The 110,000-nt window shown below is 42.5% G+C and overlaps 1 protein-coding gene across 6 annotated transcripts; it reads right to left on the reverse strand.

Annotated features, from left to right (window-relative positions):
* Nucleotides 1–39,583: 39,583 nt before the first annotated feature.
* On the reverse strand, nucleotides 39,584–105,528 carry LOC143025468 (G2/mitotic-specific cyclin-B3-like). Of its 6 annotated transcripts, none has more exons than XM_076185175.1 (9): nucleotides 105,400–105,528; nucleotides 96,178–96,406; nucleotides 73,862–74,136; nucleotides 61,673–61,829; nucleotides 56,473–56,703; nucleotides 56,219–56,374; nucleotides 49,102–49,276; nucleotides 40,965–41,070; nucleotides 39,584–40,865 (listed from the first exon to the last, which is right to left on the reverse strand). In XM_076185175.1, the coding sequence occupies exons 2-9, from the start codon at nucleotides 96,400–96,402 to the stop codon at nucleotides 40,814–40,816; spliced, it is 1,377 nt and encodes a 458-aa protein (XP_076041290.1). In that variant the 5' UTR covers nucleotides 96,403–96,406; nucleotides 105,400–105,528; the 3' UTR covers nucleotides 39,584–40,813. The 6 variants fall into 6 exon arrangements, with proteins under 6 accessions (XP_076041290.1, XP_076041293.1, XP_076041291.1 ...); XM_076185178.1 differs by lacking the exon at nucleotides 105,400–105,528 and adding an exon at nucleotides 105,087–105,104; XM_076185176.1 differs by lacking the exon at nucleotides 105,400–105,528 and adding an exon at nucleotides 104,886–105,006.
* Nucleotides 105,529–110,000: the final 4,472 nt, after the last annotated feature.

Raw genomic sequence — 110,000 nt, forward strand, 5'->3', positions numbered from 1 at the left:
CAGTTCCAAGATCTGATTATTTAAAACTTGTTTCCATGTGTGTCAGGTTTGGTTATTTTATGTTTAACAACACTGAATTTAGACAGATTAGAGGTCTCGCAATGGGGAGTCCGTTATCTGCTGTTATGGCTTGTCTTTTCATGGAAGTATTAGAAATGGACAAATACATCAACATCATGGGAAGAGGCTAAGGTACGTAGGTGACATAATCGTGGTGATGCCAAAAGGAACCAATGTAGAGAATAAGCTAAGAAGACTCAACGCTGTGAATAAAGACATTCAATTCACAGTTGAGCTAGAAAAAGATTGTAAGTTACCGTTTCTAGACACACTGATACATAGAGGTTCTGAACAGGTAAGTTTCTCAGTATACAGGAAGCCCACCAATAGGGATGATTTTATCCACTATTTTTCAGCACACAGCAGACGTGTCAAAACTGGTGTTCTACTAGGTTTCTTTCTCAGAGCTTTTCGTATCTGTAGTAAAGGACTCCTAGATGACAAACTGACATACATCAAGAATACCTTTATGAAGCTGAAATACCCCGTAGGTTTATCACCAAAACAATGAGGAAAGCCGAGAAAATCTACGATGGCTCAAACGTCCAGGCCAGGGAAAAGATAATTCACACTTTATAACTGTCGCTAATTCTACTAACACCGGAGCTATTGATAATTATTTGTTAAAAGGTAGAGTAAATATAGCTAAAGTGTCTTCCAATAAGATAGGGGAAAAAAAAAACATGCTAGTATTCATAATAACCTCAGTGTCGTTTACCGAATTCCATGCAGCGGCTGTCCTTCATCATACTTCGACGAATCAGGTCGAGGGATCGAGAAACGGTTGAATGAACACAAAAACGACCTCAGGGCACATAGAACATCCAACTCCCTGGTTCGTCATCTAGAAAAATGCGAAACCTACCTGATTGGAGCCGCGTGGAAATTCTACACAAGGAACTTGAAAAGAAAATGAGAAAAACTGTAGAAGCCGCACATATCGCCACCAGGGAAAATAACAATGACAGAGATGGATTTAAATGCCAGTCAAAAACAGCAAGTGTCTTAATAATTAAATCATTAGCCGAAGACAAGACCTGACACATCCACTCACAGCTGGCCGGGTTCCCCCTCGCTGCGAGTATAAGACTTGTGATCCTTTGTAATGCAACATGTCCTCTGAAGAAGACCAAGTTGGTCGAAACGTTAGGGCAATAAACTCTATTCCCAACACATCTTCGTTTGCCTTCCCCACCCATTTCTCTCTCATTTGTCTGAAATAATTTTTAAATATATATATATATATATATATATATATATATATATATATATATGCATATATGTGTATATATACATATATATATATATATATATATATATATATATATATATATGTGTGTGTGTGTGGGTGTGTGTGTGTGTGTGTGTGTGTATATATATATATATATATATCATTGTATATATATATATATGCATATATGTGTATATATATATATATGTGTGTGTGTGTGTGTGTGTGTGTGTGTGTGTGTGTGTGTGTGTGTGTGTGTGTGTGTGTGTGTGTGTGTGTGTGTGTGTGTGTGTGTGTGTGTGTGTGTGTGTGTGTGTGTGTGTGTGTGTAACATCAGGCGAATGTTACTTGTGCTTTGGTGACGAGGGAGTGAATAAAGCTCGAGTGAGTTTCATGGTTTTATTCTGGTTAGTGCGAGTGTCGACCTAGGCTGGGTCGGCGGTCAGGCTCCGAGGCTATCCCGACCGCGAGGCCTTGGATCGCGCTCCGCTGGTTACAAGTGCTGTAGAGAACTACCTGTGGAAACTAAACCTAGCTCCTTATATACGCAGCCGGCGTACGCTAAAGTAGCAAACGACCCAGCCTCACCGAAACATGGCTCGGCAGGGCCTAGGTTGTGCTTTCACGAGGACACAAATTTTTGTAGTACAGGCGTAATATGGATTTAATCTACACAATATTAAAATAAGGCCGAAGGCCAGCTATTTCTACACAACATATAAATTCCTTGTCCATCCCATTTCTACAGCGGCGATACTATAAGCCAAAATGTCGCGTAGACGCACATGTGGGGCACTCTGTTCACCACAACTGTGACCTTAAACGCACACACACACAACTCCCCGCCCACGAGAGTTGGAGTAACACCCCGCAGCGCGGCGATACTGAAATTATTTCAGCCCTGGGCGGGATTCGAACCCGGACCGCCTGTGTGTGTGTGTGTGTGTGTGTGTGTGTGTGTGTGTGTGTGTGTGTGTGTGTGTGTGTGTGTGTGTGTGTGTGTGTGTGTGTTCACTTGGTCTTTGGATCACGTGTTGGACTCGTGATCGACAGCTATTTCCCTCCCGGAAGAGAGCTCAGAGCTCGTAGGTCCGATCTATGGGCAATGCTATGACCTTACACACACACACACACACACACACACACACACACACACACACACACACACACACACACACACACACACACACACACACACACACACACACACACACACACACACACACAACTCCCCGCCCACGAGAGTCAGAGTAACGACCCGAAGCGCAGCGGTACCGAAATAACTTCGGCCCTGGGCAGGATTCGAACCAAGTACTACGGGCACCACCATGCTAGCAGTTCAGCGCTCTACCAACTGCGCCACCGAGTCGTGTGTGTGTGTGTGTGTGTGTGTGTGTGTGTGTGTGTGTGTGTGTGTGTGTGTGTGTGTGTGTGTGTGTGTGTGTGTGTGTGTGTGTGTGTGTGTGTGTGTGTGCTTGTGTGTAAATAAGATATACAAAAATAGTCAAATATGCATTTTAGAGATCCTAAATCGTTCAAAGTTATTTGGGACAAAATATTTGAGAAAGTGGCATAGAGGGTGGGCCTTTCTGTAATTCCTTTTACGTGATTGGTGGGAATTGCTCTACATGGTAAGGCTGAATTTACGTGTAACAACTTAGGCTTGATTCACACTATCGGTCCGGTCCAATATTGTCTCATTAATTTCAATGGAAGCATTCACACTGGCGCTCTCGCTCCGGTCTCGCTCCGGTTTCGCTCCGGTCAAGGTTCCGTCAAAAGATGTTTTGACTGGAGCGAGACCGGAGCGTGACTGGACCGTGAGCGCCAGTGTGAACTCAGTTGCCACGGTCCTGCTCCTCCTGCTCCACTCCAGTCGAGATTCAGCCTTCATATAAGCAAGTAGTGTTACCTTCTGCCCTACCAAACCATGGGTAATCCAAAGGAAACATCACAATGGGAAAGTTAGAAAAATGATAAAAATACATTTTCTTTTTATTTATCACTTTTTATTTATCACTGTACGCATTGTCATTGGACAATGCGTACAGCGAGGATATTCATAAGCACCAACTGAATAAAATATAACCTACAAAACTTACTTTAATTTTGTGGATTCAGATGAAATGCTAATAGAATTAGTCAAAAGGTAAACCAGAGCTGTATGACCTGACTTTGCTGCACAACAGTGATAACGTGGCGAAAAGAAGAAGCTGTGTTGAAATAAGCAGGCAGCTGGGTTGTGAAGGTAAGAAATTCCATACAATAGCCTAATGTCCACTGTGGAAATACATTTCCTATCATCACTAAACAATTTTCCTATACAATAATGTTTGCATACTTATCATATTGCCAAGGTACTGAGAGAAAAAAAATACACATTATTAACCGAAGAAAGAAATTCCATATGTATAATAACAACCTATTATCCACTGCGGAAATGCATCTCTTTAGCTTACTCAACAAATATTCCTACACAAGTTTGTTTGTCTACTTATATTTTATCGTTTTGCCAAGGCACTGAACCAGCTGGGGAGCTGAAATAATCTTTCAGTGTTTCTCTCACGCCAAAAGCCTCCTTTGTAGCATTTCCCCCTCTTCCTCTCATTGGACGTACTGTGTTTGATGGAGGCATGGTAACAGTATCTGATAATGCAACAGCATTTGGGTGTATCAGATTGTGAAGTATGCATGTTGTTGTAATGATTGCATTAGCGTTAGAAGGCATAGCTTTAAGTTTCCTTAAATATATTCTGAAGGCTTGCACTAGAATACCAAATGTGCACTCAACTATCATCCTGGCTCTAGATAATCTATAATTAAAAATCCTCTTCTCTACCTTATGTTCAGTCTGTGAACCTGGGTAGGGCCTCATCAAATTTCTCTTCAGCGGGAAAGCCTCATCTCCCACTATAACGTATGGTGCAAGCACATCAGTGCCAGGAAGTGCAGCATCTTCTTGTACATTTCAAGTCATCCTCAATTTTGGATAGTATTTTCTCAAATGTTCCTTTGTTCATTCTGAAATAGCTGTGGAATTTACTCTCATCATCAATAAGACGAGGATACAGAGTATGAAATTCTCCTTCAGTCTTCCTATCTTGCAACATAGGATGAACCCACAATCTCTTTCTTTTTCTATTTTGTTTTCCTTCTTCTTCTTCATCAAGTGCAATAGCGATTATTGCCAACTCGGCGTCAGAAAAGTCACACATCCTTCGTAACTGATGGTAAGACTTCTACTGGTGTCGAGGGAAGGGGGATGACGGGAACGAGAGCGGACTGATAGTGTGAATACCTCAGAACCGAGAGCGGAGCGCGACCGGACTGATAGTGTGAATCAACCCTGAATACCTCAGAACCGAGAGTGGAACGCGACCGAATGCAAAAAGTTGGACTCCAAGCTTTCCGTCGACTAGTGTAATCGTACCATTAAAGTTGCATCGCTGCTATGTAACATCAAAAGCAAGGGACATAAGTGCGAGTATTGACGATATGAGTAAAGAATTACTCTGAACCATGACATAAAAAATTGGTACGGTTGTGCAAGTTCCCATCGCTACTGGCGTTACTATTAATTTGTGGTACTTATTTATTGTAGGATGTACGATAGTTTAGGTAGCCGAGCTTTGCCGATATGTACCTGTATGCAAGCACAATGGCGTTTCTTTCACCTCAAACATGGCGCAGTGATCACAGGATAGGACGTACGCCCTACAACCTCCAGGATGCCCTTGCCACGCCGCCCCACCTACACGCCTTCCCAATCACCCAGGGCCACCACCACCCGCGGGCTCAGACAATAAGCAGAAGCCATTCAATCCTTGGCCTCGCTGTTCGCCGGCGGCCATGGTTTGTCAGCCATTAGGGTCTCACCCTCCGCGGCTCCGGAGAAATGTGAGGTGGAAATGGAGCCGTCGTCATTCAGGACCTGGAGAGATCCATGGAGTGCTGGTTACCCCTCTGTAGGTTTACCCGCACGACGCAGTGTCCCATGTGAGGCTACCCTGCCCTCCAGCTTTGCAACGCACGCTGGATGTGAAATACACGGTACAAGAATGGAACGCCCTCACCCCGGACGCACTCACGTCAAAAGTGAGGCAAACCAGTGTGCGTCTCTCGCTGTGTACGTGTTACTGCCAGTGAACAGTTGCCAGATGTCGCTAGCCATTTATAGAATCGTCCTGTTTTCAAAAAAGGATGTGTTTGTTGGATAATCATTTCACTTTGTGTTAAATTGATAATTTACAATTAGACTCTATAGGTAACGTTTATTCCAGTTCTAGTTAGGTATATAATTTCAAATATGATAATGATGCCATAAGATAGCGCTGTGCAGGAATTTGCAAATAGAAGTACGTGTATCTGCAAACATATAGTTGCCAGATGTCGCTAGCCATTTATGGAATCGTCCTGTTTTCAAAAAAGGATGTGTTTGTTGGATAATCATTTCACTTTGTGTTAAATTAATAATTAACAATTAGACTCTATAGGTAACGTTTATTCTAGTTCTAGTTAGGTATATAATTTCAAATATGATAATGATGCCATAAGATAGCGCTGTGCAGGAATTTGCAAATAGAAGTACGTGTATCTGCAAACATATAGTTGCCAGATGTCGCTAGCCATTTATAGAATCGTCCTGTTTTCAAAAAAGGATGTGTTTGTTGGATAATCATTTCACTTTGTGTTAAATTAATAATTAACAATTAGACTCTATAGGTAACGTTTATTCTAGTTCTAGTTAGGTATATAATTTCAAATATGATAATGATGCCATAAGATAGCGCTGTGCAGGAATTTGCAAATAGAAGTACCTGTTAATTTGTTAATTACAAGAATTCCTATTATTAAAAATTTACATTAAAATTACGCTCAAACCTAAGGCTAAAGTTAAAAAGTAAGTGGGTTGCATACATCAAACATCTAAAATCAATTATATATTTAAAGTTGCTGCAATCCAAAATAAGGAGTAAAATTTAATAGGTATAAAACGCCAAGGTTTAAACCAAAAGCGCATCCAAGTCACTGTCAAATGACATATAAGGATTTTATTACCTAGTCTTTTTTAATGTTTAAGTTTTGAATCACACTATTTTCATCTTCACTTTTTCTAGAAGATCGTTTTTCCGGCGTATCTTATTTGTCAGACATTACGTACACAACCACACACAGAAAGAAGTATACACAGAGGCACATTGCTTCTTATTATAGTATATATTAAATACCTCGGCTTACAACTAAGTGTCCACAAGGGCCTACACTATCTAGCTACATGCAATGCATCGTACCAACCTCCCAGCACGTGACTATATGTTTGTAGATACACGTACTTCTATTTGCAAATTCCTGCACAGCGCTATCTTATGGCATCATTATCATATTTGAAATTATATACCTAACTAGAACTAGAATAAAAGTTACCTATAGAGTCTAATTGTTAATTATTAATTTAACACAAAGTGAAATGATTATCCAACAAACACATCCTTTTTTGAAAACAGGACGATTCTATAAATGGCTAGCGACATCTGGCAACTATATGTTTGCAGATACATGTACACAGCGAGAGACGCACACGGATTTGCCTCACTTTTGATGTGAGTGCGTTATCGTCACCTATGAGGCCACACCTCAGACGATCACTGTGGACGCGGTGGCGGACACAGGGGCCTAAGTCTGTGCAGCAGGGCCAGCACTCCTATCAGGGGTTTGGTTGCTACCTGCAAATCTACAAGCATGTGCTAACCTGCGAGGCGTGGCTGACCTCCCATTGAAGTACATGGGCACCGCAAAGTGAAGGATCGCCCTAGGGGCTCATACCACAGAGCAAGACATCTACTTTGTGCAATCAGCCAAGGATCTCTTCCTATCTCTTGATGCCTGCAAGGGGCTACATCTGGTACACTGGAGTTTCCCACACGTTTCCCCCAAAGCAGCACATGCCCAGCCCACACCAGAGACGGGCCCACTCACCCAACCACGGCCCAGACCATCCACAGTGCCTCTCCCCCCCGCTCGAGGAGAACACAGCCAGGCTCGAGGAGTGGCTACTGTGGCACTTTTCAACATCCACATTATCCACATTCAACACCTCAAGAGTACCGCTGCCGGTGATGGACGGGCCACCACATCGAATCCACCTGGCCCCCGAAGCCACTCCCACGCGTGTCAAACGCCGGCATCGGTGTCGAAACACTGGGAAGTAGAGGTCAAAGTACAACTAGACGAAGATGTGAGGTATGGGGTCATTAAGCCTGTTCCGGCTGGATCGAATGGTGCGGCCGGATGGTGGCGACGGCCAAAAAGTCTGGTCAACCCCGCCGGACCGTCGACTTTCAGCGGTTCAACACAGCATGCCTACGGGAAACTCAACACACCCATGCACACTGGGGATACCGCCAGGTGGAGCTCCACCCGGGCAGCTGCAACCTCACCACGTTCATCACGCAAATGGGATTAGTACAGGTGTCGCCGCACCCCTATGGGCCACTGCTCTGCTGGTGATGCATACACGAAGCGGTTCGATGACGTCATACAAGGAATAGTAAGGAAGCACAAATGCGTGGATTACACCCTGTTGTACGATAGTAGCATCGAGGACGCATTTTGGTACGTCTACGAATTCCTGGAAATCTGCGCGGCTATGGGCATCACACTAAAACCGGAGAAATTCCAATTCGCCAAGAGAGAGGTGGACTTCGTAGGGTTCAGACTCGGCTGGGAGGAGTACAACCCACGGAAGATCGACTGGCAGCCACCAGAAACTTCCCTGTGCCGCCCCAGCCCACCATCACCGACATCAGAGCTTGGTACGGATTTGTAAATCAACTGGCATCATTCCTCGCCACAGCCCTCGTCATGAACGCATTCCGGAAGCTCCTGAAGAAACCATCTGGCAAGTACGTCTGCTGGGACGAGCACATCCGTACCAAGTCCCACCAGGCCCAGGACATCATCTACCAACTCGCCACGGACGGCCTGGCATACTACGATAAGTCCCGCCCCACGGCCGCCATCACCGACTAGAGCAAGGAGGGCATCGGATTTGTTCTCCTTCAGCAATACTGCGGGTGCCCATCCGCAGACACGCCCTTCTGCTGCAAAGGGGGCTGGCGCCTCGGGCTGTGCGGCAGCCGCCATCTCACCCCCGCCGAGTCGGGCTATGCTGCGCTGGAGGGGGGGGGGCTCGCCGTTGCGTGGTGCCTGCAGAAAGTGAGGCTGTTCCTCCTCGGATGCCCCAATCTAATTGTCGTCACAAACCACCTCCCCCTAACTAAGCTACTGGGGGATCGGGCCCTGGCGAACACAGCAAACCCCCGCCTCCTTAGGCTCAAGGAGAGGACCCTACACTTCAAGTTCCAAGTAAAGTACCTACCCGGAAATAGTAATTCTACTGTGGATTGCTTATCACGCTACCCCGCCCTCAGGGCTGAACCCAGCAGGACCGACCTCGACCAGGACCTAGCTGCAAAAGTAGCTGCCACAGTCTCGGCTGCCGCAGACCCAGTCTACCAGATACTACTAACGAAGGTCACCGCTGGCGACTGGCACCCTAATAAATCACAAGAAGTGGCTTGCCTTCGCCCCTTGTATGGTGTTAGGGAGAGGCTGGCCGTCGACTCCGTGCTCCGCAGGGCCAGGCAGGCGGTCTACTTGCCAGGGATAGAGGGTGTAGTGGTTTGGTTCGAACAAGCCAGGGAAAATGAAATTCACTTTGGTCTCTTATTCTAATCTCTTTAGTAAAACCACAAGTAATAGCCACAGGTTAGTGGATCTGATCAGTCGTAGCTGGACGGTGAGCCTAACGTCAGAGGCGGTGGCGGCTGATGACGGCGAGGCTCGATGGAACTGCTACAAGACTGGACGAGATGTTGTTGCTGCTGCCGTGGCTATTACCATTCTGGCCTGACTAGCCGCCGCTGCCCTATTTAAGGGTCGCTCGCGGCTCAGCGTAGTTGGCAAGAGAGGTCGCTAGCCGCTCGAGAACCATTTGCTGGCTCCTGATTGGCTAGCTCATATTCACCTCTCGCCAACTATGGGAAGTGTGTGACCGCCTGTGGCTGCGTCACTACACCACTCCCCCTCTCTTCGAGAGCGGGCGTCGAGGGAGATAGGGAGCGACGCGCGCGACGTGGTTGAATCGGTGTGGCCTTCGTATCACTCGCCCAAAACGTGTGGTCATTCCATCAGGGAGCATGTCTGGCGAGGAGGGCCTTGATGGAGGGGGGCTCGAATGCAGGGTGGTGTGGTCGAAGTCAGATGCCTGGCGAGGTGGGGTCGGTTGAGTATGGAGCTGTGGAGACATAAGGTTGGGTGAGAATTGTTGCATTGCATGGTAGAGTGGGGGCGTAGGGTGGGGAGGATCTTGCGGGGTGCCGGGAACAGTTGTAGAAGGATGTGGTTGCGGGGTGGGAGAAGGAGAAGGGTTCGCTGTCGTGTGCGTGTGATCTGTGTATGGTGAAGAGTCAGGGGCAGGAGGGGAGTGTTGGTTTGGAAGGGAGAGTGTTTCGGGGGGTGAGGAATGACTTGGTTCGGTGGTGAGGATGGGGTTAGGACCATGTTGTAAGATGTATTGTAGTGGCCCTGGAGGGGAGTGTTGGTTTGGAAGGGAGAGTGTTTCGGGGGGTGAGGAATGACTTGGTTCGGTGGTGAGGATGGGGTTAGGACCATGCTGTAAGAGGTATTGTAGTGGCCCTGGAGGTTTGGTAGGGGGATTGATGGGGAGATGGGCCGGCTTGAGCCTGTCGATGGAGACGCTATCCGGTTTGGCACCTCGGTTGATCACGAAGTACTTTGGTGATCTGCTGAGGACTCGGAAGGGGCCGTCGTATGGGCGCTGAAGAGGAGCTCGTGTGGAGTCTTTCCTGACGAAGACGTAGTCACTTGTAGACAGGGCCGGGGGAAGGTGCTCCGGCTGTGGTTGTGGTGGACGAGGGGGTGTTGGACGGGTGTTGGCGAATGTGTCCTTGATGAGTTGGAGGAGGGCGTGACGATCCGGATCGCCGACGGCAGGCGTGGCAATTTCCCCAGGGAGGCGAAGGTTCTCAGCGTAAAGTAGCTGCGATGGGGAAATGTCATTGTCGACCTTAGGTGTGACGCGGATCGTGAGAAGCACCAGGGGAAGGGCGTCGACCCAGTCGCATGAGGGCTGTGCCTTCAGCGACTCCTTCAGTTGGCGGTGGAACCGTTCCACGAGTCCATTGGCTTGGGGGTGGTAAGCGGTGGTCCGGTTACGTTTGGTGCCAAGGAACTTGAGGAGGCTGGACCATAGGTCAGATTCGAACTGGGAGCCCCTATCGGTGACAATGATGTGAGGTGCGCCGAATCTGGATACCCATCCAGAGAGGAAAGCACGGGCGGTCGTCTCGGCGGATATATCCGGAAGGGGGATCGCTTCTGGCCACCTGGTGTACCTGTCGATACACGTAAGGAGGTAACGCATGCCGCGAGAAGGCGGAAGGGGGCCCACAATGTCCACATGAACTGACTGGAAACGTGCCGTTGGTGCAGGAAAACGCTGGAGTGGTGCGTGGACGTGGCGCGTAACCTTGGCCGTCTGGCAGGGGAGGCAGGTCCGGGTCCATTGTCTGACATCCTTGTTGATGCCTGGCCAGACGACTCGATCCGTGATGAGGCGTTGTGTCGCGCGGATGCCCGGATGACTGTGGTCATGGAAGGAGGAGAAGACGTCCTTACGGTGACAGGCGGGGATGTACGGACGGGGTTTGCCTGTGGAGATGTCACACCACAATGGTACGGGGTTGTTGGGAAGCTGTCTTAGCTGTAGGGACGAGGTGTCGTGCATTCGTAGGAGGCGGAGTTCACCGTCGTTGTTCTGAGATGCGGCGATGCGTGCGTAGTCTATGTTGTGGTTAGGGAGGATGCTGGAGGTGATTCTAGACAAGGCATCGGCTACCTGGTTATCCTCTCCCTTGATGTATTCAATGCGAGTATCAAATTGGGAGAGGAAGGACAGCTGCCGGGAGACTCTTGGGGAGTGATGGTCGGAGACTCTGTCTAGGGCATGGGCGAGTGGCTTGTGGTCTGTAAGGATAACGACAGGCCGGCCTTCCAGGAAGTAAAGGAAGTGCTTGACAGCCGAGACTATGGCTAGCAGTTCCCTGTCAAAGGCACTGTAGCGAATTTGAGGAGGGTCCAGACGTTTGGAGAAAAAGGCGATAGGCTGGAGCTGGCCGTTGATCTTCTGTTGGAGGACGGCGCCAATTGCTGTGGAGGAGGCATCAGTGGTAAGGAATGTGGGTGCGTGAGCTACTGGGTAGGACAAGCGGGCGGCTTCAGCGATTGCCGCCTTGGCTTGTTCGAATGCCTGGGTCGCTTCGGAAGACCATCTCACAGGTTTGACCGACCGCTTGGAATGGTTCTTGGTGAGGTCGTTCAAGGGAGCGAGTTTTGCAGCTGCGTTGGGGATGAATCTGTGGTAATAATTGACGATTCCTAGGAATCGTCGGAGCATCTTGATGGTTGTTGGCTGTGGGAAATCTTGGATTGTGTCTACTTTCTGAGGGAGAGGATACAGACCTGCTGTTGAGATGCGGTGTCCGAGGAAGTCGAGAGATGAAACTCCGAGGAGACACTTGGACGGATGTACCCGGAGGCCATAATCTTGGAGGCGGCGGAAGAGGAGGCGGAGGTGTTGGCGGTGTTGGTCGTGGGTATCGGAGGCTACGAGGATGTCGTCGATGTAAACGGTGATGAAGTCGAAGTCTCTCAGGGCATGGTCTATGAACCTCTGGAACGTCTGGGCGGCATTCCGGAGGCCAAAGGCCATCATCTTCCACTCGAAGAGGCCGAACGGAGTGGCTATGGCTGTCTTCTGGACGTCTTCCGGCGCTACAGGGATTTGATGAAACGCCCTGACCAGGTCAATTTTGGAGAAGACCTGCTTCCCGTGAAGCTTGAAGTGGAAGTCTTGAGCGTGAGGGATGGGGTAGCGGTCGGGCTTCGTGATGCGGTTAAGTTGACGGTAGTCACCGCAAGCCCGCCATTGGTTGGGCGGTGGGGGTGGCTTGGGAACCATGTGGAGTGGTGATGCCCAAGCACTCTCCGATGGTTGGATGATGTCCTGGTCTAGGAGTTCTTGGAACTCCTGTTTGGCAGCGGCCAACTTCTCTGGGGAAAGTCGTCGAGGCTTGCTGTGTACTGGCGGTCCAGATGTCTGGATGTGGTGCATGATGTTGTGAGGGGTGGTGGTGGTGTTGGTCTTGTCTGGCGATGTTAGCTGGGGAAACTCCTGCAGGATGCGTACATAATCGCCAGCGGACTGGAGGGACGATATCTGGTGGGATTTGGCGTTAGTGGTGGTTCCCGGTATGCTTGTCGTGCCGTGGTACAAGCAGTTATCCTTGGCGTTTACTACCATATTGTAATGCTGGAGGAAGTCGTAGCCAAGAATGGGGTGCTGTAACGCTGCTATGACGAATGTCCAAGGGAACTTGACATCGTGGAGGTCCAGGACGCTGTGGTGGCTGCCGTACGTTGCAATGGGCGTACCGTTGGCTGCAAGCAGGTCGTAGGATGGCCAACGTGTACCGTGGTTGGGTTCTTCCGTCGGGGGTATGATGCTGACGGCTGAGCCCGTGTCTACCAGGAAAGAGAGGCCAGAGTGGCGATCACGCACTGAGAGGAGGGTGTGAGTATGGTTAGCGGGGGTAGGAGTGCTTACCGAGCCCCGCGTTTGGCGTTTCCCTGCGACCAGCTGCATGGTTGTGTGCATCTGAGCGCCTTGGCTCCGAAGCGGGTATGGTACCAACAGGAGGCAGTATCCTGTCGTGGAGCGGGGCTAGGTGGTGGTTGAGGGGGGGTTCCCTTCTCGGCAAGCAACTGGTTGAGCAAGGTCTTCATGTCGGCGACTTCCTGCCGTAGTTGCTGCATACTTTGGTCACTGGCACTATATGACATGGGAATGTTTTCACTCACAGCACTATGGTCGGTAACACCTGGGTTGTCACTACACTTTGCGCGAACACTATGCACTGGTTTGTGTACCGAGGTATGTCGCTGGAACAACCTATCTGCTATTTCGCAGTATTGTTCGTCGTCCTTATCGCCGGCTAAAGCTTCCAGGTGTAAGTGGAGGGCGTCCGGCATCTTGGAGAGGTGAATGGAGCGGAGGAGTTCCTTGGGCAATGCCACCTTTGCACGGGTGTTGAGGTTGGCCATACGGGTGTATAGCTGTGAGGGGGTGGTGTCGCCGAGTTCGCTCTGCTGGATATCTCGGTAGAGCTGGTCGTCAGGCCTGGCGCATAGCTTCCGTAAGGCAGTCTTGAGGGCGGCACACTTGCCTTCTTCCGGAGGAGAAGAGACGGCGTTACGGACAAGGGCGATGACGTCCGTTGGTAGAGCGGCGATGTACGCGCCGAAGGCTTGGGGGTCTGGAACGTCACCTTGAGTGGTTAAATAGGCTTCTGTGTGAAGTAGCCAGCTCTCCAAGTCACGGGAGAAACTGGGAAGTTTCACTTGTGAATTTTCCATAATCCTGGTTGTCTTTCACCGGGGTCACCAATTTGTAGTGGTTTGGTTCGAACAAGCCAGGGAAAATGAAATTCACTTTGGTCTCTTATTCTAATCTCTTTAGTAAAACCACAAGTAATAGCCACTGGTTAGTGGATCTGATCAGTCGTAGCTGGACGGTGAGCCTAACGTCAGAGGCGGTGGCGGCTGATGACGGCGAGGCTCGATGGAACTGCTACAAGACTGGACGAGATGTTGTTGCTGCTGCCGTGGCTATTACCATTCTGGCCTGACTAGCCGCCGCTGCCCTATTTAAGGGTCGCTCGCGGCTCAGCGTAGTTGGCAAGAGAGGTCGCTAGCCGCTCGAGAACCATTTGCTGGCTCCTGATTGGCTAGCTCATATTCACCTCTCGCCAACTATGGGAAGTGTGTGACCGCCTGTGGCTGCGTCACTACAAGGGCAACCTCCAGCATCATAGGCGGTCTTGTGAGGAGTGCGAGACCCACGCCCCGTCCATACCGGCTGAAACACGCATCGTAACCCCTCGCCCTGAATACCCGTTTTAATCTATAGTGGCAGACATGTTCCAGCACCAGGGCCACATGTACATGGCGTACGTAGACAGGCTGGCTGGAACTGGCCCACTTTCCCAATGGCATCTCATCCCACCGAATCAAGATGCAATTGCGGAAGTACTTTACCCGCTGGGGAGCCCCACAGCAAATATCGACAGACGGCGAAACGAATCTGGCCAGTGAAGAAATGGCCGAGTCGTTCAAGAAATGGGGCGTCTCGGTGAAACTATCATCCGCCCATTATCCCCAATCCAATTACAGGGCAGAGGCCGCGGTCAAGGTCGCAAAGCGTCTCATCATGGCCAACAGCCTCAACACAGATACAGCCTCACTGGCCCTACTCCAGTACCTAAACAGACCAATTAGGGGAATCGATAAGTCGCCCGCGCAGCTAGGTATGGGGAGACAATTACGGGACGGGGTACCCGCTGCCGGCCGACACCTCCAAGTCACCCAACACTGGAGCAGGGCGCTTCGCCAGCGGGAGAAACAGATGGTCTACAACGGCCAAATCCTGGTCAACAGCGGCCCAGCAAGAACCCTGCCACCTCTACTCCCCAGGCTTCAAATGTCTAGGACAGGACCGGCACCGTTGTCGAGGGACTCTCACACCGGCAGTATACCGTTAGGCTGGATGGCAGTGGTCGAGTATCCAGAAGGAATCGTCACCACATGAGAACCATGATCACGACACCCGAGGGGCTATCCCCATCACCACCGACATCACACAGCACACCCTCGCCTGCCCCTCAGGGCCAACACTCAAGTCGCCCACACAGACAATCACGGCCACCCGCATGGTTAAAAGACTTTATTCAGCAATGATGTGACCCCTACTCTCTGGAGTTCATTATACACGGGTCTCGTACCCATGTCACAGGCATATTGTATACCTTTGTTTAACTTCACTATTGTCAAAAATTCATGCTCATACTGTTCCATATATACTGTATTATAGTGCTAGTAACCCATAACAATTGCCATGTTTTATCTCGGAGGAAGATGTAGGATGTACGATAGTTTAGGCAGCCGAGCGCTGCTGATATGTACCTGTATGCAAGCATATAAGAAGAGTGTATGTCGAAGCACAACGGCGATTCATTCACCTCAAACATTTATGGGGTTCAAAATACTCAGAATGATAGGGCTATCCATTGATATAGATAATTGCATCTGTGAGACTGGCAAACAACTTTATATTTACCGATTTACTAGATTTTCTAAAAAGTAGGCCAGTACGAAAAAAGTAAGCACCTGCAGACAACAGATTTTTGTCTTTTCTGCTCCCAGCACTATAATCTTTGCAATATTTTTTAGGCAGGGTGCTCTATTGCTATTCTCCACCGCAGCCTCGAAAAAAAAATCGCTACCGACGTTACTATTATTTTGCGATACTTATTTATGGGGTTCAAAATATCCAGAATGATAGGGGCTATCCAATGATATACATAAGAATTGCATCAATGATATAAATGCATCCAATGATATAAATAAGAATTGCATCAATGTGGACACGTAAATCAGCTTTCAACACCGCCACCTGTTACATGGAGATATGCATGAAGCATGTCACAACTTTGGCGTTGTGACACACTACTTAGTGTTTTCCATTTTTTTTTTTTTTCGGCCCTTTAGCTATTACCTTTCCTTTACTCCGTGAAAGTGTTGGGAATCTTAAAGTAACCAGTGCTTCTTTGCATTTTGACTCCCTTCTCAAGCGACTGAGTTTTACGAGTCCCTCTTCTCCACAACTTTTGTTGTGAGAGTTTAGCATTAATTGGTTGACAGTGCCTTATTAAGTCTAAGTATCCTCAATTTTAGTCAGAAATCATTCCATCTCATCGTACAAAGTTTGTCTTCACAAGCCTCTCATGCTGAGTCTTCAAATACTCCTATTATTTTGAAACGTCTCAAGTTATTAATTTACTTCAGTTATTTACTACGTCATTATTATTATTCCTTTACATTTGTGTTATAATTAACTCCAATTCATCATTTGTTCTTATACTTATTGTTTTGGTGGAGAGCCCGCAGCTTTTCATACCCCCTGCGCACTTGCTACTTCTTGTTTAGACTAGTTTAGATTAGGTTAGGATCACATGTTCCTTTCCTTCTAACTGGTAATTATTTCACATGACTACTCGAATTGCCTCATCTTCTGCCCCGACATCATGCCACATTATTTACGTAAATTGACGATTAGGAAAACGCCCGCCAGCGCATCATCCTCTACCCACACTGCTTCGGGCGTCGCGTCGGAGCAGTACCCACTCCACCTCCGGGAAGAGAGGGGAGACACAGAGAAGGAAAGAGTGAGAAGAGAAATATGCGAGATAAGAGAGGAGAGAGGGATACACACGAGGGGGAGAGAGGTGGGATCGGGAGATAGAGAGTGGGAAGAGATATGAAATAAGCAAGAGAGAAACGAGACACAGAGTAGGGGTGAGAGATGAAATATGGAATAAAAGAGATACACACACACATAGACGGGGAGAGAAGAGAGAGGTGGGGTGGATAGAGTGGGGGAAGAAAGATATACGAGATATTGAGAGAGACGCACACAGAGGGGGAGATAGTGGGAGGTAAGAGAAATATACGAGATAAGGAAGAGAAGGGGAGACAGAGGGGAAGAAAGACATATACATACACAGAGGGGAAGAGAGTGTCGTGATATGGTTCGGACAAGCCAGGGAAATGAAACTCTACAATAACACTAATGCACTCTGGTTTTTAATTAACACTAAGCTCGAGAGGGAAGGTCGTAGTCTGAGAGCGAAGGGGAACTTTAAGCTTGGAGAGGACTGCTGCCTGGAGAGGAGTGCTGCTTGGAGAGGAGTGCTTTGGAGTGAACTCTGAATTCTGAATTCCTAGGAAAGACCACCCGCTTGCGCGGGATCGGTTTCTGTGGGAGGGGAAGAATGTCTGTAAGAAAATGAAAAGATAGTAGCGTATAAAAGAGGGCTATTGCCACCGGGCGAATTAGCGAGCGATTTGGGGCAGTTGGTGGTCGTGGCTCCTCGTCTTTAGTTAGAGGGCAGGATAGATAAGATGGGGGAGAGGGAGGGAGGGGGAATTCGGGGTTTAGTGGAAGGAAAGAGTGAAATGGAAGGAAGCAAGAGCTATGATAGATGTGGGGCAGACCCACTTGCTCGGTTAGTTTATAGTCTTTTGCTCGGCTAGGCTACGAGCTTTTAAAAGAAGCTGTGGGAACCCGGTGAACTTTCCGAGTTCCTGATTGGCTGGCGTGTGTCTGGGCGTGGACGTCTTTGCGAACTATGATTGCCAACTACATCTCTGAAGAGGACAGCCTGGATAATGTAGAAGGCGGCGGCAGCGTGCTGTAAGTGTGGTCGATGTGTTGGCGAGGGGGTCCTGGCTGACCATGGAGCTGTGGAGATATACGGTTGGGTGAGAATGGTTACAGTGAATGGGAGAGTGAGTTCGGGAGGGGGGGGGGGAGGGATTAGGGTATTGGGGGCTGGAGGGAACACTTGTGGTGGGATGCAGTCAGGGATGTGGAGTCGGAACACAAAACCTCCGACTACGACTCCTCTATTTTTGGCACCAACGACTCCGACTCCTCTTCATGAATTAACTGACTATGGCCTACATATTTTATAAAGCCTATACAACACACATACGCTCCAATCTTGAGTAGACTTATATCATTATAACTGGTTTATATCAAAGAATGAATATATATATATATATATATATATATATATATATATATATATATATATATATATATATATATACATATATATGTTATAGTGTGGCTTTCCTATGTTTGACCTCTTCATTAATACTTTATAAGTGAAGCAGAGACAAAATCTTTGAAAGGATATTGAAGAAAATTCAGTAAAAAAGATTCTATAATGTAAGACATTTGGCACAATATATATCTTTGCAAATAAGTGATAAATACATTTCAAAAACAAAAAATACTGTACTTTATAACAAAGGATATACAAACCTAATAATAAAAAAATATAATGGAAGATTTTTTAAATATATAGTTTTGCAAATACAAAATAAAAAAATGAAAATAATTTATAAAAGAAGTTTAGGCAAATTTCTTGAAAGGAAACGGTAAATATAGATAAAATAAACCTTATTGACACGAGTACGGTACAAGGTCGAGTGTAGCAGCTGAACATGTATGATACTAAAAGGTATATTTAGCATACATACTTTTTGGATATCATTATCCTTCATATGTTTTCATGCCTTCTTTTGTCTTAATGTTCTGAAATTACTGACACAAGTACCTCTTGGTTTAACTACATACTGGTACTGCTATGCGATTATTACGATGGAAATTACTCTGGTTCTGGAACCGATCTTATCGATACGAGTACAAAACAAGATACAGCTGAACATGTTTGAAACATGAAACTTTTTTTTTCAACTTTAAATATCCTTATTTCAATTGTAGTAGTTTTAGTTTGGCTAATTACCAAAAGAAAGAGATTAGATATTTTGTGTTGATTTTCATTTGTCCTGCCGTTGTTCCGAACTAAAAACTACTACAACTGTGTCAAATGCCTTTTTTAGATCAATAAATATGCCGGCTGTCTTTTTCTTTTGTTCTATATTTAGTTATCTCTTCAATTAATTCCATTACTGCTGTTGACGTTGAAAGATTTCGTTGAAATCCATATTGACTATGGTAAATGACGTAATTTTTTTTTTTTTTTTTTTTTTTTTTTTTTTTTAGAAATGAGTCAAGGCGAATTGTGAATAACTTCTCAAGAATTTTGGAAAACTGTGGTAATAGTGAAATTGGTCTATAGTTATTATAACTTGATTTGTCGGCTGATTTGTATATCGGTATTACTTTTGCTATTTTCATTGCATCTGGAAATATTCCTTGTTCAAATGATTAATTGCCTATTGTCAGAAAATGATTTTTGATGATGGGCATAATTTGTTTTACGAGGTTCTTATTGATTCCTGTGCATTGATTTTACTGTGTTCATAAGTTCGTTTTCCGTGACGGGTTTTAAAAACATAGTGTTATTTATTCGGTGTTTCAAAAAGGTCTTGTCGTGGGTTTGGTTCGGTATGGACAAGCCGGGGAAAATGAGACTCACAATAGCACTAAAACTAAGGTTTAATGGTTAATATGCTCGGAGGGAACGGACGTAGTCTCGTTGGGAGAAGGTCCGGAGTGAAGGCCTCATCAAGCGTCGTGGCTGTGGGCGAAGAGCCACAGGAGGGAATGAGACGACTTGCTGGCGGCTTCCTGGAGCGAACTGGTCCCGAGGCAGCTTGCTGGAGAGGACTGGTCCCGAGGCCTCTTGCTGAAGAGAACTGCTTCTTGGAGTTGAGCCCGGAAGAGAAGTCGGTAGAGAACTCAGGAGAGATCTGAATCTGAATCTCTAGGAAAGACCACCTCGCTTGCGCGGGATCGGGTTTTGTGGGAGGGGAAGAATGTCTACAAGAAAATGAAAAGATAGTAGCGTATAAAAGAGGGCTATTGCCACCGGGCGAATTGCGAACGATTAGGGGTTTATTGGTGGTCATGACTCGGGAGAAATGGACCGGGAGCTTGGAGGGCAGCGCTGACGCCGGGGTTAGGATTAGGATCACCAACGAAAGTTTAAAAAATGGTAGGAGGCGTAGTGGTAGAGAAAGGTGGAAAAACGGAAAAATCTTTAGTGGGAGGTAAACTGAAATGAGAAGATGTAGTAGAAGAGAAAGTTAGAGAGGAAGCGAATTTTAGTCGAAGAAAAAGTAAGTGTAGATGTTTGTGCGTATGTTGTGGCACTGTTCGTGACAGGTATATGTGTGTATCTTACGGGAAGTGAGTCGAGTTCACTTCCCGCGTGTAGAGCGCGGTCCTGATAAGCCACAGGTGGGGCGAGCGTTGCCTGATTTTCCCCAGGTTGGGTTTGAAGTCCTGTAGAGCTGATCCAGTGGCGGTGCGAGGGGGGGCAGACGGGCGGTGTAAACCCGCCTGCCGACGTCAACGAAGAGATCGGTCCGTAACCAGACCGGCAGCGGCAAAGGAGATGTAACTCCTCGCCACCACCGCTGGCGAGCGCGTTCCTGATGAGCCACAGGTGGGGCGAGCGTTGCCTGTTTTTCCCCAGGTTGGGTTTGGGTTCCAGAAGAGTTGATTCAGTGGCGGTGCGAGGGAGGGGCAGACGGGCGGGTGTTGTATGGTCTCTTTCCTTCCAATCACAACTCTGAAAACAGAGAATTACGCGATTGGGAATTGTGTGTAAATGTCAGAAGTGTAAACTCACTCACCAGCGTCAGCGAAGAGGCCAGCGTTAGGTTGCGGGCCGGTTGGACAGAGAGGTGTCCCAAGTCTCTCCGTCGACCAGCCTGCGATCAGATTGAGCGTTCTGAGTGAGACGGTTTGGGCCTCTGCTTTGCCAGCGAGAAAGTGTGCGTGTGCCTCTTCCAAGCACTACTCTGAAAACAGAAATTTACGTGACTTGGGAAATGTGTGTATTTGTCTTGGTGTAAACCCGCCTGCCGACGTCATCGTACAGGTCGGCCATGCCAGACCGGCAGCAACTAGGAGATATATCTCCTAGCCACCACCGGCCGGCGAAGATTCCTTGGAGTTTGTTGAGAGAGCTGGTTTAAAGAGACGTCCGACCTCTACGAGCGCTGAGTTGATTCTGGATTCTGGATTCCAAGGAAAGACCATCTCGCTTGCGCGGGATCGGGTTTTGTGGGAGGGGAAGAATGTCTGTAGGAAAATGAAAAGATAGTAGTGTATAAAAGAGGGCTATTGCCACCGGGCGAATTGCGAGCGATTAGGGGCTTATTTGTTGTCGTGGCTTAGGAGAACTGGGCTAGGAACTTGGACGGCGGTTGATTCTGCTCATCTCGGCGAAACGCCGACCTTTTAAAGGAGGCTGGCGGGAACGTGAGGAGCTTTCCAAGTTCCTGATTGGCTGACCAGCGTCGCGTCACCACAGTCTCATATGTTTGATGTGTTGTCTTTATTTGTTTCGCGAGGTTAGGTCCTACATGAGAGAAAAATTCATTAAATTCGTTTGCCACTTCTTTTTTAGTTTTTCCGTTTTTAATAATGTCTATGAATTCATCGGTGTTATTATTGTTTGGCCTAGTTAAGTTGTTTATTACTTCCCATGTCTTTTTTATATTATCTTTATAATTTTCAAGCAGTGTGTCATAGTATTTTTTTTTTTTCGCATTTTCGCAGTTGCGTATTTATTTTCGTCTGTCAAGGACTTGCTTTTAATAGATTTCTTGTAAAGTTGGTTTTTCTTTCGACACGCGTTCTTAAGACCGTTTGTAAACCATGGTTTGAGTTTACGTAATATGGTTTTATTTCTACTTCTCTCTCTGGGCAGCATTTGTTTACATTACTCATGATAATGCTTACAAATTCGTTATATGATAGATTGGCATTTTCTGACTCGTAAACCTGATCCCAATTTTCTTCTTTTAAGCATTGATTTTATTTTGCAAAACTTTTTTCGTCTATTTTACGTTTTAGTGCAATTCTGGGTTTTGTTATGCAGTGCATTTCTTTTGGATTGATAGTGAATACCGGTACATGGTCACTTATGTCACTTATTAAGATACCACTATGAATCTCGCAGTTTATAATATTGGTGAAAATGTTATTTATCATTGTTTCACTTGTATTTGTTATTCGGGTTGGTTTATTTATCAAAGGATATATACCTAAAGAGAAAATCATATCTGTAAAGTGTCTTGTTTGTTCGTGAGTCTCATACTTAAGTAAATCTATGTTGAAGTCACCACAGAGATATAGGTTTTTATTTCTAAATGGAGTTAGGATTTCTTCAACCATATTTGTGAACTCTTTGATGTTTGTGCCTGGCTTTCTGTAAATACTTATGACGTTTTTTTTTTTTTTTTTTTTTTTTTTTTTTTTTTTACTGAAACTCTCAACAGCTAAGCAATCAAATAGGTTTTCATGCGAATTAGTGGATTGATTTATTAGTTTGCATGAAATTGATTTATTTATGAAGATAGAGACTCCGCCGCCTTTTTGGATCTGTCTATTAACACTGTAGTGAGTACAGTCTTGTAGGAAGTTTACTAGACATCCTGGGTCAATCCATGTTTCGCTTATCACTATAACGTCAAAGCTTTTATTGAGTAATTTGAGACAACAGTCAATTTTCTGATAATTAGCGTTTAGGCTCCTTGCATTAATGTGAATTAGTGTGAAACCATCAATATCGCGAAATACTGTGTCAAATTGTGTATCACTATAGTAATCGCTGTCTTTTGTTAGTTTTGAGTAGAAATTTAATTCGGGGTCAATTTGGGTATTATTCTGATTAAATATCGAAAATTCCTTTTCTGATATTTTGTCTATTTCTTTATACTTCTTGGCGGTATATACATCTGGGTTTTTTATGCGAGATTTGGCGCGGAAAACAAAAAATTAATATCAGTGTTTGAGATGGCATGATAGGGAAATGTTTTTGAGCAGTCTGTGCAGAACCAGTTTCTGAAAATATTGGGGTTATTTTTTGGCAGTATTTACGGGTATATTTGCATACATGAAATGATGTAAATGTTTGCAAAATGTACATTTGAGATGATTGGTGACAAGGGTATGGCATGAAGAACAGTTTTTTGTTATGTTTGTTTTAGTTTTTGTGTTAGTTGTAGTGTTCATGGTTATGTTTGTGTTAGGAGATTAAGGAATGTGAACTATTGGAATTCAACTAATTGTTCAAGATTACTTACTTGATGTACTAATGAAGCTAAGATTCGAATTCTAAAAACAATTAAGAAGTGTACCTATTCATACTTTGCAATCGCATCTAGATTAGAGATGTATCGGATATCCGCATCCGCATCCGCGGAACATCCGCATATCAATTCACATCCGCATCCGCAGTTGTGATAAACTGAACATCCGCCTCCGCCTCCGCATTTGTGGAGAAATATACATCCGCATCCACACTCTACAGAGGATGTGTGGATGCGGATGTGTTTTGTGTATTGCACAACCTATAGATTATAGAATATATAGAGACGCAGTTACAGACTAGCATAGTAGAGTACTGCCTGGTGCTTACAGACTTAGAGTTCAGACAGAGCTTAGAAATGTGGAGTAAATTTATTGATGTGTGTCTAATGAATTAATTATCTGATAAAACTAAAGCAAATAATACCATGGATTCATTTCCTTTCAAACTTGCATAACGTAATGTGTCTAGAATTTAGGGGAAGGTCAGGAGAAGAAAGGCGAATTTTACTTAGTGACTATAAAGTACAAATACATAGTAAATAAACTGCAAACTGTGAGTGGTGGAATGTTAGATACTTAGTAACGACAGATGAGTGAGTCACTGTGTGTGTGTGTGTGTGTGTGTGTGTGTGTGTGTGTGTGTGTGTGTGTGTGTGTGTGTGTGTGTGTGTGTGTGTGTGTGTGTGTGTGAGAGAGAGAGAGAGAGATTGTAATGTGTGTGTCGTGTGGGTGAGTGATGTCGTACATTGCAGTCTTAGACCTTATTCCCACTTCACATGGTAGAATTCAGTGCGTCTTCCTTAAATACTTTTAATGCGAATGTTTCCATAATCATACAAATAATTATATTTAAAAAATATGAACCGGCAGCGCTGAGCTCTTCTTATTACACGAGTTTTCCTGTTGTCGCCTGTTTCCCCTGATACAGTGAGTTGCCGATGAAAAGATTTTCACAGAGGAAGGGTAATATTAGCTATTGTTTTATTATTGTCATTATTACTGTTATAGAGGGCTTTTCGATGTATTTCTTACTAGAATTTAATGCAATGAAGCATTAGAATAAAGTAATTTTCTTTTCATATTTGCTAAGCATCTCGAAAATTTATAATACTGATCCATAAGTTGTAAATTAGCATTCTGAGCATAAGTCCTACACAGTACACTGACAGCTAGGTCATCAGTTTGGTAAGAGTTTGCCTTCGAAGGAAGAAGTGCTGCTCCTTCCTTGCTTGCTCCTCGCTGATAATACAGTTTGCCAGTGATGTTTTAAAAGGATATTATAATCAAGTTTACAAAGCCTTATTGTTCTGTGCTGACTGCTACAGCAGCTGAAAAATGGGGTCGCATAGCAGTGACGTGTGGAAATATTTTATGAGCAAGTCAAGTGATCTAGCACAGTGTCTGTTGTGAAAGATTATTCACGAAAGGGAACCACATATTTGAAAAACCACTTGAAATCAGTGCATAAAGAACAGTTTGAAGAGTTAATGGCAAAAGAGACAAAGAAGTTGGAAGAAAAAATCTAGAAAAAACACCTTTTGCAAAAAGCAAAGACAGATGCTAAGCAAAGGAATGTTGCTGAGTATTTTCAGAGTGCAGAATTATGGGATGCTTCTAACCCTAAGGCAAAGAAACTGGATAAATGCATTGCAGAAATGTTAGTCATGGATGATTTGCCTTTCAGTCATGTTGAGGACATATGATTCATGAGACTGATGACTGAAGCTGCTCCACTATACAGTCTAAAGCAGCGAAATCTCTATTCATCAATGATATGTAGTTGTAGCGTTTTTAGTTCGGAACAACGGCAGGACAAATGAAAATCAACACAAAATATCTAATCTCTTTCTTTTGGTAATTAGCCACAAGGTGCGACACTAGAAGTGTCACATGAGAAATATAGGTGAAGCTCGGACTAAGGCCATAGCTTAGTAGAGCTTATGGTTGTAGCTGGACGTGGAGCCTAACGTCAGCGAGGCGGTAGCAGATGATGATGGCGAGGCTCGATGGGACGGCTAGAAGATTGGACGAGGAGATGTTGTTGTATGTGCTGGTCGATACTGTTCTGCCCATCTCGGCGAAACGTCGACCTTTTAAAGGAGGCTGGCGGGAACGTCAGGAGCTTTCCAAGTTCTTGATTGGCTGACCGCTGGCTGGCAGGGACACCCTTGCGAACTACGCTTCCCAACTACAGGAACTTGGAAGATTTCTTTGATTAGTGTGTGACGGGTCGTAGGATGCATCACGTCACTACATCACTTCCCCCGCTCTTCAAAAGCGGGCGTCGAGGAGGATAGGGAGCGACGCGCGCGACGTATTTGAACCTGTCTGGCCTTCGGATCAATCGCCCCGAACGAGTGGTCATGCCATCAGGGGGCATGTCTGGCGAGGAGGGCCTTGATGGAGGGGGGCTCGAGTGCAGGGTGGTGTTGTCGAGGTCGGAGGCCTGGCGATGGGAGGTCGGTTGTATATGGAGCTGTGGAGACATAAGGTTGGATGAAAATTGTTGCGTTGCATGGTAGAGCGGGGGCGTGGGGTGGGGAGGATCTTGGGGGGTGCCGGGAACAGTTGTAGAAGGGTGTGGTTGTGAGATAGGAGAAGGATAAGGGTTCGTCGTCGCGTATGCGTGATCTGTGTGAGTTTGGGGGGGCTTCTGCAGGTGCTGTGGTGGTGGGGAGTTAGGGGCAGGAGGGGAGTATTGGTTTGGAGGGGAGAGTTTTTCGGGGGATGGGGAATGACTTGGTTCGGTGGTGAGGATGGCCATGTTGTAAGAGGTATTGTAGTGGCCCTGGAGGTTTGGTAGGGGTAGTGGGGAGGTGGGCCGGCTTGAGCCTGTCGATAGAGACGCGATCCGGTTTGGCATCTCGGTTGATCACGAAGGGTTTTGTTGATCTGGTGAGGACTCGGAAGGGGCCATCGTATGGGCGTTGAAGAGGAGTTCGTTTGGAGTCTCGCCTGAGGAAGACGTAGTCACTTGTAGACAGGGTCGAGGGAAGGTGCTCCGGTTGAGGTTGTGGTGGGCGAGGGGGGGTTGGACGGGAGTTGGCGAATGTCTCCTTGTTAAGTTGGAGGAGGGCGTGACGGTCAGGATCGCCGACGGCAGGCGTGGCAATTTCCCCAGGGAGGCGAAGGTTCTCAGCGTAAAGTAGCTGAGATGGGGAAATGTCGTTGTCGACCTTTGGTGTGACGCGGATCGTGAGAAGCACCAGGGGAAGGGCGTCGACCCAGTCGCATGAGGGTTGTGCCTTAAGCGACTCTTTCAGCTGGCGGTGGAACCGTTCCACGAGTCCATTGGCTTGGGGGTGGTAAGCGGTAGTCCGGTTGCGTTTGGTGCCAAGGAACTTGAGGAGGCTGGACCATAGGTCAGATTCGAACTGAGGGCCCCTATCGGTGACAATGATGTGAGGTGCGCCGAATCTGGATACCCAACCGGAGAGGAAAGCACGGGCGGTCGTCTCGGCGGATATATCCGGAAGGGGGATCGCTTCTGGCCACCTGGTGTACCTGTCGATACACGTAAGGAGGTAACGCATGCCACGAGAAGGCGGAAGGGGGCCCACAATGTCCACATGGATTGACTGGAAACGTGCCGTGGGTGTAGGAAAACGCTGGAGTGGTGCGTGGACGTGGCGCGTAACCTTGGCCGTCTGGCAGGGGAGGCAGGTCCGGGTCCATTGTCTGACATCCTTGTTGATGCCTGGCCAGACGACTCGATCCGTGATGAGGCGTTGTGTCGCGCGGATGCCCGGATGACTGTGGTCATGGAAGGAAGAGAAGACGTCCTTACGGTGGCAGGCGGGGATGTACGGGCGGGGTTTGCCTGTGGAGACGTCACACCACAATTGTACGGGGTTGTTAGGAAGCTGTCTTAGCTGTAAGGATGAGGTGTCGTGCATACGTAGGAGGCGGAGTTCACTGTCGTTATTCTCAAGATCGAGAGAATACAAGGTCTGCTCGCGCGCATGTTGTGACGTTATCTGAAGGGGAGCCCACAGAGAAAATGGTGAAAACGTAAGTGAAAAATGTTAGGTAAAAGAGAAAACGTACAGGCACCACAGAGTTTCTGGGAGACTTACCTATTTCATGTTCTGCAACCGTTAAAATGGGGGTTTCATTTTGGAAAAATGTTCTTGTGGTTTATCTTTGACATATTTAATAAAGAAACAGACGATGCAGTTAAAACTGGTGATTGACGTAAACGCCATCTAGTGAGAGAGCCGCACAGTAAAATGTATGTGGACGATGCGGCTCTCCGTGCGCTTTCCCGTCTTTCCTATATAGTCTTTGGGCCAAGCACTTCTAGTGACGTCAATGCGCAAACGACCTAAATACTGGATAGCTGTTGAGTAGACCTTGTATTCTCTCGATCTTGGTTATTCTGATATGCGGCGATGCGTGAATAGTCTATGTTATGGTCAGGGAGGATGCTGGAGGTGATTCTAGATAAGGCGTCGGCCACCTGGTTATCCTCTCCCTTGATATACTCAATTCGAGTATCAAATTGGGAGAGGAATGACAGCTGCCGGGAGACTCTTGGCGAGTGATGGTCGGAGACCCTGTCTAGGGCATGGGCGAGTGGCTTGTGGTCTGTAAGGATGACGAAAGGCCGGCCGAGACTATGGCTAGCAGTTCCCTGTCAAAGGCACTGTAGCGAATTTGAGGAGGGTCCAGACGTTTGGAGAAAAAGGCGATAGACTGGAGCTGGCCGTTGATCTTCTGTTGGAGGACGGCGCCAATTGCTGAGGAGGAGGCATCGGTGGTAAGGAATGTGGGGGCGTGAGCTACCGGGTAGGACAAGCGGGCGGCCTCAGCGATTGCCGCCTTGACTTGCCCGAATGCTTGGGTCGCTTCGTAAGACCACTTCACAGGTTTGACCGACCGCTTGGAATGGTTCTTGGTGAGGTCGTTCAAGGGAGCGAGTTTTGCAGCTGCGTCGGGGACGAACCTATGGTAATAATTGACGATCCCTAGGAATCGTCGGAGCATTTTGATGGATGTTGGCTGTGGGAAGTCTTTTATGGTGTCGATTTTTTTAGGGAGAGGATACAGGCCTGCCGTTGAGATACGGTGTCCGAGGAAGTCGAGAGATGAAACTCCGAGGAGACACTTGGACGAGTGTACCTGGAGGCCATAATCTTGGAGGCGGCGGAAGAGGAGGCGGAAGTGTTGCCGGTGCTGGTCGTGAGTATCGGAGGCTACGAGGATGTCGTCGAAGTAAACGGTGATGAAGTCGAAGTCTCTCAGGGCATGGTCTATGAACCTCTGGAACGTCTGGGCGGCATTCCGGAGGCCAAAGGCCATCATCATCCATTCGAAGAGGCCGAACGGAGTGGCTATGGCTGTCTTCTGGACGTCTTCCGGCGCTACAGGGATTTGATGAAACGCCCTGACCAGGTCGATCTTAGAGAAGACCTGTTTCCCGTGAAGCTTGAAGTGGAAGTCCTGAGCGTGAGGGATGGGGTAGCGGTCGGGCTTCGTGATGCGGTTAAGTTGACGGTAGTCACCGCAAGCCCGCCATTGGTTGGGCGGTGGGGGTGGCTTGGGAACCATGTGGAGTGGTGATGCCCAAGCACTCTCCGATGGTTGGATGATGTCCTGGTCTAGGAGTTCTTGGAACTCCTGTTTGGCAGCGGCCAACTTTTCTGGGGAAAGTCGTCGAGGCTTGCTGTATACTGGCGGTCCAGATGTCTGGATGTGGTGCATGATGTTGTGAGGGGTGGTGGTGGTGTTGGTCTTGTCTGGCGATGTTAGCTGGGGAAACTCCTGCAGGATGCGTGCATAATCGCCATCGGGCTGGAGTGACGATATCTGGTGGGAAGTTACGTTAGTGGTGGTTCCTGGTATGCTTGTTGTGGCGTGGTACAAGCAGTTGTCCTTGGCGCTAACTACCATATTGTAGTGCTGGAGGAAGTCGTAGCCAAGAATGGGTTGCTGTACCGCTGCTATGACGAATGTCCAAGGGAACTTGACATCGTGGAGTTCCAGGACGCTGTGGTGGCTGCCGTACGTTGCGATGGGCGTACCGTTGGCTGCAAGCAGGTCGTAGGATGGCCAACGTGTACCGTGGTTGGGTTCTTCCGTCGGGGGTATGATGCTGACGGCTGAACCTGTGTCTACCAGGAAGGATAGGCCAGAATGGCGATCATGCACTGAGAGGAGGGTGTGGGTATGGTTAGCGGGGGTAGGGGTGGTTACCGACGCCCCGCGTTTGGCGTTTCCCTGCGACCAGCTGCATGGTTGCGTGCATCTGAGCGCCTTGGATCCGAAGCGGGTATGGTACCAGCATGAGGTAGTATCCTGTGGTGGAGCGGGGCTACGTGGTGGTTGATGGCTTCCCTTCTCGGCTAAAAACTGGTTGAGCAAAGTCTTCATGTCGGCCACTTCCTGTCGTAGCTGCTGCATACTTTGGTCACTGGCACTATATGACCTGGGAATGTTTTCACTCACAGCACTATTGTCACTAACACCTGGGTCGTCACTACACTGAACACTTTGCACTGGTTTGTCACTGGGGTTAAAGCTGCTGGCTGACCGGACTTGTTCCGAGATATGACGTTGGAACAATCTATCTGCTATTTCGCAGTATTGTTCGTCGTCCTTATCGCCGGCTAGAGCTTCCAGGTGTAAGTGGAGGGCGTCCGGCATCTTGGAGAGGTGAATGGAGCGGAGGAGTTCCTTGGGCAATGACACCTTTGCCCGGGTGTTGAGGGCGGCCATACGGGTGTATAATTGTGACGGGGTGATGTCGCCGAGTTCACTATGCTGGATATCTCGGTAGAGCTGGTCGTCGGGCTTGGTGTAAAGCTTCCGTAAGGCAGTCTTGAGGGCGGAACACTTGCCTTCTTGCGGAGGAGAGGAGACGACGTTCCGGACAAGGGCGATGACGTCCGTTGGTAAAGCGGCGATGTACGCGCCGAAGGCTTTGAGGTCCGGCACGTTACCTTGAGTGGCTAAATAGGCCTCTGTGTGAACTAGCCAGCTCTCCAAGTCACGGGAGAAACTGGGAAGTTTCATTTGTGTGTTTTCCATAATCCTGGTGGTCCTTCACCGGGGTCACCACTTTGTAGTGTTTTTAGTTCGGAACAACGGCAGGACAAATGAAAATCAACACAAAATATCTAATCTCTTTCTTTTGGTAATTAGCCACAAGGTGCGACACTAGAAGTGTCACATGAGAAATATAGGTGAAGCTCGGACTAAGGCCACAGCTTAGTAGAGCTTATGGTTGTAGCTGGACGTGGAGCCTAACGTCAGCGAGGCGGTAGCAGATGATGATGGCGAGGCTCAATGGGACGGCTAGAAGATTGGGCGAGATGTTGTTGTTGTATGTGCTGGTCGATACTGTTCTTCCCATCTCGGCGAAACGCCGACCTTTTAAAGGAGGCTGGCGGGAACGTCAGGAGCTTTCCAAGTTCCTGATTGGCTGACCGCTGGCTGGCAGGGACACCCTTGCGAACTACGCTTGCCAACTACAGGAACTTGGAAGATTTCTTTGATTAGTGTGTGACGGGTCGTAGGATGCATCACGTCACTACATAGTGATATGTATGAGTCTGTTTTCAAGAAAATAAAAGAAATAATTGATGAAGTGAAGCAAGACAACAAACTTTCCTTCGCAACTGATATGTGGTCAGATACCTCAGCAGGTGTCTCATTGCTGAGTTTAACTGCACATACCATAAATAAGAAATTTGAAAGAACAAACTTTGTGCTAGGTGCTGAACCACTGGGAAAACGACATACAGGAGAGTATATTTCCAAAATGTTTGATGATATGCTGATGAGGTGGAACATATCTCGTACAAATGTGCAGTGTTCTGCGTGATGCTGGAGCAAATATGAAAAAAGCTCTGTTTCTCTCAGTTGTAAATAGTTTGGATTGTACTGTGCATAGAATACAGCTGATTGCTAAAACTGGGTTATCATCACATTGTGATAAAGAAAACATGATAAAAAAAAACTTGTAGTGTTGCTACGCAGTTTCATCACTCAACTATGGCACAAGATGAACTAAAAAGATTCAGGGCAGGCTGCAAGTACCTAAACTCTGTTATTCATGATACACCCACAAGATGGAATAGCACCTTACACAAGCTAAGAAGAACACTAGAAATAAAGGAATCTGTGTGTGTGTATGCTGCTACCAACTCCAAAATCAAACAGCTCAGCAATACTGAGTGGTTGATTACGCATAAATGTGTACAAGCCTTACAACCTTATGAAGATATCACAAAAAAACTTAGTGACTCCACATCAACAGCAACTGAAGTGATTCCACTTGTAAAGGCCTTAAAACACACTCTTCAGCATACCACATCAGTAGTTTCTAACCCTTTTGAAGAAACTCATACTTCAGATACAAGCTCTGAAGATGAACCAGGCTCAGGATCAGTGATTGAGTTAAATGAAGACAGACAAGCAACACAGGCAGTAAACTTCATGAAAGAAGCAATGGAAGCTGATGTTGAGAAAAGATTTTCTTGGATTGAAAATGAAGATCTTTACATTATTGCAACATATATTGACCCAAGATACAAGAGTAATTTTTTTCCTTCATCTCACGTCACTGATCAAGTCAAATCATCACTTGCCAGAGTATATGAGGAGCTTCGTCAGACGACAATTCTAGAAGAGGAAGATGGAGAACCAAGAAGGAAACGAAGAAGAGATGATACGAGTGAAACACCTACCACCTGTGGAACATTAGATGAAGCAATGACCTCTATTCTTGCCTCCAGCAGTGATGATGAAGCAGAAAAATCATCTGTAGTAACTTTACTCATGAAAGATATTGAGAAATATCACAGAGAAAAGAATAAGTGGAACAAATCAAGATAGTTTGCAATGGTGGAAGACAATGAAGAGTCTACCCTGATTTGGCAAAGGTAGCTTGCCAGTATCTCTCCTGTCCTCCAAGTAGCGTTCCTAGTGAGCAGCTGTTTAGTAGTGCTGGCTTGATATATGACGCTAAGCGCAATCGGCTTTTGTCAGAAAAGGTAGACAAGCTACTGTTCTTGAAACGAAACTTGCCCATCTTGAACTTTAAATATTAAGTAATAAATGTGTGTTTATAGTATTAGTTCAATCAGTTGGTTATAGATTTATAGATAACCACTTCCAAAAGGGTGGATGTTGGGAAAGTGGTCGGTGGGATGCACGACGAGTTGGGTCCATGTCCCGCATCCTGGTAACGCACAAAATGTGTGGCTGAAACTCATAAAACTTTGTAACAAAAAGTACTTCCACTAGTATACTCTGGAACTCCCTTCCTGCGTCTGTATTTACGTCTTCCTATGACTCACATACTTTCAAAGAGAGAAGTATCAACTATTAAGACACCATTCGAACTCATTTGGCAGAATTATGGTTCTCCCACCTTGTTTTTATTTACTTCTCCTGTTTGCATTGTCAGACACCGATTTTTTTTTTTTTTTTTGGGGGGGGGGGGTCCTCTTGCTGAGAACGTTTGACGTAAAAACATCCGCATCCGTATCCACAAGGATGTCATATTTTGATATCCGCATTTTAGTAGACTGATATCCGCATTCACATTTGCACCCGCAAAATGACATCCGCATCCGCTGATGTCTGAAATTCGACATCTCTAATCTAGATTGTCTGTGTTGGAGAATGAGATCCAATAGTCAAAATTTATATGTTGCATTTTTGCAAGATGTCCGAACTGTTTACATAGTGAAAATGTAGATCACTCACTTTCCCAGAGTAGGGGGAAAAAAGTTTTTTTTTTTTTTTTTTATTCCTTGGTATTTAAGCATGTTTTAATATAAGCTTATTCGGAAATGTAGATCACTCAATTGATGTGTCATTTCGTAGATAATTTTCAAAATGTAGATCACATGCTTAGGTAGCAGTTTTATTCAATACTTTGGATGTTTATCGGTCTATGAATAAATATGAAAGCCAACGTTGCACAAGGACGTTTTGGGTTTTAGTGGAATGACCACGAAGACGATGAGACTTATTACATTTTATAAAATTAAGTTTTTTATATATAATCTACTTATAAGGAGTGTGCACTCTAGAGTAAACGAAGGCCTTATAAAGTGTAAATTTAACTGGAGTCTGAGTCGGTATATTTTTACCGACTCCAGTGACACTTTAATTGCTTCCGACTCCACAGCCCTGCTTTCCAAGTGGTGTCTTGTATTCAATTTTATCCACAATTTCAGGTCGTTATAAATATCAAATCAAGTCACGACGGTTCCTCATTACTTCTGTATCTGGTGTTTTTATTGACCCAGTGTCATTGTATATTCCATGGTCATATCCAGTAATACATTACCCCACTCCTCTCTGCCTTTCACTGTCGTTTCCTCCCAACAAATTTCTTTGCAGTTAAAGTCCCCCATAATGGTTACCTCCACCCATTGGTATCTCGTTTAATGAATGCCTTGTATCTTCTAGCATTTTCACATGCTCGTTCTCTTTCCAAGAGATGATTTTTGGGGGCACATAAATCACCACAAGATTTCTACTTTTCATGTCCTTGTCTTCGACTTTCACTTGCCACAGTTGAGGTATGTGTAAGGGAGTGGAAGGAGGTTTCTTCAAGGTTAATGTGGATGAAGGTGAAACTGGGAAAGATGTGGGTTTTTGTAGGTGCATATGGGCCTGGTAGTGAGAAAAATGTAGAAGGGAGGCTTTTTGGATATATCTAAACGAGTGCACAGAGGGATTTGGGAGAAACCATCAATGTAGTAGTATTGGGAGACCTTAATGCTAGGGTAGGAAATGAACCAATAAACGGAGTGGTTGGGAAATGTTGAGTTCCAGGAAGGAATCATAGTGTAGAGTTGATGGTGGAGAGTGTGGTGGATGGAAGGGTGGTAGAGTGTCAATGGACTATGTAGTGGTAGATAGGAGTAAAATAGGAAGAGTTAAGGATGTACATGTTCTAAGGGGAGAGAGTGGGGGAAGATCAGATCATTTTCTGGTGGAAGGTCAGTTGAGAGTGGAGGATAGATGGAGAAAGAGGAAAAAGACAAAAGGTACGGAGGTGCTTAGAAGAAACTCCTTAAATGAGAAAGAAAAGTACAAGAAGAAGCTAAGAGAGGAGTGGGAGGGAGTAAAATATAGAGTAGAACTAGGAGTGGAGGAGGAATGGGGATGGTTCAAGGAGGGAGTCATAAGGTGCGCAAAGATGGTGTGTGGAACAAAGAGGATGGGAGGAAATAGAAGGAAGGGTAGCGAGTGGTGGGATGAGGAAGCAAAGGTTGTTGAAGAGAAGTGAGCTTTCACAGATTGGTTACAAAATAGGATAAGGATATTGTAAGAGGCCGGTAGATAGAGGTAGACATTTAGGTATATCACGGGGTAGGCGAAACAATATGTAAATTTTATTCGGCTATGATACAATGGCCGACTGGAAGTTGCAGAGTTGCATAATTCGCTTACCGTCTTGTATTTATAAACATTAGTTGGAGCGGCGATCAAAGGTGCTGATGTGACTTATAAACCTATTCTCCACTGTAAGAGGCCGGTAGAGGTAGACATTTAGGTAGATAGAGGGGTATGTGGAGAGGAATGTAAATTTTATAATAATTTTATATTTGGTTATGATACAATGGCCGGCTGCAAGTTGCATAATTCGTTTAATGGCTTATATTTGTAAACATTGGTTAGGGTAGGTGCTGATGTGACTGAATGGAAACACAGCTTGTTCTGCTTGCGACAAATTGCTTGTGTAAACAATATTGCTTGAGACAGTACAACAATCTTTCCGATTGGAGAAAAGGGTGGAGGAGAAAAATTATTGGTGCATGGAGGTAAAGTCATGCCCTAAAATGGTGGCACTTATTTGTAATGTTCAAAGTTGTTGGATGAAATAAATTGTGACGTCGGAACAGACGTGGCTTGGTGGATGTAAGAGGATCCCAGGTGGGGAGTCCCTTGGTGTAGCTTGAATAACCAAGTGTAATTTATTTCGGAAGAGAAAAGAAAAATGTTTAATTCACCTTCAAACTGAATAATGGAACTTGACTAAAAACTTACACTACAAGAGTGGCATGGGGCCTTGAGACGAGTGACTTACCATACTACAATTATAGAAAGAAAGTGAAGAAAGTTGTAAGTGAATTACAATTTCACTGAAGGGAACTGAAGTGTTGGTAGCAGTGAAGCTAACAGTGGCGGCAGCTAGGGATGAACTTCCTCCGAAGAGAATACAAGGCTGGTGCATGCAGCAAACTACAAGACTGAGGCCATTTAAGTCTAAGGGTACACCAATCTGCAATGCACGCAACCATAACCACGCGGTGCACAACCATGCGTATGCTGAATCCAAGGGATGACAAGACGAGGAACGAGGGGGTCTACAACATTGGCAATAAGGCAATCTTCAAGGCAGTGAGTGACGAGGCTGACGAGGGACGTCAAGGTTGATATACGCAAGGATGACTACGTGGAGACAGTCAAGTCAAATCAACTACTGAAGGTATGACTAACACAGTACTTAGGCATGAGGTTCATACCTCCAATATTAATATTCCCAAATTTACTGGGGATGAAAACACTTTAGGAGTTAATAAGTTCCTTAACCAAATAGACACAACAATTGTGAGCAAAACTATAACAGATGAAAAAAGGAAAATAGAAATTTTAAAGGAAAATATAGATCCTGAGAAGGGTAGAGCTAGGTTTATCATAAATTTCCAGCAAATGGAAGATATCAACTATTATGAAGCTTATAAGAATGCATTCATTAAACATTTTGTCAAAATGTGATCAGGATCCTATCAGGTCTTTGGTTAGAATGATTAAAGAACAAGTGAATCAGACACAGAATACTTAGATGGTCAAAAGACATTAATTCTATCTTGAAAGATTCAGATTGGATGGAAAAATCTAGTGTCAAAATGAAAGTTTCTCAGGTAATAAAATTAATCACATTTACATTTGGATTGTTGACTAAATATAGTGATGATTTAACAGAAAAACTGTATAAAGATCTCACGTCAAATATGATTTTAGGGGAGGTAGATTATCTAATGTAAGGGTACAGTGAGACTAGAATAATAAATCCATGTGATGACAGTGGGACAACATAGGAACTCTAGAGGAGAGTTTAAGAAAACAGAATTAGGACATAGATAGAAAGAAGTCCATCCAGGGATACTAGAATTACATGTTTTAATTGTTATACTTGGGGACACAAAGCACAAGACTGTTATGAAATTATTTGTAGAAATTGCAAATATGAGGGTCATGATGAGTATCAGTGTAGAAACCCATCTTTCTGTATCACCGAAGAATAGGCCATAAAACCCATTAATGTAGAAATTTTCGTATGCACCAGGAAACAAGAAACAACCCCCACAGAATAAACCAATATTCTAGAAATCCCCACATATATACAAATAGAAAGTATATGAGTGATAGAAAGGCGAAAGAAAACTCCTCCATCAAACTGACAATTACAATTGGAAGGACTTCTGTCGGACCTCTCATTGCTGGTAGTGTTCAATAAGCCTATTCAAATATTTATTGATACAGGATCTGTAGTTAATATTATAACCAGTACAGTTTTAAACCAGTTGAAACCAGGAGTGAAAATCTTGGAACCAATCCATTACTCTTTGCAAGGAGTAACTGGAAATCAATTAAAAACATTAGGTAAGGTTGAACTAGAAGTTATCTTATATACAAATGAACATTTGCACATTCTGATAGTTGTTGAAGAATCTGTTTTTCCAGGAGACTTATTGATAGGATTTGCAACTGAGAAAAGAGAATATGGTGATATGTCCTGCTGACTTAGGGATCTTAGTGAAATCACAGTCAATCCCATTTTTAAATCAACCAGACTTAAGACCAGTGACAGGAATCAATGAACCCCTAAATATAGATAACAATTCTACTGTAGATAACGAGGCCAAGCGGTCCAGACCAACAGAAAGTAAAGCCTCATATAGTGAACCCAACTAAGATGTTCACATGCAATCACAACATCATCCATATACAACCATTCTCCATTCACCTCTGTCTTCTGTCCTCTCCCGTCCTTCCTCAACAGACATTCCCCTCTTCCCCAAAACCCCCTTCACCCCATCCATCCACCTCATCCTAGGACACCCCCTCATGTTCACTCCCTCCACACCTTTTACTAGTCTTTCCTCACTCATTCTTTCATCAACCCTATCTCCCAGCTCCTTTTCCACCCCTGTTCTCCTCCTCACCTCCTCATTTCTCACTCTATCTACCCTAGTAACCCCCATCATACTTCTCAGACACCTCATCTCAAACACATTCAAACTCCTTCTCTCTTCTTCTCAGTATTCACAAGAAATGAAAAAGCAACAACACAAAATAGCACATAAACTCATCTCAAACACATTCAAACTCCTCTCTTCTTCTCTGTATTCACAAGAAATGAAAAAGCAACTACACAAAATAGCACATAAACTAGAAATGAAAATAGGAGATTTAGTCATGGTCAAACTACATTCACCCTATAATAAACTTTCATCGAGGTACTCAGGTCCATATAGGGTGATTGATTCTGCAGGAAATATAAAATCATACATTTAGAAAATAGGGAAGAATTGATGGGCCATTTAGATATGAAGAAAGGTTGCAGATCTATGAAGACAATTGTTGTGATACCCTATGTATCAATTTTAATGAACCAGAAGAGTATAGAGAATATTATAATATTCTTTGTGAATTGAATTTAATCTTGATGCATTTTACAGATAATATTGATTTGACCATTTGTATGTACTTGGGATGGGAGACCTAAACTATTGGAACTTGGCGTCAGGCTGGGACATGAAGACCTTGGATCTGCTGTGGTCAGACTTGGAATCTTACCATTACTGAAGGACACACAAGTATTAACATACTATTTTGAAGCATCTTGTTTCTTTGAGAAAAATTATTTGTCTTACCGACAATAATTGAAATGCAAGAAGACCCTAAAGTAGTGAGTTTTGCAAATTATTTCATATTCCAAAGTAATTTGGGAGATGCTTTTATTTAGACATGTTATTTACCATTATTCTGCTGAATTATTATTGTGCATTTTGGGGGGTTGCTTATATTTTTGATATGTATATGTTTGATGTGTTTTACTGATGCCATTTTACCAATTGAAAGATAAGATTAGCTTCTTATATATATGATGATTTCCAAGTATATACTAGCAAGCCCTGTAAGAGGGTATTAGATATCATTGGTCGGGACAACCAAGGGTAGCTGCCAAACCCTGTAAGAGGCCGGTAGATAGAGGTAGACATTTAGGTAGAGGGGTAGGTGAAACGATATGTATATTTTATTTGGTTATGATACAATGGCCAACTGCAAGTTGCATAATTTGCTTACCGTCTTGTATTTATAAACATTGGTTGGAGCGGCAATCAAAGGTGCTGATGTGACTTAAATGTAAACACAGAGCTCATTCTGCTTGTGACAAATTGCTTGCGTAAACAATAGTGCTTGAGACAGTACAAGTCTTTCTAATTGGAGAAAAATTATTAGTGCATGGAGGTAAAGTCATGTCCTAAAAGGGTGGCACTTATTTGTAACATTCAAAGTTATTGAATGAATTAAATCATGATGTCGGAGCAGACTTGGCTTGGTGGATGTAAGAGGATCCCAAGTGGGGAGTCCCTTGGTGTACCTTGAATAACCAAGTGCAATTTATTTTGGAAGAAGGGAAAAATCACCTTTGAACTGAATAATGGAACTTGACTAAAAACTTACACTACGAGAGTGGCATGGGGCCTTGAGACGAGTGACTTACCATACTACAAATATAGAAAGAAAGTGAAGAAAGTTGAAAGTGAATTACAATTTCACTGAAGGGAACTGAAGTGTTGGTAGCAGTGAAGCTAACAATATCATATGAGAAGTACAAAGAAAAGAGAAGTAAAGCATAAGATAAAGGGGGCAAAGAGGAGAGCAGATGAGAAATGGGGTAAGAGTATGATAAAATTTTGAAAGTAATAAAAAGATGTTTTGGAAAGAAATTAAGAGAGGAAGAAGAGGCAAATCAAGTAGAGAAGAAAAGGTAAAAGGTGCAGATGGAGAGATGATAATGGAAGAGAAGGCAGTAAGAGGAAGATGGGCAGAATATTTTGGGGAGTTGCTAAATGTGAAGGAGGATACGGAGGGAAAGGTAGTTGCAGTGGGAAGTGCTAAGAAAATGACCATGATGAGTGAGGAAAATGGAGGAGAAATGGAAGCTCACAGACTGAGCGGATTAGGGCATTGTTACTTGCAGCAAAGGTCGAGGGAATGGCTGTTCGAATCCTGCAACCGGTGAAGTTGAATGAAGGGCATGGTTAATTATATTCCACGCTGCAAAGTCCTGTGTGGGGCACTGCCCTAGCCTTGCGATGGGGGGAGTTTGTGACGTTAAACCACATCACATATTATAGCATACAATATCAGCATTAAATCATAGATCATGAAGCAAAATACAAAATAAGTTATCTACATGACATTCACACAACTGAACTTATCATTACTTATATATTCAGAGGAAAAGCATATAAAAGTTACAGAACTTGTGTTTTATTGATCATCTCTACTTAGTACAATAGCATATTTTTCATAAGCACACTTGCCCTAGCACATTCAGTTGAAACTTTGGTTTCCTTGCAGATTTCACACCTCTAAATGTACATACCAATGACAAATTAAAATTAAATTCAATACAGCACTTACCTATTACTCATATGTAAATTCCTATGAAAATGCTGGTTATTCCAGCAGTACAAAAAGTGGCTAATGTCATTTGATCCGTCTCTTCACCTACTGCTTATATATTAAATTCAACTTTTATTGGGACCAGGATAGGTTCCTGTAAGATAGACATCACAGAATAATTTTCCTGCTATCCATCTTCAAAATCTGTCAATACCCTCACCTCCATCTAGATGTGTATACTTGGTCTCCAGACATAGCCCAAAATATATATTAACATTGTATATCCTCCTCGACACAAGGAGTGACCAATGACTGGTACATACTAACAATGGTTCTGCAAATAGCCAGCAGAAAGAATCTACAATTCATTTTCAAAACCTACCAACACCCTCACTTCCATCCGGAGGTGCAGACCTAAGGGGCTGATACTTGGTCTCCAGACTGTGCCCAAGATCTGTTAATTGTACTTACACCTTTTTACACATGGGGAGCTGACAATTTCCAACTGTTCTCTTACTACTTTCATCTGGTGAAAAAGTTTCTTCCTAGATATCTATGGGAAAGACTAAGGCTCATTGCCAGCCACTGGGCTGCAAGTTTTGAGTGAAAAATTAGGGCAACAGCTGATAGATGGCAAAAGCTCTTCCTCCTACTACTACTAGTCACCAACAGACAGTCACACTAATAAAATACAGAAATTTATTTCCACAGATCTATGAGAGGGGCCACGGGCCAATGCCAGTTGTTTTGAGGCAGTGGATTTCCAATTAATGAAACCTGAGGCAACAATTATTTAAACTTCTATCCTTATTATTAACAGAAATATTTACACTGTACAAATAACCAATTTCAATTATATACAACTACAACCTAGTTTTATAAAAGAGCAATGCACTCAATATATCTTTCTATTTACTTGATTATAAAGTTCACCTATCAAAACTAGGAGTGAATAGATGAAACAGTCATTAAACAGAATGGTATTATGAATCCAGGCACTACTTGTATACAAAAATATTACGGTAACACACATGCAAAAACCTTTGTACTCAACATCTTGTCATCCACATAGTTTAATTTCAAATTTCCAAGTCTTCTGGAATTTCAGTCTTCGCAACTTCAAAAAATACTCTATGGGGAAATAAACAAATATATCAGTAAGGTACATATAAAAATATTTCAATGTATGTACATTAAACTCATTATAAAGGGTGATTATGCTGGACTTACTTGTGTGAATATTTATTTCGTATAGTCATTATGTGACTTTTGGGCTGCTGGCTAACCATATTGTGTAAAACATGTACCATATGATATAGGTCTTCCTTTTTATAACCTGTTATCAAAGCATAAAATCATGACAATTTATATAACACAAAATTTATCTGATATAAATATACCTTTATATAGAACCTACCCAACTTGTGAACGAGATACACCCCAGAATAGTTTATAAATCGAGATTTTTGTGGATATGGGCCCTACATGTACCTATTTATAGGCAAGCACCCTTTTATTATGTACACATGTTACTATAGACATTAAACACATGTAAAGTAATACATACATAATAATAAAGAAACAAAGGTGGAAGAGAAATGGACAATTTGGAAAAACCTATAATGAAGGAATGGATAAGTATGTACCTAGACAAAAACAGGAAAGGGTATATAAAAAAATCCTGGTATAATAAAAAGTGCAGTGGGGCAAAATACAGAAAAGATAAAGCCTGGAAAAAGCGAAAAAACTAGAAATGGAAAATATACACCAAACTAAGATATGAATATGTAAAGAAAAGAGAAATTATGAAAAGGACATAATAGACACATGTAAAGATCAACCCAAATTATTTTAGATATGTAAATGGCAAACTAAAAAATAAACAGGAAATACTTAAGATATAGAAATGACATATTATGAACAAACATTTCAAATCTGTATTCACCAAAGAGGAAAAAAATCTACAAAACTGTGATCAAAGAATTAAAATAAGATTTTCTCCATTGAAGAAATTAAATATTACTCAGAATGAAATAAGGAATCAAATATTAAAGCTTGACGTTAACAAATCACATGGCCCGGAGTTGCAAACTGTATACTGAAGGAATGTATAGAAGAACTAACAGGAAAAATATACGAAATGATTGAATGCTCACTCAAAGAAGGAAAACTACCAGGAGACTGGAAAAATGCCAATATAGTGCCAAAATATAAAGAGGGAAATAAGGAAGACCCAACATATTACAGACCGGTGTCCCAAACAGGTACAATAGTTAAAATTTGTGAGAGAATCATCAAAGACAGATGGATAAAATATCTGGAGGAGAATAATACCCTGAACCCAAGGCAATTTGGATTCAGACAAGGAAGATCATGTGCCATTAATTTAATTTGTTTCTATTCAAGATTGATAGACATTCCAAGAAAGGGTTGGCTGGGCAGACTGCCGTCCTGGACTTACAAAAGGCATTTGATGAGGTATCACACAGAAAATTGCTCTATAAACTAGAAACAATAGGAAGCATACATGGAAAACTATTGAATTGGATGGAGGACTTCCTACATGGAAGAAAAATGAGTGGTGCTCAGAGACAAATATTCAAAATGGGAAGAAACGAGTAGTGGTTTCCACAGGGCTCAGTACTAGCTCCGATAATGTTTGCTACATGTGTTAATGACATGGACGAAGGCATTGAAAGTTACATGAACTGCTTTGTGGATGACGCAAAATTACATACGGTACATATACCAAAGGCTTTTCCCTCCTTACAAGGGAGGTAGCCAAGAAGAAAAATGTATAAAAACCATTCCCACCCATTCCATCCCTAATACACTCCCCTCCCTTCCACCCCTCCTCTTATCTTGGCACCTCCTGGATGATGGATCATCCCTGCATCCTGTCCACTGCCCTGGGTCAGAGGCAGTGTTGCAAGACACAGCACATCCACAGCAAAGCCACTTCATTAAATCGGTGACCCCCCTCTCCGTCCCCCAATGCAGAAAAGGAGAAGACGGGAAGATATCCCTTCGGGCTGTGTCAAATTTTGTTCACACATACTACCTCACCCCCCATCCTCCTACCCATTCCTCCTCATGCATCACATCATCACCCATATACAACCATTCTCCATTCACCCGTCTTCTGTCCTCTCCTATCCTTCCTCAACAGATATTCCCCTCTTCCCCAAAGCCCCTTTCACCCCATCCATCCAAGGTCGCCCCCTCATGTTCACTCCCCCCACATCTGCCTTCCATACCTCTTTTACTAGTCTTTCTTCACTCATTCTTTCCATGTGTCCAAACCATCCCAATACTCTTTCATCCACCCTATCTCCCAACTCCCTTACCACCCTTGTTCTCCTCCTCATTTCTCACTCTATCCAGCCTAGTAACCCCCATCATACTTCTCAGACACCTCATCTCAAACACATTCAAACTCCTCTATTCCTCTCTTATGTTCCATGTTTCTGCCCCATACAGTGCTGTTGGCACAATCACTTCTTCATACAATCTTCTCTTAGCCTCCATTCCCAAATGTCTATTCCTCATTACACTTTTTAATCCACCTAGGCATTTACTCACTTCTCTCAATCTACATTCTACCTCCACCTCTACTCTTAAAAGCTTTCCTCCTATCCCGTATATCTCCAAACCTCCCACAGTGCCTTCCTGTCTACTCTGTCATAAGCCTTTTCCCGATCCATAAAACCCCCAAAAAACATCTTTACCTTTTCCTATAGCTTTCTCACATATCTGTCTTACCACAAAAATCTGATCTACGCAACCTCTACCTGTCCTAAATCCACACTGTTCTTCGCCAATTACTCCCTCTGTTCCTCTCCGAATCCTCTAAGTCAAGATCCTCCTATAAGCCTTCCCAACTACACTTAACAAGCTAATCCCTCTGAAACTACCACACTCACACTTGTCCCCTTTTCCCTTGTAAAGTGGCACTATACAAGCACTACTTCAGTCCTCTGGCACTCTACTCTCTCTAGCAAACATTAAATAACCTCACCAGCCAGTCCACCATCACTGTACCTCCCTTTTTCAGACATTCTGCATGGCATCCATCCAGACCAGGTGCCTTACCTGCTTTCATCATCTTAACACCTGCCTTCACTTCATCCTTCCTTATTTCTCCTCCATTTTCCTCACTCATCACGGTTATTTTCTTAGCACTTCCCATACAAAATCATTAAAGAGAATAAACTCCAAAATAGACTGACTCATTACAGAGTGATCTGAACAAAGATGCAGAGTGGAGCAAGAGTTAGGAGATAGAATTCAACAAGAAGTGCAGTATAATTGGATTTGGAAAAATCAAGAAGATAATATCAGGACAGTATAAAATTGATGGAAAAGAGGTAAAGAAAGTAAATTCTGAAAGGGACGTAGGAGTAATCATCACCAAAGACATGTCACCAGATAAACATAAATAAAAGTCGGAGAAACACACAATTTGTTGAGATCAATAAAGGTGGCCTTTAAAACCTGGATAAGGAAATGATTAAGAAAATATTACAAACAATAAGGCCAAAACTGGAATATGCAGCGGTTATATGGTCACCCAGTACAAAAAAGAATACAAGAAAATTAGAAAGAATACAAAGAACAATGCCAAAGATGGCCCCAACACTTTCAAATCTGACATATGAACAAAGACTGGCTGAACTGGAATTGCCAACCCTGGAACAAAGAAGAGAATGAGGGGACCTACTAACCATCTACAGAATTATGAAAGGAAAAGAATGCCTTGATAGAGAGGACTTATTAAAGTAGTACAGAGGAAAAACAAGAGGACATGCAATGAAACTCAAAAAGGATAACTACAGAAGAGACCTGAAAAAGAACAGCTTCCCACACATTTGGAACAAATTGGATGAAAAAATAGTGTGTGCAAATACAATACAACAATTTAAGAACAAACTTGATCTTGCGAGATACAAAAACGGGTCACCATGAGCATAGCTCCCCTTCCCTTATAACACAACTAGGTAAATACATACTGACGTAAGTGGAGTAGGAAACACAGCGTTTATTCAAGACTAGTTTCACACGTATACTAAAAAACATACTTGCGAAAATAATGCTACCACCAAGTCTTCCCGCTTGAGTCATAAGTGAAAAAAAAAAAAAAAGGGGGAATGGGATTAGGATTCCTACTACCTATAGCCCCAAAAGGGGACATTCCTAAAAAAGTAAAGGCATAAGAGGGTCTGGGAGTTTTCTAACCAGTACCCTAAGGTTTGGGTCTTTTAATGTGTGTGGATGTGGTACAGATGAGAGTAAAAGGGAAGAGATAGGCAGTATGTTTGTGAGAAGAAAGATGGATGTGCTGGCTTTGAGTGAAACTAAAATGAAAGGGGCATATGAGAGTTTGGGAGTGTTGTTGGGAGGTTTTCAGGAGTAAAGAGGGGACGAGGGAGAGAGGGGGTGGCTATACTAGTAAGTAAAGAGATAGGTAAGCATGTAGTGGAGTGGAAGGAGATTTCTTCAAAGTTGATGTGGATGAAGGCGATGCTGGGAAGCGAGATGTGGGTTTTTGTAAGTGCATATGGGCCTGGTAGTGAAAAGAGTGTAGAGGAAAGGGAGGCTTTTGGGGTAGATTTCAATGAGTGCATAGAGGGATTAGGGAGAAATGTCAATGTAGTTGTATTGGGAGACTTTATTGCTAGGGTAGGAAACGAACCAATAGACAGAGTGATTGGGAAGTATGGAGCTCCAGGTAAAAATCGAAGTGGAGAATTGATGGTGGAGATGCATCTTGAGAATTAATGATAGCAAATACAGTGTTTAGGAAGAAAGTCAAGTATAAGTACACATGCGAGAGGGTGGTGGATGAAAGGGTGGCATATAGAGCATTATTGGACTATATAGTGGTGACCAGGAGTATGGTAGGAAGAGTTAAGGATGTACATATTCTAAGGGGAGAGAGTGGGGGAATATCAGATAATTTTCTGGAAGGTAAATTGAGAGTGGAGAATTGGTGGAGAAAAAGGAAAAGGGCAGAAAGTAGGGAGGTACTTACAGTGAACTGCTTAAATGAGAAAGAAAAGGAGAAAGAGTATAAGAAGCTGAGAGAAGAGTGGGAGGGAGTGAAGGATAGAGTAGAACTAGGAGTGGAGGAGGAATGGGGATGGTTCAAGGAGGGAGTCATAAGGTGTGCAAAGATGGTGTGTGGAACAAGGAGGGTGGGAGGAAATAGAAGGAAGGGTAGTGAGTGGTGGGATGAGGAAGTAAAGAAGGGTGTAGAAGAGAAGAAGCAGGCTTTCATAGATTGGTTACAAATTTGGACGAGGGAATCGTATGAGAGGTACAAAGTAAAGAGAAGGGAAGTTAAGCATAAGATAAAGGAAGCAAAGAGGAGAGCAGATGTGAAATGGGGTAAGACTATGACAGAAAATTTTGAAAGTAATAAAAAGATGCTTTGGAAAGAAATTAAAAGAGGAAGAGGAGGCGAATCAAGTAGAGAAGAAAAGGTAAAAGGTGCAGATGGAGAGATGATAATGGAAGAGAAGGCAGTGAGAGGAAGGTGGGCAGAGCATTTTAGGAAGTTGCTAAATGTGAAGGAGGATAGGGAGGGAAAGGTAGTTGTAGTGGGAAGTGCTAAGAAAATGAGAGTGATGAGTGAGGAAAATGGAGGAGAAATAGGGAGATGAAGTGAATGCAGCTGTTAAGATGATGAGAGCAGGTAAGACACCTGGGTTGCATGGATGCCATGCAGAATGTCTGAAAAAAGGAGGTACAGTGATGGTGGACTGGCTAATGAGGTTATTCAATGTTTGTTTAAGAGAGAGTAGAGTGCCTGTATTGTTCCGCTTTACAAAGGAAAGGGGGACAAGTGTGAGTGTAATAGTTTCAGAGGGACCAGCTTGTTGAGTGTAGGTGGAAGGCTTATGGGAGGGTCTTAATTGAGAGGATTAGGAGAACAGAGGGAGTAGGTGAGGAACAGTGTGGGTTTAGGACAGGTAGGAGTTGTGTGGATCAGATTTTTGTGGTAAGACAGATATGTGAGAATGCGATAGGAAAAGGTAAGGATGTTTTTTGGGCTTTTATGGATTTGGAAAAGGCTTATGACAGGGTAGACAGGAAGGCAGTGTGGAAGGTACTGCAGATATATGCGATAGGAGGAAAGCTGTTAAGAACAGTCAAGAGTTTTTACGAGATTAGTAGAGCTTGTGTTAGGATTAGAAATGGAGAGAGTGAATGGTTTGAGGTAAAGGTGGGACTTCATCAGGGATGTGTTATAGGACCCTGGCTGTCCAATCTATACATGGATGGGGTGGTGGGAGAGGTGAATGCAAGGATTGTGGGTCAGGGGTTGGAGATGGTTAAATAAAATGGAGAAAAGTGGGAAGTAAGCCAGTTGTTGTTTGCTGACGACACTGTGCTTGTAGCAGGATCAGAGGGATTGAGAAAGTTTGTGACAGTTTGAGAAGGTGTGTGAAAGAAGGAAGCTGAAGATAAATGTGGGCAAAAGTAAGGTGATGAGATGTACAAGGGGAGAGAGTGACAACAGGTTGGAACTGAGCATTAAGGGAGAGAGACTGGAGGAGGTGGATAGTTTTAGATACTTGGGTGTGAATGTGGCAGGAAAGGGAGGAGTGGGGGTGGAGGTAGAATGTAGATTGAGAGAAACAAGTAAATGCCTTGGTGGACTGAAAAGTGTAATGAGAAATAGACATCTGGGAATGGATGCTAAGAGAAGGTTATATGGAGGAGTGATTGTGCTGACAGCACTGTACGGGCCAGAAACATGGAACATAAGAGAGGAAGAGAGGAGTTTGAATGTATTTGAGATTATATGTCTGAGAAGTATGATAGGAGTTACTAGGCTAGAGTGAGAACCGAGGTGGAAAGAGAGCTGGGAGATAGGGTTGATGAAAGAGTATTAGGATGGTTTGGACACATGGAAAGAATGAGTGAAGAAAGATTAGTAAAAGAGGTGTGGAAGGCAGAGGTGGAGAAGTGAATATGAGGGGGTGTCCTAGGATGAGATGGATGGATGGGGTAAAAGGGGCATGTGTGAGCAAAATTTGATGCAGCCCAAGGGGATTTGTCCCCGTCTTCTCCTTTTATGCAATGGGGGGACGGAGAGGGGGGGGTTGCCGATTTAATGAAGCGGCCTTGCTGTGGATGTGCTGTGTCTTGCGACACTGCTTCTGACCCAGGGCAGTGGACAAGGTGCAGGGATGACCCGTCATCCAGGAGGTGCTAAGATAAGAGGGAGGGTGGAGGGGTGTGGAGTGTATTCAGGGATGGAGTGGGTGGGAGTGATTTTATGCCTTTTCCTTTTTGGCTACCTCCCTTGTAAGGGAGAAAAAGGCTTTGGTATATGTATGTACAAAAGAGCGGAATGTCTGTTGAGGAAGGACGGGAGAGGACAGAAGATAGGGGTGAATGGAGAAGGGTTGTGTATGGATGATGCTGTGATGCATGAAAGTGGGTGGGAAGTATGTACGAGGAAAAATTTGACGTAGCCCGAAGGGATTTCTCCCAGTGTTCTTTTCTGCATGAGGGGACGGAGAGGGGGGTCGCCGAATTTATGAAGCGGCCTTGCTGTGGATGTGCTGTGTCTTGCGACACTGCTTCTGACCCAGGGCAGTGGGCAGGATGCAGGGATGACCCGTCATCCAGGAGGTGCCAAGAGGGAAGAGGGTGGAGGGTAGTGGAATATGTATGGGATGGAATGGGTAGGAGTTGTTTTTATGGCTTTTTATTTTTGGCTACCTACAGTGTAAGGAGGAAAAAAGCCTTTGATATATGTATATACATACATATACCAAGGCTTTTTCCCCCTTACAAGGGAGGTAGTCAAAAAGGAAAATGCATAAAATCATTTCCACCCATTCCATCCTTGAATACACTCCACACCCCTCCACCCTCCCTCTTATCTTAGCACCTCCTGGATGACGGGTCATCCCTGCACCTTGTCCACTGCCCTGGGTCAGAAGCAGTGTCGCAAGACACAGCACATCCACAGCAAGGCCGCTTCATTAAATCCAGTTTTCCATTTATCAGTAGGCCAATTCTTCCATCTAATGCCTTGGAGGTATATTGTAGATTAAGAAAAGCAAGTAAATGTCTTGGGGGATTAAAAAGTATAATGAGAAACAGACATTTGGGAATGGAAACTAAGGAGATTGTATGAAGGGGCAATTGTGCCAGCAGCACAAAAGTAGCATAATTCTTCTATAAGATTTTTTTTACTCTAAATAAACAAATGACATGTGTCCATAGGGGTGCCCCAAAACAGTTCCTGAAGCATTGGCAACATGTTACTATGTAATTATTACCACATGCTAAGATGCAATCAATACCCCAGGTATGGGATATAGAAACTGAGAAAAAGGATTAAACTAACCTGAATAATACTCCAGACATGGAGTCCAGTCTGTGGAATGCTTAATCTTAAGGGCTAAGTACAATGCAGAAGCACCAAGCATAGAGTCTGAGGCATCAATAAGGTCATATTCCATAAGACTCATTTCCAAGATATAACGAGCAAATGTCAAATCTTCCATGGAAACTTTGGCACACTGAAAGGTAAAAATAACAATTACATCAGCATATAAGCAAGTACTCCCTCTCGGATGTTAAATAATACATCATGTTTACATACATACATATACCAAGGCTTTTTCCCCCTTACAAGGGAGGTAGCCAAAAAGGTAAAGGCATAAAATAATTTCCACCCATTCCATCCCTGAATACACTCCACACCCCTCCACGCTCCCTCTTATCTGAGCACCTCCTGGATGACGGATCATCCTGCACCTTGTCCACTGCCCTGGGTCAGAAGCAGTGTCGCAAGACACAGCACATCCACAGCAAGGCCGCTTCATTAAATCACCGACACCCCCCTCTCCGTCCACCCATTGCATAAAAGGAGAGGACAGGGAGAAATCCCTTCGGGCTGCGTCAAATTTTGCTCACATACTACCTCACCCCCCATCCACCCGCCCATTCCACCTCATGCAATCACAACATCATCCATATACAACCATTCTCCATTCACCCATCTTCTGTCCTCTCCCGTCCTTCCTCAACAGACATTCCCCTCTTCCCCAAAGCCCCCTTCACCCCATCCATCCACCACAACCTAGGACGTCCCCACATGTTCACTCCCTCCACATCTGCCTTCCATACCTCTTTTACTAGTCTTTCTTCACTCATTCTTTCCATGTGTCCAAACCATCCTAATATTCTTTCATCAACCCTATCTCCCAGCTCCTTTTCCACCCCTGTTCTCCTCCTCACCTCCTCATTTCTCACTCTATCTAGCCTAGTAACCCCCATCATACTTCTCAGACACCTCATCTCAAACACATTCAAACTCCTCTCTTCTTCTCTTATGTTCCATGTTTCTGACACATACAATGCTGTTGGCACAATCACTCCTTCATACAGTCTCCTCTTAGCATCCATTCCCAAATGTCTATTCCTCATTACACTCTTTAATCCACCAAGGCATTTACTCGCTGATCTCAATCTCCATTCTACCTCCACCTTTTCCTGCCACATTTGCACCCAAGTATCTAAAACTATCCACTTCCTCCAGTCGCTCTCCCTTAATGCTCACTTCCAGGCTACTGCCACTTTCACCCCTTGTACATCTGATCACCTTCCTTTTACCCACATTTATCTTAAGCTTTCTTCTATCACATACTCTCCCAAACTCTGTCACCAACTTCCTCAATCCCTCCTCTGATCCTGCCACAAGCGCAGTGTCGTCAGCAAACAACAGCTGGCTCACCTCCAACTTTTCTCCATTTTCTTTAACCATCTCCAATCCCTTGCCTACTACCCTTGCATTTACCTCTCGCACCACCCCATCCATGTATAAGTTGAACAGCCAGGGCGACATAACGCATCCTTGACGAAGTCCCACCTTTACCTCGAACCACTCACTCTCTCCATTTCCAATCCTGACACAAGCTCTACTACTCTCATAAAAACTCTTGACAGCTCCCAGAAACGTTCCTCCTATCCTGTAAATCTGCATAACCTCCCACAGTGCCTTTGTCTACTCTATCTTAAGCCTTTTCCAGATCCATAAAAGCCAAAAAACATCCTTCCCCTGTCTTACCACAAAGATCTGATCTACACAACCTCTACCTGTCCTAAATCCACACTGTTCTTCGCCAATTACTCCTTCTGTTCCTCTCCGAATCCTCTCAATCAAGATCCTCCCATAAGCCTTCCCAACTACACTTGACAAGCTAATCCCTCTGAAACTACTACATTCACACTTGTCCCCTTTTCCCTTGTAAAGAGGAACTATACAGGCACTCCTCCAGTCCTCCGGCACTCTACCCTCTTTCTAGCAAACATTAAATAACTTCACCAGCCAGTCCACCATCACTGTACCTCCCTTTTTCAGACATTCTGCATGTCATCCATCCAGACCAGGTGCCTTACCTGCTTTCATCATCTTAACAACTGCCTTCACTTCATCCTTCCTTATTTCTCCTCCATTTTCCTCACTCATCACTCTCATTTTCTTAGCATTTCCCACTACAGCTATCTTTCCCTCCCTATCCTCCTTCACATTTAGCAACTCCCAACACATACAAAACACACAACATCAACATATTACAACACAACATTGACGGTATTAACACTAAAAAACATGAACTTGAACACTTTCTTAAACAACACAACATACACATTGCAATTCTACAAGAAACAAAATTAAGACACTCACACAAAACACCATCATTTCATAATTACACCACCATCAGACAAGACCGGACTGACGGCAATGGCGGTGGACTCGTCACCCTGATCCACCATTCCATCTGTTTTGTGGACACAAGTGCCACAACCAAAATTCTCCTCCCTACCACAGATAACACAACAGAAACCCAATCCATTCGTATCCGCACAGGCAACAATTCAACACTAACAATAGTTAACATGTACATTCCCCCCCAATCATCCCCCACAGTTCCAAACACCTTCAGACCTCAGCTCAGCCAACTAACCTCAATCCCCAACCTGATCATGGGTGGTGACTTCAACGCCAAGTCGTCTGCCTGGTTTGTCGACAACCCCGACACAGACAGAGGGCTTGATATACAGACTCAACTCGACTCATTGACTATCATGAACAACACGCATAATCATACACATATCCCATACCAAGCCCTCTACACTCCCTCCTCTCCTGATATCACCTTTTGCTCCCCCTGCCTAACCCCAACAACATCATGGAGAGTGGTCGGAGCCCTTGGTTCTGACCACCTTCCAATCATCATCACCACCAAAACAAGATGCACCCCAGCTGGCCACAGACACACTTACACCAATTACAAGAGAGCTAACTGGGAAGCCTTTAATGAAGAGACAGAACAACATTTTGAAACACTTAACAGTACACCAATCACAAACATAAACAATGCTGTGCACGCTTTTGATACAATCATACAAAACGCAGACAAGAGATACATCCCTAGAGGCAACAGAAAATCACACAACCCCAACTTCACACCAGAAATCCAAGGCCTCATCAGACAACGTGACACACTTAAACACGATACCCCCACACCTATCCCTCAAAACATAGCAGACCAAATACAAACACTAAACACTGTGATTGCCAATAAAATACATGAACAAAAAACACAAAATTGGCAAAACTTTATCAATACACTTGATCACAAAACAAACACCAGCAAATTGTACAAAACACTCAACAGCATCACACTATCCAACACTAACACTACACGCTCTCACGCAGCAATAATCACAACAACAGATAATCTACCCTCAAACAGACAACAAGCAAACGCACTCATACGTCATTTTGCACAGACGAGCCATCTTACATCTCACCCTGACGACCGACGCACCATTCGACGTAAGAAAGACTTTCCCACAGACTCAGACTATACACCCTTCATAGACAGTCAGACAAAACTCATAATGCATAGTCTCAAGCACTCATCTGCCTGTGGCCCTGATAACATAAGCAACATCCACCTAAAACACATTGGACCACAAGGTATACACGCACTCACAAACATTGCAAACTACAGCTATTCACACAACACTATACCCGACATCTGGAAGCATGGTAAAATAATCACCACCCAAAACCGAACAAAGACCCAACAATCCCATCATCGCACCGCCCAATCACACTTCTCTGCACCCCCTCTAAAGTCATTGAACGCCTAATACTTAAACTTGTCACACCATATATTCCCCTTGCTGACTCACAACACGGTTTTAGGCCACTACACTCCACAAACACTCTTCTGACAAACCTCACACAAAGAATTTTAGATGGCATCAATTCAGATAGGCCCCACCACAGAGCACTTCTTATAACATTAGACATTAGTAAAGCTTTTGATGCTATCCCCCGCCACAACCTAACAAATAAAATATATAACACAGACATGCACAATAACACCAAAAGATGGCTGGCCAATTATCTGGCAGGCAGGAATGCTCATGTGTCATATAATGGCCAATCATCGCACATCAGAAACATTAAGAACGGAGTACCGCAGGGCTCAGTTCTATCCCCCACATTATTTAATCTATACATGCATGACTTACCCACGCCAGACACCTCAGAAATACAAATCTCTTCTTACGCAGACGACATAACAATCACATGCACACATCGTAACACAGACAAAGCTGCAGAAATAATCCAGCCTTACCTTGACACACTCAACACATGGTTCATCACAAACAGACTCAAAATAGCTCCAACCAAATCTACAGCAACACTTCTCACCAACTAGACAAAAGAACACAAATACATACCTCATCTCTACATCAACAACACTCTAATAACACACACAAACACACCGAAAATTCTTGGTGTAACATACGATACATCCATGTCTTTCAAACAACACCTCACAAACATAAAAAACAAATGCACACCTAGACTTAACGCACTTAAGTCAATCACTGGAACAACATTTGGACAAAACAAAGAAACTAATATAACAATATACAAACAATGTATACGCTCAGTGATGAATTATGCGAGTCCTGCATGGGCTCCTAATCTCAGTGAGACACACCACAACACCCTTCAAATCATACAAAACAAAGCCCTAAAAACAATTACAGGCTGCACAAATACATCACCTACAGACCATTTACACCATGAAACAAAAGTCCTCAAAGTCAAGGAACACCTCGACATGAGAGGCACACAAACACTTGCTGCAGCCACCACAAACACATCACACCCGTTACACTACATAGCAGAACACCCACACACACCAAGAAACATTAAAACTACACCCAAAGACCTTTATTACACAAAGATACTCTCTTCTCTTCCTCCACAACCACCAAATACCAGCCTCCGGAAACATATTCATAATCATATCACTCACCGCTCCATTAACACACTGAAAGACAACACACTGCTGCATGCCAGACCCCCTGATATCCACCCTTCTGAATCCTCTCTCCCACGTAAGGACAGAGTCCACTTGGCCAGACTGCGATGCGGTCACCACCCAGCACTTCTAAGCTACCAGAGGAGGCTGGACGACCGTGTTGTGAACAGCTGCCCAGGATGTAACACTTCACCCCATACCATACAACACATAATGGAAGACTGCATTATACACAATCATGCACGCAAACAACACAACATACACTCTATAAAGGATTTGTGGGAAAACCCAGTCTCGGCTGTGGCCTTCCTTGGGGAGACGGGACTGCTCGGACAGACAGTCTAGGGAACGACAACAACAACAACAACTCTCTAAAATATTCTGCCCATCTTCCCCTTACTGCCTTCTCTTCCATTATCTCTCCATCTGCACCTTTTACCTTTTCTTCTCTACTTGATTCGCCTCCTCTTCCTCTCTTAATTTCTTTCCAAAACATCTTTTTATTACTTTCAAAATTTTGTCATACTCTTACCCCATTTCACATCCACTCTCCTCTTTGCCTCATTTACCTTTTGCTTTACTTCTCTTTTCTTTTCTTTGTACCTCTCATATGACTCCCTCGTCCTATTTAATATCCAATATGTGAAAGCTCGCTTCTTCTCTTCTACAACCTTCTTTGTTTCCTCATCCCACCATTCACTACCCTTTCTTCTATTTCCCCCTGTCCTTCTTGTTCCACACATCATCCTTGCACACTTTATGACTCCCTCCTTGAACCATCCCCATTCCTCCTCCACACCCAGCTCCACTCTATCCTTTACTCCCTCCCACTCCTCCTTCAGCTTCTTTTCGTACTTCTTCTCCTTTCCCTTTTCATTCAAAGAGTTCACTCTAAGAACCTCCCTACCTTTTGTCCCTTTCCTCTTTCTCCATCTATCCTCCACTCTCAACTTACCTTCCACCAAGAAATGATCTGATATTCCCCCACCCTCTCCCCTTAGCACATGTACATCCTTAACTCTTCCTATCATAGTCCTATTTACCACTACATAATCCATTAGCGCTCTATCACCCTTCCCTCCACCACCCTCTCCCATGTGTACTTATGCTTCACTTTCTTCCGAAACACTGTATTTGTTATCATCAACTCTCTTCCTAGACACATTTCCACTATCAGCTCTCCACTATGATTCTTTCCTGGAACTCCACATTTCCCAACCACTCCATTGATTGGATCATTTCCTACCCTAGCATTAAGGTCTCCCAGTACTATTACATTTACATTTCTTCCTAAATCCTCTATGCACTCATTTAAATCTATCCAAAAGGCCTCCCTTTCTTCTACACTCTTCTCACTGCCAGGCCCATATGCACTTACAAAGACCCACATCTCCTTTCCCAGTTTCACCTTCATCCACATTATCCTTGAGGAAACCTCCTTACACTCCACTACACGTTTACCTATCTCTTCACTTACTAGAATAGCCACCCCTTCCCTCCCTTGCCCTCTCTTCACTCCTGATAACCTCCCACTTACACTCACCCTTTCCTATCAACTTAGTTTCACTCAAAGCCAACACATCCATCTTTCTTCTCACAAACATACTACCTATCTCTTCCCTTTTACTCTCATCTGTACCACATCCACGCACATTAAAAGACCCAGACTTAGGGTGCTGGTCCGAAAACTCCCAGACCCTCTTATGCCTTCTCTTTTTTTGTTTAGGAATGTCCCCTGTGGGGCTACAAGGAGAAGGATGCCTAGTCCCAATCCCCGTCCCTTTCTTCTCGCCTCTTACGATCCAAGTGGGAATACTTGGTGGCAGTATTCTTTTCCCCCACCACAGAAAAAGAATACTCAGAAATGGTACAGGACAGCAACAAGGGGTTGGGGGACAGCATAACGGAGGGAGAGTCGTAGTATAAAAGTGTCATCATTTCTCTATGAACAGAGTTTTCCTCTATCATAGACAAAATGATGTGTGGCTCTGGTCCGTAGGGGCGCCCCATATCGACCCTAAAGTATCAAATGCATGCTACTTTGCCACAATAACAAGCAGCCAATACCCCATACATGTTTACATTAGACAAATTTCAGAAACACACCCTGGCAAATCTTCGAAGAAATCGATAGGAAAGAGGTATTCCTAAGTCGAATCCAATGGTCTTGAGCATCTTCATTTCCATCAAAATTAGCTCACGTCGTTTATAAGCATCATCACATATGTACAGGAAATCATCAACATAGGGAGGAACACGTTCCTGAAAGGTAAAATGGGAATTATAGTGAAAGGCACTTACAAATTCACCAAATACAATGTTCAATGTATACAACACCTGATAAAAGTTTTTGTACTTACATCAAATTTGCATGCAATGAAGAGAGCAGTGGAACCAACTAGTTGTAAGGATTCCCTTTTGATGACAACTTTGCTAAGATAAAGATCGACAAGCTTAACAGCAAGGTACAAGGTTTCATGATTGAGCTCAAAAGATTCTTGAACTTCCACCATCCAGTCTACAAGAATTATCCGCATGCTTCGTGAAATATCTGGCTGATTTTCAATGTACTTATTTACAGGGAAAATAGCCTGAAAAAAATAAATGATTAAGTATAAATTATATATATATATACACACACACACAGGGGTGGACAATTCAGTTGCCCACATGCCCGGGACACCCAGACTTCATCAATGGCAACCATGAGTTGCTCCAAAGGATCCCACTGGGCAACTACTGTAAAATTGGAATTGTTCACCCCCGATATATATATATATATATATGTATATATACATATATAAAACATGCTCATGTTGAGGTATACTGCTACGAGGAAAACTCTTCGCAATTTTTTTCTTAACATATCGGGTGGCAACTACTGTACAACTGGAATGTCCACCCCTGATAATATATATATATATATATATATACACCTTATGAAACCAATTAAAGGCCCTTTTCCACTTGTGAGGGATGGCCTAGTCAAAACACAGATCTTCAAATTTATATATATATATATTATACATGGGAATTCTGAGATCAACAAGTGCCTAACACCCTCATCTCTGATTTTGCTGAAATTTTGTTTAAAAGTACTTTTAAGGCCCTAAACACATTTCTGAAATTTTAAGGTCAATCCAAACTACAATTCAGGAGATAAGACTTCAGATATTTTGAGGTCATAAACATTTGGCAACCAATAACTAGGGTGATAAGTCATACTTATATGAATGTATATATATTTAGAATCTGAAAAAAGACATAATCAAAATATCAGTTCCAGAATTTTAAGTAAAAAATATATATATAACACATAAGCAAGCTCCATATTTATACGTTGTCCATCAACTGTACATATTTCTAAGCTCCTAATCTAAAAAAAAAAAAAAAAAGACATTGTTTATCTTGATATAATTTTAAAGTAGTAAACTTATAGGGAACACCATGTATTTACAAACTGTCAATTCATTAATGTTCATAGATGTTTCTCAGATTGTGTTTCAGGGTTTGAATCCTCACTTTCTGCCTTGCTATTAATATGAACACCATAACTGACCTCTAGGCTCCTTCAAGCATTTTTTGGGATCTGATAGCTTATGAGCTTTGCACTTCTTCTGGCTCAACAACCCTTCTGAAAAGAAATAAATTCATAAATCTACTTTAATATAGAGTAATATTTGATAAACTGTAATGTCATAGTTATTACAATATACGACTTAATTGTTCAGCATTTCTAAAAATGGATAATTCGTAAAGAATCTTTATTTCCTCTCTCTACACACACACACACACATATATATATATATGAGAGGAAATTACACTCCTTACAAGGAACCAAGGATGAGATGGATGGGGTAAAAAAGGGCATGGGGAAAGAGGGCAATGTCTGTTGAGCAAGGACGGGAGAAGACAGAGGATAGGGGTGAATGGAGAATGGTTGTGTATAGATGATGCTATGATGCATGAAAGGGAGTGGATGGGGGATAGGGGTGAGAGAGTATTGTGAAAAATAAATTGACACAGCCTGAAGGGATTTCTCCCTGCTTTTCCATTTCTGCATGAGGGGACGGAGAGGAGGGTCACCGATTTAATGAAGCGGCCTTGCTGTGGAGAAGCTGTGTCTTGCAACACTGCTTCTGATCCAGGGCAGTGGGCAAGATGCAGGGATGACCCATCATCCAGGAGGAACCAGTACAAGAGGGAGGGAGGGGGGTGGAGTATGTGGGGATGGAATGGATGGGAGTGGATTTTATGCCTTTGTATTTTGGCTACCTTCCTAGTAAGGGAAAAAAACCTTTGGTAATATGTATGTACGAGTTATCCATTAATTTTCAGAAATACTAAACAATTAAATGCATACATTGCTAGGCAAAACATTATAAATCAAATAAAAATGGCATTGAAATAAACAATATCTAGTGATTAAGAATGTGAAGTGATTTAAAATGATCATTATATAAAGAAAAATTATATACCATATAGATAAGAAACCTATATAATTATCTTACCTTTTTTTTGACTGGTGTTTAGTCCAGAAGTAATAGATCTGGTTCAATTGGATTTTCTTCAACCAAATATTCACTGTACAGATCTTGATTTGAAAATATTATGTTACTCAAATCACTGCTTGAAGACAATTCAAATAAATGTTGCTCAGTCTCATTCTTACAGTTCTAAGTATTGTGAGATTATTCATTAGTGTCCAACAGTTCACACACAACAGTGAGTCTTATTTCAATCTTCCATCACACTTTTCAATAAGCACATCAGTTACTTTTCTAAGATTGATTGTTTTGTGCTTATGTTTTTTTTTAGTAGGGTCTTGGCAGTATTTCAACTGCTGAACCATCATATTTTGCTGAAAAAGCCTAATGGCCAAGGTATAGATATCACAAGTATAATTTCTATAAATCTGTAAATATAAAATATACAATGAAAGGACATATTTTAGAATACAGTTACAGACTATATTTTAATTCTTGATATACGAGGCTCATTAGAAAACCATAACAACCAAACACACACTTCTGGCTGAACCTGTACTAACTTGTAGATCTAAACTACAACTATCTGTGCTGATTCTGTACAAGTAGCAACATGTTGCACAAATTGCCAGATCGTTTGGCACTCTTATGAATGGACAATTTTTAAATACATGGTGTTCACTTATATGTTAATTACATGAAAATTATCAAGATAAACAACCTTTATATGGCTGTTTATAATAACCTAGAGATGTGCTTTTATTTTTTCATTAAAACAAGTTATTAATTAGATTAGGAGCTTAACTGAAAAATATGTACAGTTGACAGATGGCACTCACTCATGTATTACTCACTCATGTATTAACCCCTTCCATACGGTGCCGCACACGTAGGCGTCATGGACTTAGATCTCGGTGGCAGCAGCCAATGCCAGCCGTACGACGTGTCGTAATAATACTCGCATCATAAAATATAGTCACCGCTTATATCGATCGTTCTCTCTTCACCCGTGAATTTTGATAACCATAGAAAATGCGATTACAAAAGAATTAGAAAGAATGTCATTATGGAGGGGCGACTACAATAAATATAATCAAGACGCCGATATGGCAGCCTCGCGAATACACTCGCTCCCCATGACGCCTACGTGTGCGGCACCGTATGGAAGGGGTTAATTATATGAAAAATACTAGCATAAACAAACTTTTTTCTTACTGATTGTAATAGCCAAAGCTTATGCCTTCATTTTTCTCTTCTATAAAAGTCGATCAATTTTGATACCCCAGGGGTCAAATCTTGACCTCAAATTTTTGCTTAAGTGGGATTTTTTTTCCAACCTAGTTTTAAAACTGATATTTGGATTCTTTATCTTTTTCCGATTCTAAATATATATATATATATATATATATATATTACAGGTGAAAAATGTAATCACACATTTGTCAATCACGTTAAAACCACTGTTGGAGTAGAAAAGACTGGAGATGGGGAATCTATACATTTTGATTGCAAACTGCAATCCTCTTCAGTAGATCTACTGAAGAGGATTGCAGCTTGCAATCGAAATACAGGAGTCCCTCAAATAACGCGGGGGTTAGGTTCCTGAAATCACAGCGTATGACCAAATCCGCATATGCTGACTTTCCATACTAAACACCGAGAACCGTATGTATGTGTACGTGTGTGCGTGCGTGTGTATGTGGTGTATGTATGTGGAGCATGTGTGTTTGTGCGTATATACATGTGTGTGTATGTGGTGTACATGCATATGTGTATATGGCGTATATAAATATGTGTGTGTATGTGGCATATACACGTGTGTGTGTGTATGTGGCATATGTGGCGTATGTATGTGTGTGTGGCGTGTGTGTGTATTTACCTAGTATTTACCTAGTTGTATTTTACGGGAAGGGGAGCTATGCTCGTGGGGTCCCGTCTTCATATCTCATTTTATCTAAACTATTTTTAAATTCATGTATTGTTTTTGCACACACCACTTTCTCATCTAACTTGTTCCAACTGTTTATTACTCTTATTACGTGCGTGCGTGTGTGTATGTGTCTGTGTTCACATGTACAAGTAAGCATGTACGTGCATGCGTCTTTGTTCGTATTTGTGTGTACACGCACGTGCATTCACAATGTACACCGATTGTCTAACACGTGTCTACACGTGTGTAAGCGTGTATATGTGTTTTTGATCTCCCAAACCACCACCGCCAGTAACAGCAAGAACCTCATAAGAGAAATTAAGACACGACAAGCGCAGTCATTATCAGACTTATCAGTTGTGTTCCAAATGAAAGAAACAATACACTTCAACAGGTTAGGGTGGTAAAATTTCACAATAGCACGGCGCAGGTGGTGGAAGCGACAAGTTAAAGCTTGTTGGCTACCCCCCTACCACCCCCTACTCCCCCCTCCTGCATCAGTACCCGGAGGTTGACATGTAACCGCAGGCAGCCACCCACGGCTATCGCCTCGCCCCACACCCTTGTTTGAGTATTTCCCAGTGTACATAATGACTGCGTTATATGAGGATCGACTGTATATGGTAAAATAGAAAGCAGTCACCACAAATGTTTGCAATGTTGCCGCGTGTGTGCGTATGCGTGCCCGAGTCGGAGCGAATTTTAAAACGGTTCTCTACATTTGAGATGGTTTTGAAATAAAATTGGCGTATGATTGAATCCATGTTATTTGAGGGACTCCTGTATATAGATTCCCCGTCTCCAGTCTTTTCTACTCCAACAGTGGTTTTAACATGATATATATATATATATATATTATATATATATATATATATATATATATGACTTATCACCCTAGTTATTAGTTGCCAAATGTTAGAGACCTCTCATTTGACCTCAAAATATCTGGTCATATCTCCTGAATGATTGTTTGGATTGACCTTTAAATTTCAGAAATGTGTTTAGGGCCCTAAACTACCCATAAACAAAATTTCAGCAAAACCAGAGAGATGAGGGGTGTTCATTTGAATTTTTGGTAGATCTCACAGATAATGCCCCTATATATATATATATAATGTATATACATTAAAACAACTAACATACCTCTCTCTCTTTATAATAACTGAAGATATCCATGACATAATCTGACACTGCAAAGGGGTCATCCTTGGTTTCTTTGTCAAAATCAACCACACCTTCAGGGAAAACAGCTTCTTCTTTGATTACTTTTAAACCAGTATTCACTTTCTGGATTACAGGACTGTAAAAAAGTGAAAATGTAGCAGAAAGGAGAAGTAATCAGCAATAACCAATATCTAAATCACAATGTATCATGTGTACTGAAAGGGGTGCCCCTTTCCGTCTATAAGTGGGTGCTAGAGTTTCAACACAAACCCACATCAAAACCTCTCCCATCTCAGCTCCTTGGGGATGAAGGGTCATTGTCTCTTGCAACATTGCAGGAGTCAAAAGCAGTACAGCAAATAAAGCTGGTTTACCCTCATTATTTCATACATACATACATATACCAAGGCTTTTTCACCCATCCAAGGGAGGTAGCCAAAAAGGAAAAGGCATAAAATAATTCCCACCCATTCCATCCCTAAATACATTCCACACCCCTCCACCCTGCCTCTCATCTTAGTACCTCCTGGATGACAGGTCATCCCTGCACCTTGTCCAACAGCACAATAAGCTCAAGACAGCCCACCCAATTCTATACTTCAACATCCACCACAAGTAAGCCCCACAAAAAGCCCAAGATAATTAAGAACCACACCAATATCCTTACATATACATACATATACCAAGGCTTTTTCCCCCTTACAAGGGAGGTACCCAAAAAGGGAAAGGCATAAAAACACTCCCACCCATTTCATCCCTACATACACTCCACACCCCTCCCACCCTCCCTCTCATCTGACCAATATCCTTGCATTCAGAATATCATCCAACTCTTAACACAGTACAAACACAGAATACCCCTGGTCACAGGATCAAACTGCCATAGATGAAACTACCACAAAGAAAACATTCAACATCTAATCCTTCTCTGCTCCACATAATCCCTAGACAACACAATATTTCTTCTGAGTGATCTACAGATCCACCCAATAGTGGTTACCAGTTACTTAGGAGTTGTGGGCATGAGATCCACCAGTAAATCTGATGCCCCAGGTCTCTTGCAGGAGACCTACTGCTCCCAGATAATTGAATACTGCCACCAGGCAGGCCAACAAATCACTCAAGCAAGAAATACGGTGTTGTTGGTGTAGAAATGAGAAATAGACATCTGGGAATGGATGCTAAGAGGAGGTTATATGAAGGAGATTGTGCCAACAGCTATGTACGGGGCAGAAACATGGAACATGAGAGAGGAAGAGAGAAGGAGTTTGAATGTGTTTGAGATGAAATGTCTGAGAAGTATGATAGGGTTACTAGGCTAGATATAGAGTGAGAAATGAGGAGGTGAGGAGGAGAACAGGGGTGGAAAGGGAGCTGGGAGATAGGGTTGATGAAAGAGTATTGGGATGGTTTGGACACATGGAAAGAATGAGTGAAGAAAGACTAGTAAAAGAAGTGTGGAAGGCAGAGGTGGAAGGAGTGAATATAAGGGGGCGTCCTAGGATGAGATGGATGGATGGGGTGAAAGGGGCTTTACAAAAGAGGAATGTCTGTAGAGGAAGGACGGGAGAGGACAGAAGATGGGGTGAATGGAGAAGGGTTGTGTATAGATGAGGCTGTGATGCATGAGGGGGAGTGGGTGGGGGATGGGGGGTGAGGAAGTATGTATGAGAAAAAAATTGATGCAGCACAAAGGGATTTCTCCCCATCTTCTCCTTTCCTGCATGAGGGGACGGAGAGGGGGGGGGTCGCCGAATTTATGAAGCGGCCTTGCTGTGGATGTGCTGTGTCTTGCGACACTGCTTCTGACCCAGGGTAGTGGAAAGGATGAAGGGATGACCCGTCATCCAGGAGGTGCCAAGATAGGAGGGAGGGAGGAGGGTGGAGGGGAGTGGAATATATGGGAAATTAAATGGGTGGGAGTGATTTCTATGCCTTTTTCTTTTTGGCTACCCTCAGTGTAAGGGGGAAAAAGCCTTTGGTATATGTATGTATGGTGTAGAGCAGGGTGGGATGAGATGTTCAGTGTTTTCTGTGTGGTGGTTGCATTTGGAACAGTTTGACTTTGTTTTGATAATATTTTAATATTGGGTGGTGGCCTGAATGCAAACATCCCATTCTGGTTCTTGTTTATTTTGAGAGATTTTACTGTGGGACTTGTGTCCACAATGTATGTGTGTATTTACCTAGTTGTATTTTACGGGAAGAGAGCTATGCTCATAGTGACCCACTTTTGTATCTTTCCACATCCAGTTTGTTCTTAAAATCTTGTATAACTTTAGCACTCAATGTTTCCACATTCTTTGTGAGAAGCTATTCTTTTTCAGACCTCTTCTGTAACTGTCCTTTTTAAGTTTCTTCTGTCCCACATTATAAGTGGTCTCTATTAAGAATTTCCATCACTTTCATAATTTTGTTGATGGTTAGCAAATCACCTCTCTCTCTTCTTTGTTCCACAGTTGTTGTCGTTCCCTAGACTGTCTGTCCGAGCAGTCCCGTCTCCCCAAGGAATGCCACAGCCAAAACTGGGTTTTCCCACAAATCCTTTATAGAGTGTATGTTGTGTTGTTTGCGTGCATGATTGTGTATAATGCAGTCTTCCATTATGTGTTGTATGGTATGGGGTGAAGTGTTACATCCTGGGCAGCTGTTCACAATGAAGTCATCCAGCCTCTTCTGGTAGCTTAGAAGTGCTGGGTGGTGGCCGCACCACAGTCTGGCCAGGTGGACTCTGTCCTTTTGTGAGAGAGAGGATTCAGAAGGGTGGATATCAGGGGGTCTGGCATGCAGCAGTGTGTTGTCTTTCAGTGTATTAATGGAGCGGTGACTGATATGATTACGAATATGTTTCCTGAGGCTGGTATTTGGTGGTTGTGGAGGAAGAGAAGAGAGTATCTGTGTGTGATACAGGTCTTTGGGTGTTGTTTTAATGTTTCTTGGTGTGTGTGGGTGTTCTGCTATGTAGTGTAGCGGGTGTGATTTGTTTGTGGTGGCTGCGGCAGTGTTTGAGTGCCTCTCATGTCGAGGTGGTCCTTGACTTTGAGGACTTTTGTTTCATGGTGTAAATGATCTGTAGGTGTTGTATTTGTACAGCCTGTAATTGTTTTTAGGGCTTTGTTTTGTATGATTTGAAGGGTGTTGTGGTGTGTCTCACTGAGATTAGGAGCCCATGCAGGACTCGCATAATTCATCACTGAGCGTATGCATTGTTTGTATATTGTTGTATTAGTTTCTTTGTTTTGTCCAAATGTTTTGTCCAAATGTTGTTCCAGTGCGTTAAGTCTAAGTGTGCATTTGTTTTTTATGTTTGTGATGTGTTGTTTGAAAGACATGGATGTATCGTATGTTACACCAAGAATTTTTGGTGTGTTTGTGTGTGGTATTAGTGTGTTGTTGATGTAGAGATGAGGTATGTATTTGTGTTCTTTTGTCCAGTTGTTGTTGTTGTTGTCGTTCCCTAGACTGTCTGTCCGAGCAGTCCCGTCTCCCCAAGGAATGCTACAGCCGAAACTGGGCTTTCCCACAAATCCTTTATAGAGTGTATGTTGTGTTGTTTGCGTGCATGATTGTATATAATGCAGTCTTCCATTGTGTTGTATGGTATGGGGTGAAGTGTTACATCCTGGGCAGCTGTTCACAATGAAGTCATCCAGCCTCTTCTGGTAGCTTAGAAGTGCTGGGTGGTGACCGCACCACAGTCTGGCCAAGTGGACTCTGTCCTTTCGTGGGAGAGAGGATTAAGAAGGGTGGATATCAGGAGGTCTGGCATGCAGCAGTGTGTTGTCTTTCAGTGTGTTAATGGAGCAGTGTGTGATATGATTATGAATATGTTTCCAGAGGCTGGTATTTGGTGGTTGTGGAGGAAGAGAAGAGAGTATTTGTGCGTAATAAAGGTCTTTGGGTGTTGTTTTAATGTTTCTTGGTGTGTGTGGGTGTTCTGCTATGTAGTGTAGCGGGTGTGATGTGTTTGTGGTGGCTGCGGCAAGTGTTTGTGTGCCTCTCATGTCGAGGTGGTCCTTGACTTTGAGGACTTTTGTTTCATAGTGTAAATGGTCTGTTGGTGTTGTATTTGTGCAGCCTGTAATTGTTTTTAGGTCTTTGTTTTGTATGATTTGAAGGGTGTTGTGGTGTGTCTCACTGAGATTAGGAGCCCATGCAGGACTCGCATAATTCAACACTGAGCGTATGCATTGTTTGTATATTGTTATATTAGTTTCTTTGTTTTGTCCAAATGTCGTTCCAGTTGGTGAGAAGTGTTGCTGTAGATTTGGTTGGAGCTATTTTGAGTCTGTGATGAACCATGTGTTGAGTGTATCAAGGTATGGCTGGATTATTTCTGCAGCTTTGTCCGTGTTACGATGTGTGCATGTGATTGTTATGTCATCTGCGTAGGAAGAGATTTATATTTCTGAGGTGTCTGGTGTGGGTAAGTCATGCATGTATAGATTAAAGAGCATGGGGGATAGAACTGAGCCCTGTGGTACTCCATTCTTAATGTTTCTGATGTGTGATGATCAGCCATTATATGACACATAAGCATTCCTACCTGCCAGATAATTGGCCAGCCATCTTTTGGTGTTATTGTGCATGTCTGTGTTATATATTTTATTTGTTAGGTTGTGGCGGGGGATAGCATCAAAAGCTTTACTAATGTCTAATGTTATACGAAGTGCTCTGTGGTGGGGCCTATCTGAATTGATGCCATCTAAAATTCTTTGTGTGAGGTTTATCAGAAGAGTGTTTGTGGAGTGTAGTGGCCTAAAACCGTGTTGTGAGTCAGCAAGGGGAATATGGGGTGTGACAAGTTGAAGTATTAGGCGTTCAATGACTTTAGAGGGGGTGCAGAGAAGTGTGATTGGGCGGTGCGATGTTGGGATTGTTGGGTCTTTGTTCGGTTTTGGAATGGTGATTATTTTACCATGCTTCCAGATGTCGGGTATAGTGTCGTGTGAATAGCTTAGTTTGCAATGTTTGTGAGTGCGTGTATACCTTGTGGTCCAATGTGTTTTTGGTGGATGTTACTTATGTTATCAGGGCCACAGGCAGATGAGTGCTTGAGATTATGTATTATGTGTTTTGTCTGACTGTCTATGAAGGGTGTATAGTCTGCGTCTGTGGGAAAGTCTTTCTTACGTCGAATAGTGTGTCGGTCGTCAGGGTGAGAAGTGAGATGGCTTGTCTGTGCAAAATGATTTATGAGTGTGTTTGCTTGTTGTCTGTTTGAGGGTAGATTGTCTGTTGTTGTGATTATTGCTACATGAGAGCGTGTTGTGTTACTGTTGGATAGTGTAATGCTGTTGAGTGTTTTGTACAATTTGCTGCTGTTTGTTTTGTGATCAAGTGAATTGATAAAGTTTTTCCAATTTTGTGTTTTTTGTTCGTGTATTTTATTGGCAATCACAGTGTTTAGTGTTTGTATTTGGTCAGCTATGTTTTGAGGGATAGGTGTGGGGGTATTGTGTTTAAGTGTGTCTCGTTGTCTGATGAGGCCTTGGATTTCTGGTGTGAAGTTGGGGTTGTGTGATATTCTGTTGCCTCTAGGGATGTATCTCTTGTCTGCGTTTTGTATGATTGTATTAAAAGTGTGCACAGCATTGTTTATGTTTGTGATTGGTGTACTGTTAAGTGTTTCAAAATGTTGTTCTGTCTCTTCAGTAAAACCTTCCCAGTTAGCTCTCTTGTAATTGGTGTATGTGTGTCTGTGGCCAACTGGGGTGCATCTTGTTTTGGTGGTGATGATGATTGAAAGGTGGTCAGAACCAAGGGTTCCAACCACTCTCCATGATGTTGTTGGGGTTAGGCAGGGGGAGCAGGTGATATCAGGAGAGGAGGGAGTGTATAGGGCTTGGTGTGGGATATGTGTATGATTATGTATGTTGTTCATGATAGTCAATGAGTCAAACTGAGTCTGTATATCAAGCCCTCTGTCTGTGTCAGGGTTGTCGACATACCAGGCAGACGACTTGGCGTTGAAGTCTCCACTCATGATCAGGTTGGGGATTGAGGGTAGTTGGCTAAATTGAGGTCTGAAGGTGTTTGGAACTGTGGGGGATGATTGGGGGGGGGGGATGTATATGTCAACTATTGTCAGTGTTGATTTGTTGTTGTTGTTGAGAAGATAGGGGTTACTAGGCTGGATAGTGAGAAATGAGGAGGTGAGGAAGAGAACAGGGGTGGACGAGAATTTTTTTTGATGCAGCCCGAAGGGATTTATCTCCCGTCTTCTCCTTTTCTGCATGGGGGGATGGAGAAGGGGGTCGCCGAATTTATGAAGTGGCCTTGCTGTGGATGTGCTGTCTTGTGACACTGCTTCTGACCCAGGGTAGTGGACAGGATGCAGGGATGACCTGTCATCCAGGAGGTGCAAAGATAAAAGGGAGGGAGGAGGGTGGAGGGGAGTGGAATATATAGAAAATGGAATGGGTGGGAGTGGTTTCTATGCCTTTTTCTTTTTGGCTACCCCCCGTGTAGGGGGAAAAAGCCTTTGTTATATGTATGTATGTATGGATGTACTGTGTCTTGCGACACTGCTTCTGACCCAGGGCGGTGGGCAGGGTGCAGGGATGACCCGTCATCCAGGAGGTGCTCAGATGAGAGGAAGGGTGGGAGGGATGTGGTGTGTATTTAGGGATGAAATGGGTGGGAGTGTTTTTATGCCTTTCCCTTTTTGGCTACCTCCCTTGGAAGGGGGAAAAAGCCTTGGTATATGTATGTATGTAGTACACTGCTATAACTAGTTTCCCTTTCTGTATCCATAACTTTTCCTATTGGTACCCTTTCTGAAATCCTAAAAAAACATGGTTTTCCCACCTTTGAGTTGTCTTTGAGATGTTGTTTAGACATGTCCTCTTCGGTGTGTGTATTTACCTAGTTGTATTTTGCGGGAAGAGAGCTAAGCTTGTAGTGACCTGCTATTATCCGCATCCAGTTCTTTCTTAAAGTTGTGTATAGTTTTAGCACTCACTGTTTTCCCTTTTAATTTATTCCATGTATCTATCACTCTATGTGGAAAGCTATTCTTTTTCAGATCTCTTCTGTAACTGTCCTTCTTAAGTTTCTTCTTGTGTCCCCTTGTATTTCTATTGTAGATCATCCCTGTTAAGGATTTCCATCCCTTTCATAATTCTATATATGGATATCAAATCGCCTCTTTCTCTTCTTTGCTCCAGAGTTAATAATTTTAGTTTTTTTAATCCGTTCATATGACAGCATACTGAGTGTTGGTGCCATCTTTGTTATTGCTCTTTGATTTTTTTTTTTTTTTTTTTTGTACTGGGTGACCAGTGTCGCTACATACTCCAATTTTGGACTTATCAGTGTAACTAGGATTTTCTTCACCATCTCCTCGTCCATGTAGTCAAAGGCCACTTTCATTGATCTTATTACATTGTAGGTTTCTCCAACTATTTTATTTACATGTTTGTCTGGTGTAATGTCATTTAAAATTATCACTCCTAGGTCTCTTTCTGAATTTACTTTTGTAACTTCTTTTGTTCCAATTTTGTATTTGCCAGATATTCTATTTTTGCTTTTTCAAAATTCCATTAAACATTTTTTTAATGTTGAAATTCACTTAATTCTTTTTACTACAATTCCAGACTCCAGATCTCCCTAGAAAGATTTACAGTCTTCGTTTCTCACTTTCCTCAATAGTTTTGCATCATCTGCAAAGAAGTTTATGTAGCATTTAATTCCTTCATCCATGTCATTTATATAAAATAGCAAACATTATTAGGAGCCAATACAGAGCCTTGGGGTACTCCACTTATCATGTCTACCTATTTTGAGTTCTTTTCTCTAAGTATCACTCATTTCTCTTCCTTTCAAGAAGTCTCCCATCCATTCCAACAATTTTCCTTGTATTCCACCTATTAGTTCAATTTTTCTTAGTAGTTTCTTTTATGATACTTTGTCGAAAGCCTTTTGTAGGTCCAGGAAGGCACAATCTGCCCAGCCATCTCTTTTTTGTATTATGTCTAGCAATCTTGAGTAAAAGCATATTAAGTTTGTTATACATGATCTTCCACTTCTAAATCCAAATTGATTGGGGTTTGATATTTTGTTCTTTTCCAAGTGTACAGTCCATTTGTTTTTAATAATTTTTGCATATTTTAGCAACTGTGCTCATCAGGGATACTGGTCTATAATTTGTTCAAATTTTCTTTGTCTCCTCCCTTATATATTGGTACAATATTAGCATTCTTCCAGTCTTGTGGTACTTTTCCTTCTTTGAGTGAGAAGTCAATTATCTCGTGTATTTTGTCCGTGATTTCGTCTATGCATTCTTTAAGTATCCAGTTCGCTATTCCGTCTGGGCCATGTGATTTTCTGACATCGAGTTTCTTTATTTGGTCCCTTATTTTTTCTGTCACCATTATTTCTTCAATTTTGGGGGATCCTTCCTGGTGACTATCATCCCACAATTGTGAGCTTTCAATTGTAAAAACAGGCTCAGTGTCTAGTCATTAATTCGGCCATTTCTACATGTGTATTCTTGATTTCCTTCACGCAGTTTTATTATTTTGTTTGTCTTTTAGTTTGTTTACATATCTGTAGAACATAATTACATCATATACATACATATACCAAGGCTTTTTCCCCCTTACAAGAGGGGTAGCCAAAAAGAAAAAGGCATAAAATCATTCCCACCCATTCCATCCCTGAATACACTCCACACCCCTCCACCCTCCCTCTTATCTTAGCACCTCCTGAATGACGGGTCATCCCTGCACCTTGTCCACTGCCCTGGGTCAGAAGCAGTGTCGCAAGACACAGCACATCCACAGCAAGACCGCTTCATTAAATCGGCAACCCCCCCTCTCCGTCCCCCCATTGCATAAAAGGAGAGGACGGGGAGAAATCCCTTCGGGCTGTGTCAAATTTTGCTCACATACTACCTCACCCCCCATCCACCTCATACAATCACAACATCATCCATATACAACCATTCTCCATTCACCCGTCTTCTGTCCTCTCCCGTCCTTCCTCAACAGACATTACCCTCTTCCCCAAAGCCCCCTTCACCCCATCCATCCACCTCATCCTAGGACGTCCCCTCATGTTCACTCCCTCCACATCTCTTTTACTAGTCTTTCTTCACTCATTCTTTCCATGTGTCCAAACCATCCTAATATTCTTTCATCAACCCTATCTCCCGGCTCCTTTTCCACCCCTGTTCTCCTCCTCACCTCCTCATTTCTCACTCTGTCTAGCCTAGTAACCCCCATCATACTTCTCAGACACCTCATCTCAAACACATTCAAACTCCTCTCTTCTTCTCGTATGTTCCATGTTTCTGCCCCATACAGTGCTGTTGGCACAATCACTCCTTCATACAGTCTCCTCTTACCATCCATTCCCAAATGTCTATTTCTCATTACACTTTTTAATCCACCAAGGCATTTACTCGCTTCTCTCAATCTACACTACCTCCACCCCCACTCCTCCCTTTCCTGCCACATTTGCACCCAAGTATCTAAAAATATCCACTTCCTCCAGTTTCTCACCCTTCACCTCTTCACCTCTTCCCTCCAGGGCACATCGCACGTCTGGCAGCATTAGCTACCCGACGTGCGATGTCTCGAAATAATAATTGCATTATAAAAAATAAAGTCAGTGCTAAATTGTCCGTTCTCTTTCACCCGTGTATTTTGATAACCATAGAAAACTGATGAAGCCAGTTTAGAGAGAATGAAAATTATGTATGGAAGTGGTTAATGCTCACTTCCAGCCTACTGTCACTCTCTCCCCTTGTACATCTCATCACCTTACTTTTGCCCACATTTATCTTCAGCTTCCTTCTTTCACACACCTTCTCAAACTCTGTCACTAACTTCCTCAATCCCTCCTCTGATCCTGCTACAAGCGCAGTGTCGTCAGCAAACAACAGCTGGCTCACCTCCCACTTTTCTCCATTTTCTTTAATCATCTCCAACCCCTGACCCACTACCCTTGCATTCACCTCTCGCACCATCCCATCCATGTAAAGATTGAACAGCTAGGGCGACATAATGTATCCCTGACGAAGTCCCATCTTTACCTCAAACCATTCACTCTCTCCATTTCTAATCCTAACGCGAGCTCTACTACTCTCATAAAAACTCTTGACTGCTCTGAACAGTTTTCCTTCTATCCCATATATCTGCAGTACCTCCCACAGTGCCTTCCTGTCTACCCTGTCGTAAGCCTTTTCCAGATCCATAAAAGCCCAAAAAACATCCTTTCCTTTTCCTATAGCTTTCTCACATATCTGCCTTACCACAAAAATCTGATCTACACAACCTCTACCTGTCCTAAAACCACACTGTTCCTCACCAATTACTCCCTATGTTCCTCTCCTACTCCTCTCAATCAAGACCCTCTCATAAGCCTTCCCAACTACACTCAACAAGCTGATCCCTCTTTAACTACTACACTCACACTTGTCCCCCTTTCCTTGGTAAAGCAGAACTATACAGGCACTCCTCCAGCACTCTACCCTCTCTTTAACAAACATTAAATAACCTCACCAGCCAGTCCACCATAACTGTACCTCCTTTCTTCAGACATTCTGCATGGCATCCATCCAACCCAGGTGCCTTACCTGCTCATCATCATCTTAACCCCTTCCATACGGTGCCGCCTACGTAGGCGTCATGAGGAGCAAGTGGATTCGCGACGCTGCCATGTCGGCGTCTTGATTATATTTATTGTAGTCACCCCTGTGTTTTTACATTCTCTCAAATGTGCCCTGAATCCCATTCTCTGTGGTTTTCGAAATTCGCGGGTGAAAGAGAGAACGATCGATATAAGCGGTGACTATATTTTATGATGCGAGTATTATTACGACACGTCTTACGGCTGGCATTGGCTGCTGCCCACGATATTTAAGTCCGGAGTGAAGTGGTTAACGGCTGCTTTCACTTCATCCTTCCCTATTTCTCCTCCATTTTCCTCACTCATCACTCTTGTTTTCTTAGCACTTTCCACTGCAACTACCTTTCCCTCCCTATCCTCCTTCACATTCAGCACCTCCCTAAAATACTCTGCCTAACTTCCTCTCACTGCCTGATCTTCCATTATTACCTCTCCATCTGCACCTTTTACCTTTTCTTCTTTACTTGATTCGCTTCTTTTAATTTCCTTCCAAAACATCTTTTTATCGCTTTCAAAATTTTCTGTCATACTCTTTCCCCATTTCACATCTGCTCTCCTCTTTGCTTCCTATATCTTACGCTTAACTTCCTTTATCTTTACTTTGTACCTCTCATACGATTTCCTCGTCCTAATTTGTAGCCAATCTATGAATGCCTGCTTCTTCTCTTTTACACCCTTCTTTGCTTCCTCATCCCACCACACACTACCCTTCCTTCCATTTCCTCCCACCCTCCTTGTTCCACACACCATCTTTGCACACCTTATGACTCCCTCCTTGAACCATCCCCATTCCTCCTCCACTCCTAGTTCTACTCTATCCTTTACTCTCTCAACTTCTTCTTATACTCATTCTCCTTTTTTCCTCATTTAAGCAGTTCATTCTAAGTACCTCCCTACCTTCTGCCCTTTTCCTCTTTCTCCACCTATTCTCCACTCTCAATTTACCTTCCACCAGGAAATGATCTGATATTCCCCCTCTCTCCCCTTAGAATATGTACATCCTTAACTCTTCCTACCATACTCCTGTTTGATTAGTATGGTGGCAGTGTAGTTTCTTGCTGCATTTATTTGGTTGTGCTTGTGTGATATAATGAGATCAATGACAGGTTCACCACCTGTCACTGATCCTACAAGATGGACAGAGAAGTGGCCCATTTTCAAAATCTATCAACTTCCTCACCACATTTGACAAGGTCCCCTGACACATACCTCAAGGTGTGGTTCTGGTTACCTGAATGCCATGGGTCTTCTGCATGAGAGACCAGGAGCAATGGATTGATAAGATGTAGACAATATTTTTTCCTGGAGTGACTTGTGAGCTCACTTGGAGGCTATTGCTGAATACCTAGGGGCCACAGGTCTCCTGCATGAGACCAGGGGCAATGGACTGTGACTGATTGACTAACTCAAACTGGATTTGTTCGCACAGGGAACTACCTGCTAATCTTTAGAACATCTGAAGTACACCAAATGTAAATGAGGATAAAAATGACAAAAATTAAGAATTTATAGTATACATGTGCACATATTTACCTTTCCTCAGAAGCTGTTGTATAAGCTGCTGATTCATCAAGTTCTGTTTTGTTAGATTCTTGAGAAGAAAAGAAGGTTTCATGTGAACTAGGTAGAGCATCACAGAAGTTGTCTTGTTCATCCACTACAGGAGCAGAAGGAGCAACAGGAACAGGAGGGCACTTGCTTGCAGTCAATTTGACCTTTGTATTTTTAGAGTTTTGTGATGAAAATTTTGTAGTTGCAATGCCTCTCACTTGCTTTAGTTTTACAGTTTCATTCTTTTTCTCCAGTGCCTATAAAAGAAAGATCGATATAAAATTTCATGTATCTACCTACTTACCCATACACACACACACAGCTTTACTATACTTGGACGAAGACATGATAAGAAAAAAATATTGGTTACATTGATAAGGCCTAGACTAGAGTATGCGGCAACATTGTGGTCACCCAGTACCAAAAAGAATATAAAGAAAATAGAAAGAATCCAGAGATCAGCAACAAAAATGGCACCTGCACTTGCAAACTTATCATATGAGGAAAGATTGGCTAAACTGGAGTTACCGATGTTGGAGCAAAAAAGAGAGAGAGGTGACCTACTGACCATCTACAGAATCATGAAAGGCACAGAGATACTTGATAGAAAGGGCTTACTAAACTCGGATAAGAGAAGCACAAGAGGGCATGGAGAGAAAATAAAAAAACATAGCTACAGAAGAGAACTGAACTTGGAACAAACTGGACAATGAAATAGTATTCCCAAAAACCATGAGTTTAAAAGCAAACTAGACATTGCGAGATACAAAGGCGGGACACCACGAGCACAGCTCCCCTTCCCGCAAAATACAACTATGGATCAAGCCACGAGTTCTCATTTGACAGAGTGATAGCTGTCAATCAAGTCCAACATGTGACTGAAGACAGTGAGGAAATAGATATCCCCCTCAATGAAAGAAATAATTGTAACACAAAAGGAAATCAGTGACCAAATCAAAACCCTGACGTCAGAAAATCAAATGGTCTGGACGGAATTGCAAATTGGATAATGAAAGAATGCATGGAAGAATTAAGAGATAAAATATACAATATAATTAAATTCTCACCTAAAGAAGGAAAAGTGCTACAAGACTGCAAACACTACCAATTTATAAGGGAGGAAACAAGGAAGACCCATCAAATTACAGACCGGTCTCCCTGACAAGCACAGTAGCAAAAATTAGTGAAAAGGTTGTCAAAAATAGATGGGTTAAACATTTGGAAGAAAAAAACTATACATACGAATACCAAGGCTTTTTCCCCCTTACAAGGGAGGTAGCCAAAAAGGGAAAGGCATAAAATCATTCCCACCCATTCCATCCCTGAATACACTCCACCCCCCTCCACCCTCCCTCTTATCTTACAACCTCCTAGATGATGGGTCATCCCTGCACCCTGTCCACAGCCCTGAGTCAGAAGCAATGTTGCAAGACACAGCACATCCACGGCAAGGTCACTTCATTAAATCGGCAACCCCCCCTCTCCGTCCCCCATGCATAAAAGGAGACGGGGAGAAATCCCTTCGGGCTGCGTCAAATTTTGCTCACACATACACCCACTCCTCGTTTAACGACCTACTCGGTTAACGACAACTCGGAGTAACGACGGATTTTTATGACAGAGTAATATTCGTTTAACGTAAATCTCCCGAAGTTACGACGTCGTGTACGATAATTAAGTTGGCTGAGGCAAATTTGTATGTTATAAATGAACTTGTATGGTGGATATTAGCTGTGAGGTAAAGTGTTCTGAAGCTTAGGTCTACACTACCATCCTGCAAGCTGCAAAAACTACCTGGGGTACAATATATACCGGTATTTTGTAAATTATAATGTATCAACGTAATATGCAATTTTGAGAGCAGAAATAAAAGAAAAGGTGCTAAAACAAATTTCATAAGTAACGAAGTCATGTCGGACGAATGGTACACCATGTTTGTTATGATAGATGCCGATGTCGAGGAAATGAAAGGATGATAAATTCGCCTAACCTAACCTGTGTTTGATAAATCATTACCTGCAAATTAAATGTCATCCGGCTCGTCCTCGTTGTCGTCGTCGTGAGAGACGTTGGCAGACGACAAGATGGCGTCCCGATCCTATGCTACCGACTTCATTCATTAGCATATTTTCTTGTAGCATGGTATTTTTTACTTTCATTTCCGCCCACAAAATTGCATATTACGTTGATACATATTAATTTACAAAATTAATAATTAATTTTCTATTGCTATATTGCGCCCATGGTCGAAACTAAAAAAATACCCTGGCATTCGATATGGAATGTCAGCATACGCGGATTTGGTCATATATGGTAATTTCGGGAACATAACCACCGTAAATAAACAGTAAATAAAGCTTTAATGTACTGTATAAAAGAGGGAAATACACGAAAATAAAGATACATGTATTGCTGGACATTGTACATACAGTACATGTACGTATATTTATACACTTTCACTTAACGACCAGTTCGGTTAACGACGGCGCGCTGGTACCAGTTGTCATCGTTAAATGAGGAGTGGTTGTACTTCCTCACCCCCCATCCCCCACCCACTCCCCCTCATTCATCACATCATCCATATACATCCATTCTCCATTCACCCGTCTTCTGTCCTCTCCCGTCCTTCCTCAACAGACATTACCCTCTTCCCCAAAGCCCCCTTCACCCCATCCATCCACCTCATCCTAGGACGTCCCTTCATGTTCACTCCCTCCACATCTGCCTTCCATACCTCTTTTACTAGTCCTTCTTCACTCATTCTTTCCATGTGTCCAAACCATCCTTATACTCTCTCATAAACTCTATCTCCCAACTCCCTTTCTACCACTGTTCTCCTCACCTCATTTCTCACTCTATCTAGCCTAGTAACCCCCATCATACTTCTCAAACACATTCAAACTCCTTCTCTCTTATGTTCCATGTTTCTGCCCCATACAGTCCTGTTGGCACAATCACTACTTCATACAGTCTCCTCTTCGCATACATTCCCAAATCTCTATTTCTCATTACACTTTTTAATCCACCAAGGCATTTACTCGCTTCTCTCAATCTACATTCTACCTCCACCTTTTCCTGCCACATTCGCATATTCTAAAAATGTCCACTTCCTCCAATTTCTCACCCTTAAGGGGGTATGCAACACCTGGAGGTCATTTTCTAAACTATTTAGAGTAAAGAGCTGAAACTTCTCAGGTAAATAGGTATCCATGTTGCCTACATTTTAGGAAAAGCAGAATAATGTATGTACACATGTACGTATACCAGTAGCGACATTTAAAAGTGCACAGCACCATAATACGTGGACCAATTTGTTTTATATTTTGGCTATGATTAGTCAGTAGGCACACCTAGGGCCGGTCATTGAGTAATTGAACAATTTCCTTTATACTTTTGCATACAGGCATTTCAATTTTAATGTCTGGCAAAAATCGTGAAGAATACAATTTTTTTGCTCGTTTCCATTATTACTCCAAACTATTTCATCCTATTCAAAATATTCGAACGATCGGCCCTAGCAGTTACTAAAAGTAATATTCCCTGTAAGTTTCATCTAAATCTGATGTATATTAGATTTTTTATGATTAAAAAAAAAAAAAAAGTAGAAAAATATCGAACGGAGATATGGCAACTTGAAATATGAATATATCTGTAACTTGTTTATAGTTTCACCAATTTGACTGATTTTTTCATGGCTTAATTCTTATTATATAATAAGTACAGTAAAAATTATCAACATATTTTAATTATAAGTACTTTAAATACTGAAAAACTAAAGTATAAGTATGTCACAGTAGTGACAACGCACAGACGACAACATCATATAATTTGCTTTTTTGCACCTTTGGCGGTTTCTTCATATGAAACCTCTCTGCTGGGGGTCTTCAGGGTATCTAAATCATTGGAAAGAGGTTTATTTTCCAGTAGTGGGCGCCTTCTCTTTCCTCATCAGATTCCCCTCGCCAATCTATGTTGGTAGGGCACCCCCTCCAGCATCATATGATGTCCCTTCTTCTTTCTTCTTCCTGTATAGCCTTGATCTTTTTCCTCTTGCTTTCTTCTTTGGATTTAATCTTCCTCTTTGAATTGTTTAGTCTAATGTTGTCCTTTACCTCTGTCACCTTCACAGAGGTGCAGGTGAGGGCGGTGGTGGAGTGAGAGGTGGTAAGATCTTTAGTCATCTTTAACTGCTTGCCATCTTTAACTGCTGTTTTTTGTCATTGTGATGTTCTTTTGTTCTTTTTGCTACCCATGATGACTGTACTAAAGAGTAATATGTACTAGCTAAAGTAATAGATTGCAATGAGAGCTCATGAGACATGCGTACTTCCCTTTTCAGAGCTAGCCGGGAACTAACGCTTAGTTTCGCACAAAGTTGGCGAAATATTCTCCCTCCACCTTCCTCCCTTCCCCTCCACAATCGTATTGGCCGTTGATACACTGGGCGAGTGTAAATTCAATCAAATTTCAACGTTATTCGCTGCGCCTGAAGGTCCTAAGTGGCACGCCTCCCTCTAGTGTGGGTTGCGCCTTTAAATCTGTCCCTTTAAACCTCACCCAGGACCTTTAAATTGCGCGCAGCTGGAAAATTATGTCGGGATTTATTTCTAAGTGGTATACGAACATTTTGAACACAGTTGTGAAATATGCCATATCTTGACCAAATTCTTCCCCCCCCCAAGGTGTCGCGTACCCCCTTAATGCTCACTTCCAGTCTACTGCCACTTTCACCCCTTGCACATCTCATCACCTTACTTTTACCCACATTTATCTTTAGTTTTCTTCTATCACACACTCTCCCAAACTGTCACAAACTTCCTCAGTTTGTGACACAAGCACAGTGTCGTCCGCAAACAACAGCTGGCTCATCTCCCACTTTTCTCCATTTTCTTTAACCATCTCCAATCCCTGACCCACTACCCTTGCATTTACCTCTTGCACTACCCCATCCATGTATAAGTTGAACAGCCAGGGCGACATAACGCATCCTTGACGAAGTCCCACCTTTACCTCGAACCACTCTCTCTCTCCATTTCCAATCCTGACACAAGCTCTACTATCATAAAAACGCTTGACAGCTCCTAGGAGCTTTCCTCCTATCCCATATATCCGCAAAACCTCCCACAGTGCCTTTCTGTCTACCCTGTCATAAGCCTTTTCCAGATCCATAAAAGCCCAAAAAACATCCTTCCCCTTTCCTATAGCTTTCTCACATATTTGTCTAACCACAAAGATCTGATCTCCACAACCTCTACCCATCCTAAATCCACACTGTTCCTCAATAATTACTCCCTCTGTTCCTCCTAATCCTCTCAATCAAGATCCTCCCATAAGCCTTCCCAACTACACTTAACAAGCTAATCCCTCTGAAACTACTACACTCACACTTGTCCCCTTTTTCCTTGTAAAGTGGAACTAAACAGGCACTCCTCCAGTCCTCCAGCACTCTACCCTCTCTCCAACAAACATTAAATAACCTCACCAGCCAGTCCACCATCACTGTACCTCCTTTTTTTTTTTTTAGACATTCTGCATGGCATACATCCAGACCAGGTGCCTTACCTGCTTTCATCATAACTGCCTTCACTTCATCCTTCCTTATTTCTCCTCCATTTCCCTCACTCATCACTCATTTTGTTAGCATTTCCCACTGCAGCTATCTTTCCCTTCCTATTCTCCTTCACATTTAGCAACTCCCTAAAATATTCTGCCCATCTTCCCCTTACTGCCTTCTCTTCCATTATCATCTCTTCATTTGCACCTTTTACCTTTTCTTTTCTACTTGATTCGCCTCCTCTTCCTCTCTTAATTTCTTTCCAAAACATCTTTTTATTACTTTCAAAATTTTCAGTCATACTCTTACCCCATTTCACATTACAAAGGATTACAAAGGCGGAGCATGCCGACAGGAGACCTTTTGATCCATATCTAGGTCGGATGCGAAAAAAAATCATATTAATAATAAAATAATAAATAAAAACTTTTGCTTTACTTCTCTTTTCTTTGTACCTCTCATGACTCCCTCATCCTATTTTGTAACCAATCTGTGAAAACTTGCTTCTTCTCTTCAACAACCTTCTTTGTTTCCTCATCCCACCATTCACTACCCTTCTTTCTATTTCCTCTTGTCCTTCTTGTTCCACACACCATCTTTGCACTTTGTGACTCCCTCCTTGAACCATCCCCATTCCTCCTCCACACCTAGCTCTACTCTATCCTTCACTCCTCCTTAAGCTTCTTCTTGTACTCCTTTTCCTTTAAAGAGTTCACTCTAAGAACCTCCCTACCTTTTGTCCCTTTCCTCATCTATCCTCCATTCTCAACTTACCTTCCACCAAAAAATTATTTGATATTCCCCCACCCTCTCCCCTTAACACATGTACATCCTTAACTCTTCCTATCATAATCCATTAACGCTCTATCTACCACCCTCTCCCATGAGTACTTATGCTTGACTCTCTTCCGAAACACTGTACCGTATTTTTCGGACTATAGCCTGCACCGTTATATGACCTGCACCCCCTTACACCTTAGTGAAAATCCACACAAGACCCACACTGACCCGCAGTCATATGACGTGCACGGCAGTGTAGATACGACGATGTATACTACCCCTGCATGGGTGGCCACAGGCACAGCTCACGGCGGTTGTTGTTGTTGTTGTCGTTCCCTAGACTGTCTGTCCGAGCAGTCCCGTCTCCCCAAGGAATGCCACAGCCAAAACTGGGTTTTCCCACAAATCCTTTATAGAGTGTATGTTGTGTTGTTTGCGTGCATGATTGTGTATAATGCAGTCTTCCATTATGTGTTGTATGGTATGGGGTGAAGTGTTACATCCTGGGCAGCTGTTCACAATGAAGTCATCCAGCCTCTTCTGGTAGCTTAGAAGTGCTGGGTGGTGGCCGCACCACAGTCTGGCCAGGTGGACTCTGTCCTTTTGTGAGAGAGAGGATTCAGAAGGGTGGATATCAGGGGGTCTGGCATGCAGCAGTGTGTTGTCTTTCAGTGTATTAATGGAGCGGTGACTGATATGATTACGAATATGTTTCCTGAGGCTGGTATTTGGTGGTTGTGGAGGAAGAGAAGAGAGTATCTGTGTGTGATACAGGTCTTTGGGTGTCGTTTTAATGTTTCTTGGTGTGTGTGGGTGTTCTGCTATGTAGTGTAGCGGGTGTGATGTGTTTGTGGTGGCTGCAGCAAGTGTTTGTGCGCCTCTCATGTCGAGGTGGTCCTTAACTTTGAGGACTTTTGTTTCATGGTGTAAATGATCTGTAGGTGTTGTATTTGTGCAGCCTGTAATTGTTTTTAGGGTTTTGTTTTGTATGATTTGAAGGGTGTTGTGGTGTGTCCCACTGAGATTAGGAGCCCATGCAGGACTCGCATAATTCATCACTGAGCGTATGCATTGTTTGTATATTGTTGTATTAGTTTCTTTGTTTTGTCCAAATGTTGTTCCAGTGATTGAATTAAGTGCATTAAGTCTAGGTGTGCATTTGTTTTTTATGTTTGTGATGTGTTGTTTGAAAGACATGGATGTATTGTATATTACACCAAGAATTTTCGGTGTGTTTGTGTGTGGTATCAGAGTATTGTTGATGTAGAGATGAGGTATGTATTTGTGTTCTTTTGTCCAGTTGGTGAGAAGTGTTGCTGTAGATTTGGTTGGAGCTATTTTGAGTATGTTTGTGATGAACCATGTGTTGAGTGTATCAAGGTATGGCTGGATTATTTCTGCAGCTTTGTCTGTGTTACGATGTGTGCATGTGATTGTTATGTCATCTGCGTAGGAAGAGATTTATATTTCTGAGGTGTCTGGTGTGGGTAAGTCATGCATGTATAGATTAAAGAGCATGGGGGATAGAACAGAGCCCTGTGGTACTCCATTCTTAATGTTTCTGATGTGCGATGATCAGCCATTATATGACACATAAGCATTTCTACCTGCCAGATAATTGGCCAGTCCTCTTTTAGTGTTATTTTGCATGTCTGTGTTATATATTTTTTATGTTAGTTTGTGCAAGGCTTTACTAATGTCTAATGTTATAAGAAGTGTTATGTGAATTGATGCCATCTAATATTCTTTGCGTGAGGTTTATTAGAAGTGTTTGTGGAGTGTAGTGGCCTAAAACCATGTTGTGGTTCAGCAAGGAGAATATATGGTGTGACAAGTTGAAGTATTAGGCGTTCAATGACTTTAGAGGGGGTGCAGAGAAGTGTGATTGGGTGGTGCGATGTTGGGATTGTTGGGTCTTTGTTGGGTTTTGGAATGGTGACTATTTTACAATGCTTCCAGATGTCGGGTATAGTGTTGTGTGAATAGCTGTAGTTTGCAATGTTTGTGAGTGCATGTATATCTTGTCCAATGGTGTGAAGTTGGGGTTGTGTGATATTCTGTTGCCTCTAGGGATGTATCTCTTGTCTGCGTTTTGTATGATTGTATTAAAAGTGTGCACAGCATTGTTTATGTTTGTGATTGGTGTACTGTTAAGTGTTTCAAAATGTTGTTCTGTCTCTTCAGTAAAACCTTCCCAGTTAGCTCTCTTGTAATTGGTGTATGTGTGTCTGTGGCCAACTGGGGTGCATCTTGTTTTGGTGGTGGTGGTGATGATTGGAAGGTGGTCAGAACCAAGGGTTCCGACCACTCTCCATGATGTTGTTGGGGTTAGGCAGGGGGAGCAGGTGATATCAGGGGAGGAGGGAGTGTAGAGGGCTTGGTGTGGGATATGTGTATGATTATGTGTGTTGTTCATGATAGTCAATGAGTCAAACTGAGTCTGTATATCAAGCCCTCTGTCTGTGTCAGGGTTGTCGACATATCAGGCAGACGACTTGACATTGAAGTCACCATCCATGATCAGGTTGGGGATTGAGGCTAGTTGGCTAAATTGAGGTCTGAAGGTGTTTGGAACTGTGGGGGATGATTGGGGGGGAATGTACACGTTAACCCCTTCCATACGGTGCCGCCTACGTAGGTGTCATGAGGAGCAACTGGATTCGCGACGCTGCCATATCGGCATCTTGATTATATATATTGTAGTCGCCTCTGTGTTTTTACATTTTCCCAAATGTGCCTTGAATCCCATTCTCTGTGGTTTTCAAAATTCGCGGGTGAAAGAGAGAACGATCGATATAAGCGGTGACTATATTTTATGATGCGAGTATTATTACGACACGTCGTACGGCTGGCATTGGCTGCTGCCCGCGAGATTTAAGTCCGGAGTGAAGTGGTTAACTAGTGTCAGTGTTGATTTGTTGCCTGTGCGGATTCGAATGGATTGGATTTCTGTAGTGTTATCTGTGGTAGGGAGGAGAATTTTGGTTGTGGCACTTGTGTCCACAAAACAGATGGAGTGGTGGATCAGGGTGATGAGTCCACCGCCATTGCCGTTGGTCTGGTCTTGTCTGATGGTGGTGTAATTATGAAATGATGGTGTTTTGTGTGTGTGTCTTAGTTTTGTTTCTTGTATAATTGCAATGGGTATGTTGTGTTGTAATATGTTGATGTTGTGTGTTTTGTATGTGTTGTATGTTGCCGTTTGGAGTTGAGGTTGGGGTGTTAATGGGGAAGGTATAGAATCTGGGTTAGAGGGGGGGAAAGGAGAGATTGGGGACAAAAGAAGGGGAGTACTGATTGGGGATAAGGGCAAAGGGAAATTGGGAGTGGGTAAGGGCGCTGGCTGTGGTTGGGGAGGTGGGAGTGGGGTTACTGGAGGGCAGGTAGAACACGTCCAAGTGTTTGTGTATTGGTTTGTGTCAGCAAGTGTTGTACAAGTGAGGTGGGCCCAGTTTTTGCACATATTGCACTGAACTGAGCCCTTTGTCTGTCTGCTCAAAGTAATGGGTTTAGAGCATGTTGAGCGTGTGTATTTTGTGGTGAGCCCAGGATTGCTCTCTACATCTCCGGCTAAAAATAGAAGAGGGGTGATCGCCGGAAAATCACCCCTCGGTGCAGAAAAAACGTAACATTGCATGTTGATAAAAAGGATTGTGGTACTCCCCAAGGCAGTCATAGCTCCTCTTGGGGATCGGTGCCACCTGCATAGAGCCGGTGGCCAGGGCTGGTTGCCGCCGTTTGGCCACCAACTCTTGGGGTTGGGGGGTGGTCCCACAACGTAGACGCTGCAGCTCCAGGACCCAGGCGGTTGTTGTTACGGCCGGCCGTTGACGTGGTGATCAAAGTAATTTCAAAGCTGAGGCTTTTTCTAAATTTTCTGTTTTCATCAATGCTTATGTGATTTATAAAAAAAAAAATATATGTTTTCTGATATTGGCAGGTTTCTTGGTGATATCTTGCTTTTCAGGATTCATCACACGTCAAAGGCCGACACGTACATACACAACCTCACAATTTGGTTTCTGAAGCTGCCACTAGATGTAGTGGTAGCTTCGATGAAAGAGGGGTGATCTCGAAAGTGTGCAACTGATCTTACGATGCCTTTGGGATGGGTCGAAGACGCGGCATTGCGATTCATGATCATGATACCAGCATTCCTCCAGTCCTATCTATTTCTGATTGTGATGAAGATGAAGAATAACCAACAAATTACATTTCAATATATTTTATTGCACTTATATATATATTGCAAAGAACCATAATCAATTTGTGTAAATAATGCCATAAAACCCTGTTTGGTTGTTTACTGGTAATTAATCAATTGGTTTATCAATGCCATACAAAGACTGGTAATTAATTACTAAGCCAAACAATTTCCAATGTTTAGTTTTCAATAGAATAGAACAATAATAGAGCACATTACTGAACTGTTATGAACAGAGTCAATGGAGCACATCGTTATTAGAAAAAAAAAAGCACAGTCAGTGATCACAGATGACAGAGTCAATAATGTTTATGAAGGCGTATCATCGCTCACGAAGATATCGAATTCCTCATCCTCTGTACTGTCATGGAAGAGGTTGTGGTATAAATCGGCCAATTCTAATGCAGTGACCTCATCCGTTTCCATTTCAATTTCGGATTCATCCGATTCCTTTTCAGAGTCGTAGCATGCATCGAACATTGCAGGATGGCAAATTTCTGATTTACAGAAACCGTTCTGAATAGTTGATTCTTTAATTTTCTTCCATGCTTGAACGACCCATTCTGCCACTTGAGCGTAAGTAGCTCTGCGTTGTCTACCAGTTTTAGTGAAGGAATGTTCGCCCTCCACCATCCACTTCTCCCAGGCAGCACGCAGTCTGTCCTTGAATGGCTTGTTGACCAAAATGTCAAGTGGCTGGAGAAGTTTCGAGACTGCCAGGGATTATCGCGATCTTTGAGTTGACTTTCTCGAGGTGTTGTTTAACGGATTCAGTTTTATGGGCGGTCATAGAGTCCAAAACGAGTAGCGAGGTCTTTGTGTGGAAGAATCCACCCGGGCGCTTGACATACACTGAGTCAATCCAGTCGTTCATGACTCCTTCATCCATCCACCCCTTTGGATTAGCACGAACCACGATGCCAGATGGAAACTTCTCCTTCGGGACAGTTTTTCGTTTGAAGATCATCATTGGTGGGAGTTTCTTCCCCGATGCGGTACATGAAAGCACGACAGTGAAACTCGATTTCTCATGGCCTGTTGTCTTGATGGGTACTGTTTTCTTGCCAACATGCTCGACAGTTCTCGTCATTGGGATGTCGAACGCTAAAGGAACTTCATCCATATTGATCAGGTGATCGAGACTGATTTTATGCTGCCTTATCTTGTCCCTTGTGTAACCCCTAAAAATGTCAAGCTTTTCTTGCCAATCTACGGTTATTAGGAGGCAGTTAGAACTGTGGAAGTACGATTTGATATCTTCCTTGGCCGACCAGAGCGATGCTTTGGAGTACGAATGATGTCACCTTTGTCTCGAAATTTCTTGGTCCACTTTTGCAATTTGGCGCACTCCAATTCCCACACGAGTGGCAATATCTTTACACTTATAACCCTCCTTATTGAGGGTTATCATTGTAAGAACTGTGTCTCTTTCCAGCTCTTTACCACTTCCCATTACGGAGATATCAAGGCACAAAAACAGAGACCACCGCAAAAAAAAGACTACTCTCCGTGAGAGATGTTTAGAAACTGACTCCATGTGACATCGAGTGTGCCTAAACAGAGTTGCCAAATAGTGTGTATTGTCTCGGTTAAATACGGGTACAAACGCTAGCATTGAAAAATAGCGAAAAGTTTGGGTGGAAAGTTGTATTTTTCGCATGTTTTGAGTTTAGGGGAAAGTTGGGGCGCCTATAATTTTGCGCCCAAACTTTTCGCGGCCACTGTACATGATGGAGTTCTAGATGTTAACATAATTTGAATTAATTAGACTGTCAACAAAGGTAAAGTAGCTAGTTTAAATTATTTAAAGATAAAAATCATCTGTCACTTGACAAATTATTCAGGAAGGCAGATGTCGAGGGAGTGAACATGAAGGGACGTCCTAGGATGAGGTGGATGGATGGGGTGAAGGGGGCTTTGGGGAAGAGGGGAATGTCTGTTGAGGAAGGACGGGAGAGGACAGAAGACAGAGGTGAATGGAGAATGGTTGTATATGGATGATGATGTGATGCATGAGGTGGAATGTGTGAGCAAAATTTGACACAGCCCGAAGGGATTTCTCCCCGTCTTCTCTTTTCATGCATGGGGGGATGGAGAGAGGGGGGGGGGGGTTGCCGATTTAATGAAGCGGCCTTGCTGTGTCTTGCGACACTGCTTCTGACCTAGGGCAGTGGACAAGGTGCAGGGATGACCCATCATCCAGGAGGTGCTAAGATAAGAGGGAGGGTGGAGGGGTGTGGAGTGTATTCAGGGATGGAATGGGTGTGGAGTGTATTCAGGGATGGAATGGGTGTGGAGTGTATTCAGGGATGGAATGGGTGTGGAGTGTATTCAGGGATGGAATGGGTGGGAGTGATTTTATGCCTTTTTCTTTTTGGCTACCTCCCTTGTAAGGGGGAAAAAGCCTTGGTATGTGTATGAGTATTTATTAAAAATAGAAATACATTCCACTGGCTATAACTCCCATAGTATAGAATGAAACATTAATACAAACTACATTCTGGAAACTTCTATAAATGGTATATATCCTGTAACTAGCTATAAAACTATTCTACACTGGATGGTTATTAAATTTTCTCAACACAAAACATATCAATTTTTTTTAGATTTTTTAAACTTGGAATAATGAGACCTATTACTTTCTATTTGCACAATAGCAACAAATTATTTCACAGTGCACATCTATAGACAGTATTTTACAGCTATTGTTGGCTTCCCAATTACTGTAATGGTAAAAATGCAAACAAAGCTTTCAAGAATATAACAAAATATATGTACTGTACCTTGAATACACCCGTATTATTACGTTAATAACTAAGTTAGAAATGCAATCTATAAAAATTTATAATAAAATATTTTATATGTTCCTTGAATCTACCAGTATTATTACATTAATAACGAGGTAAAAGCTCAAATCTATACAAATTGCTTATTTGTAAACATAAAAAATAGGCTTTATTCATAATTATAGAGCTTATAGACTACTCAATTGAAATTTGCAAATAAAAAAAATAGTAGTTTGTACTTATTATAAGTAGGGTAAACTGATATCATCTTAATGTGATGAAAATGGTTGGTTAGACTAGCCTATGAGAAATATAGGTTAGACTCCTAGACTACCCTATGAATAGAGGCAGCCTATAGTCTAGGAAAAACAAATTCGACCCTACAATTTATGGTAAAAAGAAAGGTAAATGTGGATTATAAGGTTATTTTGGGATTATCTTTTTTTTTAATAATAAAAAAAAAATAATAATAAATAAATAAATAAACAAAATGAAAAAATAATACAACAAAAATAATAAAAAAAAAAAAAAAAATTCTATTGCATTAGATGTATTTTTTATTCTTTATTTTTTTTAAGAACCCGATAATCAACATGTACCAAAAGAAATAGTTTTATCTGTATATATATATATACATACTGTATATACACACACTTCATCAAAGTTTTAAAAATAATACAAACTGCTAATGATTGGCTAGGTTAGCCTAGGCCAACAAACTGAGAGGCTAGTTTAGCCTATCTCATAATCAGCATTTATCATACAACAGGTAGGACCTTACAAGTAGCCTAGGCTACATCACTGGTAAAAGTAGGAAACTTTGGCAAAGTAATCTAAATTGTTCTTGCATCCAATGCTTATTGTTTACCAATTCCTAAAAAAAAAAGCCAAATCATGCAAACTGTATATCTTGTAGGTAATATTTAAGGTCTGGTAGTCACTCAATAGGCTACTTTCAATAGTAGGGTTTTCCAGACTATTCTGTATACCAGTATATCAACATTTGTCTTTACCAAGGTCACATTATACAATGTACAAGATTTGGCCTAAATATTTTCTTTTTACTATTATCAAAAGATTAAAAGAGGAAGTTGATTCAAGTAGGGAAGAAAAGGTAAAAGGCAAAGATGAAAAGATGATAATGGAAGAGGAAGCGATAAGGGGAAGATGGGCAGAATATTTTAGGGAACTGTTGAATGTAGAGGAGGGAATGGTGATAGCAGTGGGAGGAGCAAAGAAAATGACAGTGATGGGTGAGGAAAATGAGGGAAAAATAAGAAAGGATGAGGTGGAGGTAGCGATTAAAATGATGAGAGCAGGTAAGTGTCTGAAGAAGGGAGGTAAAGTAATAGTAGACTGGTTAGTGAGGTTGTTTAATGTATGTCTAAGGGAGGGTAGAGTACCAGAGGACTGGAGGAGTGCATGTATAATTCCACTTTTCAAAGGAAAAGGGAACAAGTGTGAATGTGTTAGTTTCAGAGGGATCAGTTTGTTGAGTGTAGTTTGGAAGGTGTATGGGAGGGTTATAATTGAGAGAATTAGGAGAGGAACAGAGGAAGTAATTGGTGAGGAACAGTGTGGGTTTAGGAGAGGTAGGGGATGTGTGGATCAGATTTTTGTGATAAGACAGATTTGTGAGAAAGCTTTAGGAAAGGGTAAGGATGTCTTTTGGGCCTTTATGGATTTGGAAAAGGCTTATGATAGGGTAGACAGGAAGGAACTGTGGGAGGTTTTGCAGATATATGGTATTGGGGGAAAGCTGTTAAGAGCAGTCAAGAGATTTTATGAGTAGTAGAGCCTGTGTTAGAATCAGAAATGGAGAGAGTGAATGGTTTGAGGGAAAGATGGGACTACATCAGGGATGTGTCATGTCGCCATGGCTGTTCAATGTGTATATGGATGGGGTGGTACGGGAGGTAAATGCAAGAGAAATGGGCAGGGGACTGGAGTTGGTTGCGGAAAATGGAGAAAAGTGTGAGGTAAGTCAGTTGTTGTTTGCTGATGACACTGCACTTGTGGCAGGGTCAGAGGAGGCATTGGGAGAGTTAGTGACTGAGTTTGGGAGGGTGTGTGATAGGAGAAAGTTGAAGGTGAATGTGGGTAAAGGTAAGGTGATGAGGTGTACAAGAGGAGAAGATGGTGGAGAGTTGGAAGTCTTAAAGGGGAGAGGCTGGAGGAAGTGGATAGTTTTAGGTACTTGGGGTCATATGTGGCTGCAAAGGGAGGAGTAGAGGTAAGCCGTAGATTGAGAGAAGCAAATAAATGCCTTGGGGGATTTAAAAAAGTAATGAGAAATAGACATTTGGGAATTAATGCAAAGAGGAGATTGTATGAAGGGGTGATTGTGCCGACAGTGCTGTGTGGGGCAGAGACATGGAATTTGAGAGAGGCAGAGAGGAAGAGTTTAAATGTGTTTGAGATGAAATGTCTGAGAAGTATGGTGAGGGTTACAAGGCTGGATAGTGAGAAACAAGGAAGTGAGATGGAGAGCTGGGGTGGAAAACGAGTTGGCTGAGAGGGCTGATGAAAGACTATTAGGATGGTTTGGACACATGGAAAGAATGGATGAAGGAAGACTGGCGAAAGGGGTATGGAAGGCAGAGATGGAGGGAGTGAATTTGAGAGGACGACCGAGGACGAGATGGATGGATGAGGTGACAGGGGTGTTGAGCAAGAGGGGAATGTCTGTGGAGCAGGGAAGGGAGGTGGCAGAAGATAAGGATGAGTGGAGAAAGGCTGTGTATAGATGATACTGTGATGAAAAGAAAGGGAAGGGATGGGAGGATGGGGAGGGTTTGGGGAGTGGGAAAGTGTGAATGATACTTTGACGCAGCCTGAAGGGACTTCCCCCCGTCCTCCATTTTCTATGTGAGGGGACGGAGAGGGGGGGGGGGGTCACCAATTAAGTGAAGCGGCCTTGCTGTGGATGTGCTGTGTCCTGCTGCATTGCTTCTGACCCAGGGTGGTGGGCAGGATGCAGGGATGACCCGTCGTCCACAAGGAGCTAAGAAGTGGGGGTGGAAGGGATAATGGGTGGGAGTGGGTTTATGCCTTTTGACTTGGCTACCTCCCTGATATGGGGAAAAAGCCTTTTGTATACAGATAGAATTATGGTTATGGGTTAAAGCATTAATATCTGGTACACTTAGGCCTAATTTGCAATTGTCTTAATAACATAATCAGTTTTAAATTTGATTAAAATGGTTCATGATTTTCTTTACTCTGATTACTATTTTTCATTGCTTCACTTGTAGGCCTATCATATTCACTAGTAACCATGATCAGTAGCCCGTTTCTATTTCATAAATTTCAAACCACTAAATTTTTGATAAATGTATCATTTTCATATTCTGAAGTAGCTTTATCATAATCTAGCATATTCATATCAAAGGAAAATGTGATAAAACTACTGAAAATGAAGGAAAAGAAAATTCACTGGGAGACACTGCTTCAGGCAGAATCTGCAGCTGTTATTTGTTTATATTAGTTAGTATTAGTAGCACACAATGCCGTCACATGGTGGCAGCACGAATTGATGTTTATTTATGTTGAAGTAGAAGCATTGCAGTATAGTACAAAACGATATAGATATATATATATATATATACACAGTATATATATAGTTTCACTCTCCTTACAGGAAACAACTACAAATACATGACCACAAACACTTTTACCCAGACTGACAATGATAGCTTGTCAGTATTAAGTATATATATATTTTTTATTATTAATGGTTTGTTTTTGTTTTTTTGTTTCCATCTGGAGAGACCACTTAGTGTACATATACACTGCACACACTCACTATTGCCTCCAAAACCATACAAAAACTGCTAAATTGTGCAACTGGTAAAACCAAACAGGGAAACCATGTTAAAGAAATAATTTTATTGGACTTAAGGACTCGGAGTCGGATAAAAAATTCCGACTCCTAGTACTCTTAGAAATCTGACTCCGACTCCAGCTAAAACCTCCGACTCTGCAACCCTGGAAGACAGGGAGCAGAATTGTGCAACTTCAAGGAATTCACACAGGTAAAGGGCAGATATCATAGTAGGGAGGATGACAGGAGAGAAAATAGGATAGACAAAGGATTGCCAAGGGTAAGAGATATTACATGGAGGAAGTTAGAGTTGAAGATGAAAAACTTCCACAGGAATGAGGAAGATATTATAACATGATAGATACGAGTAGAATTAGAATAGATAGGGAACCTAGAGTTGAATCATGTAGTGAGGTCTACCCTAAACGAGGGACAGTTCCAAAATTAAACAAATAGGGTTAGAGCAGGCCAGCCTGTGCAACGGTCAACTGTGGTGAGTAGTGAAGGAAGTGTAGTAAATAGTATCATAAAAACAAGTATCTTATACCCAAATTTACTGAAAGGTATCCAGAATTATTCTTTTCTACATTTGAAGTCATAACAAAACAGGTAGGATGGAAAAATGATCTCTAGTCAGCAATGATAAAATCTACCCTAACCCCAAAAGCCTCAAGTATGTACACAGTGTTTGATAGATAGAGATGGTATATGCAATTATCATTGGATTAAGAGTGAAATATCAAAGGCATACGAGATTTTCCTGGTGTATTTCAGAAAGAAATTCGGGAAATTAGTAAGGATATTGGTTATGGATATATGGATCTAGCCAGGAATGGGATGGAAAACTGCACCAAGGGAAATGGAAGCAAAGGGGAGAGCAAGACGAGGGAGATGGGAGTAGCAGGCAAGAAAGAAGATAGCAATTGCTGTGTAGATGGAAGTAGGTTAGACAAGATGGAAAAAACAGTAGTCAACCAAGAGTGGAGACCTTATGTGGAAGATGCCAAGGGAATGAAAGGAATTATGCAGTCAAGGCCCTGCGAGACACAGGGGCATCCCACACTATTGTGAGGCCAGATGTGATACCAGGGTTAGAAAATAGGCACATAGGTCAGTTCATCATGGGATTAGCCAGAGGAGTGACAACATTAGCACCCATGGTCAAGGTGTTACTTGAGATAGATGGTCAGACAGCAAGCATTGAAGTAGTAGTGGAACTTCCAGTATAAGGAATAGATGTCCTCGGGAATGATGTAGGCAAGATTAGACTCAAGATGGTAGACGACCCCATGACCAGACACACACACACACAGACAAAGCTGACATGGCCAACCCTGTGGTTGTCATCACCAGATCCCAGGACAAGAAAGCACAAGACAAAAATGATCAAGGTAATGGCAACCTAGATCCTTTATTTGGAGCAAATGTTGCAGAAATGGTCCCAAAGGAGTCACAACCTCTACCTGTCCTAAATCCACACTGTTCCTCACCAATTACTCCCTCTGTTCCTCTCCTAATCCTCTCAATCAAGATCCTCCCATAAGCCTTCCCAACTACACTTAACAAGCTAATCCCTCTGAAACTACTATATTCACACTTGTCCCCCTTTCCCTTGTAAAGTGGAACTATACAAGCACTCCTCCAGCACTCTACCTTCTCTCCGGCAAACATTAAATAACCTCACCAGCCAGTCCACCATCACTGTACCTAAAATAGTCGTCACCTGCCAGATCCTCCTCACACCTCCAAAGATGACTAGCCATGCCTGCCATCATTGCCTGACCAGGTCTGCCAACAACTACAGGTGTAGCCTGCAGTTGTGATCTTGAAGAGAGACTGCTCACACTGCCAGAGTAGCCAAACTAACAGCTACATATTTGGTGTGCAGCAGTAGTGGCAGCAAGCTCCCCTCACTATGCCTCTAAAGAGATATCACCTATCTTCAACTCCCCATGCTACCCATCTGTAGTGTGTCTGAGTGGGAGAGGCTGCCTGTCCATGACTCCCCATGCTACCCCCCTGTAGTGTGCCTGAGTAGCCATTCACCAGTTACATGACGAGAATCATAAGCCCAGAACAGTGATTCCCAACAACACAACTTCAAGACTTCAATCAACCCAACTCATCACTATATCAAACTCCAATCAAATCACAAAACTTCAATCAACCCAATGCATCACCATACCAAACTCCAATCAAGTCACAAGAATGCATGGAAGCCAAGTATCTATCAAGCCCAGCATGTTAACTTCAGGGTCAGCTACACCTCATCATTACGGATGATTCGAGAAATGTTGATCAGAAAACACAGCGAGTGGCTGACCAGGCAGACCAAGCTGGACACCTTCTTCAGGGTAACATCATCATCATTTCATGAGGACACACCACGCCCAGGGCCATCGACTCATCATCACCACCAAAATCAACTCGTGAGGACTCACCACACCCAGGGCCATCGACTCGTCATGAGGCATCACCACCACCATCGACTCGTAATGAGGCATCACCACCACCATCGACTTGTAATGATCACCACCATCATTGACTCGTGACGACTCACCACCAACTCGCTCTCCTCCATCACCACCATGTATGTAATCATGTAGTACTGTACAGTATGTACCGTTTTTTTTATATACAGATTAACCTCTCATTAACGGACACCGCATTACCGGACATTGGATGCAACGGACAAAATCCGCTGGTCCAGTCCGACAGTCTAAATTTCACGGGTAGGGTGAATGCGTCCGTTAATTCGGCATTTGTCCGCTGAGTGGCTGATGGTGCGCACTTTGTTTTGTTTACTAGTTAACAAGATCGTGATCAGTGTGGACGTTTGGATGTTTATTAGCTGTGTTTGGGGTGTTTTTGGTGCTGTTGTTTAGTGCTGTGCAATCACTATGTCACCCAAAGCTAAAGCAAAGCATGTTAATCTAAATATTAAAAAGAAATTAGAACTAATTAAGAAGTTGGAATCGGGTGTGTCTGTGGCCAGAGTGTGTGAAGAGTTTGGAGTTAAAAAACAGTGAGTGATATTTGTAAAGCGAAGGATAAGTTAAAGCAATATGCCACTCATTTTGATGTCTGTGCTAGTAAGGACATGAAAGGTGTTGAACATGCTCGTAAGCATATGAAAATTCCTTGTAATAAGCACCTTGATGACGTGGTGTATAAATGGTATGTTCAGCAACGTTCAGTAAAGATGAAAGTGCACGGTGTTGAGATCATGGCCGCTGCTGATAAATTTGCTCGTCAAATGAATACTGACTGTAAGGCTAGCACTGGTTGGTTGTGGCATTTTAGAAACCGCCACGGTATTTGTAATAAAGTGGAACATGGGAAGGCTGGCAGTGCAGACGACAGTGCTGTTGAACCTTTCAGGCTTGACCCCTTTGATACGATGACACCTACATAGGCGTCATGAGGAGCAAGTGGGTACGCGAGGATGCCGATGTCAGCATCTTGATTATATACAGACGCTCCTCAACTTACGTTTTAGTTACGTTCCGAACGGAACGTGAAAATGAACGTAAGTTGTTACTGTACGTTCTAGTAATGTATGACCGTTCATACTGTACTATACATCCATAAATTCTATTACCGTATCTATTACTCGACAATGCACCCGCTCATCTGAATGAGCAAAAGTTAGTTAGCTCTGATGGAAAGATTCGTGTGATGTTTCTCCCATCAAACACAACATCTCTGATCCAGCCCTTGGACCAAAGTGTCATTGTATCCTGTAAGAGGTACTACCAACGGAAATATCTGAATGAAGTCTTAGTGGTTTTAGAGGAGGAAGAAGATTTGGTTCACGACACTAGAGGCCTGCATACCCTAAACAACATTAAAAACTACAACCTAAAGTCTGCCATATATAACTTTGCATCATCATGGAAAGCTGTAAAGATGACCACACTTGCAAACTCCTGGAACAAACTCATGATTGACAAAGATCCAGAGCTAGACTTTCATGGGTTTGAACCAGAAGATTACCATGAGAATTTCCTGCGTGCTGGAGAGACTTGAAGGAGTAACACTTGAAGATCTTGAAGTCTGGCTGGAAAAAAGTGATGCAGACCCAGGGTATCAAGTGTTGTCTATGGAGGAGATCGCTGAAGCTGTTCTCGCTGGCAACAAGCAGGAGGGAGCTAGTGGCAGTGAGGAGGAAGAGGAGGTAGTGGCGGTTAAACCCAAGATGTCGGAGGTGCGCCAGGCTATTGACACGCTCATAACTTATGTTGATCTCTCTGCTAACGGTGACATTCAGGCTTATTATGAACATTTGCGCACTTTATGAGAATTATTGATTCGTGAACAGTATCAGAAAGGGAAACAGTTAAAATTGGACTCCTTTTGCAAGCGGAAAACCACTCCTGAACCAGAATTTCAAGGTTTTGAATCAGTCACCACAGCCAGGCACCTCGCACTCTTGGTCACCACAGCCAGGCACCTCGCACTCTTGGTCACCACAGCCAGGCACATCGTGCTCACTGCCAACACATCCTGACAGTGGCCTGTAGTGGAGTATAGCAGCTCCTCTAACTCAGAGTAGTTGCTACTTTGAGTCCCACTACACAATCACAGCAAAAAGAAGACTCATCTCTCCCCACATAAGGTATATAAAAATTACATTATTACAGGTATTTTGGTATTAATATGTATGTATACTCTGATTTTATAGAACTTGGTGATCTCCCCCCAATATACACACACACAAAAACCACTCCAAATCAACAGATTATTCACATCAATGGACACCGTTACCCCCTTTTAGTCCATTAATGAGAGGTCAATCTGTATACATTAATGTACACATGTGTTTATACATTTATTTACAATATAATAACAGTATTGGGCACAATAACAGTTTTTTTTATTTTAACCCTCGTTTTCTTTGATAATAATGGCTAAATAATAATAATAATAAAAAATACATATATATATATCCTCGTATCCGTCACGGCCGTGGCTCAATTAATCCAGATACGGTAGGGATTACTGTATATACATATATATAAAACAATCTTTTTCCCAAGAGCTTTTTTCCCCTTATAGGAGAGGTAGCCAAGTCAAAAGGCACATACATCCCCCACCCTTTTCTCCCTCCCATCTTAGCTCCTCACCCAACATATGAAAAATATTACTTACATTTGTAATATCTCCAAAAGCTGATCGTTTCTTGGGTATCTTCTCCTCTGGCGCATTAGTAGCCTTTCTCTTCAGTCTTAGGACTTTTGTTGTCGTGTTCTTGAGCAGATCCAGTTTGGCCCCAGTCTTACCAGGCATGTGTAAACGGGTTAGATTTTCATTTTGAGTATGAACAGTATTTGTGTCCCTAGTAGACAAACCTCGTTTGCTGTTGCGAGTCGTCATTGTTCTGCAAAATTATATAAATTGGAAAAAATCAAACTATATCTTTAATATAATACCTGGAGCCTTACACATACACATAAAACTAATACACAAATTTTATTTCAGCAGGTTTGACATAAGGGAGTTGCATTTGGCAAAGCTTTAGCTGACTGATACAGAAATACCCAAACTTTGTCCCATGCTACTTCTTTGTGGGAAGTTTTTCACAAATCATAGGGATAACTTCTACTAATTTTTTAGATATACACACTCACATATATATACAGGGGTCCCTCAAATAATGCGGATTTTATTTCAAAACCATCTCAAATGTAGAGAACCGTTTTAAATTCGCGCCGAGTCGGGCACTCATACGCGCACACACACGGGAACATCGCAAACAATTTTACCGCCCTAACCTGTTGAAGTGTAATGTTTCTTTCGTTTGGAACACAACTAATAAGTCTGATAATGACTGCGCTTGTCGTGTCTTAATTTCTCTTATGAGGTTCTTGTTACTGGCGGTGGTGGTTTGGGAGATCAAAAACAGAAATATACACGCTTACACACGTGTAGACACGCACACGTAGACATGTGTTAGACAACCAGTGTATGTTGTGAATGCGCGTGCATGTACACATAAATACGAACACAGACACACGCACGTACATGCTTACTTGTACATGTTAACACAGACGCATACATGCACGCACACACACACACGCCACACACACATACGCCACATACACACACATATGCATACGCCACACACACACAATGTGTATACGCCACATACACACACATGTATATACGCCACATACACATGTATATACGCACAAACACATACATACGCCACATACGCGCACGCACACACACACACACATACGGTTTTTTATATTTAATATGGAAAGTCAGCATACGTGGTGATTTCAGGAACCTAACCCCCGCGTTATTTGAGGGACTCCTGTATATATATATATATATAAACACACACACACAAATGAAATGGGATAGTAGAGATACAAGAGGACATGGAAAGAAAATCAAGAAAGACAATTATAGAAGACCTGAAAAAGAACAGCTTTCCCCACAGGATAATAGACATTTGGAACAGATTAGATGAGAATGTGGTGTGTGCACATAAAATCAATCATCCTGGGTCCACTGCTGAACAAAGGCCTCCTTCATAGCATTCCATGATTCACACAACTGCACCATCCTCTGCCATGTCACTCCTGCAAACTTCTCGATCTTGTCTCTCTCTTCCACTCTTCCTATCTCGCGGCATCTACTCAGTAACACACTTGCTTCATCACTCATTAGTCATTCACACTAACTTACCTGCCCTGCTCTCTCACCCAACTTGCTTTCGGTTTCTGTGTTATACCCATTATTGATCTCTCTCTCTCCATTCTCCTCTGTGCAGTCCTTAGCTTTGTTTCCATAATACAACTAGGTAAATACACACATATCAATGGCTATTTCCCCCTTACATGGGAGGTAGCCAAAAAACAAAGGCATAAAATCCACTCACACCCATTCGATCCCTACATACTCCACTCCTATTCACCCCCCTCCCTCCCTCTTATCTTGGCTCCTCCTGTATGACAGGTCATCCCTGCATCTCCCCCACTGCCCTGTGTCAGTAGTAGTGTAGCAAGACAACACATCCACAACAAGGCTGCTTCACTTGATCGGCAACCTCCCACTCTGTCCCCTCATGCAGAAAAGGAGAAGACAGGGAGAAATCCTTTTGGGATGCATCAAAATATCATTCACACACATTCCCTCACCCCATTCCCCCCCCCAACTCCCTTCTATGCATCATCCATACACAACCATTCTCCATTCACCCCTATCTTGTCTTCTGTCCTTCCTCAACAGACATTCCCCTCTTTCCCAATGCCCCTTTTATCCCAGCCATCCATCTCATCCTTGGTTGCCCCTCATGTTCACTCCTTCCAAACCTTTTATTTTTCTTCACTCATTCTTCCCATGTTTCCAAACCATCCTAATACTCTTTCATCAACCCTATCTCCCAACTCCCTTTCCACACCCATTCTCCTCCTCACCTCTTTGTTTCTCACTCTATCCAGCTTAGTAACCCCTATCATGCTTCTCAGGCACCTCATCTCAAACACATTCAAACTCCTCTCTTATGTTCCATGTTTCTGCCCCACACAGTGCTGTCAGTACAAGCACTCCTTCATACAATCTCCTCTTAGCATCCATTCCCAAATGTCTATTTTTCATTACACTATAATTCTCCAAGGCTTCTTTCAATCTACATTCTACCTCCACTTCCACTCCTCCCTCTCCTGCCACATATGCACCTAAATATATAAAACTATCGACTTCCTCCAGTCTCTCTCCCTTAACCACTTCAGCACGAGTCAAATTCTCATGCACAGCATCAGGTGCCATATATAATTTGCATCACACTACTCTCATTATAAAATATAAAGTCACTGCTGTATTACTCGTTCTCTTACTCTGAGTACTAAACACAGAAAAGGTGATCAAACCAGTTCACAGAACTAATAGGGTGGTCGATGAATGGAATAAACTTAGTAACCATGTAGTAAGGGCTGAAACTATCAGTTGTTTTAAAAAAAGATTAGACAACTTTATGGATGGGGACGACAGGTGGTGATGGATACGGAGCTGCCTAGTGTAGGCCTTATGGTCTCTTGCAGTCTCCTTTATTCTTATGTAACCCGGGGGTAACTTGTGTACAACTACAAAAAATATATATAATCAAGACACCGATGCTGGCATCCTCGTGTACCCACTCAAGCTCAATGACACCTATGTGGGTGTCATTGTACCGAAGTGGTTAATACTTAGTTCCAATTTGCTGCCACATTCTCCCCTTGTACATTTTATCACCTTACTTTTACCCACATTTATCTTCAACTTCCTTCTCTTGCATGCCTTCCCAACCTGTCACCAACTTCCTTGATCCCTCCTCTGATCCTACCACAAGCACAGTAATATCATCAGCAAACAACTGTGCATTAGCCACTTTTCAGACCATTGCTGTAGTTTATCTTGAATATCTACTTGATTTAAACAATCATTAGCCATTCTGCACAGGTTTGTATCATCAGCAAATTTGGAGACAATATATTTTAGTCTGTGGTCTATATAATTTATATATACTACGAATAGAAGTGTCCCAAGAACGGAAACCTGAGGAACTCCACTCATAACATTTTTCCATTTGGAACGACTGTTTTCAATTATTCAACCAATCATTAGTCCAACTTAATAGGCTAGTCTAGATATATTAAATCTATATTGTTTATTTTGTCATAATTCGAGATGACTTGTAGAATTCAAGTAATTTAGTCATGCAAGAAAGTTTCATCTGAATCCATGCTATCATTTATCAAACAGTTACTTTCTAAATGATGTTCAATAGTATCTCTGATGATAGTTTCCATCACTTCTCCTATAGACTGAAGTCAAGCTTATAGGCCTATAGTTATATGGTTTCTTTTTGTCACCTTTTTTGAATATGGGAGTAATGTTAGCTAGCTTCTATTCTCTTGGGACATCTCCAGATATGATGGATTTCTTGAAAATAATTTCTAATGGAACAACCATCTCATTTTTCATTTCCTTTAAGATTCTTGGATGCCAACCATCAGGCCCTGGATTTTTATTAACTTGAGTTCTTCTATACACCTTTTAATTTTTTCTTTTCAAAACAGAAACAGGGTTACCATTGGACGATTCTACAACTCTTTAGATCTATGAAATTTCTGTTAGAAATTACTCATTTTTTAGGTATACCACCCCCTGAATAGGTCTGTAAAGTGTCACACTAGCAATGATTCTGTATATGAATGCAGCAAAACTATAAACTGGTGGAGTGTCCATGACTGTGGATTTACACACAGCATACCTACAAATTCACTTTATGGAGAAGGTGTGGAAATAATAACTAGTAAAATACAAGGGTGGAACCTACCATTCAACTAGGCTGGTGTTCAGACTGTGCTCAGCCCCACAGATCATGACAAAGATCCTAAAGCTAGTGTTGAAGAAGAATGAGGTGAGTGACGGATTCGTACATTGACAACATAGTGGTAGACAAAACCATTGTACCAGCATCAAAATTACTAAAACACTTAGGGTCAATTTGATATTGAAATGGGGGTTGCAAGAGAAAAATTATGACCAATTTAGCCATGCTAGCAGGATGGATGAATTCAATGCTAACCAGCGAGAAGAGTGCATACAAAGGGTCATTGTGAAACAGCGCTTTGGAATCTTGAAGGAGTTGAATGAGAGATCCTACAAGAAATAACGGTCTCAAAATGTCAGGAAATAGGTTTAATTTGGAAGTGGGTAGAAACAACTTTGCCAACCATCTAGTTAATGAATGGAATTAACTTCCTGCAGAGGCAGTGCAATGTAGTTAAGTTTGAAGCTTTAAGATTCATTTGGATAAACACCTAAGCAAGATGCTGTAATGCCTGCCATTTATTTTATATTATTTGTCTGTTTATTATTTGGTTGACTTGTTTATTATTAGTTATATGTCAATTTATTATTGCTTACTATTTACCTTTGTTTACTATTTAACTATACCTATGCATTTATAATTTATATTTATCATTGTTATAATTTCTTTTTGCTTCAGACCTAGTTATGGACCAAAAGATCTCCTGTTGGTATGATGCTCAGCCTTTGTAGTCCTTTGATACACAAATTTAGCATGACAGTAAATATATTGAGAGTGACATCAGGACAGTAACAAGGTGGACTTGCTAACCTGAGAGAGGAAAGGTTGGCTTTGAGTGCTTGGAGAGGAGGAAGATTACCCACTTGCTCCTCATGACGCCTACGAAGGCATCACCGTATGGAAGGGGTTAACAGCTGCCTTCACTTCATCTTTATTTCTCCTCCATTTTCCTCGCTAGTTTTCTTTACACTTCCCACTGCAACTACCTTTCCCTCCATATCCTCCTTCACATTTAGCAACTCCTTAAAATACTCTGCTCATCTTCCTCTTATTACCTTCTCTCCATCTGCACCTTTTACCTTTTCTTCTCTACTTGATTCACCTCCTCTTCCTCTTTTAATTTCCTTCCAAAGCATTTTTATGACTTTCAAAATTTTCTGTCATAATTAACCCATTTCACATTTGCGATCCTCTTTGCCTCCTTTATCTTCTGCTTTACTTCGTATCTCACATATGATTCCCTCATCCTAATTTGTAACCAAACCTTGAAAGCTTGCTTCTTTTCTTCTACACCTTTCTCTACTTCCTCATCCGACCACTGCCTACCCTTCCTTCTACTTCCTCCTATCTCCTTGTTCCACACACCATCTTTGCACACCTTATGACTCCCTCCATGAACCATCCCCATTCCTCCACTCCTAGCTCTACTCTATCTTCCACTCTCAACTTAACTTCCACCAAAAAATAATCCGATATTCCCCCACTCTCTCCCCTTAAAATATGTACATCCTTAACTCTTCCTACTATACTCCTGGTTACCACTATATAATCCATTAATGCTCTAGCACCCCTCCATCCACCACCCTCTCCTATGTGTACTTATGCTTGACTTTCTTCCAAAACACTGTATTTGCTATCATCAACTCTCTTTCAAGACATCTCCATCAACTCTCCACTACAATTTTTTCCTGGAACCCCACACTTCCCAATCACTCCATATATTGGTTCATTTCCCACCCTAGCATCAAGTGTCCCAATACAACTACATTGACATCTCTCCCCAATCCCTCTATGTACTCATTTAAATCCATCCTAAAAGCCTCTTTCCTCTACATTCACTACCAGGCCCATATGCACTTCCAAAAACAATATCTTCCTTCCGTTTCACCTTCATCCACATTAACCTTCAAGAAACCTCCTTCCACTCCACTATCTCTTCACTTACTAGCATAGCCACCCCTTCCCTCCCTCATCCTCTCTTCACTCCTGAGAACCTCACAACTAAACTCCCAAACTCATTCCCCCTCCCTTTCACTCAATACCAATACATCCATCTTTCTTCTCACAAACATACTGCCTATCTCTTCCCTTTTACTCTCATCTGTACCACATCCACACACATTAAAAGACCCAAACCTTAGGGTACTGGTTGGAAAACTCCTAGACCATCTTATGCCTTTACTTTTTTTAGGAATGTCCCCTTTGGAGCTACAAGAAGGATTCCTAGTCCTATCCCTGTCCTGTTTTTTGTCGCCTTTCACAACTCAAGTGGGAAGACTTGGTGGCAGCATTCTTTTCCCCCACCACAGGATTAAGCAAAGAAGGAAATGAATATTCTGAGAAATGGTACAGGAGAGTAACATGGGGTGGGGGGGACAGTATAACAGAGGGACAGTCAGTGTCATAATTTCTCTATGAACAAATTCCTCTATCATAGACAAAATGATGTGTGGCTCTGATCCATATGGGTGACCCATATAGACCCTAAAGCATCAGCTACATGCTACTTTGCCACAATAACATGCAGCCAATACCCCAGACGGGCAATTAACAGACAATGGCAGACCCGTGTTCTCTCGAAGTCCAAGGAAGCCCTATTGTCTTTGTAACAGTGCTATTAACGTCACCTGGTGCACAATGTGAAAGCCATTGCCTAACTGACAGTGATTGGACTGGACAGACAACAACATGGTGTCTATCCTATGCATGCAGCTTCATTCAGTTGTACATTTGCTTTTAGCAAGGTTTTTTGTTGTTTCTGCCAAGAAAAACGTATATTATGTTGATGTATTATAATTTAAAAGATTAATAGTTAATTTCCTATGGAGTCAGTTTTCTGGCACATGTCCCCTAGTCACGCCAAGATGAAGAAAGTCCCACAGGGATGCATGGCAACATCTGAGGGTAATCCCATTGCTACTGCCTGCTACTGAAGGAATTATTTCATTATTAATGGGGAAATCTGGGTGAAACAGACAGTAAATGCAACTCGCAGTGGGCAAGGTGTTGTGACATGTAAATTCATGGAACAATGTTTTAATCTGTGGAGTGCCATGACATATCCTGGACCTTCATTGGGTAGCAGGCAACAAAGTGGGTGGCAATACACAGGCAGATGGAGGAATGATGCTGCAACTCCCACAATGGAACAGACATTCCCTGGAAATATTGAATGACTTATTATAAAGTGGGAGATGGGAGACCACAAATAGGTTGATCTTGAGGTCAAGGGGGATGAGGTGAATACAAGCAAGGTTGGCACACCATGCAAAGGCAAAGGTCACCAGGAGGAATGCAGAAACCATCACCTGCAGCAGCATGGGATAGGGAGTGAGTGGATGAATGATAGGAAAAAAAAAAAGGTGAAAAGTGACAAGGCTATAGTTAAGTCAAGTATCAAGAGAGAAGTGCACCCAAGGATCTGTGGCAGTGACAGAATTGATGTTCTAGTGAGTAGAGGTGTTTATTTGTCAGGGAAAGACCACAATCTATTACACACTGTAAAAACGGAATGCTGACTCTCCAATAAAGTTCCAAGATCTGTGCGGGGCATTGATAGAGTATGGACATCTCCAAGAAGCCATCAAGACAACATTTGGTTGACCATATAACCACACTAATATTTAGCTACATCTGCTCCAACTCCAACACTAGCTTTGAGAAGACATTGCAAGATAGGATCTCTGACTCCACTCTATTAATATATTGCGTTACCTTACGGCAGCACTGGATGCAGGCCTTAATGGGCCTGTATTGTATGTTGAGATTGTTGTCAATGTTTACATTGATATTGTGGCAATAAGTTTTGCTTCAGAATCAAATCTAAATTCTTGCTGTTCCCAGAATTTGCCATAGCCCATACCAGTCAAAGAATCTCAGAATATAAAATATGTATATATATATATATATATATAAATAAGCACATAAATTAGGCATGCAAGAAGTTTGGGGTACAGTAGCATTATCACTAGTCCTGTCCAGAGGGATGAGGAGGGGAGCACAGTGCTTTAGTAACAATAACAATAATAAAGCTGGGAACCCCAGCCAACAGTAAGCTGCCTTTTGGCCAACATCACAAAATGGAAAAACTGATGAAACAGATCACACAAACATGGGACTAACCACCAAATAAAGAAAATACACTCATTTTTTTTTTCAATTGATTGTTTTTTTCAATGGTATGAATAGTTTAGGGGTTACTAGAACTAGACAACGAAGTTTCATGTGCAATATCATCGTTAAGAGATCCTGAAATTTTACCAATAACCCCTTCCATAGCTTGTTATCAGTAGAATGAAATTCCCAACCCACAAGTTTTTGCACTAAACTAAAACTGACACTAATCTGAGCTGAATGATTGATTTCACTATGTTGACTGTCACTATGGTAAGCAAGTTAAATTTCTTGCTATTTTTTTTTTACAATTACATACATGCACAAAGTAAACATTCTAACAAAATATTTCAACCTGACGACTGGAGAAATTTGTACTCTAGCAAATGTTCATGTTGTAAGTGTAAAAAATACTTACACTTTTAGTTTTATACACTTATATACTCATAAGCTGCCTTTAGAGTTTAGACTTTAGTACGGAACCTCTGTGCGATTTGAATGACCAACACTGGTCAAATCATTACTTGAAAATTTAGCCTTTGTTCGTTACCAATTGATATAAAAGAAGTCAAAGCATTCTTGTGCTTAAGAATTAGTGTCACTGGACTATAATACTAACCAATTTAAAGAATCCTCATATCAAACGACCTTGCAATAAACAAAAATTTAAATAGCCAATTCAAACGGTTGCTTAGAACTTGAACTTCCACACCTTAACTCATTGTATATGATTATATATTTCACACATTGTATTGCATATTGATATTCATGCAAAGCACGAAATGTAATATCAGAATCCATCTCCAAAAAATAGTTACATTTTAATGAAATTAAAGTATGACACAACAGCACTTAACGTCTTTAGTAAAATTTAAATAGAAATATAATATCATCTTTAGGCTTTACTTAAGGCACAATACAAAATATCTTACTTTCCAATTTAAAAATACACAATTGTCCAATAAGCCGTGTATTCCTTGTTAAATTGTATATCGTTTTCACAGACTAAGAACGTCACTTCAAACTTGGTGACGCTTAATCATCCCTCGTCACTGATTGGTTGAACTTATACTATCAACCAATGAGCTGCCGTATTTTTCTGCAGAGGAAATTTGATGGTTCTTCCTTGTTATGGCATCTGCATTTTTATTGATATATTCTTATATTCAAAATGTTAAATATATTGAACGAGTTGGAATCTCCTAACAATAAAATAATTTACATATTTATGTATATGTAACGTTAAACAATAATTGCACATACAAAACGTGGGCATACTGTTCTAGGGAGATTGAATATATTTATCAAATCTTGCATTTGAATATCCCATTTTATTCAGTGCTCAGTCTTTATTTACCATAGTAAAATGGTTAAGTAAACGATACGAGATGCCGAAAATTAATTTAGTGTCTTTATCATGATAGCTCATACCATTCACCTAGTAGACCCAGATGTCCTTATTTGATATTCATGCCGACAGAATAAGGATGCCTGGCACAGCTGCCCAACAACTATTGTCAATACTCCGACCAGTCTCAATGACCCACAATTTGTGTTTTTAGTGTATACTGCGGTTTTGTTGTATTAACTTCCTCTTGCAAAGGGGCCTCAATGGACATAAGCCCCGTATTGGGCTCTTTTGAGTTATACCTAGTATATTATTATTTTCTTACTTGTGACTCAATTATATTATTTACATTTGTTAATTAATTAATTTGTATTGTTTATTGTGTAAAGGTACTTGACCAGGCCACTCTAATTGTGTTCAATGCTGGGAGGATTGCCGTGATGACCCCACGAACGTTGTGCTCGTATTTTGGGTAAGGGTGAATATATTGAGGGGTTAAATGAATGTTAGGCCACGGTTTATTTTGCTACAGTAGATAAGGTCGCTTCATACAAGTCTACCGCTTTCCGAGTATTGGTCGAGTTCGTACAATCGTTCGCCAATAAGTATACCTTCCCCGCCACTCTTCTCTACGAGCTCTCCAATCGGTGTCCAGCTATGTCATGGCTATTACATTTACACTTATGGGTTATGGATTGATTAGTATGCCTGGCCTAGTAGCATAAAACCATGTCTCTGAAGATACCTATCGAGTCAGAACTCATATATTTGAGTCAAGTTTGTTTCAGTCATTCCACTTTGGCTAAAGAAGTATAGGCGCAAAAGTAGCCTGGATCTTGATTTGAAAAGATTCTTGTTAGTTCTTAGTATATTTTTGACGATGCTGGAGTGAAGAAATGTACACAGTCTCTTACTCTCCCTGTCAGTCAGTGGCGGATCCAGGATAAAAATTTGGGGGGGGGGGGCTAACCTGAATTCTTTCCTCTGAGTAGTCTGATGTATCAGAAGTCTGAGGTATACTTAACTTAATAATGTTTTTCAGATTTTTCTGTATTTTAGACATATATAATAGAATGTATATTCGTTTTATATTGTCACACGCTTGTGCTAGTCAGTGATAAGGCACTGGCACGCGTATACTCTCGCATAGAGAGAAATTATTGCAGAATCCGTGTGTAGTGTTAGTGCACATGGACTCATGGAAGTAATAAAAAATAAAAGTAGCTTTAAAAAAACAGAAATACAAACAAAAATGTGTATGAACTTCTGAACCTGTTAATAAAAGTATCTAAATTACATAATAACACACAGCATTGTTCATGGGATCTCACACGAACATCAACCTCCTGTTTTTTGGGGTAAATACATTTATTACACTGTCTATTTCAATATTGATTTCATTGTGAACGCCGAGTAGCGCCAGGCCGTTGAGGCGATCTTGACCCATAGTATTCCTTAGGTAGGTCTTCAGACGCTGGCTTAAGGGTTGAAAATGAACGCTCGGCCTCTGCGTTCGAGACTGGGAGCGTGATAAAAATTAACGACTAAAATAACATCAAGAAGAAAGATACCAATCAAACCTTGGATAACAAATAACTTATTGAAATGCATCAATTTAAAAAATAAACTTGATAAAAAATACATTAAGTGCAACTCTGAACTTAATAAACACAATTTTATCAGCTATCGTAATGTTCTCAACTCATCAATTAAATCGGCTCGCAAGCAATACTATCTCAAAAAACTTGAAGAAAATTCATCGGTTCCGAAGAAACTCTGGTCAATACTTCTTGAAGTAATTAATGAAAAGAGAAGTAATAATACTCCCAATTTGTTTATTCACAATAACAGGCAGGTAACTGACAACCATGAGATCGCTGACATATTAACTTTTTCTGTTCAATTGGTAGTTTATTGGCTGATAAGCTAGCAAATGACCCACGAAACCCACCTCAATATATAACTCCAGTCTCATCACAATTTAGTGTAATAAAACCATCAACTCACGATATTTTGAGTATTATAAATAATCTTAAAAATAAGTGCAATGGCTATGATTGCCTTAATACAAAGATCCTAAACTTGCTGCTCCCAAAATTATTCATTTACTCATGCATTTAATCACTTTGTGCTTTCAACAGAGTTGCTTTCCTAATGTCCTAAAAATTGCTGTAGTACACCCGAACCATAAAGATGGGCCCACATCAAACGTATCAAATTTTCGTCCGATTTCGATCCTTCCGGTATTGTCTAAAGTACTTGAAACCGTTATTCTTGAGCAATTGGTGGATTACCTTGAATACCATGGGATCATTTTCGATAATCAATTTGGATTCCGTGAAAACCACTCAACATATATGCCTGTTGCTCTCTTACATGAATATATTGCAACTCGACTATCTAATAAAAAATATGTGCCGCAGTTTTTCTAGACATTAAAAAGGCTTTTGACACAGTTGATCATAGTATTCTATTGATGAAAATGGCTGAGTACGGAATAAGAGACTTTGAACTTCAGATGTTTCAGTCATATTTATCTAATCGTAATCAAGTTGTCTTATTTAACGGTGTTAAATCGAGATTAATGGGTGTAAGTATGGGGGTACCTCAAGGTAGTATTCTAGGTCCTATTTTGTTTTTGATTTACATTAACGATATCTATAAAGCCTGTGGTATTCCTGAATACTTACTGTTTGTAGATGATACTTCTTGATTGATTGCTTCAACTTGATTGCTTCAACAACACAAAACAATCATATAGGTATACAGGTATGTTAACGGCCAACGAACGTGGTATATATATTTTCCAGTGGCGGCCCCCCCAAAAATGTAGCCAGCCCCCCATTAGCCCCCCCAACTGAAATGAGCAAATTGAAAATTTAAAACACTCATTGAAATAATTTTATTAAGTGGAATATTTAATTGCCAGTGCTAAAGATTTGTCAGGCATCAGTGCTAGCCCAACCATTAACCCCCTCCCCTTCTGAAATGAGGACAATATATGTGTATTATCATATTACTATTAGCCCCCCCAAAAAATTTGCTCAGCCCCCCCAAAAAATTTGCTCAGCCCCTCCTTAGCCTCCCCAACTAAAAATTCCTGGCGCCGCCGCTGCTCCTTTCTATCCCTTTTCAGCGCAACTGAGACACAACCCTGGCAACCCTACAACACGCGCAGCACAAAACAGATAAATGGAGTAAACAAATGCCAAACACAGCACAATTCCGCCCAAATACCGCACACATTCTGTCAGTTTATTTAACCCCCGGACCTGGCAAAACATCAGAAAGTACTAAAATCGATTAAATGGCATCCTTACAATGATTCATAGAACAAATTTGGGGGGGGGGGCTTCAGCCCCCTCAGCCCCCCCCCCCTGGATCCGCGCCTGCTGTCAGTATCTTATACAAATCGATAAGATCACCTCGAATCCTTCTCATCTTCAATGACTTACGTCGAGCACCACCCATTCTTCATGTGTCGGCTGACCCTTTCACCAGTTTTGTAGTTCTACGTTGAACTTTTTTAATGTAATCTATATCTTTTTTGTATTAGGGCTTCCAAGTTTACTTACAGTACTCAAAATGTGAACGAATGTAACAGTTGTACCTAACAATAAAATGTCTTTATCAATGCACACAAATCATCTTTTAATGAAAAAATGACACATTATTAGCCCTAAAGATGCTTCCAAACACTGTTTAGATGGATTAAAATAAGTGCTGATCGAAACATCTAGATCTTTTTCAACTTCCACCTTATCTCGCATATACCTTACCTCAATGTTTATAAAATAGCCATGTTCCTCTTTATTTTGTCCCACTTGTAAAACATCCAACTCAGATTGATTGTAAATATTGTATTGTAAGTCTTGTTGTTAACAAACATTCCAAATCTTAGTGCCATCTGCAAATATTTCTTCACCAGGTATGTTATCCACAAAGATAAGAAATAAGAGTGGGCCCAACACTGAGCCATGCGGCATTCCACTGTCCACATTACACCAATCTGTGTACTCACCATACACACAGGGCCCCGACATGGGTAAGTGCCGCCCCCCCCCCCCACACACACACACCACCGCTACCACCACCTTCCACATCTGATGGTCACTAGCACGATTCACATGTAACATTCATCCATAAAACAACGTTTGTACACACATCATTCATATACATAGCTCA

Source organism: Oratosquilla oratoria, chromosome 5, assembly GCF_046742065.1.
Source record: "Oratosquilla oratoria isolate Oo_2021 chromosome 5, ASM4674206v1, whole genome shotgun sequence".
Lineage (NCBI taxonomy): Eukaryota > Metazoa > Arthropoda > Malacostraca > Stomatopoda > Squillidae > Oratosquilla > Oratosquilla oratoria.

Bases quoted from the DNA above. Each gene is read 5' to 3' on its own strand.
- LOC143025468 (XM_076185173.1), bottom strand. The intron at 41,071-49,101 runs GTTAGTTTAATC...CTTTGATAACAG, and splicing joins ATGTCTGGAGTATTATTCAG to GTTATAAAAAGGAAGACCTA. The intron at 40,866-40,964 runs GTAAGTCCAGCA...ATTTCCCCATAG, and splicing joins CGAAATAAATATTCACACAA to AGTATTTTTTGAAGTTGCGA.